This window comes from Oncorhynchus mykiss, chromosome 6 (assembly GCF_013265735.2).
Source record: "Oncorhynchus mykiss isolate Arlee chromosome 6, USDA_OmykA_1.1, whole genome shotgun sequence".
Lineage (NCBI taxonomy): Eukaryota > Metazoa > Chordata > Actinopteri > Salmoniformes > Salmonidae > Oncorhynchus > Oncorhynchus mykiss.
Genome location: NC_048570.1, coordinates 36,907,859 through 37,037,152, shown reverse-complemented (window position 1 = coordinate 37,037,152; position 129,294 = coordinate 36,907,859). Strand labels below are relative to the sequence as shown.

The 129,294-nt window shown below is 42.7% G+C and overlaps 3 protein-coding genes and 1 non-coding gene across 10 annotated transcripts; 3 read left to right on the top strand and 1 right to left on the bottom strand.

Moving 5' to 3' along the window:
* Window positions 1–18,268: 18,268 nt before the first annotated feature.
* On the bottom strand, window positions 18,269–31,011 carry LOC110525877 (transmembrane protein 150A). Of its 5 annotated transcripts, none has more exons than XR_005052090.1 (9): window positions 29,818–30,350; window positions 28,642–28,907; window positions 28,479–28,526; window positions 28,233–28,319; window positions 27,283–27,350; window positions 23,483–23,610; window positions 22,937–23,114; window positions 21,382–21,830; window positions 18,269–21,299 (listed from the first exon to the last, which is right to left on the bottom strand). XR_005052090.1 is itself a non-coding variant. In XM_021606357.2 (8 exons), the coding sequence occupies exons 2-8, from the start codon at window positions 28,821–28,823 to the stop codon at window positions 21,532–21,534; spliced, it is 990 nt and encodes a 329-aa protein (XP_021462032.1). In that variant the 5' UTR covers window positions 28,824–28,907; window positions 30,392–31,011; the 3' UTR covers window positions 18,269–21,531. The 5 variants fall into 5 exon arrangements, 3 of the variants coding, with proteins under 3 accessions (XP_021462032.1, XP_021462034.1, XP_036835946.1); XR_005052091.1 differs by having other exon boundaries at window positions 18,269–21,296; XM_021606357.2 differs by lacking the exon at window positions 29,818–30,350 and adding an exon at window positions 30,392–31,011 and having other exon boundaries at window positions 18,269–21,830.
* Window positions 31,012–49,057: 18,046 nt separating this feature from the next.
* Window positions 49,058–49,128, top strand: trnag-ccc. The gene has a single exon. It is a non-coding gene; the product is annotated as a tRNA-Gly (tRNA).
* Window positions 49,129–49,387: 259 nt separating this feature from the next.
* On the top strand, window positions 49,388–67,085 carry LOC110525876 (nucleolysin TIA-1). The gene is made up of 12 exons (XM_021606355.2): window positions 49,388–49,748; window positions 51,144–51,240; window positions 56,059–56,157; window positions 57,051–57,105; window positions 57,363–57,450; window positions 57,633–57,708; window positions 58,888–58,996; window positions 59,224–59,319; window positions 59,409–59,493; window positions 61,194–61,335; window positions 61,423–61,574; window positions 65,753–67,085. Exons 1-12 carry the CDS (start codon window positions 49,711–49,713, stop codon window positions 65,889–65,891), a joined length of 1,176 nt encoding a protein of 391 aa, XP_021462030.1. The 5' UTR covers window positions 49,388–49,710; the 3' UTR covers window positions 65,892–67,085.
* An 831-nt stretch (window positions 67,086–67,916) lies between these two features.
* LOC110525875 (calcium-activated potassium channel subunit alpha-1) lies at window positions 67,917–85,647 on the top strand. 3 transcript variants are annotated; one of them, XM_021606354.2, is made up of 27 exons: window positions 67,917–67,978; window positions 68,880–68,975; window positions 69,065–69,126; window positions 69,245–69,335; window positions 69,443–69,554; window positions 70,986–71,064; window positions 71,531–71,606; window positions 72,068–72,238; window positions 72,735–72,826; window positions 73,089–73,199; window positions 73,308–73,413; window positions 73,926–74,008; window positions 74,168–74,237; window positions 74,348–74,503; window positions 74,773–74,882; window positions 75,043–75,111; window positions 77,284–77,370; window positions 77,486–77,571; window positions 78,004–78,070; window positions 78,750–78,885; window positions 80,036–80,260; window positions 80,651–80,921; window positions 81,825–81,923; window positions 82,206–82,336; window positions 82,817–83,011; window positions 84,905–85,008; window positions 85,078–85,647. In XM_021606354.2, exons 1-27 carry the CDS (start codon window positions 67,919–67,921, stop codon window positions 85,205–85,207), a joined length of 3,075 nt encoding a protein of 1,024 aa, XP_021462029.2. In that variant the 5' UTR covers window positions 67,917–67,918; the 3' UTR covers window positions 85,208–85,647. The 3 variants fall into 3 exon arrangements, with proteins under 3 accessions (XP_021462029.2, XP_036835944.1, XP_036835945.1); XM_036980049.1 differs by lacking the exon at window positions 67,917–67,978 and adding an exon at window positions 68,016–68,723; XM_036980050.1 differs by lacking the exons at window positions 67,917–67,978; window positions 69,245–69,335 and having other exon boundaries at window positions 68,915–68,975.
* Window positions 85,648–129,294: the final 43,647 nt, after the last annotated feature.

Sequence of the window (129,294 nt, the reverse complement as noted above, 5' to 3'; positions counted from 1 at the left end):
TACAGGTAAGCAATGTGTACAGTATCAAAAACCGCTGCAGAGAAATTGCATCATATCTTCACTTATCTTCTTAACATATGAGTTTGTCATTTTGGTGTCCTCTCTATTTGTAACCTCATCCCCATGCTCAATTGTTAGCCGGCTGGTGGATGAGATTACCCTATTTGTTACTGATTTTCCTTTCCCAATTGTTTTTTACCCTTGAGCTATTACCATCTCAAATACATGTAAAACTGTAGTGCACAATTTGTAAAATAAAAAATAAGTTGATAAGTTATCTCTGTGGAGCATTTTGATTGAGTGTGTACAATGCATTCAGAAAGTATTCAGACCCCTTGACTTTTTCCACATTTTGTTATGTTACAGCCTTATTATATAATGGATTTGATTGTATTTTTCCCTCTTCAATCTGCACACAATACCCCATAATGACAAAGCAAAATCAGGTTTAGACATTTTTGCAAATGTATTAAAAATAAAAAACTGAAATATTACATTTACATAAATATTCAGACCCTTTACTCAGTACTTTGTTGAAGCACCTTTGGCACCTTTGGCACCTTTGGCGATTACAGCCTTGAGTCTTCTTGGGTATGACGCTACAAGCTTGGCACACCTGTATTTGGGGAGTTTCTCCTATTCTTCTCTGCAGTTCCTCTCAAGCTCTGTCAGGTTGGATGGGGAGCTTCGCTGCACAGCTATTTTCAGTTCTCTCCAGAAATGTTTGATCGGGTTCAAGTCTGGGCTCTCGTTGGGCCACTCAAGGACATTCATACTTGTCCCGAAGCCAGGCCTGCGTTGTCTTGGCTGTGTGCTTAGGGACGCTGTCCTGTTGGAAGTTGAATCTTTGCCCCCAGTCTGAGGTCCTGAGCACTCTGGAGCAGGTTTTCATCAAGGATCTCTCTGTACTTTGGTCCGTTCATCTCCCAGTCCCTGCCGCTGAAAAACATCCTCACAGCATGATGCTGCCACCACCATGCTTCACCGTAGGGATAGTGCCAGGTTTCCTCCAGGCGTGACGCTTGGCATTCAGGCCAAAGAGTTCAATCTTTGTTTCATCAGACCAGAAAATCTTGTTTCTCATGGTCTGAGAGTCCTCTAGTTGCCTTTTGGCAAACTCCAAGCGGGTTGTTATGTGCCTTTTACTGAGGAGTGGCTTCCGTATGGCCACTCTACCGTAAAGGCCTGATTGGTGGACTACTGCAGAGATGATTGTCCTTCTCCCATCTCCACAGAGGAACTCTGGAGCTCTGTCAGAGTGGCAATCGGGATCTTGGTCAACTCCCTGACCAAGGCCCTTCTCCCCCAATTGCTCAGTTTGGCCGGGCGGACAGCTCTAGGAAGAGTAGGTGGTTCAAAACGTCTTCCATTTAAGAATGATGAAGGCCACTGTGTTCTTGGGGACCTTCAATGCTGCAGAAATGTTTTGGTACCCTTCCCCAGATGTGTGCCTCGACACAATCCTGTCTCGGAACACAATTCCTTCGACCTCATGGCTTGGTTTTTGCTCTGACATGCACTGTCAACAGTGGGACCTTATATAGACAGGTGCGTGCCTTTACAAATCATGTCCAATCAATTGAATTTACCACAGGTGGACTCCAATCAAGTTGTAGAAACATCTCAAGGATGATCAATGGAAACAGGATACGCCTGAGCTCAATTTCGAGTCTCATAGCGAAGGTTCTGAAGACTTATGTAAATAGGCTATTTCTGTTTTTTACTTGTAATACATTTCCAAAAAATTCTAAAAGCCTGTTTTCACTTTGTCATTATAGGGTATTGTGTGTAGCTTGATGAGGAAAATGTTTTATTTGATCCATTTTAGAATAAGGCTTTTACAAAACAAAATGAGGAAGTCAAGGGGTCCAATGTACTGTACATAAAAAGCATTTGACAGGGTTACGAAAGTTGTCATGAAGTAGCCCCATATTGAGTGAATTTACATATACATTTAGACATCATAAAGTTACTTTGTATTTGATAGAGAGAGAGCTGCTGACAAGTTAAATAGACAGAGAGTGAGAGACAGAGAGAAAAAGAGCTGACAGGATAACAGTTGCAAACAGAGTCAGTCCTCGATAACCAAGTCCCTATTTCAACTACTATCAATAAAAATACCAAACCAACCCCTCCCATACATAATTTGTGATCAGATGGACAAACTTTACATGACGGTACCCGGTAGAATGACAGTGGTGTAGCACAGATAGAACAAGGAGAAAATATCTACCAAGGTGAAGTTGGTCAGTGTCACACCCTGACCTTAGTTATCTTTGTTTTCTTTATTATTTGGTTAGGTCAGGGTGTGACAAGGGTGGTTTGTTTAGTTTTTGTATTGTCTAGGGGTTTTCGTATTGTATTGGGGTTTTTGTATGTCTAGGGGTTTATATGTTTATGGTTGCCTGGATTGGTTCTCAATCAGAGGCAGATGTTTATCGTTGTCTCTGACTGGGAACCATATTTAGGTAGCCGTATTCCTTGGTTATTTTGTGGGTTGTTATTCTATGTCTGGTTGCCTGTTCTGCACTAGCCATATTGCTTCACGTTTTATTGTTTTGTTTAGTTTTGTTCAGTGTTCTCTCTTTTATTAAAGAGTTATGTTCGCTCACCACGCTGCGCCTTGGTCTCCTCCACACAACGACCGTGACAATCAGACATTCAACAGACATTCAACAGACAATCGCCAAAAGCCTCTTAGAATTGTAAAAATAAATAACTCATTAACTGAATGTCACAGAAACATAAAAATAGAGATGGTTTATTCTATAAATGTCTAGCATACTTTTAAAACCTTTGTTTTGAATACAAATTCCAGTTTTGATTTGATAGAAATACATCAAATCTATAAGATGCCATTAAAAGTGGTATAAATCAATAACTAATTCACAGTTTCTCACAGAAACATCAAACTAGGTGTGATTTATTCTCTACATGTCTAGTATACTTTTACAACCTTTGCTTTGAATAGAAATTCCAGTTTTGATTTGATAGAAATACATAAAATCTATTAAAAGCCATTTAAAGCTATATAAATCAATTACGTTTTGGGTCAGAAAACCGATATGGGTCGGAAAACATACCTCTATGCAGTGATGGGATATGCCACTGTACCCCAAATTTGACCTTTAACCACACTGCTCCAACGAGAAGATTGAAATACTGCTAGTTTTCCTGGAAAATTGCCCTTTTCGTGCTAGCTAGCAGGAGCCACTGCAGCCATTATCAAATGGCACATCACCTAGAACAACTGATTGGCTGACACTGCCATTCCAAAATGGCTTCAGTGGTTCCTGTTATTGGCTTGAATGAGGATGAAAATGGCAGTTTTCCAGGTAAACTAGCAGTATTTCAATCTTCCTGGTGGAACAGTGTGGATAAAGGTAACATTTAGAGCACAGTGGCACATCCCTGCATCGAGGTAAGTTTTCCGACACATATCTCGCGCCAGCTCCGCAGTGTCTTAATGTAACCATGATTGCATTCCGACCCATAGTGCAGTGTGTACATGCCGACCCATAGCGCAGTGTATACATGTGTAGGGTCTGTATCTTCTGGCAAAACACAATCCAGTCTGTATTTTGCATCACTGCCACTGAATGCCTGTTGACCTCTGTGTAGGTCTTTGATGCAGGGCCTGGACATTGACTCAGGAGCATTTGACCTATCAGACTGGGACCAGCATCTGTCTTGTTTTGCACACTTTGTACAAAATAATAAAATGCAGTACTACAGGATATTTCTTAACGTAGCTCTTTATTAGCTAGCTATAACTGGCATGTTCACATATCGCTAACCAGGATCAAACTGACCATGACCTAACCATTTGGGTGGTCTTAACCAATCATAGCACAGTATGATATGGCGGTAAAATGCATCCAATTACAATTCAGTATGTTTACACATATGAATATTACAGCATCTTCCTCCCCCAGCTGCTAAAACAGCAGTCCAAACCTTACCTGTGGTTGTCATATCCCCAGAGCAAGCAGGTGAATCCTGCTGCCTGCAAAAAACTACCCTCTTTAGCTGTGAAAAACCTTTGGGGATTATAGGCTACTGTCTCTTCAAAAAGGAGACAACAATAATGTGCTGTCTCATGTGGTAATACATTTCAGTTGGCTACTTCTCAGAAAGTATTAAACTGTCAAAAGGAGTAAAACAAGGTTGTCCACTATCGGCATATCTATTTACTATGGCCATCGAAATGTTAGCTATTCAAATCAGATCCAACAATAATATCAAGGGGCTGGAAATCTAGGGCTTAAAAACAAAGGTGTCATTGTACACAGATGATTCATGTTTTATTTTAAATAAACAATTTGGATCCCTCAATAGCCTCATAGAGGATCTAGATAATTTTTCTAACCTCTCTGGATTACAACCAAATTATGATAAGTGTACTATATTAGGTATTGGATCACAAACAAATTAAACTTTTACATTACTGTAGACATTACCAATAAAATGGTGGTCATACTCAGTATTTATATTCCGAAAGAAAGAAATTATCTCACAACAATACATTTTATAGAAAGTTAGCAAAAATAGATCATATCTGGCTACCATGGAATGGAAAATAGTTGTCTATTGTGAAAGAAAATCACCCTGATTAACTCTTTATTTATATCCCAGTTTACTTATTGGCCTACACCTAATGACTTGTTTTTTAAATGATAGTCATACAAAAGCTATACTTACATCCAAATGAGTTCTCTAGCAGATTAGTAAGAATGGCTCAACCCGTGTTCAAGAATGGTCTTTTTCCCTTTATTCAGATTACAACCTCTCACTTTCGGTTATTTGAAATTATATCCTCTCCAAAATATTGCTGTTTTTAAAACAAGCCATAGAAAGTCGGTTGCAATTTTGGATCAATTCACCAGAAAAGTGTTGGATGAATTTAGTTCTTATGTGTTCATTAACCAATTCAATTTAAATCACTCTGTCTGTTTCTAAGAATTTGTAAGATCCTTATTTGCATAAAATAGACAGAGACCAGTCTACCAAAATTAGCCAATAGCATTTATTCCCGAGAGTGCTGGTTAAAATACCATGTACATCAGTTTATATATCACATATGACGTCATAGCGTTTTAAATGTCCCTCTGTTAAAGGAATTAAATTACTCTATGTTTTAATATCCAATTAAATTAAACACTCTGTCCATTCATAAGGACCTGTAAGACCCTTATTCTATAATAATAGACAGAGCCCAGTCTCAAAATCAAACAGCAGAGTTTATTCTCGAGAGTACCGAGTACTTACACATTTTACCACAGGTTATAAACTGAAAATGACGTCAGCGTTTTCTAAATGTTCCATCTCTTCTTGACACTGGTAGAAAGGCTCTATAGTTCTCAAGCCTTCCCTCCTCGCCTAGAGCCAAGGTCAGCCAGTGTAGATAAGCATTCTAGTCAGTCTGGAGATATAGTTCATTCATTTGTACCAAGGAACAGACCGTCATTATTCTAACTCTTGACCACATTCACACACATTATATTCAGTACTGGGATCAAGAAAGAAAATTCATACATGTACAGTAATATAATAGTATTCTGATTAGTACATCCTGATTGAAATGTATACATAATTAATCATTATAGATAAAAATTCCCTTAACACCCTCCTCCCCTCCGACAAGGACAAAGCAGATTCAAAAGTCCATTCCAACCCACTAACGCACACTGTATCTGGATTATCTCCTGAAGTCTCACCACAGTTTAATACCACTTAGCAGACAGTTCCAGTCCCCCCCAGATACGGAAAACCTGGAGGGGCTCTCGCTGTCTTATTTTATCGAGTTATAGTTGAGTCGGTTCAAACATAGGTTAAGGATTATCTTTGCTTACTTTAGGCACACACATGCATTCCTCTCTTCCCCCCTCCAACGTAGTTGGAGCTGTGTTTATTAATATGAATTACTCCTTGTTCATGATACATAACCTCTAATCCAAATGGTTAAGTTTCTGGGTAGAATTATTTAATAATTTATCTTAAACCTTGATAAAATATCTTAACAATCCACGCTTAATGACTAAATAATTCATACTGACATATCAAACACTATATGGAAACATTCATTTTTATACAAGAATATACCAAAACAATACATGTATTTACATTCAATTCCTCATCAATGACTGTTCTACGCCTATATCCAATTATAACACTTCCGGTTTAGGATCTTCATCATAATCTTCATGAACTGAACAGCATTCAATAAAAAATTGAAAACAGTCTCATCCAACATTGGCTCCTCATAATTAAAAGACACAGAGCCTTCTCTTAGACCTGGAAGTCTGTATTCTTCATCCCACTAGTCAGAGCTTGGAATCGGTCCGTATCTCACCATCTATTCTGTCATCGATTTCTCCAGAGTCCTAGAAATGAGAACCTTTCTCACAACATCGGCACAAAACTAACACAGTCACACAGGTGAAGGTTGTGCAAAACACAGTGATCATGACATTGTTTCATTTTCCAGACACACTATCAAACCAATTTGTTAGAGCATTATCTACCCAGTTCTCTGCCTGGGCCTTGGTCACTGATCCGTCTGGAGCTGTGTTATCGGGGATGAAATTACAACATTCTGCTCCGAACCTCATTCACTCCCCACCCTTTTCAGCCAGTAACATATCCAAGGCTATTCTATTCTGCCAAGCCATCAGGCTGAGCGCTTCAGTCTGCTCTGCCAATCCTTTTATTGCATCTCTGGTATAATTGATGAAGCACTGTTGATTATAATAGATATAATTGATCCAGTCCACATTCTTATTGAGAGTGGACCACCAGAAAATACTTGACTCTAATCCTGCTAGGATCTGATTTCTTGCTTTGAACTCGTCTGGCACCCCCTGTGGAACACCAATGCTATCAATGTCAACTCTATTGTCAAAAGATCTTGACTGAGCACTCCTTCTCTCTCTTCTACCTGGCTCTGGGTAAGGGTAAAGAGCATGCCTAGTTGCGCTAGTGCACAACTACAGGTTCAAATGGTAGGCAGGTTAGGTCACAGTCTCACACCCCCACAAATCACCAGACATCCACTCCAGGCCTTTTCATCTGCCAGTCAAGTCCCTCATTGTCTTGTCGGTTGTAACATTCTCTGTCCTATTGCATATTCTTACTTCCCCTACATCCCATCCGTGTGTGATGTAGCGAGCCATGCAATAATAATGTCCTCCGGTAACTGTGAAAGGGGGAAATCTGAATGTGATGGACACATAGGGATAAAGATAATGCAGATCAATGCAACTGTCATTGTCTGGTTTCCCTGCCTTCATGAACAGCTTTACCATACAAGCCATTCCCCTGGGTGAATCAATTCCATCAAATGGAAAGGGAATGGTTATCAACTGAGGTTTTTCTGTGGCACAGGCCTAACATTCTTCTTTCACAACTGATCTGGCTTTATACTGAATCCATTCTACCCATAGGTTAGAATCCCCATAACCCGTGTCCACCTCAATCACTTCCTTCAGATCTTTCATCTGAACTATCCACACCGGCCCTTGGCTCTGGACAACTCCACGGTCAGTTTCTGCTTTGTCAGGGGCTCTGCTTTATTTTGGCTGACTATAGAGCTATCATCTGCTCTAACTTCTTCTACCCGGAATGGCACTAGGTTATCAACTGAAACCCTTACTTTCACTAGACTCCATCTTCTTCCATACAGGGTATGTGGATTTATGTAGCCCTCTCTCTCGGTGTGAGCTATAACCTGTTTCCATGAACTACACAGGGACTTGCACAGATATCTTCCATAATGGCTCATAGTCCTAGACTGCCAAGGAGTCAGAGACCCCATTTGATCTACATAGAACTCCACTGAGACATCCTTCCCAATCCCACTCTCACTTCTGGTTTATCCAGATCAAGTGATCTCTTACGCTAGCTTAACCTCTTGAAGCTAGGAGGCACTATTTTTATGTTTGGAAAAATAACGTTCCCAAAGTCAATGGCCTATTTCTCAGGACCAGATGCTAGAATATGCATATAATTGACAGATTAGGATAGAAAACACTCTAAAGCTTCCAAAACTGTCAAAATATTGTCTGTGAGTAAAACAGAACTGATATTGCGAAACCCTGAGGAAAATCCAATCAGGAAGTGCCTCTTATTTTGAAACCCTTCTGTTCCTATGCATGCCTATCCTCCATTTAAAGGGATATCAACCAAATTCCCTTTTCTGTGGCTTCCCTAAGGTGTCAACAGTCTTTAAACATAGTTTCAGGCTTTTATTTTGAAAAATGAGCGTGAAAGATCACATTGCGTAAGTGGATAGGTGGGGTCTCTCAGAGTGAGTTTTTGCGCTACAGAGTAAAGCGGCCATTGTTCCTCCCGCTGTTATTGAAAAACCTAAACACACGATTATTATCGAATATATATTTTAAAAACTACCTGAGGAATGATTATAAAAAAAGTTTGACATGTTTCTGTGGACATTATGGAGACTATTTGGAATTTCCGTCTGCGTTGTCGTGACCGCTCTTTCCTGTGGATTTCTGAACATAATGCGACAAACAAACAAAGGTATTTTAGGTATAAAAATAATCTTTAACCTGTAGTGACACCCCATCCCGTGAACGGGACCGTTGTCATCATCTGACACTAATTAGCATAACGCAAAGGACATAAATCTTCCTAGAAAATCTTCCTATTCATGAAAATCACAAGTGAAATATATTGGAACACAGCTTAGCCTTTTGTTAATCACCCTGTCATCTCCGATTTTCAAAATATGCTTTACAGCCAACGCTAGACAAGCATTTGTGTAAGTTTAGCATAGCCTAGCATAGCATTATGCCTTGCTAGCAGCAGGCAACCTTGTCACGGAAATCAGAAAAGCAATCAAATTAAATCGTTTACCTTTGATGAACTTCAGATGTTTTCAATCAGGAGACTCCCAGGTAGACAGCCATTTTTCATTTTTTCCCAAAAGGCGAAATAGCTCCATTTGTTCTTCACGTTTGGCTGAGAAATCGGCCACAACGCCGAAAAATATTCCAAATTAGCTCCATAATATCGACAGAAACATGGCAAACGTTGTTTAGAATCCATCCTCAAGGTGTTTTTCTAATATGTATTCGATAATATATCCGTCGGGACAATTCGTTTTTCACTAGGACCGATTGGAGTAATGGCTACCTCTGTATTTTACGCGAAAATCTCTCTTGGAGCCACCATGTGACCACTTACGCAATGTAGCTGCCTACGGCTATTCTTCAACAGAAATGCGTAAAACTATGTCACAATGCTGTAGACACCTTGGGGAATACGTAGAAAGCGTAAGCTGATTGATGGTACATTCACAGCTGAGTCATTGGAACGCAGCACTTTCAAAATCTGGGGCACTTCCGTATTGGATTTTTCTCAGGCTTTCGCCTGCAACATCAGTTCTGTTATACTCACAGACAATATCTTTACAGTTTTGGAAACGTTAGAGTGTTTTCTATCCAAAGCTGTCAATTATATGCATATTCTAGCATCTTTTCCTGACAAAATATCCCGTTTAAAACTTTTTTTTCAAAAAATTAAAATACTGCCCCCTAACACCAAGAGGTTAAGGAACAAAAGGAACATTTGTTGTGTAACTGGGAGTCTCGTGAGTGAAAACATCCGAAGATCATCAAAGGTAAACAGTAAATTTGATTGCTTTTCTGATTTTTGTGACCAAGCTTCCTGATGCTAAGTGTACATAATGCTACACTAGGCTATCGATAAACACAAACGCTTGGATTGCTTTCACTGTGAAGCATAATTTCAAAATCTGAGACGACAGGTGGATTAACAAAAGCTGTGTTTTGCAATATTGCACTTGTGAATTCATGAATATTCATATTTTTTAGTAATAGTATTTGACTGTGGCGCTATGCTATTCAGCAGTTGCTGACGAAAATGATCCCGCGACAGGGATGGGTAGCGTCAAGAAGTTACAACAAAATCCTCATTGTCTAACTATGTGTCAAGTTTCCCTCTTTGGCCTTCTCGGATGGGTCTTGGTGTATTTAGGAATATTGCTCACACAATAAGACAGCTCAGACCAATCAGCACTCCTGTAAAGCCCCACCCTTTCCCGGAGAACATATCCTCAGCTAGAGGCCAGCACACACTTTCACTTCTATGAACGCCCACAGGGATGACAAGACTGGATCAGGGAATCTTCATTAGAGAGATGATCCCCGAAACCTGTTGGTTATGATTTTCCTCTCTAACACTGTGATTGTTCGACAGTGTCAGTGTGTCTTACCCTTTTTCAGTGTGTGATATGAACCCAAGTAGCTCTTTCAGCTATTCTCACCGCGAAGGCTGTCACCAGGAGTACTTGGTATGGCCCCTCCCAATGGGGCTGCTTCCTGTCTATTCTCCTCAGGGACTGGATTGAGTGAATCACCTTCTCCTGTAATTCACCTGTAGTGCATAAAATCTTGGACATACAGGTTTGGATAACAAACAGTTTCTCATTTGTTCTATCTGATTATATCTTTAACTTCTATGCCTACTTGTTAGCTAGATTTTTTTACATTAGTTTATTATCCAATAGGCCACAAAGTGTCCTATCCTAGGCCCCCTAGGCCCCGTCCTATCCTAGACCACAACTTACCCACCCCCCCTTTGATACCTGGCTCTGCCCAGGTAACAACCTTGCCTACTCTAAAGCCAAAACTAATGCTAACAATATCATATCCTTTCTGCACTAATGAGCTCTCTCCTTCAGGAGTCCACAGTATTTTATCTAACAATAACATGGGTTAACCTTAAAATCAGTCTCATCAATAATTGTATATATGTTGCATAGTGTGGGATACCTTATATACAGTAATTTACCATCCCTAAGAACTGCAACTTATTTATTTTCATAAATAATTTTAATGCTTATAAAATCTATATTTTTCTATCTCAATGTATTTTCCTGCACTATTGGCTTCAAATATTTCCTGTCTAAACCTCAATGTACCATATCTTCCCCTATTTATTATCGATGATAAATAGGATTTTTGTTCCTGTTGTAATACCAAATCAATAATAGCCAATTCGAAACCTTCACAGTCAGTGTTCACAACAGAATCACTAAACCTCTTCCTCTTCCTCACTAGAGTTTATTCCCCCGCTCCCCATAATTTGTCCTGCCTCAATTCCACTTTCTCCTCTGTGGTTCAAACTATAATTATGTCCAAGAGCTACAAACTCCATCATAATTAATTTACCTTAAAACCAGTATCCCAAATGACCACAAATTAATTATCCAAATGGCCCTCCCCTGAGGCTGATCAGACCACAAGGGAAAGCCATGATAGAGGTCAAAGGTTATACCACCCTTTTACAGTCATGTTCCATACTATATTAGACATATTAAAGAACCCTTTATCTAAAGAATCCACGTGTTTAATTAGAACTCAGAAAATAAAACTTATAATATTTCATATGTGAGTGTACCCCTTTAAGATATCATGTTTCTGGGAAAATGGAAAGCTACTCCCTCCAATCATTAGTTATAAATGTCCTCAATGTTTCATGTAACTCATTCAGTCTTTCTCCAAATAGTCTCCCCAAAATGCTTGATAGGAATACCCTGCCATTAGACACACACAACTGTGATAAACCTGCACTGTCCCCTTAAAATAAAATTCCCTTGTTGGACCTGTATAATTCTATTGTTAGTATACTTTAACTTCCTGTTAAATTTCACTGGTGTTACCTAAACAATCAAACCAAAATCAATAACCGGGAACTATTACAAAACTTGTACGATACAACTATTCAGACCTGCCTCTCTTATAGCCAAATATAGCCCAGTGAATGCCACCAATCAGTGATGGCCACCTAGCAATTTTGTTGCTAGTTTTACCGTCTTTTCAGACTACCCTGACAATATTCAGCTACTTTTAAAAATGTATTTGGAACTTTTAGCAACTTTTGAAAAGTGACTCAAAGCTATAATGCACGCATTTTCCCTCTAAATGACACAAACAAATTTCTCTGTCACCCTCAGTCACAACCTCATTGCCTGGCTGCAAAAGTGCATTGTGAGTGATGTCAGCAACAGGCGCTCAGCCCGTGCCCAGGCCGCAGCAACTTCAACAAATTGCAAATCGTTGTTGGCTGACTGCAGCAGCAGTAGTACGGGTTCGATAAGCCAAACCCAATTAATCACAAATGTTGGATCTTGAATAGAACTTACAACATCAATCAATAAATCAAAATTGTACTGCCAGAAGTACAGAAAAGAGTGTACCTGAACAACGGTCAAATCAATTTGAGTAACGTTATCGTGTATTCAACATAATGACGCAGTTTTACGTTATCACACAACAAATCAACCTGCCTCTAGCAACTTACCCTGAAAATTAGTAGCCAACACAGCAACTAACTCTCTTACTCCTGCCTCTAGGAAAAAATATACCCCCTACTCCAACTGAGTTCTGCTTTAATCCTATCGTAAGAGTAAAACCAAACTTTTCAACCTTCTCTACTCCAAAGTTTTAAAAGTACCATGTACTTCGCTAAGTTTAGAACGTATGTTAAAAAAACATTTCGATGGGCACAACTCTATAGTAGTTATCTCTTCGTTATTATTTAGAATCCATTAGATTTAGGTAACTGTCTCATCTGGGATTCAGCATTTTGAATACGACTCCATTCCCAATACGTTATTCCAGCGGGACATTTAGGCAAGACAGCGTATTCCAACGACATCGCCCCGCTATTATTTAGAATGGATTGGTCTTTCAATTTAACTTAAACAATCTATTAAGAAAGTTCTAGTTATATCTTATTCCAACACTAACAACCGTATCTTTCCATGCAAAACATACAAATGGTTTAATTACAATGAAAGACTCAGATTCCAGTCAGAGCATTTACCGTGAACCAAACTCAGGTCTCAAGCTTGGAAGGCAGCTATTTAACCACTGATCTACCATCACTATTGGCGGAGCCTCCCCGCCAACAACCCTATTATTATAATTGTCTGTAGTTGCAAATTCCGGCACTGAGACAATTCCCAAAAATTAGCCCTAACTTAAAGGTCAAGGCATCTCTCCGGCGATGATTCTCCTTACTCTCGCTCTCTCGTTTTCTATCTACAGCCCACTGTAAAACCACCGCTGCCCCCTGTCCTGGGGTTCCCCTTTTCCTTTTACAGCCGCCCAATCCTTTTTCTGTCTCGTCTTCTTCTATGTGTATGTACTTTTTACCTTTTATGTGTGTGTTCTTTTCTACCGCTATCCAATTACTATAGTTATATTCTACAGTATATTCTCACAATCTAGGTGTGTATATTTCTATTATCTATGTATGTGTTGTTTACCGTTACCAAGTTACAATCTATGTGTATGAATTTCTATGTGTTTCTCCTTTCTGGAAACTTTATCTATAGTGTTGACTGTCGATCGGACATTATATCTCACTTGCACAACTATAAGCTATTACCCAGGGGCCATACATCCCTAGTTAACCTCGGGTGGTTTTAGAAAGTACCCCAATATCTCGTATCTCACTCCGCTACATTAGGTTTCCCTCTCCTCCTTTTTTGGATATTATTTCTTTCAGTATTGAATAGGTGCAGTTATCCTGTTCGCATAGAATTACCTTTCTTTCTCACCAAGCCTAGTTTATATCCTCACCTGTTTTACTACTTAGGTTAGGACTTTATTTAGGTATGTCTTTTGAATTAATGGCTGTCCTATTTGTACAAAACGACCGTCCTATCTAACAACACCTACTATATCCCACCCTTAATAACCCTCATGGCTTGCAATCTATTAACATATTTTATTTATGGTAGCGCACCTTACCTCAGGTCTTTCCGGACCTGCCACACACAAACCATTGTATATTGGTCGTACAGGTAACCCACAAAACCAGTTTGGAATAGCGAAGCTCCTATTATTGATAAATTCGAAACATTTTTAGATCATCAAATCAAAGATAACTTAAATCATTCCCCCCAAATTCGAGAATAGAGGCTAAATGACCTGGTCTTGAAGACTGGGAAAAGCAATGTTTGTGAGATTCCGTCACCGTGTCTGTCGACCTTAGCTATATACCGGCCTGTTCTTTGAACCCCAATTCAGGGGCCAGGTCTTTAATTTACGGGTCAACGACCCGCCCGTGCACGGTTTTCGGCATGCTACCTTCGGGCGACAGGGACAGATTTGGAAATCCGCTCGAAGGACCAAATTGTTGGATGAATTTAGTTCTTATGTGGTCATTAACCAATTAAATTTAAATCACTCTAATAACCTATAATCCTAATGGTTAAGTTTATGGGTAGAATTATTTAATCATTTATCTTAAACCTTGATAAAATATCTTAACAAAAAGACACAACATATATTATGGTTAAACTATTATGGTTAAACTGTACGGTGTAATCTTGGTAACTTATATCATATAAAGGACTGGTGGAGTTACAGCATGTCACACATGCAAGCTAACAAAATATATGGAAATGTCTGCTCTATCCAAAATTACAACCAACTAATTGCAGCATTACCGCAAAAAATGGAAAAAGCAAGTAGAAGGGGGAGAAAGTAAGAAACTTGTCTGTCGGCCCTGCATTAAATATCAACATTTTAAATATATATATTTAATATAATATATTTATTTTAAAAAATATGTGGGATTGGAAATGATTCAGAATATTACATTCATAGAAGAAGAAATCTATTTGCAATGTTGAAGCTGATCCACCCCGTTAAAAAATATTTATGATTATTAAAAAATATTCAGTTGAATTCATCATAATTGCTTGCACGACAACCAATGTAGTCTGTAAGTGTAGTCTATTGTCTGTGATTGAACTCCCTCTCTCCCATCATCCAGCAAAGGGCTGAAGTGTCCTGTGTGTCTGCTGGATTTTGAGGAGCAGGAGACAGTGCGGGAGATGCCCGGCAAACACCCCTTTCACTCTGGTTGTATCCTGCCCTGGTTAAGGAAGGTGAGGGCCACTGAATCGACACACACACACGGATCAATTCTGTCAGTTATGATGTGAATTTACTATTTACCTGAACAATATATAACCCTTGGAGAATCCTAACCTTTGCTGTGTATCTTTACAGGCCAATTCTTGTCTGCTATGCCGACTCTGGCTACCAACCGACAATCCAGAGTATGAGGAGTTTAAGAAGGACAATGTGTGTGTGGAACTCTGGCATGGGAAATCATAATCAACGTGCTTGTCTCATTTAGAGTTGAGACTTTGGATGTCCCAAATGACACCCTCTTTCCTAAGTGTCCTATGGGCCCTGGTCACAACTGTACAGGGAATAGGGTGCCATTTGGCTGATTTGGGACACAGAAATGGTCAGCGTCAGCCTGTTACTAAACCGTGTATTTGTGTGTTAAAGGATAAGAGAAAACAGAGGGAACATAGACTGGAGTATCTACATGTTGCCATGTACACATAGCAGCTCAGAGCACACTTATTACTTATTTCACATGTATTGCATTGGGTCGCAATATAATTGAGAATTGACAAAAGCTGCAAAAAATATTGTTTAGCTATTATGTTTTATCCTGTTTTTTGATACAGATATAAATGATGGATGATCATTATACAATATGAAAGGAATACTGAGGCAGTTCAGTCAGTTTGAACTCTCTCTACATTCCCTGCGTTAACATGTCATACCATGTCTCTTCCTTTTCTTTTCCCCCCAATATGCAATATAATGTTGGTCATTACATTGCATATTGGGGGGAAAGAAAAGGAGATTTTTAAATGGCATATGTTTTGATGGCCTCACATTTGTCAGATTTTAAAAACAATCTGTTTATAGTGTTGATTGCTTTGGCACCAGCAGTAACTCCCTACCCTGGTATAGGATATTGAAGAAAGTTCCATGAACACCACTCTGTGCACAGAAAAAAAAACGAAAAAAACTATTCCACATTTTGTTCTGTTACAGCTTGAATTCAAAATAGATTAAATATAAAAATACATATACACACAATACCCCAGAATTTCAAAGTGCAAACATGTTTTTAGAAAATGTAGCAAATGTATTAAAAATGAAATACAGAAATATCTCATTTACATAAGCAAACACCCCTGAGTCAATTCTTTGTAGAAGCACCTTTGGTTGTGATTACAGCTGTAGGGTCTCAAAGAGTCTCAAAGAGCCTCAAAAAGTCTCAAAGAGCTTTGCATACTTGGATTGTACAATATTTTCCCATTATTCTTTTAGAAATTCTTCAAGATCTGTCAAGTTGATTTGTTGATCATTGCTAGACAGCCATTTTCAAGTCTCGCCATAGATTTTCAAACTGAATTATGTCCAAACTGTAACAATGCCACTCAAGAACATTGAATGTCATCTTGTTAAGCAACTCCAGTGTAGTTGTGGCCTTGTGTAATAGATTATTTTCCTGCTTTAAAGATGAATTCATCTCCCAGTGTATGTTGGAAAGCAGAATGAAACAGGTTTTCCTCTAGAATTTGGCCTGTGCTTATAGCTGTATTCCGTTTCTTTATATTTAAAAAAACTCCCTAGTCCTTCCCAATGACAAGCATACCCATAACATGATGCAGCCACCACGATACTTGAAAATATGAAGAGTGGCACTCAGTGATGTGTTGGATTTGCCCTAAACATAACGCTTTGTATTTAGGACAAAAAGGTTTTAAAAATCCCACATTTTTTGCAGTATTATTTAAGTGCCTTGTAGCAATCAGGATACAATATTTTTTATTTTGTACAGGCATCTTTTCACTTTATCCAATAGGGCGGCACACAATTGGCCCAGTGTCGTCCGGGTTAGGGGAGGGTTTGGCCGGGGTAGGTCGTTATTGTAAAATTCAGAATTTGTTCTTAATGTTCTTATCTGACTTGCCTAGTAAAATGAAAAAAATATATAATTTTGTATTCTGGAGTAACTACAATGTTGTTGATCCATCCTCAGTTTTCTCATATCACAACCATTAAACTCTGTAACTGTTTTAAAATCACCATTGGCCTCATGGTAAAATCCCTGAGCATTTTCCTTCCTCTCCGGCAACTGTGTTAGGAAGGACGCCTGTATCTTTGTAGTGACTCTGTATTGATACACCATCCAAAGACTAATTAATAACGTCATCATGCTCAAAGGGATATTTTTTTACACCTATCAATCGGTGCCCTTCTTTGCGAGGCATTGAAAAACCTCCCTGGCCTTTGTGGTTTAATCACTAGTTGATTGAGGGACCTAATGTGTGAGGTACAGAGATGGTGTAATCATAAAAAATGTGTGTTAACCACTATTATTGAACACGAGTCCATGCGAAATATTATGCGATTTGTTTAGCACATTTTACTCCTGAACTTATATAGGCTTGCCATAACAAAGGGGTCCAATACTTATTCACTCAAGACATTTCAGCTTTACATTTTGTATTAATTTAAATAAAAAATTCTACAAACAAATTCCACTTTGACATTATGGGGTATTGTGTGTAGATCAGTGACATAAAATCTCAATTTAAATTATTATTATTATTTAATTCCAAAAAATTAGGAAAAAGTAAAGGGGTGTTAATAATTTCTAAAGGCATTGTAGATTAAGGACCAATCTCACAACTGTAGTTTTTCTCAGGTCCACTCAATCGCATTTCCTCAAATACTAAATAGTTTGTTGAATGACCCAGCATTGTTAACACACAGACCAAGTCCAATGGGTGGTTATAAAGCATGTATAGCATTCAGTTGTTGGTCTGGCTGGCATAACTGGTTTGTGCTTCATGTCAATGAGTGTATCTCAGTAGTCATATGACAAAATAACCTACAACTGCTGAGTCCTGTGAGTGAGTACTTAAAATTAACAGTTGCTGTGAAATGCGGACAGTACTGAACAGACACTATTTCAAGGCAGTGATAATTGTTCTGCCATATTTCTCTCGGTCTACAACAAAGGGCTGTCTTGTATAGAGCACATGATACGTTTAATTATAGTAAATAACCTGAATAATCTTGCAATATCTCACATTGCAGTTAGTGTGGTTTCACAAGGCTAGAGCAGAGGAGCAGAAGAGAGAAGTTGATGTTCTGGGCTCAAAGGTATGCCAAATGTTAATTTATGCAATATTGAGGAAATATCATTTTAGTGGGTAGGCTAATGTCTGCCAAGTCAATGTCTGCCAAGCCAGCCTACTCCCTTCTCTGAGGGGATACAGCTGAGACTCGTCCCAGATCAGTCATGTCGAAACAAACCTTCAGCTTGTGTAATCTAACATGATTTACCCATCTTCTGCCCACGAATAAACAATACGAAGAGCAAAGAATTTGCTTATAATTCATCAATTTTATTTCATATTTGAATATAAATCTCTGACAAAAGAAAAATAGCTAAATGATAGATACATCACACATTTACAGAAGGGGGTAATCGACTTCCCTCCCATACCACCCGTTTTACATAGTTTTCAAAAATTATAAAATGACTATTACATCTTTGATGTGCATTGCTGTTATTTAGAATTCAAGACATCATTTTACATACAGGCTGTCTTCTGCTACTGGAATTGTAAATTCTCGCACGTCTTGAAAGAGTGCATGAGTCTATTTATTTATTTTTTAACAAAAACAATCATGTATAGAAATTCCATTTTGTCATGTTTTGGCCATGTCCACTGTAAGAGAACACAAATGTTTACACAGAATAGTTCCAATCCCATGTAGGTACATTTTCATCAAAGCTGCCTGTTGAAGTCTAACCTTGATACTAAATTACAGTGTGCTGAAATACATCAGAAAATAAGGTCATTTGAAATCAAATATTTGAAAAAACTTTTTGGCTGGTACGGGATAAGGGGGAAAATGCCAAAAGATCGAACATAGTGAACATACACAGAAACCACCAGTGTGCGTTCATTTTCTTGTCTTTTCTGTGTGACCTGTTTTATAGCAACAGAGCCAACCCATCACATTCCAGTGTAGATTCTCATCTTTTCCAGCTATAGGAATAGGAAATACAATCTATGCATCTTCTCTGGAATAACATCAAGTCCACTCACAATCACAGAGGTAGCTGACATGAAGAAAACTATAAAACACGGTTGAAAATAGTTTTGTTGGCTGAAAAACCATCCAGTGGCTGTACTGTACAGTTTAATATATACTCTACCAGGAACACAATGACCCAATAGAGAACACCGTGGAAGTGATATCATAGATCACTAATGTTAAAAGTGCCAACCAGGGGCGGACTTAAACTGACATTTTTCCATGGAAAATGACCGTATATGATTATTATCCCACAATTGAAAAGATTTATTTCACAGAATATATAGGCCATAAAAAGTTGTTAAATAACAGTCAGTGGGGTTCCCATGGGCAGCTGGGGACAGTTTCAATGAATTGAAACCCCTTCAACGTAGCAAAGTCCAACCCTGGGGCCTACTAAAGAAGTGCCAGAGAGAGAGAGAGGGAGAAAGCATAGCATACAAACTGCTGACTTGCATTTGATTTCTCCATGTGGAGACAATCATTGGCCTCAAGGTGGCGCTGGTTGGTTACAGAAACACATTTGTTTCCTGGTGACTCTCACCTGGGGTATATTTGGTTGGTTGTCAGTCACAACGTTGAGAGGTTTATTCTGTACCATTTCAGTTATAGATGTTTGGCAATGAGAAAGACAATTTAATAAGTCATTCATAAGTCACGGTCTACATATCATACACATCTATTTCAGTCTAACAATTTTGCACCCCATCGCCCACACAGTACATGCATGCAGCCTCTCAACTCTAAATGACAAATGTCCTCATGTATTTCCACATCAGAGGCATGACAGAGAGGATCTCAACAATACTCAAAACCTGTTGACACACATCAGACACTCGTCATTATCAGGTCAATGGCACAAGGTCTATATAGGCATCCTCCTTTATTCCCTACTGTCAATACAACTGGGCCTGTATTTATAAAGCATCTCAGAGTAGGAGTGCTTATCGAAGATCACTTCTATCATAATGAACAAGGTTACATGGACAGGGGGTGGACTAAAGGGGACTCCGACTCTGAGGCTTTATAAATACGAGCACTGTTCTCAACACAGTATCTGACTCAGAACATTAATGACAGGCTTTGACGAGACGTTTCTTACAGAGATTGTGTTGCCCACAGTCTCCAAATAAGGCTTCCAAGGAACCAGCCTGGAATCCAACCAGTAGATACCCCTGTATTTTTCCCCCAGATAAGACAGCTGTTGTTCAATTAGTCATATTTGCACCTTTTAAAATGTATCGTAGCCTAGAGGGTTGACATATTTATAACCATATATTTAATTACATGTTGTACTTTGACATATAACAAAGAGCAATGTGTTCAAAACTCTCCAAAGCAAGGCTTCAAACACACACTCTGTAGTGTACTTTACTTTGGCAGATGAAATGGCTATTAATTCACCAACAAAGATGGAAAACAATAAAAGGTGACCTCATAAAAACAACACAATAAGCCATGTTACCAGTGGCTAACAGGTGAGGGAAATTCAGTGGCAACATGGGAAATATAAAACAAATCAAGCAAGAGTGATTGAGACGCAGAGTTTGCCCCAGTAACAGAGGGGCAGAACAGACCAGCAGGTTTGTGTGAGCATTCGATGCTCAGGTCATGTCATCTAGCTGTATAGCATGTCATACATCTATAAAATGTTATCTAGGGAATAACTAAACATACAGAGATATCATTTTAAACAATATTTCAAAAATAAAGTTGTTCATATCACTTGCCCTGTTGAGACAGCTATTTGAGATATTGGGCAGATATTGTGCACAGAATGTGTAAATTGTCTTGTCAAATTATGTTTCTGAGTTCACAAATCGTTTTTACAGTTCATTCATACTTGATTTGATAAATAAAAAGACGTGTGCATACAACCTGTCATGCACATAACAGTATACTATCCATAGTTCCACTTCTCAAACATTCAATCGTTTTTACTATGATGCTTAAACATTGGCAGAGTATACACAAAAAGAAAAACTCAAACCAAGTCTGATCAATCCAACGACGTACTCTACTCTCATTCACCAGGTAGAGGAAGTCTGTAAAATGTGCCACAAAAAAAACAATATTGTGTTGGCATATAAAAGAAACCGTTTGTGTCTGCCATCCCGACATGACAAGGATGAACACTGGCAAAAGCCTCAGTGACCGGTCAAACAACACTGATCTTTAAGAAAGAAAAAAGGTATCATCGGGTCAGTGTGCTGGGAGGCCCATGTGCCAGCTGTCATCTTGGAAACACTCAGAACATCATCATCCCTCATCATCCCATATATTTGTCCTTCCTGTAAGTCTTCCTTCCTGCTGATGAAGCAAAGAAAATTAGACCGTAGTGGAGAAACGGACAGGTTATTACAACACGAAAACCCAATACAGCAATACCGACCCGGTGTGTCAATCATATCTTGTGATTTTCAATGTCTTGTCTTTCCTCCTTCCCCTGGCGGCCAGTACTATCATTGAGCCCTAACGTCCGCTGCCTGTGTGGTGATTCCTCTCTGCAGCAGCATGGTGACCTCCTGTGATCCCCACTAAGCTACAACATGGCTATACTCTCAGGGGTGCAGTTGAGATGGGTGGATGTGCTACTTCCTCCAGGGGACTTGAGGCCCTTGGCTCCCATGCCCAGCGTCATGGCCCCGGCCGCGCCGCCCATCATGACCCCCGAGTGGTGGTGGGTCTGCTGCAGGCCGACCATCATGGTGTCATTGGTGACTGTGCCAAACTCATAGGTGAAGGTGCCATAAAAAACCAGGATGTCCACGGTGAAGACCCACTCGCAGATGGCCGCCGCATGCTGGAGGACAAAGCTCTCGTGAATGAAGAAAATACCACCTGGGGAAAGACGGTTAAGGAGAAACAACAGCCACATCGATGGAGGAGGAAGGGCAACATTAAGAAATCTATGCTTACATCCCAAATGGCACTCTATTCCCTATATAGTGCACTACTTTAAATGGAATAGGATGCCATTTGGGACGCAAAGTATGCTATGGTCAATAATGAGTGCACGGTTCACAGAGTGCAGTACTGTTGCTGTGGAAATATTTAGGCAGGGATATATCAATATGCTTCTTCATCCATCAATATGTTAATGAGAGCTTCAGAGTATGGCTGAGCCTGCCAGGCAGTCTTCACCCCTACTTAGTTCCAGCAGGAGGATGATCAGCCTTGTCCCTGAGAACTTCTCACAATTCTGAGGAGTCATCATGTTTTAAGAACCCTAGCTACTGGTAATGGCTGGAAGGGATCCAGCTTTTGTCAAATTAACATCAGAGTTTACTTTTTGTAGAAGGTTAGGAGAATTAACATAAAATCAAACATTATTTGCCACATGCACTGAATACAACAAGCGTAGACTTTACCGTGAAATGCTTACTTACAAGCCCTTAATCAACAGTGCAGTTCAAGAAGAAGAACATATTTATGACTTACTAAATATATATGAAGCACATGGGGCCCACTAGTGTTTGGTGGTATCACAGACTAGCCATTACAGGGTTTCATTACAGAAGAGAAATGACAATACTACATTCCACATTAACACTGGAATCCTTAAATGTTAATGTTGTCCGTTTGTGATACAACAACAAAGTTACTGCAAACAACAAACACTGTTTATTCCCCTCAGACAGCGTTGCGCGATGGAAGAGCACAATATATACAGCAATTTTACGCTCCTCAGCTCGAAAACAGAAACTATTTGAACTGTGGTAGGGCGGCCAGTGGCGCAGTTTCCCCCTACTGCGGATTCCATCTTTAACTGTGACTGATTGAAATTAAATAACGCTAAGGATAAATTATCAGTCACCTTATACTAACTGGTGGAGTCCATCAGGACCAATAACACGACCAGTTTAATGCCCAGCCCCCACCCCTTTCCCTCATCCCAGCCGCTCAACCCTTCCCTTAACCAATCCCAGTGAGTCAAAAAAGGATACTGAGGACCAGTGAGACGAGGGCTCCTGCGGCCAGCGCCACACGTACGTGTGCCATCCAGTAGTCAAGGGCAGTGACGGCCACCCGGTAGGTGAGCACACACTGCAGGCACACAAAGAGCAGACCGGCGGGGAACGTCACGCCCGCGCCAACGTAGTGGAGAGACTTGGCATGGTCAACCTGCCCAAGGAGGGAACAATCGTATTTATCTATTCATGCATTTTTTTTACTGTGATTGAAAACATACATTTAATGCACAGGTGATCCCACTCCGAATACCCAAATCCCATTGACGTCCCCCTGAACCCTCCCACTCCGATGCACATGGCCACCCACATCTGCCCATACCCCTTGTTTTTAACTTATGGAGACATGTTAGAAAACACAGGCAATCACCAAGTTGAGATAACAAATGAGGAAAATATAGACTATATAACCCACCACCACTTAGTAATTGTCGCTCGAGCCAAGAGTGACAGATATGGGACCATTTTGGACACACCCATGGAATCAGCCTTTACGTAGAGTAATGAAGTGAGAAGAATTACCTGGAAGTTGCCCACCATGACCAGTCCTAGAGCGTTGGTGCAGCCAGACACCAGAGCGCTGGTGTTAATCCAGCAACGGTGGCTGTGCTCAATCACCTGGGCATAGCGCAGAAGGCACACCATCACCACTGGAGAGACAGAGAGAGCGAAAGAGAGATAGGAGCAGGAAGGAGTAGAGAAAGAAGGGATGGTGAGAGAGGGGGAGGGCAGAGAGGTAGGTGAAGAGGAGCACAGGGAAAAGGGGTCAGAGTGAGTGGTGATAAATAAGACAGAAAAGGAAGTAATGGAGGAAGGTGATGGATGATGAGGGGGAGGAGTGGAGGAAAGGCCACATCCATTATTGATCTCAGAGCCTATTTGAAGCCCTTCTGCACGTGCTGCTAACTAATGGCTAACATACACACTCGTATATATGTGTGCCTTGCGAAAGTATTCACCCCCCTTGGCATTTTTCCTATATTGTTGCATTACAACCTGTAATTTAAATAGATTTTTATTTGGATTTCATGTAATGGACATACACAAAATAGTCCAAATTGGTGAAGTAAAATGGGCAAGAATTTCTAAACGATAAAAATCGGAAAAGTGGTGCATGCATATGTATTCACCCCCTTTGCTATGAAGCCCCTAAATAAGATCCGGTGCAACCAATTACCTTTAGAAGTTACATAATTAGTTAAATAAAGTGCACTTGTGTGCAATCTAAGTGTCACATGATCTCAGTATATATACACATCTGTTCTGAAAGGCCCCAGAGTCTGCAACACAAAGCAAGCGGCACCATGGAGACCAAGCTCTCCAACCAGGTCAGGGACAAAGTTGTGGAGAAGTACAGATCAGGGTTGGGTTATTAAAAAAATATCAGAAACTTTGAACATCTCACGGAGCACCATTAAATCCATTATTTAAAAAATGGAAAGAATATGGCACCACAACAAACCTGCCAAGAGAGGGCCACCCACCAAAACTCACAGACCAGGCAAGGAGGGCATTAATCAGAGGCAACAAAGAGACCAAAGGTAACCCTGAAGGGGCTGCAAAGCTCCACAGCGGAGATTGGAGTATCTGTCCATAGGACCACTTTAAGCCATAAAATCCACAGAGCTGGCTTTACAGAAGAGTGTCTAGAAAAAAGCCATTGCTTAAAGATCAAAATAAGCAAACACGGTTGGTGTTCGCCAAAAGGCATGTGGGAGACTCCCCAAACATATGGAAGAAGGTAACCTGGTTAGATGTGACTAAAATTGAGCTTTTTGGCCATCAAGGAAAATGCTATGTCTGACACAAACCCAACACCTCTCATCACCCTGAAAACATCATCCACACAGTGAAGCAGGGTGGTAGCAGCATCATGCTGTGGGTATGTTTTTCATCATCAGGGACTGGGAAACTAGTCAGAATAGAAGGAATGATGGATGGCGCTAAATACAGGGAAATTCTTGAGGGAAACCTGTTTCAGTCTTCAAGAGATTTGAGACAGGGACGGAGGTTCACCTTCCAGCAGAACAATGACCCTAAGCATAACGCTAAAGCAACACTCGAGTGGTTTAAGGGAAAACATTTAAATGTCTTGGAATGGCTTTGTCAAAGCCCAGACCTCAATCCAATTGAGAATCGGTGGTATGATTAAAAAGATCATCCAACTTGAAGGAGCTGGAGGAGTTGCCTTAGAGAATGGGCAAAAAAGTGTCTAGATGTGCCAAGCTTATAGAGACATACCCCAAGAGACTTGCAACTGTAATTGCTGAAAAAGGAGGCTCTACAAAGTATTAACTTTGGGGGGGTGAATAGTTTATACATGCTCAAGTTTTCAGTTTGTCTTATTTCTTGTTTGTTTCACAATAAAAACATATTTTGCATCTTCAAAGTGGTAGGCATGTTGTGTAAATCAAATGATTGCATACCCCCAAAAAACTATTTTAATTCCAGGTTGTAAGGCAACAAAATAGGAAAAATGCCAGGGGGGGTAAATACTAAAGGTTGACCGATTATGATTTTTCAACGCCGATACCGATTATAGGAGTACCAAAAAAAAGCTGATACCGATTAATCAGGCGATTTTAATTTATTTATATATATGTAATAATGACAATTACAACAATACTGAATGAACACTTATTTTAACTCAATAAAATCAATTTAGTCTCAAATAAATAATGAAACATGTTCAATTTGGTGTAAATAATGCAAAAAAAAAGTGGTGGAGCAGAAAGTAAAAGTGCAATATGTGCCATGTAAAAAAGCTAACGTTTAAGTTCCTTGCTCAGAACATGAGAACATGTGAAAGCTGGTGGTTCCTTTTAACATGAGTCTTCAATATTCCCAGGTAAGAAGTTTTAGGTTGTAGTTATTATAGGACTATTTCATATACCTTTGACAATTGGATGTTCTAATAGGTACTTTAGTATTGCCAGCCTAATCTCGAGAGTTGATAGGCTTGAAGTCATAAACAGCGCAATGCTTTAAGCATTGCGAAGAGCTGCGGGCAAACACAGGAAAGTGCTGTTTGAATGAATGCTTACGAGCCTGCTGCTGCCTACCACCGCTCAGTCAGACTGGGCCATCAAATCATAGACTTAATTATAATATAATAACACACATAAATACGAGCCTTAGGTCATTAATATGGTCAATCCGAAAACTATCATTTCGAAAACAAAATGTTTATTCTTTCAGTGAAATACGGAACGGTTACGTATTTTATCAAATGGGTGGCATCCATAAGTCTAAATATTGCTGTTGCAAACTTCAATGTTATGTCATAATTATGTAAAATTCTGGCAAATTAGCTGCTGCATATATCCATATATCCTGACTCTGCGTGCAATGAACGCAAGAGAAGTAACACAATTTTCCTAGTTAATATTGCCTGCTAACATGAATTTATTTTAACTAAATATACAGGTTAAAAAAATATACACTTCTGTGTATTGATTTTAAGAAAGGCATTGATATTTATGGTTAGGTACAGTCGTCCAATGATTGTGTTTTTTTCGCAAATGCACTTTTGTTAAATCATCCCACGTTTGGCGAAGTTGGCTGTCTTTGTTAGGACACCGTTCGCAACGAGCCAGGTGGCCCAAACTGCTGCATGTACCCTGACTCTGTTGCACAGAACGCAAGAGAATGGACACAATTTCCCTAGTTAAGAAATTCATGTTAGCAGGCAATATGAACTAAATATGCAGGTTTAAAAATATATACTTGTGTGTTGATTGTAAGAAAAGCGTTGATGTTTATGGTTAGGTACACATTGGTGCAACGACAGTGCTTGTTTCGGGAATGAGCTTGTTAAATCACCCGTTTGGTGAAGTAGGCTGTGATTCAATGATAAATGAACAGCGCCACTGTCCACCAAACGGACGTTGTTATTGTTTTTGTTTACGAAGCGGATGGGAGGAGCATCGGCCAATGTGGTAAGAAAATTCACAATCTGCTGCTCTATCGTGCGTGCAATAATGTCAGAAGGAGAGACATATTTTGTTATTGTTTGCAGTAACTTCTTTGTTGTTGTAATATCGCAAGTGGACATGGCAGTTCCAACATTAAGGATTTCAGCTTTAAACACTAAACATTTTTCACAAAATAAAAAAGGTGAGTAAACTGAGTTTGCTCTTCACTACATCAGTGATGAGTGAGACAAAGGACACAGCTTATTGTCAGTGTGAGTGAGTGGGCTGTGGAGTGATGGGAGAAGAGGTCTGCGTCCCAAATGGCACCCTATTGTTCCCTACATAGTGCACTACTTTTAACCAGAGCCCTATGGATGCCATTTGGAATGGAGAAGAGGCCTTACTTACCCATGAAGGCTCCAACATTTCCGATCAGACTGAACAGGCAGCTCTCAGGGGGGAAGGAGCCACATTTACTGTACAAGACACAAGATGAGGGAGGAAACAACATGTCACCCAAAACTAATTAGAAATCCACTCACTAGACTTAATTCATTGAATGACATTGACTAGGCCTATATATGCTCATGATTCAAATGTTAGGAAAAGGCCTTCCTGTCACTGGTTTATTACAAGGTTGTTACTATTTCCCTTCTGGTCTGGTTACAAGGCTAAGACTTTGTAGATTAATGCATCAGTCATCTTATTGTTGTAAATACCATTGTAAATACAACCCATATTTATGTTTATTTATTTAGCATTTTGTACTTGAACTATTTTCACATAATATGACATTTGAAATGTCTTTATTATTTTGGAACTTTTGTGTGTGTAATGTTTACTGTTAATTTTTTATTTTATTTTTTATTTTACCCCGTTTTTCTCTCCAATTTCATGGTATCCAATTGTTTTAGGAGCTACTAGCTTGTCTCATCGCTACAACTCCCGTACGGGCTCGGGAGAGACGAAGGTTGAAAGGCATGCGTCCTCCGATACACAACCCAACCAAGCCGCACTGCTTCTTAACACAGCGCGCATCCAACCCGGAAGCCAGCCGCACCAAGGAAACACCGTGCACCTGGCAACCTTGGTTAGCGAGCACTTCGCCCGGCCCACCACAGGAGTCGCTGGTGCGCGATGGGACAAGGATATCCCTACCGGCCAACCCCTTCCTAACCTGGACGGCGCTAGGCCAATTGTGCATCTCCCCACGGACCTCCCGGTCCGTTTATTACATATTTCACTTTAGCAATGTAAACATATGTTCCCCATGCAAAAAAAACTGTAAATTGAAATGTAATTGAAAGACAGAAGGCGCAAAGAGAGAGAGAGAGCGAGAGAATAAATGAATGTAACACCTGATGAGGGGGATATCCTGTATGGTGCAGCATGTCTTTGGGAAGCCTGGCCTGGCTATCTCCTCTGTACATGTAACATTGTACGACCTGCAGGTAAGACAGAAAAATAATTAAATTAGCTATTATTATTTTCAAGCAGGTGATATACTGCAGTATATCAAGTTAATGTAGGCTATAAATCCAAAGACAAAACTCGGTCTTCTTTACTACCACTGCTTTTAATGAAACTCTCAGTGAAGCACTCACCAGTTCTCCACTGGACAAACGTGATGGTTCATCACAGCCATGGCGTAGCTGTGGGGGAAAAACAAACACAAATCAACAATGATTCAAACCCAAAATCATGAATTTCTTATGAATATTTCTATTTCAATCACTTTGTGATACATGCTTGGGCGCCAGGACTCACACTATCCATATCCCTGTGATGGAGAAGGCAGAGAGGCTGACAGGCAGGACGATCCAGGCAGTCATTGGGCTGGCAGTATGCCGGCTTTGTCCAAAGCATGAGGGAAAGGAGGGCGTTAGGCTGGAGAAGGTAGCGAGACAATGAGGGGACCAGATGGGGACACTAACAGGCAGAGAGGACATACATGGAGGGGGGGCATGAGAGTAGGACAGGGGGACGGCACACTGCTTCTGTTGCACCGCTCGGTGCCTGCAACCAGCAGCTGTCTTTACCACAGAGCAGGAAGAAAGAGAGTTGAACGAAAAGGTAAAATGTGAGGTGGAGGGGAGAAGAGAGAGAGGGAGGAAAGAAAGAGACAAAGATTAGCATTTAGTTTAATTTTTCAGTAGGGTGACTTGACTTTTTGAGATTCCTTCATTAAAATAAATAAAATCAGGCACCTCAGGAATTCTAAAATCAGATAGCCCAGGCCTACGAACAAACAATAAAATAAGCCTAGGCCTACGAACAAACAATAAAAGAAGCATTTTTCACAAAGGTTGGCCTACCTACAGAAGACAAACAATCTGACAACAGGTAATTGGTCAAATGAGTGTGTTGAATGAGGATAATTCAATGGCCAAAAGCAGAGGCCATCATAAAGTGGTGATTTTGCACAGTGTGCAGTTTAGAACTCTGACCTTTGCTCAAACTAGAATGAACTAAAAATGACCTTTTCAGAGGAAATCCCACTGTAATGCTCCAAATAAAACAAGCTCTTGTTTTCCATAACCACATAACAGAAATAACAGGTGAAGGTGTATGCAATAGGTTTTCCTACAATCTTGGGGGCTGGGCAGTGAACACATCTCAAATGAGAGACAATTGTTTCCTTATACAATTACACAGGGAACAGATACAGGTTGATGATACTAAGCCAGTTTAGGCCTATTTCCTGTCTAGGCTTGATCAATTTCCCCATTTAACTGGCTTTCTCTTCTCAAGTCTCACAATAATCAACCCCTCCACTGCAGCATCTGACTTTGTAAGGCTAGGGCGGGGGTCTCTCTCTATCAAGCTAACTAGTGGTAGTTTATTTGAGGTCCACCTGCAGCAAGCAAAAAGGTTTGGGGTACCTACAATTGATGTATGTATGATGCATTGTTGAACAGTGGCTGGCATGGATTATCAACTCACCATCAGCAGATTGTCAGAACACCGGCTGTGTTAGCTAGCTAATTACAGCTATATTCTAAAATTGTTTACATTTTAGCCTGCAAATGTGACAGGTAAACTGGGTAGCTATCTCGTGCATTTTATCCCAGTGCGTCTTTCCTCCTAGCTAACGACATCTCAAACTGATTGTGTATGGACTAACACACGCTAGCTAAGCTAACCAACGGCCAACTAGTTGTTAGCTAGCCAACATTCAGTGCTGCTAACAAGACACCGGTACACTTTAGAGCGGTAGTACATGTAAAATGTGTTCAGACAGCCAGATTGTTTCAGATGGCACAACGGTTAGGTGGCCATTTTTCTCAAATTTCCACACAGCAATTAGCTAGTTAGACCGCTAGCTGGCTACCGGCTGACAATCGAACAAAAGAGGGGCTATATTGCCTGGCTGGCTAGTTTTGACCCACCAAGCTATTTTATGCTAGTTAGCTTTTGAAAAGAACAGTACGTTTTTACACATGCTCGTTAAACGTCCACAACATTGTATCTGTAAAAAAAAAAAAAAAAGATATCATGAAAATCACTATTTACATACCCCAGATCCTGCTACTCCCACCACGAACCTCAACAACCTTGGTTTCCCTTTAAAACTACAATATTTCGGGCCCCACGCCACCGTGCGTGCCACTCTAGCACCGACACTGTAACTGTAGTTTTTTTGCGAGACAATGGATGAAGGACAACGCGTAATGGACTACATTAACCATCAACATCACTATCAATGGCCGGGCCTTGATCATAGATAGTGATGAGGAGTCACCATTCATTGGATGTATTCAGGGTCACTCAAATATCGTTTTAAACTTTATTTTACTATCGACGGTTACAGCTGACTTCAGGATTGTATGTCGATCTGCTGTCCTTAAACATACGTCATCTGATTTATTTGTTTCAGTCTCTGAATTCTTTAATCAAACTTTTCGCCACCAGTTCCTAATATCAGGGCATTATAACTGCATCGTGAGCTCGTTTTCTCCGGTTTTCTATGGCTAAACCTAAACTAGTTGGGTAGTCCTCATTGCCAAATACTACACCCTCAACTTCAAAACTCCTTTGCTAGTTATACAATCATTTAACTAAGAAATTCGCTGGAATTAAGTTTAAAGTATGTATTGTTTTGTTGAATACTCATGGTTCGACATGTCTGACATAAAACCACCGTGGCGAAGGATATAATTTGCCGCGTTCAAAACAACTGGGAACTCGAAAATCTCCGACTTCCGTGCGTTCAATCCATTTGGTAACTCGAAAAAACGACATCCGACTGGGAAAATAGATTTTAACGGCCATCCAACTATTGCCACTTTTACTGACGTCGTGATTTGATCTCGTATTTTCTGAGTTTCCAGTTGTTGTGAACGCGGCATCAGTTCCACCGGCGTCATTGGCGTAGGGGTATGCCGCGTTCATGTGCTAGTCGGAACTAAGAAACTCAGACATTGTAGACTTGCTAACTGGTTGTGGTTATTCACGTGCCGCGTGAAACCAGTTAGCTGTTAGCAAATATCGTAGGTCCGACTAGCACATGAACGCTGCATTTACTGGACGTTTCTGACTGGTTTTGGAACTGTGACAACAGAAAATCTCTCCATGCTTGGTTCAATAGGATATGTAGGGATTTTGCCAGCACAGGCAGATATGTACATTGTAATCACAGGAGGCTGCGGAGGGGAGAACTGCTCATAATAATGCCCGGAATGGAGCACATGGAATAGCATCAAACACCTGGAAAACATGTATTTGATGTCATTCCACTAATTCCGCTCCAGGGATTAACACAAGCCAGTTCTCACCAATTAAGGTGCCACCAACCTCCTGTGACACTGTAGTACCATTAAAACATTTTCAACTGCCTATCATATTTGTTGATTAAATCAGGGTTTATTAATATAATGAGTAATCCAGGAATATTACGAGTTAATTGACACTATAACTCTATAAAATAACAATCTACAGATCGCAATGGCAACAATGAATGGCTAAATTACTTCAGGTCTGTGAAGCTCCTCCTCGCCACTCACTGTATTGTTCAGGACGACTGTGCATACACCTGACCAATGAAACGTTTATTTCCCTAGACATCACATGCTAAAAGAGAAAAATTGTTATATGATAATACCCCAAATAAAATGTAATACCTTTAACACACACACACACACACACACACACACACACACACACACACACACACACACACACACACACACACACAATACCTCATATACTGAACCCTGCATTGTTGAGGAAGAGCGTGTAAGTATAAATATAAAATATTCACTGTATGGTTTATACCTGTTGTATTATGTCATGTGACAAATCAACTTTCATTTGATTTCGATTTGACTTGACACACCCATGCTTGGCTGCCGTTTGACAAATAAAAATAAACTAGCTTTTTTGTCCATAATGATCTCATCATAGGCCATCTGCACTGTATCTGCAAGCTGTCGCCTAGAGCGTACGTGCCAATAAGAGAGTGGGCGCTCACTATATAATGCACTTTTTTTTGTGAGAACCATCAGAAGAGTTGAAAATGGGATGGAAACCCATTTGAGTTTTTTAAAATTTGGTACATGGGAATTTTACCGCAAAAGGTCATTTTATGTGGCCTACATCATCACACACAAACTTTTATCTGCAAAACAAGTCCATTTGATGGACACACTTCTCTGGTGGGAAAATGCTCAAATCGTTTGTATGCGGATTTTAGAATATTATCATGACAATCTGTCGCCAATTGGATCGAAACCTAGCTACAGTCAGGGAAAATATATGCATATGCTAAGCATTGTGTTAATCACTCTAAACTGAATACTTTATTTTAAAGTCTATGAAAATATTGGGCCAATTAATCAACTCAGATGTTGCATGGAACAAACAGATATAACCATGTACAACTAGTTCTCAATCCCCTCCTATAGAAGGTATGTTTTAGTGGCAGATTCAAGGGACAAACAATGACACTAGTATGATATGATTTCTATTTTCAGATATCATATGTACAGCTTTAAAGACTGAACAATTAGACATTCTACAAGTATGTGCTTGTGTTTCTTATGGAGATGAAATTGTCTGTCTCCATGATGTTCCCTTGCCCTCAGATATATTGATTATACCCATTATGCCCATTGAGTCCAATTGCATGACATCCCTTTTGTAGGGACTGATGGGCCCCAGTCAGTGGATGTAGACAGTTTAGATATCATTCTTAACTGGTAACTGTTGTCAGTGTCAAGGATACATGAAGACAAATGGCCAGCTTTTACAATCATATCAGCTCAATAGAATTTCATAACCTCTGTCCCGCACTGGTAATATGGGGGTTAAAATAATGCAACGCATGCTTTTCAGAAAGGTGAACCTGTCTCCCCTGACTGAGGGATCATTATTTCCTCATTCAGATTTTCATCAATTGATAAAACCAGTCTGACCGTTATGAAGTATTTGCTATTTGAAATGTGCACTAGTTATGATGTAATCTTGCCGGTTATGTTCTGAAAAACAAATTTCTATCCTTTGAGAAACAGACGCCTCACAAGTCCTCAACTGACAGCTTCATTAAATAGTACCCACAAAACATCAGTCTCAACATCAACAGTGAAGAGGTGAATCCAGGATGCTGGCCTTCTTGGCAGAGTTCCTCTGTTCAGTGTCTGTGTTCTTTTGCCCATCTTAATCTTTTCTTTTTATTTACCAATATCCGGGAGTCGCCTCATCACTGTTGACGTTGAGACTGGTGTTTTGCGGGTATTGTTTAATGAAGCTGCCAGTTCTGGACTTGTGAGGCGTCTGTTTCTCAAACTAGACACTCTAATGTACTTGTCCTCTTGCTCAGTTGTGCACCGGGGCCTCTCACTTCTCTTTCTATTCTGGTTAGAGACAGTTTACGCTGTTCTGTGAAGGGAGTAGTACACAGCGTTGTACGAGAGCTTCAGTTTCATCGCAATTTCTCGCATTAAATAACCTTGATTTATCAGAACAAGAATAGACTGACGAGTTTCAGAAGAATGTCTTTGTTTCTGGCCATTTTGAGCCTGTCATCGAACACACAAATGCTGATGCTCCAGATACTCAACTAGTCTAACGAAGGCCAGTTTTATTGCTTCTTTAATCAGAACAACAGTTTTCAGCTGTGCTAACATAATTGCAAAAGGGTTTTCTAATGATCAATATTAGCCTTTTCAAATGATAAACTTGGATTAGCTAACACAACGTGCCATTGGAACACAGGAGTGATGGTTGCTGATACTGGCCCTCTGTACGTGGTGTGGGGGCTGTGCTTTGGCAAAGTGGGTGGGGTTATATCCTTCCTGTTTGGCCCTGTCCGGGGGTGTCCTCGGATGGGGCCACAGTGTCTCCTGACCCCTCCTGTCTCAGCCTCCAGTATTTATGCTGCAGTAGTTTATGTGTCGGGGGGCTAGGGTCAGTTTGTTATATCTGGAGTACGTCTCTGTCCTATTCGGTGTCCTGTGTGAATTTAAGTGTGCTCTCTCTAATTCTCTCTTTCTTTCTCTCTCTCGGAGGACCTGAGCCCTAGGACCATGCCTCAGGACTACCTGACATGATGACTCCTTGCTGTCCCCAGTCCACCTGGCCGTGCAGTTTCAACTGTTCTGCCTTATTATTATTGGACCATGCTGGTCATTTATGAACATTTGAACATCTTGGCCATGTTCTGTTATAATCTCCACCCGGCACAGCCAGAAGAGGACTGGCCACCCCACATAGCCTGGTCCCTCTCTAGGTTTCTTCCTAGGTTTTGGCCTTTCTAGGGAGGTTTTGCTAGCCACCGTGCTTCTACACCTGCATTGCTTGCTGTTTGGGGTTTTAGGCTGGGTTTCTGTACAGCACTTTGAGATATCAGCTGATGTACGAAGGGCTATATAAATCAATTTGATTTGATTTGATTTGTACGCCTATGTAGATATTCCATAAAAAAATCTGCCGTTTCCAGCTACAATAGTCATTTCCAACATTAACAATGTCTACACTGTATTTCTGATCAATTTGATGTTATTTTAATGGACAGAAATGTGCTTTTCTTTCAGTAACAAGGACATTTCTAAGTGACCCCAAACCTTTGATCGTTAGTGTGTATATATAGGATTACACATACACAGCCTTTCAGTTGTTTATAATGTTTTATGCAAGTGTGGATGAATCTCGTTGACTTCCATTTTCTTCCACATGGGCCCATGTCTCTCTGTATGGCCACAGATGCTATTAGAACCATTGAGAACTTGCAGTTGTATCAGGCGACCAGACAGACTTGCAGGCCAATCACACAATGATGCAGAAAAGCCTCCAGGAGCTACAGAGCTGATTGACGATTCTGGGAAAGTGCCCCACCTGTGAAGTCCTGACCCTACATTCATAGAAAAAAGGGTTCTCCTATGGGTTCTTCGGCTGTCCCCATATGAGAACCATTTTTGGTTCCAAGTATAACCTTATTTTGGTTTCAGGTAGAACCATGTAGAGCCCTCTGTGGAAAAGGTTCTACATGGAACCCAAAACAGTTCTACCTGGAACCTAAAATGGTTCTTCAAAGGGTCCTCCTATGGGGACAGCCAAATAACCCTTTTAGGGCATAGGGTGCCATTGGGGGACAGGCCAGGTCTCTTTCTCTAATCTAGTTTTTGTGTCTGTCGAAAACCAAGGATATGCCGGAGACTGATCAAGGAAAAGGACATTTTCCTCAATGTTTCAGTTTCCAATAGTAATTCAAAGGGGTTTATGTATGAAATTGAAAAAGGATCAGGAGCAATTCAGTCGCGACAGAACACTACAGTAGTAATTCAATAGGGACTGAGTAGGCATACAGCAGTAATGGGTATGCATTGTGTAGTAATTCAATCGTGAACATGTAAGAATTGTCTAGGTATGTAGGTTTTATGTGGTGTATATACCCAAAAGCTCAGTAGTTACACAGTAGTCATTTAAGGGAGAATTATGTAGTAATTTGAATAGGAAATAGTGTAGTGTTCACCAGTAGTGAAACCTCCCAATTTATCACTTATTACTACTTAAATTACTACATAAATCACTACTGGTTTACTACACATCTCAATAGCAATCAAGTAGTAAAACCAACAGGTTTTGTGTTGTAGTGATGAGTAGCCTAGTAATTCAGTAGCACTTTTTCATGAGTGTCACTTAAACAAACAAATACAATTATGATAGATGTATACAGAAGTCTGTGGGTAAACACTGTCTCCCTTGGCTTTCCCTATAGTGGCACACACATTTTTCCATCACTTATAAAATAATGACGTTGACATACATTTTGCGACATATCAATGATGTGGATTGACGTCTGTGTGCTCTCTGGCGTGCTCTGCAGGTGGGCAGTGGTGGTGACACAGCATGGTGATGCTGGTCATGGTGCTTCTGATGGTGGCTGCTCACTCTCTGGGAATGCGATCTTCTACCCTACCATTTACTCCACGTGCCCAGATGCTCAACTGGAACACACAGCAATTGGCCTGTTCAAAGCATAAGCGAAGTATAACTGGTTTAGAAAATCAGGGTGCGTATTCATAAAGCGGCAAAAAGCAGGAGAGCTGATCTTGGATTAATTCCCACGTCCATGTAATCATATTCATTGTGATGTAAAATGAAAAACTGATCCTAGGTCAGCATTCCTAATATGAGATGCTTTAGGAATACGGGCCCTGTTCTGCATCTTCCCACAGGTTACATATCCTGTCCTCTTCTGACATGGCCCTGTATTTCATTACATCTCCTGACAGTATTGACTGATGCTGTTTTCTGACATCATTCCACAGTGCTGTGGTGGGGAACTTCGTATTCTGCTGGCCCTTCATCAGCCTGGTTGTTTTATGGGGGGGGAAGGCCCACACCCTAGGCTACCAGAGCTGGACCCATGTACAGAACTTTGAGGTGAGTGATGGCGACTGGGAAATATCTGTGCATAGGGAATCTTTAGGTACTTGGCTATTGTAAAAACCTATTTACCCATAGGTAAAATAATAAATACACATCCCAACTAATTCATATGATTCTGTCCCCTGCTGTTGTTTCTATCACAGAAGAAGGATATTTTCAGCAGCCTCAACATCAGTCAAAACTTCAACAGCAGTTGAAGAGACCAGCTTTAATACCCACTAAATTCAGCCCAGCACCTCAGCAATATACCATTGACCTCTCCATTGCTGCTCTAAGAGCATCTGTACTTTTCTGTTTTACTGCCCCCACATTCCACAATGATGTTCCGTCACAATCACAAGGAGTCTCAGCCCTTTAAACTGAATTACAGCTTTTGTACACTGTTTCTGGGTTTACTCATGCATACCTCCTTGTCTGTGCTCTTTGTTTCAGTGGCTGTACGAGAAGAGTCATTGTTCCCTAGCATGCGCATGGAGCAGCAATTTGATCTGGAGGACTTTCTCAATGCTAGCAAAGTGTTGCTCAATTTGACATTGTCATATTTCATTTTGTTTCCTGTTAAAACAAATAAAATCCCCCTAATGCACTGTTACTACTGTAGCCTATCTTTGGTTACAGTATATTGGCATTGAATGAACTATACTGCCTGTGACCGTTATTTATGTGCCTGTGTGCTTCTCTCATTTATTGTAGTTCTTGGATGGATTCAATCAGAGTGCTCGGAATTGGTCAGTTAACCTAAATGGCTTGAAATAATACCTGACAATGGCAGGCGGGGCTTGCTGAACTTCAACTACGATGGGCAATTACTGCTGGTATATAATGTATAGGAGCAGCAAATCTGTGTGTGTTATTTTGTATTTGTTTACCTTAATTTAACCAGGAAAATACCATTTGTGGTTAGAAACCTCTTTTGCGAGAGGGACCTTGCCAAGAGGTCTGCAGGAAGTAGTCAGCGTGTACAGTGTATATACAAAGAGCAAAATACAATTAAAAAACATTTCTCTATCAGAGCTTTAAACTCAACAATTGATACCCTCTCCTCCAGTTTTAGTCTTTTGCAGCTCGTTCCCAGACCAAGGAGCGTTATAGGAAAATTATATTTATCCTATTTCAGTTTTGGCCTTAGGAACCGTGAAAGCTAGTAGCAGCTTGAAAGGGTGACTATACAGTTGAAGTCGGAAGTTTACATACACTTAAGTTGGAGTCACTAAAACGTGTTTTTCGACCACTCCACAAATGTCTTGTAAACAAACTATAGTTTTGGCAAGTCAGTTAGGACATCTACTTTGTGCATGACACAAGTAATTTTTCCAACAATTGTTAACAGATTATTTCACTTATAATTCACTGTCTCACAATTCCAGTGGGTCAGGAGTTTACATACACTAAGTTGACTGTACCTTTAAACAGCTTGGTGTCACGCCCTGGTCTTAGTTCTCTTTGTTTTCTTTATTATTTTGGTTAGGTCAGGGTGTGACATGGGGGATTTATGTGTTTTGTCTTGTCTAGGGTTTTTTTTGTAAGTTTATGGGGCTGTGCCCTTTCTAGGTGTTTATGTAAGTTTATGGTTGCCTAGATTGGATCTCAATTAGAGGCAGGTGTTTATCGTTGTCTCTGATTGGGAACCATATTTAGGCAGCCATATTCTTTGGGTATTTTGTGGGTGATTGTTTCCTGTGTCTGTGGCACACGGGACTGTTTCAGTGCCAGTTCACTTTGTTATTTTGTATATGTGTTGATGTTCAGTTTTTCACATTAAAAACCATGGACACTTACCACGTCGCGTATTGGTCCGATCCTTGTTACACCTCTTCAGAGGAAGAGGAAATCTGCCGTGACAGAATCACCCACCAAAACAGGACCAAGCAGCGGCAGGAGGAGCAGCGCAATCAGGACTTCTGGACTTGGGAGGAGATCCTAGACGGGAAAGGACCCTGGGCACAGCCATGAGAAAATCGCCGCCCCAAAGAAGAGCTGGAGGCAGCAGAGGCGGAGAGGCGCTGGTATGAGGAGGCAGTACGGCGGCGCGGATGGAAGCCCGAGAGTCAGCCCCAAAAATGGATGTGGGGGGGGGGACACAGGAAGTGTGGCGAAGCCAGGTAGGAGACCTGCGCCAACTTCCTCTGCTTACCGGAGGGCGAGAGAGACCGGGCAGGCACTGTTTTGCTGTGGTCCCCAGTGCGGGTGCATAGCCCGGTGCGGTACATTCAGTGCCTTGCGAAAGTATTCGGCCCCCTTGAACTTTGCGACCTTTTGCCACATTTCAGGCTTCAAACATAAAGATATAAAACTGTATTTTTTTGTGAAGAATCAACAACAAGTGGGACACAATCATGAAGTGGAACGACATTTATTGGATATTTCAAACTTTTTTAACAAATCAAAAACTGAAAAATTGTGCGTGCAAAATTATTCAGCCCCTTTACTTTCAGTGCAGCAAACTCTCTCCAGAAGTTCAGTGAGGATCTCTGAATGATCCAATGTTGACCTAAATGACTAATGATGATAAATACAATCCACCTGTGTGTAATCAAGTCTATAAATGCACCTGCACTGTGATAGTCTCAGGGGTCCGTTAAAAGCGCAGAGAGCATCATGAAGAACAAGGAACACACCAGGCAGGTCCGAGATACTGTTGTGAAGAAGTTTAAAGCCGGATTTGGATACAAAAAGATTTCCCAAGCTTTAAACATCCCAAGGAGCACTGTGCAAGCGATAATATTGAAATGGAAGGAGTATCAGACCACTGCAAATCTACCAAGACCTGGCCGTCCCTCTAAACTTTCAGCTCATACAAGGAGAAGACTGATCAGAGATGCAGCCAAGAGGCCCATGATCACTCTGGATGAACTTCAGAGATCTACAGCTGAGGTGGGAGACTCTGTCCATAGGACAACAATCAGTCGTATATTGCACAAATCTGGCCTTTATGGAAGAGTGGCAAGAAGAAAGAAATTTCTTAAAGATATCCATAAAAAGTGTCGTTTAAAGTTTGCCACAAGCCACCTGGGAGACACACCAAACATGTGGAAGAAGGTGCTCTGGTCAGATGAAACCAAAATTGAACTTTTTGGCAACAATGCAAAACGTTATGTTTGGCGTAAAAGCAACACAGCTGAACACACCATCCCCACTGTCAAACATGGTGGTGGCAGCATCATGGTTTGGGCCTGCTTTTCTTCAGCAGGGACAGGGAAGATGGTTAAAATTGATGGGAAGATGGATGGAGCCAAATACAGGACCATTCTGGAAGAAAACCTGATGGAGTCTGCAAAAGACCTGAGACTGGGACGGAGATTTGTCTTCCAACAAGACAATGATCCAAAACATAAAGCAAAATCTACAATGGAATGGTTCAAAAATAAACATATCCAGGTGTTAGAATGGCCAAGTCAAAGTCCAGACCTGAATCCAATCGAGAAACTGTGGAAAGAACTGAAAACTGCTGTTTCCAAATGCTCTCCATCCAACCTCACTGAGCTCGAGCTGTTTTGCAAGGAGGAATGGGAAAAAATGTCAGTCTCTCGATGTGCAAAACTGATAGAGACATACCCCAAGCGACTTACAGCTGTAATCGCAGCAAAAGGTGGCGCTACAAAGTATTAACTTAAGGGGGCTGATTAATTTTGCACGCCCAATTTTTCAGTTTTTGATTTGTTAAAAAAGTTTGAAATATCCAATAAATGTCGTTCCACTTCATGATTGTGTCCCACTTGTTGTTGATTCTTCACAAAAAAATACAGTTTTATATCTTTATGTTTGAAGCCTGAAATGTGGCAAAAGGTCGCAAAGTTCAAGGGGGCCGAATACTTTCTCAAGGCATTGTACCAGCTCCTCGTATCGGCCGGGCTAGAGTGGGCATCGAGCCAGGTGCCATGAAGCCGGCTCTACGCATCTGGTCTCCAGTGCGTATCCTTGGGCCGGCTTACATGGCACCAGCCTTACGCAGTTCCCCGGTTCGCCTGCACAGCCCAGTGCGGGATATTCCACCTCGCCACACTGCCAGGGCGACCGGGAGCATTCAACCAGGTAAGGTTGGGCAGGCTCGGTGCTCAAGAGCTCCGGTGCGCTTGCACGGTCCGTTCTATCCAGTGCCACCTCCACGCACCAGCCCTCCGGTGGCAGCTCCCCGCACCAGGCTTCCTATGCGTGTCCAGAGCCCAGTACTCCCTGTTCCTCCTCCCCGCACTTGCCCGGAGGTGCGTGTCCTCGGCCCAGTACCACCAGTGCCGGCACCACACACCAGGCCTACAGTGCGCCTCGCCTGTCCAGAGCTGCTAGAGTCTCCCGCCTGTCCAGAGCTGCTAGTCTCCCGTCTGTCCTGAGCCGCCAGAGCTGCCAGTCTGCAAGGAGCCGCCAGAGCCGCCAGTCTGCAAGGAGCAGCCAGTCTGCAAGGAGCCGTCAGAGCCGTCAGTCTGCAAGGAACCGCCAGAGCCGCCAGTCTGCAAGGAGCCGCCATTCATCCAGGAACCGCCAGAGCCGCCATTCATCCAGGAGCCGCCAGAGCCGCCATTCAGCCAGGAGCCGCCAGAGCCGCCATTCAGCCAGGATCCGCCAGAGCCGCCAGGATCCGCCAGAGCCGCCAGGATCCGCCAGAGCCGCCAGGATCCGCCAGAGCCGCCAGTCAGCCAGGATCCGCCAGAGTCGCCGGTCAGCCAGGATCCGCCAGAGTCGCCAGTCAGCCAGGATCCACCAGAGCCGCCATTCAGCCAGGATCCGCCAGAGCCGTCAGTCAGTCAGAAGCTGCCAGAGTCGCCAGTCAGCCAGGAGCGACCGGGAGCATTCAACCAGGTAAGGTTGGGCAGGCTCGGTGCTCAAGAGCTCCGGTGCGCTTGCATGGTCCGTTCTATCCAGTGCCACCTCCACGCACCAGCCCTCCGGTGGCAGCACCCCGCACCAGGCTTCCTATGCGTGTCCAGAGCCCAGTACTCCCTGTTCCTCCTCCCCGCACTCGCCCGGAGGTGCGTGTCCTCGGCCCAGTACCACCAGTGCCGGCACCACACACCAGGCCTACAGTGCGCCTCGCCTGTCCAGAGCTGCTAGAGTCTCCCGCCTGTCCAGAGCTGCTAGTCTCCCGTCTGTCCTGAGCCGCCAGAGCTGCCAGTCTGCAAGGAGCCGCCAGAGCCGCCAGTCTGCAAGGAGCAGCCAGTCTGCAAGGAGCCGCCAGAGCCGCCAGTCTGCAAGGAACCGCCAGAGCCGCCAGTCTGCAAGGAGCCGCCATTCATCCAGGAACCGCCAGAGCCGCCATTCATCCAGGAGCCGCCAAAGCCGCCATTGAGCCAGGATCCGCCAGAGCCGCCAGGATCCGCCAGAGCCGCCAGTCAGCCAGGATCCGCCAGAGTCGCCGGTCAGCCAGGATCCGCCAGAGTCGCCAGTCAGCCAGGATCCGCCAGAGCCGCCATTCAGCCAGGATCCGACAGAGCCGTCAGTCAGTCAGGAGCTGCCAGAGTCGCCAGTCAGCCAGGATCCGCCAGAGCCGTCAGTCAGTCAGAAGCTGCCAGAGCCGTCAGTCAGTCAGAAGCTGCCAGAGCCGTCAACCAGCCTGAGCTACCCCTCAGTTCTGAGCTACCCCTTAGTCCTGAGCTACCTCAGTCCGGAGCTGCCCCTCAGTCCAGTGGGGCCATTTAGTAGGGTTGCCAATCCTAGGTCGGCGGCGAGGGTCGCCGTTCCTAGGAAGAGACTAAAGCGGACTAAGACTATGGTGGAGTGGGGTCCACGTCCCGCACCAGAGCCGCCACCGTGGACAGACTCCCACCCAGACCCTCCCCTATGGATTTAGGTGTGCGGCCAAGAGTCCGCACCTTTGGGGGGGGGGGGGCTTCTATCACGCCCTGGCCTTAGTTATCTTTGTTTTCTTTATTATTTTGGATAGGTCAGGGTGTGACATGGGGGATTTATGTGTTTTGACTTGTCTAGGGGTTTTTGTAAGTTTATGGGGCTGTGCCTTTCTAGGTGTTTATGTAAGTTTATGGTTGCCTAGATTGGTTCTCAATTAGAGGCAGGTGTTTATCGTTGTCTCTGATTGGGAACCATATTTAGGCAGCCATATTCTTTGGGTGATTTGTGGGTGATTGTTTCCTGTGTCTGTGCCACACAGGACTGTTTCGTTGCCAGTTCACTTTGTTATTTTGTATATGTGTTGATGTTCAGTTTTTCACATTAAAAACCATGGACACTTACCACGCCGGGTATTGGTCCGATCCTTGTTACACCTCTTCAGAGGAAGAGGAGGAAATCTGCCGTGACACTTGGAACCAAAGCACAAGGAACAATATACTGTGAGTTTCTATTGAAGAACCATAGCACAACGAACAATATACAGTAAGTCTCGAAGAACCATAGCACAATAAACAATATACAGTATGTTTTTTTATTGAAGAACCGTAGGACAATGAACAATATACTGTACTTTTAAATGTTTTAATTTTTTTATTTAACCTTTATTTTATCAGGGAGTTATTTATCTATTTGTTGTTTTGTCACTTATTAAGCATCCTAAGTTTCCAATATTTTTATTGGTTCACTTAAAGGATTGCTGTAGATCCGTAAGTTATTTTTGTATTTTTCCTATTATTATTTATTATTCATGATAATTTTACTTCCTGACTTTTTTGAGTATTCAGCAAATATTTTTTGCAAAAGGGGCATTGAGTTTTCAATGTTGGTCAGGTACAGTGCCTTCAGAAATTATTCACACCCCTTAACCTTTTCCATATTTTGTTGTGTTACAGCCTGAATTTAAAATCGACTAAATTTAGATTTTGTGTCACTGATCTACACACAATACCCCATAATGTCAAATTGGGAATTTGGTTTATAGACATTTTTTTATAGACAGAATTCTGTAATGACTATCCAATCTCTGTACCCATACACATACAATTATCTGTAAGGTACCTTAATCGAGTAGTGAATTTCAGGCACAGATTCAAGTACAAGATCAGGTTTTCAATTCCTTATTATAGTGCCAATATTAAATTGCATTAACTGTTTTTAACAGCCTTAAATGTGATTATTTGAATATGATGATCCATCTATTAACAGCTCATTTCTCTCACACTATGTTAATGTAGACAAAACCCTGAAAAGTTTGAGCCAGACAAGTCACACTCCACAACCAAATCCCTTACATTGTGGGAAACGTAAGACTAACCAATATTACATTATTTTCCTTTGTACTCTCACTGTTCTCTACTATGCACTTGACAGGGAATGGCACCCTATTTCCTTTACAGTCACAAATGTTGATAGGGCTTTAAAAGTAGTGCATGATATAGAATCTAAAATCTAAAATATATTTTGATTTGTTTAACACTTTTTTTGGTTACTACATGATTCCATATGTTATGTCGTAGTTTTGATGTCTTCACTATTATTATACAATGTAGGAAATATTAAAAATAAAGAAAAACCCTGGAATGAGTAGGTGCATCCAAACTTTTGACTGGTACTGTATTTAAGACCAGTTTATTGTTAATTACCCATTCTGACACTGACTGTAACTCCTTGCTAAGAGTCTCAGTGAGCTCACCGGCTGTTGGTGCTGATGTGTAGAGTGTGCAATCATCAGCATACATAGTAATTAAAATTTTTGGTGGCAAATCATTTGTAAAAATAGAGAAGAGTTACAGCCCAAGGAAACCGTATTGAGGAATATCGCACTGTACATATCTGATGTTAGAAAAGCTTCCATTCAAGAATAATCTCTGAGTTATATTGGATAAGTAACTCTCCAACCATGTGATGGCAGGTGATGTAAAGCCATAACAAGTGAGTGTTTTCAATAACTAATCATGATCAATAACAGCAAGGCTACACTGAAACAGTACAGCTCCAGCTATCATCTTATTATCCATTATCTTAGCCAATCATTCGTTATCTGAGTCAGTGCAGTACAAGTTGAGTGCCCTTCCCTATATGCATGCTGAAAGTCAGTAGTTAACTCGTTCTTTAAAAAATAGCATTGCATTTGTTCAAACTTAATTCACTCCATCAGTTTAATAAGAGCAATCTGATTTGAAGTCTGTAAGAGCCAGCAAAGAGTGCTTTACTATTTTTAGGCAGTGGAATTACTTTAGCTTCCTTCCACGCCTGTGGACACACACACTCCTTTAGGCTTTGGATAAAGACATGGCAATACAGTCCGCTACTATTCTCAATAGTTTCCCATCTAGGTTATCTAAACTTGGTGGCTTATCATTATGGATGGATAACAACCATGTTTCCTCCTCTTCCACACAAACTTTACGAACTTGTGATGGTGTTAACGTACAGGGCCTCAATATTATTATAAACACAACAAAAGTCGTACACAGGAAGTATTTCAGACACCACGTTGCTGCCTCTGAGTATTACATTCTGACACCATATACAATACAATATGAATATTGGTTAGTTGCTTCTGCATGCTCTCCCCTTTTCTCTAATCTCAGCACCCAGAATCAATCAAATCAGGCAGTCATAAGAGACAACTTTTCTCTAAAGATAACCCCTTCCCAAAGCTTATGCAATAGTAAGGTGTAATGGACAGTTGTTCTAATGCCATGATTCTTAAGACAGAGGAATGTTCTCGATAATGTCATGCTGGTAGGGTGTCAATAGATGTGAGGATATCCCATTTGTTTGGTAAAATGAAAGATATCTTAATAGAAAATGACACAAGTAAAAGTGAAAGTCACCCAGTAAAATACTACTTGGGTTAAAGTCTAAAGGTATTTGGTTTTAAATATACTTAAGTATCTCAGGTAAATGTAATGGCTAAAAAAAAAGTGTAAATTATTTCAAATTCCTTATATGAATTAACCAAACCAGATGGCACCATTTTCTTTATTTACGGATAGCCAGGGGCACACTCCAACATTGAGAATGAATTTACAAGCGAATAATTTGTGTTTAGTGACTCCGCCAGAACAGAGGCAGTAGAGATGACCATGGAAATTCTCTTGATCCAGGCTGTATCACATCTGGCTGTGATTGGGAGTCCCATAGGGCAGGGCACAATTGGCCAGGCTTCATTCAGGTTTGGCCAGGGTAGGCTGTCATTGTAGATAATAATTTGTTCTTAACTGACTTGTTAAATAAAGGTTACATAATAGTTACAGTGCATTGCGAAAGTATTCGGCCCCCTTGAACTTTGCGACCTTTTGCCACATTTCAGGCTTCAAACATAAAGAGATAAAACTGTTTTTTTTTGTGAAGAATCAACAACAAGTGGGACACAATCATGAAGTGGAACGACATTTATTGGATATTTCAAACTTTTTTAACAAATCAAAAACTGAAAAATTGGGCGTGCAAAATTATTCAGCCCCATTAAGTTAATACTTTGTAGCGCCACCTTTTGCTGCGATTACAGCTGTAAGTCGCTTGGGGTATGTCTCTATCAGTTTTGCACATTGAGAGACTGACATTTTTTCCCATTCCTCCTTGCAAAACAGCTTGAGCTCAGTGAGGTTGGATGGAGAGCATTTGTGAACAGCAGTTTTGTCGTTCCACTTCATGATTGTGTCCCACTTGTTGTTGATTCTTCACAAAAAAATACAGTTTTATATCTTTATGTTTGAAGCCTGAAATGTGGCAAAAGGTTGCAAAGTTCAAGGGGGCCGAATACTTTCGCAAGGCACTGTAAATAAAGGTTAAATAAAAAATAAATTGATAAGTGTGTGAATTGGACAATTCTCCTGTCCTGTTAAGCATAAAAAATGTAACGAATACTTTTGGGTGTCATGGAAAATGTATGGAGTAAAAAGTAAATTATTTTCCTTAGGAATGTAGTGAAGTAGAAGTTGTCAAAAATATAAATAGTAAAGTAAAGTACAGCTGCTATCACATTTGAAGGTAAGACCCAGGTGCAGACAATGTCGAAGTAACAAAAGTTTATTAATTAGAACACGGGCAGGCAAAGGTCAGGCAGAGGTCAGTAATCCAGAGTAATGGGGAAAAGGTACCGGAAGGCAGGCTCAGGTCAGGCAGAGGTCGGTAATTCAGAGTAGAGGGTAAAGGTACTGGACGGCAGGCAGGCAGAAAGGACAAATATATATTTACAGGGGATAATGGGGAAGATGGGCGATACCTGGAGGAGGGTGGAGACAATCACAAAGACAGATGAAACAGGGCCTGACAGATGTCCCTGGCGGAGACCCAGCACCTCTCCTCCGGGCCATAACCCTCCCAGTCAACCAGGTACTGGAATCCCCTGCCCCGGGGTCGAACCTTCAGGAGACGCCTTACCATGTACGCCGGTTGGCCGTCGAAGAGACTTACTGAACCCCTCCCAGAGGTCCTGGTACTTCGTGGGATTGGCGGAGAGGTCCGGGGCAATTTCCAAGCCCCCAGGAAGACATCCCGAGGCAGGCAGAGCTAACTTCAGGCAATGAGTGTGGCAGAACGGACTCCAGCCCACGATGGCACCAGTAGACCAGTCAATAGAGCGATTGTGTCACCGGAGCCAAGAGAATCCCAATACCGCAGGAACCTGTGGAGACTCAACCAGCAGGAATTGGATCGTCTCGCTGTGGTTCCCCGACACTCGTAGGTTGACATGGTGGTCTGGTGGGTGACCCGGCCTATAGAACGCCTGTCCAGTGCTTTAACACCCATGGGAATGGAGAAAGGTTGAGTGGGGATGCCCAGCTCGGATGCCAAAGTAATGTCAATAAGACTCACATCGGCCCCCGAGTCGATAAATACCTAGAGAGACTTGGACTGGTTGCCCCACCGCAGGATGGCACGGAGAGGGGAGAAAGCAAGGGGAAACGAAAAATTATCTTTAAGACCCACAAGAGTACCCACTCCAACAAATGAGCTAGGTCTCTTGAAGAAGAGTTGAAGGTTGAAAGTCATGTGTCCTCCTCTTTAAAACCAAACAAATGGGATATCCTCACATCTATTGACACCCTACCAGCATGACATTATCGAGAACATTCCTCTGTCTTAAGAATTGAGCAAGTGACATGACAAGTAACATACTGCACTGATGGATTGGTTAATTATCATCTCCATACAATAGCTGTCAATGTACATGTACAGTAGCCTACATACAGGACGGCGTAATATATATTATATATATATAATACATAATATAACTTTTATATAACTTTCCATGGAAAGTTGGAGACCAACTTGATATTTGACGAGGTCCTGGACAATGTCTCTGGACAATGTGTAACTCTTTTTTCACCCCTTTTTCTCCCCAATTTCGTGGTATCCAATTGTTGTAGTAGCTACTATCTTGTCTCATCGCTACAACTCCCGTACGGGCTCGGGAGAGACGAAGGTTGAAAGTCATGCGTCCTCCGATATAAATAATTTACTTTTTACTCCATACATTTTCCATGACACCCAAAAGTATTCGTTACATTTTTTATGCTTAACAGGACAGGAGAATTGTCCAATTCACACACTTATCAATTTATTTTTTATTTAACCTTTATTTAACTATTATGTAACCTTTATTTAACAAGTCAGTTAAGAACAAATTATTATCTACAATGACAGCCTACCCTGGCCAAACCTGAATGAAGCCTGGTCAATTGTGCCCTGCCCTATGGGACTCCCAATCACAGCCAGATGTGATACAGCCTGGATCAAGAGAATTTCCATGGTCATCTCTACTGCCTCTGTTCTGGCGGAGTCACTAAACACAAATTATTCGCTTGTAAATTCATTCTCAATGTTGGAGTGTGCCCCTGGCTATCCGTAAATAAAGAAAATGGTGCCATCTGGTTTGGTTAATTCATATAAGGAATTTGAAATAATTTACACTTTTTTTCATTCTTAAGTATATTTTAGCAATTACATTTACCTGAGATACTTAAGTATATTTAAAACCAAATACCTTTAGACTTTAACCCAAGTAGTATTTTACTGGGTGACTTTCACTTTTACTTGTGTCATTTTCTATTAAGATATCTTTAATTTTACTCAAGTATGACACTTGCGTACTTTTTTTCCACCACTGCTAATAAGCAACTCATTCTAACACTGAGAAATATTGAAATGGCACCAATGATAAATTACATGACCCCCCCACCCTGGACTAGATTGACTAAAATTGAAATAGCATGACCCTCCAGGTAACCATTCTGTACATTTTTACATGGGGTAGGCCTATTTATTCTGAAGTATAGGCCTATTTAATGTTATGCATAGGTATATTCCTTCCCATTTGTTTTTTCTAAAATGTTTTACAAAGAATAAAAGCTAATATGCAACAAACGCATATGTAATCATTTGAATTATGAAATCATGTATCTCATCACTATCATCCTTCGATTTCCAACTTAAATCATCTGCGCCGCTGGTGTAATGGTATCATGGAAGATTCCCATTCTTTCGACCCGGGTTCGATTCCCGGGCGGCGCACGTTTTTTTTCTCTGGCCAAACTCCTTATCAAAATAATTTTGAAAACGGTATGGATTGAGTAATTTGTCCACCGTTACCAATGTGTTTGTTTTTATTCCGCACGAAAGCAAAGCAAACATTTCCAAAGGTCCGAGCTAAACGTTGCCAAATTGTGATCAGTCACGTGGGTTTCCCAGACGCGTGTTATTTTTGTTCATTAAAAAGTCGTAATTATTCTAAAACTAAAGATTAATCGCAGAGATTGTTTTGAAATATGATTAGTATTCGTGGTTTACTGACGCCTGCTGCTGCTGAAATGCGAAACAAATGATTTAATTATGGTCCATTCATTGCGCATGTGACGGTGGTGGACATCCCCTGATTTTCCGCCATCTTCCTCTTCGGTTGTTCAACCATTGTTCATACAAGCAAATTGTTGGTTTGCGGTCAGCGACTGGGTTGATTTGTGCGCCTTTTTATAACAACTTGTTTAAGTCTACATGAGCATTATCCAAAAGGTCACATACTTAGAAAGTGTGTGTGCATTACTCAAAATACCATAGCTACACGGATTACTCACTCAGGGCACGACCTACAAAAACATGATGATGATGATGGACGACGAACAGCCCAAAACCCTGTAAGTAGCTAACACGGGCTAGTTAGCCATATATCAATCCAGTAACGTTAGCTAGCTACTTCAAATGGGGCTGGCTACAAAGAAAGTATACTCCAGCATTTAAAAACGTCCATGTACTCATGTCTTGTCGACTGTCACGGTGTGACCATTAACGAAAAGAAAGTTGATGGTGCAATTCAATCATGTCAGTCCATGGCTCGAGCCTTCTCAGAACACATAGCTAGGTAACGTTAGCTACTAGCTCGCTAGCTAACGTTACGTTGTCTCACCAAACACATTGGTTAGCTAGATATCGTTTTAACTAGTTAGTGCATTACTTGATCATAAAAATAACGTGGTAGTGAGTTAAGTGTAGCCATGGTTCACTTGTCCATTTCAGAAATTCTAGCTAGCTACTAACTGTACTGTGTTACTAGTTAAATGTACCGGTTTGGCAGAGAAGCAAGCATTATCCGTATGTTATGGACTGATTATTAGTTTAATATGATGGCTAGCTAGGTGGCCTAACTAGCGAAGTGTTTCCCCTATATGCATTTAGCAGTGGTGTACTGCCGTTGCTAAATCGTGGCCGCCACTGTTATTAAAAAATAAATTAAAATGTATGCCTTTCTACCAGTCTCTGGGGAGGAAGATGGCCACGTCAACGACAGTCAGACAAGTTGCTTTCAGTTTAGTGGGAAGGCCAGAACTTGAAAAACCATGCTTCAAATGCAAGTGTTAGAGAAGGTTAACTTATATAACTAAGTGTATCTGTCTAGCTAGTAGTGTAGCTGAGTGCAGCCATACCACCAGACAAAGTACCCAATTGTCATACTTGAGTAACTTTCTATTAAGGTATTTATACTTTTACTCAAGTAAGTCACCCAGTAAAATAGTACTTCAGTAAAATTCAAAGTATTTGGTTCTAAATACACTTGTGTTAATCATTTCAAGTTCCTTATATTAAGCAACCCAGACTGCACAATTAAAACAATTTTTTATTTTATTTACGGATAGCCAACAAGTCAGACATAATTTACAAATGAAGCATTTGTGTTTAGTGAATCTGCCAGATCAGAGGCAGTAGGGATAACCAGGGATGTTGTCTTGTTAAGTGAGTGAATTAGACAATTTTCGTATCCTGCTAAGCATGTAACAAGTACTTTTGGGTGTCAGAGAGAATGTAAGGAGTAAAAAGTACATTATTTTTCTTTAGGAATGTTATGGAGTAAAAGTTGTCAAATGGTAAAGTGCAGATTCCTAAAGTTACTTAAGTAGTACTTTTTAAAGTACTGTTACTTAAGTACTGTACACCACTGCATATCACCCTAAAAGTTTGCTTCCCTGGACAAAGTAAACTTCCTGGAAGTTGTAACTTTCTGGTCACAAGTGCTTGTCTTTTCCCCTCTACTCCAGGTATGTAGGGAACTTGTCCAGAGATGTCACTGAGCCCCTCATCCTACAGGTTTTCACACAGATCGGACCCTGCAAGAGCTGTAAAATGATTGTTGATGTGAGTATCCCTGGGTCCTGGACCCAAGTGAGAGATTGCGATTTGTATGATTTTGATATTAGGGACGTGACACATGTAAATGTTTGCTTAATGTTTAAACTGCCATGTTTAGTTTTTTTTTTCTCCATTAAATTGAGAAATGTATTAAATTCCATGTGAATTAACCTCTAGCGTTGAGCAATCCTGTATCCGGGAGCGTAATCATAGCCTCAAGCTCATTACCATAACGCAACGTTTCTTATTCATGAAAATCGCAAATGAAATGAAATAAATATATTCAAACACAAGCTTAGCCTTTTGTTAATAACAACACTGTCATCCCAGATTTTCAAAATATGCTTTCCAACCAAAGCTACACAAGCATTTGTGTAAGAGTATTGATAGCATAGCATTAAACCTAGCATTCAGCAGGCAACATTTTCACAAAAACAAGAAAAGCATTCAAATAAAATAATTTACCTTTGAAGAACTTCGGATGTTTTCAATGACGAGACTCTTAGTTAGATAGCAAGTGTTCATTTTTTCCCAAAAATATTATTTGTGTATACGAAATAGCTCTGTTTTTGTTCATCACGTTTGACAAAAAAAAAGACCGGAAAATGCAGTCACTTACAACGCCAAACTTTTTTCCAAATTAGCTCCATAATATCGACAGAAACATGGCAAACGTTGTTTTAGAATCAATCCTCAAGGTGTTTTTCACATATCTATTCGATAATCTATCAGTGCTGGCAGTTCTCATCAGAGGCAAACGGAAAAATACTGCAGCTGGAGATTATGCAATAATTGCGACGGAGGACACCACCTGGTAGATGTAGTCTCTTATGGTCAATCTTCCAATGATATGCCTACAAATACGTCACAATGCTGCAGACACCTTGGGGAAAATGTGGAAAACGTAAGCTGACTCCTAGCTCCTTCACAGCCATATAAGGAGTCATTGCCATGAGGCGGTTTCAAAAAATGCGTCACTTCCTGATTGGATTTTTATCTGGGTTTTTTCTGTAATATCAGTTCTGTGGCACTCACAGACAATATCTTTGTCGTTTTGGAAACGTCAGTGTTTTCTTTCCAAAGCTGTCAATTATATGCATAGTCAAGCATCTTTTCGTGACAAAATATCTTGTTTAAAACGGGAACGTTTTTCATCCAAAAATTAAAATGGCGCCCCCTATATCCAAAAAGTAAACAATCCAAGATATGGTCAGATTCCGTACCATTCCATATGACCTCTATGGAGGCAATGAAGTTATATCTACTTGACAATGGCGCTCCCCTTACTGCTGTCCCCCACCCACTCAGTAACGATCGTAGTTACCCCTTTGATGTGTATGAACACACAGGTGTGATCATTCTACAGTAGTCCCTGCAGCATATACTCAAACCAGTGTAATTAGAACACTTCATTAGATAGTTAGTTACGATTGACTCAACAGTTAGTGTTCGAGCAGGCCATAATATTTTTCTCACCGAAATATTTGGCACAAACAGTCTTTACAACATTATGTCCTCGATGTGAGCAGATAATTTTTGGTTGCAATGTTCAGACATTCACAGAAGTAGAAGCAGCATAACAAAATTCTCATCCAAATCTGGAAATGTAGCCCTATCTCTGAGTAGTGAGCTAACACAAGCGGTCATATTTAGCAGCTTTCGGCTGATAGAAACCAGTTACTATTTACAATTCATCACATCACGGGTGAGCTCACCAGTGATTGAAATAATTGAGCAAAACACTTTCTAAATGTTAGAAACCAGTTACTATTTACAATTCATCACATCATGGGTGAGCTCACCAGTGATTGAAATAATTGAGTAAAACACTTTCTAAACGTTAGAAACCAGTTACTATTTACAATTCATCACATCATGGGTGAGCTCACCAGTGATTGAAATAATTGAGTAAAACACTTTCTAAACGTCGAAAGTAATCTGACGGCGGGTAGTTTGTGTGTGCCACAGTGTTTGTTTTTCTGCATCAACCAAAGATGAGGTGATGAGTTGGGTCTGTTTTCTGTATGCATATTGAAGGGGGGGTGGTGACTACCATCAGTTACTTCCGTTACCGTAGCATCTTTGGTCTGACAGATGTTTGTGACACCCCGAATGGATTGAATGATGTAAACACACATAGCCAGCAAATAGTTTAGCATTAGCTCATCATAATCAGTTCAACCTTCCCAGAAATATTTTGCTCACTTCATACACTCACTGGACTGTTTATTAGCCACCCCGTTCACGAAAACAGATCGCTCCTGCAGACAGTCACATGGCCATGGCTTGCCTAAAGCAGGCAGAGAGGCATTCAGTTACTGTTCAATTGAATGTTAGAATGGGGAAAAACAAGTGCCCTAAGCGTGGTTTGATTGTCTGTACCAGACGCGCTGGATTCAGTATCTCAGAAACGTATGCCCTCTACTGGGCTTTTCACAAACGACAGTGTCGATAGTTTACTGAGAATGGTGTGACGAACAAAACATGTGGGTCCTGTGGGTGAAAACAACTCGTTGATGATCGGTCGCAGGAGAATGGCAAGAATCGTATGAGCTAACAGGTGGGCCACGAACAGACAAGGAACGGTGCAGAAAAAGCATCTTGGAACGCACAAATCGTCGATCCTTGTCACTGATAGGCTATTGCAGCAGACTACCAAATGGGGGTCTGACCCCTTACTAATGGGTGTACCTAATAAACTGACCAGTGAGTGTCATTGCATTCCGATTCTTGTATAGTCTATGATTTGTCACCAGTACTTCAAAATGTGAATAAAACAGTAAATAATTCAAATATTACCACACAAACCATTTTCTGATAGTGATTTATTGATTCAAATGGTCTGTGCCTGTATTATGATAGTGGTGACTTGTTGCCACAGATGGTTTGTTTACGTTTCTACCTCTGTGGCTAGATAGAAGTTTGTTGCCCTAATTACTAGTGGTCGCGTCTTGTGGTCGCATCGGGGGCAACAGTTGTTGATGACTGTAACTAAGCCTAACTCTTTCCTTAACCTTGTTCTCTTAACTTCCTACATTAATTCTCATAACCTGCTGTGTTAGTTCTAACTTGCCATATTAATAATTCTAACCATAATGTAAACAATCAATCTGTGGAAATAAGTAATCAGTTTCACCACACTGGCAACCAATAACATCACCCCGACACTCAACGTGGCACCATTCAGTGTTATGTATGTACCTAGTGGGCTAAGCTGTAGCATTAGCAATGCCTTTCAAATGGAGACAACTCACAACTGTGGAAATTCAGGAGATTTTTGTAAATTCTGACAGTTATTCTGAGGTATCAGACCCTGACAGTGAGGAGCTGCCCCCAACCTTGTGGCCATTGAGAACCCAGACCACCGACAAAGTCCCAGGTCCCTCTTAAGATGCTGGTAGTGAAGCCATTTCACCCCTCCTGGCCCTGCTGTTGGCGTTGAGTCCCAGTCTGGAGTGCAAAGCCCCTTGCAATCTCCCTCTGAGGCAGAGTGCTTCAAGCTGTTTCTGACAGGGACATAGTGGAGGACACCAATCGCTAGGCCGTGGCGCTACAGGGGAAGAGGGAGCCACAGGGAAGGTGGACCACCTGATGGGAGAGCGAAAGATCAAACCAGACAATATGCTTGACTATAATTGCAAAATGGGGGCACTGCATAAAGGTGGATATGATAAACAGCTTTGTGGCATGCGCTCTTAAAAACCACCAATTTGTATGAGATAATTTCCATCTGATCGACACTGCTATCTTCAATGGCCACAGTTGACCACCAGCTAACAAGTGAGATAATTATTGAACATGTTTTTTTCAAATCAAATTGATTTATATAGCCCTTCTTACATCAGCTGATATCTCAAAATACTGTACAGAAACCCAGCCAAAAATCCCAAACAGCAAGCAATGTAGAAGCACGGTGGCTAGGAAAAACTCCCTAGAAAGACCCCTGCAAAGTAGTCAACTGGGTGGTGTTTCCTATAGCCTCAATGGCACTGCCCATGGTTTTACAAATGCTATAATGGCACAGATTAGTCCTTAATCTCTATGGCTGTGTGTTTCTCAATGTTCTCAGTGGTCAGTACAAGAGACTTCATGTCCCACTTCTCATCAATGTAATAATGACTCATTGCAATGATGAATGACAGCATGTTCAGATGTCCAACAATCTCTTCTTAACGCCATCTATGGGGTTTGAGAGCTCACGCTTTGTTCTTGCAGAGCAATCGTGATGTGATTTCTTTACCCAGGCCATCATGGTTTTTCCACATTCCATGTTGTAATCTTGTTCTAGATATGCCATCGGGTATTGAAGCCAACACCCTCAACCATTGACAATGGCTGCATTTGAACTGCAATCATTTATGTAGTCAGAGCTGTGGTATTCTCACGCTGTCCCTTATCGCACTTATTTTGTGCGACGCTGTCTTGTCTGTTGGGGGCCTGTGTTGCTGCCAGCAACGGTTTGGCTTCCACCCTTTTCAGATGGTTAAATATTGCATCTGTACTAGCATTACTGTGCCTCTGTTCCACGTCAACGTTTACATTTCACCACCTAAATGTATTGCCTGCCGTACAGGACATTTTTCCAACTTAACATCAGACGTGCAGAGTGCTTTATATTTGTGAGAAATAATTTGAAAGATGTATATCTAACATTAGAGCATTTGTTTTTGGTTAGGGATTTTTTGTTAACTATCCCAATTTAGTTCAAATGTTCACTCTTAATCGGAAGATGTTTATGGTAATGGTAACTGTCTGACAAGTACATGTGGTTAACAGACAATGTTTTGGACTCTTTGTAGCCTAACTCTTGTTGTCCTCTTACAGACTGCAGGCAATGACCCATACTGTTTTGTGGAGTTCTATGAGCACAGGCATGCTGCTGCATCACTGGCTGCCATGAATGGACGGAAAATTATGGGTAAGGTAAGCTATCGTATCTAAAGGGTGAGTTGGGATGGGTGGGTTGTTGTCGCAGAAGTTTGACCAACCAGTAGGCCTAAATTATGAGAGCATTATCTGAGTCGGGCAGCGACTATCTCACCAAAGTTGAAATGACACATTTCTGAATTGCTTTGTAAAGTGACGATGGCTTATTTCGATTTATATAAATGAGACTAATAGATGTGATCTGATTTAAAATAATGACTTAACCTGCAAAGTTGGTTCCAATGCTGATTACCTGACATGTCCATGTATAATGTCTGATTCCGTTTCTTCAGATATAGAGTGCGCTAGGTCTGTTGTATGGACATCAAATGCATTCTCTCTTAGTGGTTGATTTGACTATAGCTTAGATATTTAAAATATGTTCTTGACCGATCAGTTTTATTTTGGAAACCACTATCTTTTCAAGGGAAATGGGCCCTTTCCTCATCCAAAGGAATCCACAGTAACTGTGTATTACATAGTCCTTGGCAATAGCCAACTAAAACAATTTCTGTACCTTTTCTAGACCCACAGCTTCACAACAAATATCGGTCCTAACCTCAGCAGAAATATATTCAGTGCAAATTATGTTATCCTCAACAGGTAATGAAGGACCATTTGAAGAGTAATACAAGTTGATAATGTCACTGGTTTGTAAGTCCTTTGTTACTTGGACCTTTTATTCCGTTGTTTATGTTCCAGTTTGAGTGCTCAGGTGTTCTGTGTTCTGTTCTCTGCTCATCACTGCACTCAGAGATTCACACTGTGTTTGGTCATGGCTGGCTCATTTCTTTCACACACAAAGCACCACACTGAGGTAGTAATACTGTATCTAAATGACATAAATGTACCCTACCTGGCTTGTTTTCTCTCTTCCCTTCTCTCTTTAGGAGGTTAAAGTCAACTGGGCCACAACACCAAGCAGTCAGAAAAAAGACACAAGCAGTAAGTGCCTAGCTACCTTTTCAGTCAGTTCCATAGAAAACCTTAGTGAGGGTTCCTCTGAGAATGTGGTAATTTTAAATTGACATTTTAGTCAATTAGCAGATGCTGTTATCCGGAGACTTCCATATTTCTATGGTGTGGAAGACCATAGAGCTGTGGTAGTCCCCCCCGAAATAAAAACAAGCCAATTCTTGATTTCTTCAGAAAGTGCTATTCAGCAAGGAGTCACAGTAGTCATATCTCCTGTCCTTCAACAGATCATTTCCATGTCTTTGTTGGAGACCTCAGCCCAGAAATCACCACAGATGATGTAAAAGTGGCCTTTGGTCCATTTGGGAGGATATCGTAAGTACCTCAATGTTTGTGCTCTGTTGATCTCACAAGATTAGTAAGTCACTCATGAGTTAATAATAATAATACATTGGATGGCTTGATATCACACATGACTCTTTAGGACATATCAGACAGTAGTTTGTTTGTATGATCACCTTACTCCTTCGTATTGAGTAAAGTGTGTTTCTCCTCAGGGATGCTCGTGTGGTCAAAGATGTGGCGACGGGGAAGTCTAAAGGCTATGGCTTTGTCTCTTTCTTCAACAAGTGGGTAAGCGTTATAGCTGGATGAAATCACTTACATAGAGGATTTAGTCATAACTGAAGGGGTTCCTGTATATGTAGTCATAACATTATCCTTTGGTATTGGGTGTGTCGATGGGTCATGTGATTTACCGTAATTTCTGGACTATTAAGCGCACCTAAATATAAGCCGCACCCACTGAATTATTAAAAAATATGTATTTTGTACATAAATAAGCTGCACATGTCTATAAGCCGCAGGTGCCTACCGGTACATTGAAACAAAACACGGCTTGTAACAAAAATAAATAGGCTTTAACGAAACACGGCTTGTAACAAAAAAATAAAAAATAGCAGTACACAGTAGCCTACCAAGAAAGTCATTGGTCACTATCTTCCTCCTCCTGTGCACTGAAACCACTGAAGTCATCTCCTTCGTTGTCGGCGTTGAATAGCCTCAGAATTGCTTCATCCGATGTTGGATCGTTTTCATTATCGCTCTCATCACTTTCATCTGGAGGCAAATTCCCCGCTGAGCTCATGCTGCCCTCTTCAACACGCCCTCTTCGAAACCCGTTGATGATAGTGGATTTTTTGACAATGCTCCACGCTGTCAGGACCCACTGGCAGACTTGACCATAAGTTGCTCTTCGCATGCGGCCCGTTTTAGTGAAGGATTTCTCCCCACTTGTCATCCAAGCCTCCCACTGAACACGGAGCGCCACCTTAAATGCACGATTTACACTGATGTCGAGTGGCTGCAAATACTTTGGGCCATCTGCTTTTCTTCCCTCTGAAAGCTTTTGTTGTCTTATTGCACTGAGTCAGTTCCTCACGCTGCTGTTTCCAACGTCTTATCATCGACTCATTAAGGCCAAGCTCCCGTGCAGCAGCTCTATTTCCTTTTCCAACAGCCAGATCGATCGCCTTCCACTTTGAAAGGTGCATCATATGCATTTCTCTGTGTCTTTGCCATGATGAGGGTGACAAAATGACTACTGTAATCAGAATGATGGGAAGTTTGAGCGCGCTCGATTTACGTCACATTATGTGACGGTGCTCAGTTTTTTGGCGGCATGAATCTTGTGAAAGCGGGAAAAATCCATAAATTAGCCGCGTCATTGTATTAACCGCGAGGTTCAAAGCGTGGGAATAAAGTAGCGGCTTATAGTCCGGAAATTACGGTAAAATCTGTTGCTACCAACAGGATGCAGAAAACGCCATTCAGCAGATGGGTGGTCAATGGCTAGGCGGCAGACAGATCAGGACCAACTGGGCCACTAGAAAGCCCCCAGCTCCTAAAACCACCTATGAAAGTGAGTCCAGACAAGATAGGCTTTCCAGCCAATTTGCTATTGAGCAGAAATGGTTGGTTTTATCTTACCATAATTTTTTTTACATCTATTTTGTCCTCAAAAACTGGTTAAGTGCAGATAAAAATTGTATACATTTTATTATATTTTATGTCCCTCTGATCCTCTTTTGTTGAATGGCAATGCATTTATTCACTCTAAATGCCTACACACTACCCTGTTTCCAAAAGCAAACACGAAGCACCTGTCCTTTGATGAGGTTGTGAACCAGTCCAGCCCCAGTAACTGCACTGTGTACTGTGGAGGAGTCGGCACTGGTCTAACAGGTCAGTAGTCTGTTATTGAAGTGGTCACTTCCAGTGTGTGTGAGAGAAACTAACACAGGTCTTTGACATGTCTCCCTCCTGTTTTCTAGAACAATTGATGAGACAGACCTTCTCCCCCTTTGGACAAATCATGGAAATCCGTGTGTTCCCAGACAAAGGATACTCTTTTGTGCGGTATGTCATGATCAAATCACTAAACAGACCCCTGACAAACATTTAGTATCCTTGAAATACACTGCTCAAAAAAATAAAGGAACACTAAAATAACACATCCTAGATCTGAATGAATGAAATATTCTTATTAAATACTTTTTTTCTTTACATAGTTGAATGTCCTGACAACAAAATCACACAAAAACTATCAATGGAAATCAAATTTATCAAACCATGGCGGTCTGGATTTGGAGTCACACTCAAAATTAATGTGGAAAACCACACTACAGGCTGATCCAACTTTGATGTAATGTCCTTAAAACAAGTCAAAATTAGGCTCAGTGGTGTGTGTGGCCGCCAAGTGCCTGTATGACCTCCCTACAATGCCTGGGCATGCTCCTGATGAGGTGGCGGATGGTCTCCTGAGGGATCTCCTCCCAGACCTGGACTAAAGCATCCACCAACTCCTGGACAGTCTGTGGTGCAATGTGGCGTTGGATGGAGCGAGACATGATGTCCCAGATGTACTCAATTGGATTCAGGTCTGGGGAACCGGCGGGCCAGTCCATAGCATCAATGCCTTCCTCTTGCAGGAACTGCTGACACACTCCAGCCACATGAGGTTTAGCATTGTCTTGCATTAGGAGGAACCCAGGGCCAACCGCACCAGCATATGGTCTCACAAGGGGTCTGAGGATCTCATCTCGGTACCTAATGGCAGTCAGGCTACCTCTGGCGAGCACATGGAGGGCTGTGCGGCCCCCCAAAGAAATGCCACCCCACACCATGACTGACCCACCGCCAAACCGGTCATGCTGGAGGATGTTGCAGGCAGCAGAACGTTCTCCACGGCATCTCCAGACTCTGTCACGTCTGTCACATGCTCAGTGTGAACCTGCTTTCATCTGTGAAGAGCACAGGGCGCCAGTGGCGAATTTGCCAATCTTGGTGTTCTCTGGCAAATGCCAAACGTCCTGCACGGTGTTGGGCTGTAAGCACAACCCCCACCTGTGGACGTCGGGCCCTCATACCACCCTCATGGAGTCTGTTTCTGACCGTTTGAGCAGACACATGCACATTTGTGGCCTGCTGGAGGTCATTTTGCAGGGCTCTGGCAGTGCTCCTCCTACTCCTCCTTGCACAAAGGCGGAGGTAGCGGTCCTGCTGCTGGGTTGTTGCCCTCCTACGGCCTCCTCCACATCTCCTGATGTACTGGCCTGTCTCCTGGTAGCGCCTCCATGCTCTGGACACTACGCTGACAGACACAGCATACCTTCTTGCCACAGCTTGCATTGATGTGCCATCCTGGATGAGCTGCACTACCTGAGCCACTTGTGTGGGTTGTAGACTCCGTCTCATGCTACCACTAGAGCAAAAGCACCGCCAGCATTCAAAAGTGACCGAAACATCAGCCAGGAAGCATAGGAACTGAGAAGTGGTCTGTGGTCACCACCTGTAGAACTACTCCTTTATTGGGGGTGTCTTGCTAATTGCCTATAATTTCCACCTGTTGTCTATTCCATTTGCACAACAGCATGTGAAATGTATTGTCAATCAGTGTTGCTTCCTAAGTGGACAGTTTGATTTCACAGAAGTGTGATGGACTTGGAGTTACATTGTGTTGTTTAAGTGTTCCCTTTATTTTTTGAGCAGTGTATAATTTCCGCATATGTTTCTCAGTACCTTGCAATCATTATTTTTTACGCCTCTCCTTTGTGCAGTTTTACCTCTCACGAGGGAGCAGCCCATGCCATTGTGTCTGTGAATGGGACTTCGATAGAGGGCCATATGGTGAAGTGTTATTGGGGTAAAGAGACCACAGACATGATGAGTCCTATGCAGCAGGTGCAACAAGTTCCCCAGGTATGAAACCACAGCCAGAGGCTTCCCCCTCATCGACACCACTTAAACACACACTCTTACACTGTTGTCATCTCTCCCCTACGACAGAACAAAGTGGGCTTTGCGGCCCAGCCCTACGGCCAGTATGCCCAGTGGTACGGCAATGCCCAGCAAATTGGCCAGTACGTCCCCAACGGGTGGCAGGTACCCACCTATGGGGTTTACGGCCAGGCCCAGGCCTGGAACCAGCAGGGTTTTAAGTAAGTACATAAGGACATCAGCAGGGCTCCCTTTTCTTCCAGCAACCATGGCTGCAGCTGAGTGTTTTGAGTTTCCTTGGGCTTCCCAAGGGCAGCTAGGCTCTAGCTCAGTTGCCTGCAGCTTTGGCCAGGAGAAGGAGCCATAATGTCCTTCAACCTCCCCTCTCCACCGTATCCAGCTTACGAGGACAATGACAAAACACATTAAAAAAATATAGATAACATCATTTTCATCCATTTGATTTTTTAAAATAAAATGAGCACTAATGAATGCCCTTTTTGGCCTTTCAAATTGGCCACAGTTCTGGGTCGAATTGGACTTGTCTCTGATATGAGTGTCTACTCAATGAACTAAATAGTCCCAGACAGTGAGTAAAGTGGGATTGTTGAAACACAAACGGGACCTCCTGCCCTCTGAAGCTTCTCCCAGTGCAGAGGGATACATCATTTTATTGTGCACGTGTTACATCCACTGTATTCATTTTTTTGTTGTGACATTTTTTGTTTTGTTGCTGTATGAACTTTCATTTGCCATCCAAAATTTGAATATAATTTTTTCTCCTGAAGAGTTTAAGTACATTGCTACTTGAAATGGGGTGTTGTATGAATTTGTTTAGATTATAGCTACATTTGAAATATCACGAGTCATTTTCTTGTCTCAAATTGATAATGAGGTTTGAGTGCTGCATAAGACTAAATCCTGTTTTAACTGCTTGTATAGCAACAGAAACAGAGTATATCACAGCAGTTATGTAATATGATTGTTTTGTTCACTTGTTTTAAAAAAAAATCTAATCTAATGAACCAAAGAATGCAGTAACTTGGAATCATTTGTTGAAAGTTTTAGTTTTAGAAATAGATGTCCTTGTATAGAAATTGCAATTATATATTGCCTTCATGAAGTATTCATATCCCTTCACTTATTCCACGTTGTTACAGCCTGAATTCATAATGGAATACGCTTTTTCTCTCAACCATCTACACACAATACCCCATAATGTTTGTGCTCATTTAAAAAATTTAAAAATAAAGTTAATTAATTGAAATACAGAAATATAATTTACATAAGTGTTCACACCCCTGAGTCTATACTTTGTAGAAACACCTTTGCCATCAATTACAGCTGAGTTGTCTTGTGCAAAGGTGAAAAACATACCCATCTGGATTTGGGAATTTTTTCCCCATTCCTTGCAGATTTTCTCAAGCTCTTAAGTTAGATGGGGAGCTGCGGTGAACAGCAATCTTCAAGTCATTCAACAGATTTTCAATGGGATTCAAGTCTGAGCTTTGACTGGGCCACTCAATAACATTCTTGTTCTGAAGCCATTCCAGAGTTGCTTTGGCTATATGCTTAGGGTCATTGTCCTGTTGGAACATACATTTTCGCCACAGTTAAGTTGTTTGCACTCTGAAACAGGTTCTCATTGACGATTTGCCTGTATTTGGCTCCATTAATTGTTCCCTCTATCCTTTCCAGTTGATGTTCCCTCCCCCAGGACTGATGCACAGAAAAAATATCTGCCTGCGCAAAAAAAGCACTAGATTAAACTTCACTCAACTTTATGGAGTTTTCCCTGTTAACACTCAACATTTCCCTTTACTGTGGGAATTGTGATCGAATCAACACTATTAGCCACTTTCAATGCAACATCCTGAAACAAAATAAACTATGCAAGCTATTTTGTTGTTGGCCAAACGCATTGGAGTAGGATTCTATTGCATTGACAGGCACAACTCAGGCCTGTAATCTACACAGACCGCTGCGCCATAACCAATCAGCTGCAGTAGGGCTATATGAAAATAGATCATTGCCATATATGGATCTGTGCCTTTCTATTGGAACTGGACTGTTAACAGAATGAGCGGTCGTGAGTAAATGCCCTTTTTTGAGATCAAAGCGAGAGCTACATGTAGCGACATGCACATTTGTTCATATCCTTTGCTAGTTAGTGAGTTATTAGCCAAGTTCTAGATAATATGTAGTCAGCAATAGGAGAGTGATTGCTTCCTACGAGAGCGCACAACGTGTGCGTTTCTAGTCATCTTTGAAAAATGAGTCCGGTAAAGGGCTTTTCTTTTGTCTTAAAGGGGCAGTGTTGTATTTTGAGACCGGCTTGAATAAGCTAAGTTGCCAATAGGCAGAGGATGTTATAATTTGACTGTTTCTCTGTAATAATGGTATGGAAATAATGATGTGTTTTATTTTGTAAAGGGGTTTCTTGCATCAAACACATTTTCAGTCACCTTGTCTGAAGGAATAGTGGATGAACAGGTTTAATGTCTAGTCGTGCATGTTTTTTTTTCCAAAGTTATGGAATGTAGGTCTACATTGAACACCACAAATTGGCTGCTACTTTAGGCTGAACAATAGAACAGCTATTTCCATGTTAAAATGTTATGGGATGCCTTTTCCATTTTATGGTAGGCTTACATTATAATCAAATAGCCACGGAAGCCTACTTGACCACTTAGTTTTAACTTAGAGGCTACATACAGCCTGTTCACATTAAACGTGCGCCAGAATTTTCACAACAGACCTGAAATTTGCTCAGTGCTGAAATCTTTGAGGGAACATGGCTCCCTCCCAGGCCCTGCCGCTGAAAAGTGTCCCCCATTGCATGATGCTGCCACCACCATCCTTCACGGTATTGATGGTGCGAGACGGGTAATGAGCTCTGCCTCGTTTTCTCCAGACATGGCGCTTTGCATACAGGCTAATTCTTGTCTCTTCAGACCAGTCTTTTGCGTTTATGATCTCTCTTCACATGCCTTTTTGCAAACTCCAGTTGTGCCTTTTTCTCAGGACTGGCTTCTGTCAGGTTACTCCCGTAAAGCCCAGATTGGGGAAGTGCTGTAGAGACCATTGTCGTGGCAGGTTCTTCCATCTCAGCCAAGGAGCTCTGTAGTTCTGTCAGTCATCATTGCGTTCTTGGTTACCCCCCGGACTAAGGTCCTTCTTGACCGTTTGGTTGGACGGCCAACTCTAGCCAGAGTCTGTTTTTTTTCATTTCCCAATAATGGACACCACTGTGCTCTTGGAAACTTTCAACACTGTAGAAATGGCTTTATACCCTTCCCCAGATATATGCCTCATCACAATTCTATCTATTTGGAGTGCCATAGCAAAGGGGTGTGAATACTTATGTAAATGCAATATTTTCTATACATTTGCAAAAAATTCTAAAAACATGTTTTTAACTTGTCATTATTGTGTGTAGATGGGTAAAAAAAGTAATCAATTTAATCCATTTTTAATTTGGGTTGTAACAACGTGAAATAAATCAAGGGATGTGAATATTTTACAAAGGCACTGTACTTACATTTTATTTGTATGTAAATGTCTGATTTGTTTGAGCGCCCATGAAAATATTGATGATATAGTAGACTACCTAGAACAATAGTTGAAGTTTAATCCTAAAATAAATCTCAGCCTGAGCTACATGTTCTCCTACTTGTTACTATATTGAGCTTATCTGTGACTGTTTTCAATACACAATGTGCTGACTGACCAAATGTTAACTTTTCCATTCAGGTATTTGTTGCATAATGGATGTTGCTAAAGATTTGACTAGGAATAACAAAAGTCATGAATGGGGTTTAGGCATGAAATGATAAACATGTTTCCCTTTGTAGTGGTACAGGATTCAGGGAAAAAGTGTGAAATTCAACTCGGCCAAATTTAAATGCAGCTGGTCCTGCTTCAGCCGCGCTCTGCAACATTGACCAATTTCAGCAGCTTTGTTTGATGCGAGGAGTCAAAAGATGTATTTATTTTAAGTAAATCTCCACCGCAGTGGATTGTGACTAATTTTAAACACTGAGCCTATGCTCTGTCCGCATACCCACTCCCACAAGTACCATATCTTCGCCCTGTTACCATTTTCAATTCCTACCATATTCTCTGTTGTCTTAGATTTTGGTTTATCCTCCGACACACCCTGACCTTTGTTCTCTCATCCTCTCCTCAGCTGGCTCTTGCTCAGTTTGGTGTGTTCTCTGGTTGTGTCCCAAATGGCACCATATCCCCTATATAAGTCCACTACATTTTACCTGGTCCCTGGACAAAAGTTATGCACTATAAAGGGAATAGGGTACCATTTGAGACGAAGCCTCTGTCTTGCCCCTGTCGCCGCCTCTTTTCTAACCTGCTGGCATTTTCTCTCTTTCCCGTTTTGCAGTCACTTACCGGCCAGTGCTGGGTGGACAGGTGTGAGTGCCCTCAGTAACGGTGGGGTTATGGAAGCTACACAGGGATTGAATGGGAGTATGTTAGCAAACCAGGCCGGTATGGGAGCCACTGGATACCCCACACACTGATAGGGGGATAGTCAACTCTTTACTGGCTACTGGAGCATCACCGGGATCTGTGTTATATCCCATCCACTTGTGTCAGACTAAGACTTGTTGGTACATGGAATTTGAAGTGGAAGTTGACCTCTACTAAAGCCAATGAAACTGATTTCATGGGAGGTTAAGGGGAGCCATGGAGAACTGGAATAAACTACACAGGTATTATGCTGCCCTTGTGTTAGACAGACGACATGGGCAGGATGGTACTATTTTTTAAGTGAACTGTAAATGTAATATAATTGTTAAGGAGACACTTGGATTTGTGCATTTGTTGATTTGTTTAGTGTCTCGAACTGCTACCATTTTCATAAGGACTCTTGAACAGTCAACATAATGTGGTTGTGATTTTTTTTTTTTTTTTTTAAAGATGAATAATCCATTTTGAGTTTGATGCAATGAATCATGTAAAAAGTAATGGAAGTAATCTAAATTTGTTTTTTTTCTTATTTTGATTTCAATTAAACCAATTGCAGGGATAGATGCCACTGCTTTTTTTCTGTAAGGGCAGACACATTGCACAGTATTCTATATATTTTTTTTATTATTCCAAGAGGATTTCTTTTTTTCATTAAATTTTTTCCCCTGTATTTCGTTTGGGAGGCCTCAATTTGCTTCATGTGTAAATAACCATACATATATTTCAAACTGTATAAAGGAAAATGCAAATGTTCACAATGGGAGTTTGGTGCTTTTTGTTTTGATAACTGGAGAAATTCAACATTGTTAGTAGCAACACTATCAAGTGCATACCCATGGTAACTGGCACAGTGATGCATGGACTTCTGGGAAGGGAAAAGGGCATTGCTATGCAGTGCATAAATTCACTCAATTTTGACTTTGAATACTAATTCTGTACATAAATGGAGTTTTCTGCCATTTTCTATGAAGTAAGATCAGTATTTTTTATGGAAAAACCTGAACCAGAAATGCTAATCAGAAATGTGAATTTAGACATGTTTTAATACCAGACCCATTGTGTTGCCTTAGAATTGAACGGACACAATATCATTCAGATTAGGCAGTGTCTACAGACAATTTCTGACCTTTTTTTAGTTTTGAAAAAACCCTCCACTGGGGGTTTGGTAATGTTTCTGCTACTATATTTGTTCTTGCTTTGTCCAATTAAAAGGCTGATGTGCATATAATAAACCATTTTCTGTGTCCATTGTGATTCATTGACGATTGGAAAATATTTCTACACTTTATCTTCATAAAATGTGATTTTAAACCGAACCTTAGCCACACTGCTAACCTTATGACTAACCGAAGCCTAAATGAAGACAACGGCTCATTTTTGTTAAAATACATTTTTAGGATATAGCGACAGACTTTGTAAATGGCTTTGTATATTACTGATGAATATACAAACACCGACACACGCGACACCTATGGAACATAACCAGTGTCAGTAAACGTCGGCAAATAACATGTTATTACATTGTTGCCAACAGCAAAGTTACAACATGGTAATAGCCTAACCAGCTCTGCTATGGCGTGAGTTCTCTCATCGGATCAACCATACTCATTGGCCAGAGCGTCCAGTGTGAGCTCCGAGAGCGAAACGCCCTGAATGTACGAACTGACAATCTTGACATTCTGAATTTACAAACACCCCCTTTGTGGCCATGGTAACTAGTGAAACGCGAGAGATTTTGGGCGACATTGTGCTAATGTTCTCTTATCTCAATACAGTTTTCTCTTACCCAAAACTAAAATATGTTATGTGAAATAACTCGTTGTCGTTCTTGCTCTCCTAAACTTTGGCAGAGTGGACTACGTTTTGTATACTTTACCCTGTCAACGGTTTGTAGCGCAAGAACGAGTTATTTCACACACGCACTTCACAATGTAAGCGTGTGCAAGTACATGCTAGAACACGCCAATAGAATCTCATTAGCTCCGGCTTGGCTCTGCCCACCACGTTGCTTGTTCTGCCCGCTATGATGAATTTTTGGTTGTACTGTCCACCAATCATCATCCGGAACCCTTGTTTTATGAACCACGCCCACCGATCCTCGCGCGCTGATTTGATGAAGACGAGCCTTGCCTTTCAGGTAGCTAGCTATCTGATGATGATCACAAATGGAATTACAATTCTTGTCAATGTAGGGTTATCAGAGTTTGTAGCTAAATACTTCATATCTTGTAGTGATGTGGGACTTAAAATTAGTCTTTTAGCCACATAATCCTATTCGAGCTAGCTAAATTAGCTATTTCTGTATAATAGCCAGCTAACTATCGTTAGCTAACTAGCTAACGTTTTTAGCCTACCGTAACGTTAGTTAGCCATTATGTCGTTCACAAAAACATACAAATTGGCATCTGCTGATTAGGGAGTTTACTGACACTTGTATGTAATGTAATGGTTTATTTTCTTTACCAATGATATGCCATCATAGGGATACCACAATGTAACTGACAGCTAGCTAGTAGATGGAACAACCATTCAATCCACTAAAACACAGGCCAAGTTAGACTAACACATTTTTCTTGGCCTCAAAAGGAAATGTAAACCTGATGGTGACTGCCTCCATTTACACCTACACCACCCCGCCCACCTTTGCTCCACACATTTATTGACACATCCCCATGGCCATGAAGATCCCCCACACTTACCCTCCCATTTCCCACACCCACTGCCTCTACCGGGGGCACAGGCTGTGGTGGGCCTTCCTCCTCTCCTCCCTGTCTGTCTTCCTGGGGGGCCTGCTGGCCCTACTGCTCTGGAAGGTTGCTCACAGAGGGTTCAATAGCATTGGGATTTTCAGACCCCGACGACAGCGCTGGGCACACAGACAGGTGAGGGGAGAAGGTAGAACGATAAGATGGAGAGAGAGTAGGGGGTGACAAAGGGAGAGTTATGTAAGCCTACACCTACAGTGTGACCACATGTCAATCTGGTGTGTACTGTGCCGGCCTATGAACAGGTAGAGTCTTGTTATTGTGATGTTGCAGAGCATTAGTGTGCAGACAGATTTCAATCTGAGGAATGCCTTGAAGGAATGGGCGTTCTCTGTGATATCGGCTCAACATCTGCCTGGCAAAGTCCTAGTAAGTCACAAGACATGCAGGAAGAGTACTCTTATGTTTTTCTTCTTCAGTCCCGCTATTGTATTTCTCACACTTTCCTTCTTCAACAGATGGTGCTGATATTCTGTTTCAACATCGGCTCCATCGTGACCTATATCATCCTCTCTACTGAGTGAGTTGCATCATGATACCATGGTGATGGGATCAAAACAAAGTTTTGTTTGTTCACAAGAAAGGTCCAAGACAAAGAGCCAGAGGGAAACTAAAATGTCTTCTCCCGCTCCTCTCAGCCCAGTAGAGTCCTGCATGAAAGAATACAGCATAGCTTTCCTCATTGATTTGGGCTTCAACATCTGCCACCTTCTGTATTTTGGGCTCAGGGTGAGGCAGTTAGCTAATAGGACACATACAAAATAATGTCACACATTTTGGGTTTAGACAAGGCAGTGTGCATTACTCTGTCTTTCCTGTGTGTCATTGTTCACCAGTTTTTGGCGGCCCAGGATAAGCTGATGGTTTGGGTTGACTTGAGATCCCTGGTGGATTTTTTCACCATTGCTCCTTCCTTTGTTACCCTGTTTTCCCGTCGATCCTGGCTGGGTAAGACACTCATACATGGGTCATTCCACAAAGAGTGCCTTTTGCGCCTCTGATATTTTAACTATAAATTGTATTTAACCAATATTGCATTTTGAAAGCCTGTTACTGTATATTAAATGAAGTGCCCTTTAAAATAGACCACATGGAGAATTCAATTAATCCGATTGTTTTATATGAATAAAGACCAGAGGAGGCTGGTGGGATGAGCTATATGAGGACAGGCTCATTGTAATGGCTGGAAAGGAATAATGGAATAGAATCAAACATATTGTTTCTCTATGTTTGATACATTTCCGTTATTCCATTCCAGCCATCACCATTAGCTTTTCCTCCTATAGCTCCTCCCACCAGCCTCCTCTGACATACTTGCTAAAGTGCCAAAATTCAGCATTTTGACCATTCCCGCTGTGCGCCCTCTGTCACTTCTAGGAAGATTCTAACCCACTTAACCCGAACATTTCTCCCAAGTTTCACTGCCGTAAAGCCCTAGTTATTTTGTTTGCTTTGACAAAGTCATTTCCGAAGATTATTATTTATTTAATGTCATTAGTGATTCATTTACGTTGGCCCCTCATTTTAAGGTCAACCCTGTTACGTGACCTGAACTCTCATTTTAATTTGGTGAAATAATTCCTTTTACAATATTTCTATCAAAAGAAACATTGAACATATAATAGTCAAAACATTGTGTAAAAGCAGGTGAGCTGGTTCTACTCTTTTTGGCCAATTTGTGGTCAAATAATGAGTTGGTCGAGCATAACATGTCAATCCAGTTACCCATAGGCTAGATTTATTTTTTGTTTTTTTGTGAAGCTTGCATTCAATTTCCACTCCCTGTTGCACACAACAAGCTTCCATTCGCCCTGTCACAATGGGATTTATGGCTGATTAAAGATGAAATCGTCAACCGGTTACAGTCAACCCTGTAACTTTATTTGGCACTTACTATACTATTTAAATTTAACCTCTTGAGATGGGAAAACTTGTTGAATATAGGCATTATGACAAAATGTTAAAATTAGGTGAAATCAAAAATCATATTTTTTTTTTTTACCAAGTTACACTTCTCTAAAGGCACCGAATTGGTGGAACGACCCACATACAGTTGGCCTACACACTTACGCCATCAAAGTTATGGGTCATTTAAAGCAACATGGGATGGGATGTTCAAAATCTCTCCCAATATTGGTTTTAATAACCAATATAAGTTTTTCATTATTATTATTATTATTGTATTTTTTCTTCTTCAAACTGAGTGTTGCAATATTTTGGTAACTTTCCTAAAAGTTAGTGTTGTTTAGTGTTGCAAGATTTTGGTAATTTTCCTACAATTCCCAGGTTTTCAAGAAACACCAATTGGAAGATTTACAGTAATTTACTGGAATTTTGCAACCCTATAAGCTAATGCCTTATTTTGTATATCTGGCCCAGGTCTGAGGTTCATCAGAGCTCTGCACATACTGGAGTTACCAGTGGTTCTGCAGATTCTCAACGTTTTCAACAGCAACAGGTAACACAGCAACACATACGGTACATCTGCATCAAGTTTCAAGTTTAAATGTCACATGCACAGTACAGTGAAATGTCTTTCTTGCAAGCTCTAACCCCAACAATGCAGTAATCCATAACGATGTAATACTAAAAATAAGATATAACAAAAACACACACAATCTATAAATAAGAAGAAAATGATAAAGTAAGTAAGAATACTATATACAGGGTCCGTTCCAGTACCATATTTACAATGTGCAATTTCCATCAAATGTGCATCAAATAGAGGCCGGAACAGGGATGAAAAGTAGGATGATGATTCCATTGACTTTCACATTTTCAGCATGTATGAGATACAAGCAATGTGACTTGTTTTAAATGCATGTTTGCCTGTTAATACAATGGAACTTTCTCACTCTCTCACACGTTCTCTCTCACACGTTCTCTCAGTCCCACTCACATTTTCTGTCACTCTGTATTCCCAGCACCACTCTGAAACTCTCCCGCCTGGTTGCCATCCTAACAGGCACACTGCTGACCTCAGCTGGTTTCATCCACCTGGTGTGTTTGTGTCATTTCCATTCATGTCTTGGTTCGCTCCACACTCTTTACATTCATAGAGAAATAAGCAAACCATTTTGATAGACAGTTGAGGCACTATTGCACTAATGTTGTAAATGTGTGTTTATGAGTAATTCAACTAATACTAAAATGAGTAATTCTGCCAACGTTAAAGCTGGAATCCGTAGCGGTGAAACTGCAATGTCTGTTTGCGATATTATAACAACAAAGACAATACTTCAACAACAAAATGATGTTGGACATCATTGAACGCGCGATAGAATAGTAGAGTGTGTACTCAGATTTTTTTTTTTTTTTTTTACCACAATGCTGGATGCTCATCTCCTCTGTTTCATAAACAAAACAATAACAAAAGGCCTGGGGCGACCAGTGGCACTGTTTCACCTTATGCAGATCTCAACTTTAACCACTCTCTCTCATGAGACCTGGTCTTGCTGCAGCTGGAGAACTCAGGTGACCCCTGGCTGGACTTCTCCAACCCCCAACCTCTCCACTACTTTGAGTGTGTTTACTTCCTGGTTGTTACCATGTCAACGGTGGGCTATGGTGACGTGGAGTTGAGGACGACCCTGGGACGCCTCTTCGTCATCATCTTCATCTTTATTGGACTGGTACATTTCATAAGACAGTATTGACTCCCCCCATACAATGCAAAGAGTCTTTCAGCATAGGAAAGTGCTATGGAAATCCAATCCATGAAAGCTACTGTCTGCTTCCCGAATGGCACCCAATCCCCCCTAAATCAGGGATGCGGCCCGTGGCCCCCCATTTTGTAGGCCTGTGGATACATTTCCAAAAATAAACAAATTAGCCCATGTCAGCTAGCATTTTTGGGATTTTGCTTAGGGCACCCAAAAGACTAGGACTGGCTCTGACTGCATATCTGGGTATGGATGTGGGTATGCAGACCCGTAAACTACAGATTTCTTTCAAAGTTGCCCATCCCTGCCTTATATAGTGCACTACTTTTGAACAGGGCCCATAGGGTTCTGGTCAAAAGTAGTGCACTTCATAGGGAATATGGTGCCATTTGGGATGCAGTCACTGTCAGTGGTCCATTGTGGATGTGATTTAGATACACATCATGTCTCTCTCTTTCTCTCTCAGGGTCTGTTTGCCAACTTTGTCCCAGAGGTGGTTCACATCATCATCAACAGGAAGAGGTTTGATGGAAGCTTCACGGGTGTCTCAGGCAAGACGTGAGTCATCTTACTACAGTTTATTGGAGATGACCAAAATAAAACAGTTGGTGTAGTAGCAGCTACAAGGTACATTCTTATGTCACACAACATGATAATATACACTGGACCTAAACAAAAACGACTAAATCCTCTGTATATCTGATATAATGCTTCTTAGAACGAGAGAAAGACTATAACATTCTATCTCCACCCATCCATGTTAATTTTCCTCCGTGTGTGTGCGTGTGTGTGTGTGCGTGCATGCATGCGTGCGAGCTAGCCATGTGGTGGTGTGTGGTCACATCACTCTGAGCAGCGCCTCTGCCTTCATGAAAGATTTTCTACACGAGGACAGGGGAGAGGTCGACGTCAAGGTGCTCTTCCTGGGAAAGTGAGTCACAGCGTTACCTTTGAGCCCAACCTGGGCCCTCGTCAAATGTTGTGCACTACATAGGGATTCGGGTCCCGTTTCAGACACTGCTATCTCTGCCTTTACCAGCTTCCGTCCTAACCAGGAGCTGGAGGCTTTCTTCCTGAGGTGGTTCCTGAAGGTCACCTTCTACCAGGGCTCAGTGATGCAGAGGAGAGACATGGAGAGAGTTAAGGTACTGGAGCCAAGTACACACTCAGTTTGGATAACGGACATACAACACATTTGACACAAATGTTTTGATACAAGTTAGTCTGCACACAAATATTATAACACACACCAATTGTGGGGACACCACACAATGGTTTTGTAATCATTTTTGTCCAGACAAACTCTTCGACTTGACTGAGCGTGCTACTGAACATACTACCATCTAGCAGTCGGATGCTAACATTAGCATTTGTACTCCGAGCCAACTGTACACAGTTGTGGAATCTAGAGCAAGAAGCTAGCTTGTTCCTCCTGGAGCTACTGTCGGCTCTTAGATCTCCGGAAGGTAACACGTCACCACAGTGGCTAGAAGTTACTGGCTAGCCTTTGCTTACCACGTACAACTAGGCCGCCAACACAGAGAGGGAGACACGTACACTGGGAAGGGTACAGGAGGGACACAGGGATGCAGAGTAATGATGGTTTAGTGACTGTGGTACATGGTAACACTGGCTTGATGCTATCCTCTGTGTGTAGATGCATAAAGCAGGAGCTTGCCTGATCATCTGTGACAGGTTCACCTCAGACCAGCATAAGGAGGACGCTGCCAATCTCATGAGGTAGGGAGGGCTCAGGTGCATGCACACATAGCTAGACAGGCACACGCGCGCACACACACGTTCACCTGCTCTTTACATTGTTATCCTTTCTGACACACAGCTAAAGATAAATAATAAGATAAAGCAACATGTTTTAAAAGTGTGTTTGTCCTCTGTCAGGGTGATCTCCATCAAACAGTATTGTCCCAACACCAGGATTATAGTTCAGATGTTGAAGCACAACAGTAAGGTAGGCTGCCTGTCCCCGATGCCTATATACATCTTACAAACAAGTATGGCTACTGTTGCTAGATGATGTGTGTGTGTGTGTGTGTGTGTGTGTGTGTGTGTGCTCCCAAGGCGTTCCTGCAGAACGTGCCTAACTGGGACTGGAGTCGAGGTGATGCAGTGATCTGCCTGGCAGAGCTCAAACTGGGTTTCATGTCTCAGAGCTGCCTTGTGCCTGGCCTCTCCACGCTGTTGACCAACCTGTTCACCATGCAGAGTGAGATCGAGGTATGTCAACAATAAAGTGCACTATTCTGATCCCTTACTAAGTATTTGAATGTATTTTTGAAAGCAGGGTGGGAGAGCAGAGAGGGAGATGGGGGCACAGTCAGGCTTACCCGAGAGACACATGGCTCCAACCCCTGTCGCCAGGGGGTACAGTATGTGGTCCAAAGTCAGGAGCTTTAACTGTTATACTAGACTCCATCACAGTGCTGTACTTTTTTTATCAGGTATCTCTGTTGCTACTGAATCTCTGTTGCCATTTTGTTTCACAGCAGGACGGAGACACCTGGCAGAACCTGTACAGAGAGGGCCTCTACAATGAGATCTACACAGAGCACCTGTCCCCCTCCTTCATAGGGATGTCCTTTGCTCAGGCCAGCAAGTCAGTTTGTCAGTCTGCTACAGAGAGACATATCAGTGTTCTATTACTACAAACAAACATGATCTCTCTCTGTCTGCCTGCCTGTGTGCATGTCTGCCTGCCTGTCTGCCTGTGTGCCTGCCTGTCTGCTTGTGTGCCTGTCTGCCTGTCTGTGTGTCAGGCTATGTTTCCTGAAGCTGAGGTTGCTGTTGATTGGGATTGAGTATCAGAGCGGAGACCAAGATTTTAAGTAAGTAACTAGTAGCAGTAGTAGTATTTGTATTAATTAAGGATCCCCACTGTTGTTGTTGTTGTTGTAGTAGTAGTAGTAGTAGTAGTAGTAGTAGTAGTAGTAGTAGTAGTAGTAGTAGTAGTAGTAGTAGTAGTAGTAGTAGTAGTAGTAGTAGTAGTAGTAGTAGTAGTAGTAGTAGTAGTAGTAGTAGTAGTAGTAGTAGTAGTAGTAGTAGTAGTAGTAGTAGTAGTAGTAGTAGTAGTAGTAGTAGTAGTAGTAGTAGTAGTAGTAGTAGTAGTAGTAGTAGTAGTAGTAGTAGTAGTAGTAGTATTTGTATTAATTAAGAATCCCCACTCTTCCTGTAGCAGTAGTATTTGTATTTATTAAGGATCTCCACTCTTCCTGTAGTAGTAGTAGCAGCAATAGTAACAGTAGTAGTAGCAGCAATAGTAACAGTAGTAGTAGTCGTAGCAGTAGTATTTGTATTTATTAAGGATCCTCACTCTTCCTGTAGTAGCAGCAGTAGTCGTAGCATCGTAGTAGTAGTAATAGTATTTCTATTTATTAAGGATCCCCACTCTTCCTGTAGTAGCAGCAGTAGTCGTAGCATCGTAGTAGTAGTAATAGTATTTCTATTTATTAAGGATCCCACTCTTCCTGTAGTAGCAGCAGTAGTCGTAGCATCGTAGTAGTAGTAATAGTATTTCTATTTATTAAGGATCCCCACTCTTCCTGTAGTAGTAGCAGTAGTAATAGCAGCAGTAGTAACAGTAGTAGTAATAGTAGTCGTAGCAGCAGCAGTAGTATTAGTATTTATTAAGGATCCTCACTCTTCCTGTAGTAGTAGTAGCAGCAGCAGTCATAGCGTAGTAGTAGTAGTAGTATTTGTATTTATTAAGGATCCCCACTCTTCCTGTAGTAGCAGGAGCAGTAGAAGTAGTAGTAGTATCAGTAGCAGCAGTAGTATTTGTATTTATTAAGGATCCCCACTCTTCCTGTAGTAGTAGCAGTAGTAATAGCAGCAGTAGTAACAGTAGTAGTAATAGTAGTCGTAGCAGCAGCAGTAGTATTAGTATTTATTAAGGATCCTCACTCTTCCTGTAGTAGTAGCAGTAGTAATAGCAGCAGTAGTAACAGTAGTAGTAATAGTAGTCGTAGCAGCAGCAGTAGTATTAGTATTTATTAAGGATCCTCACTCTTCCTGTAGTAGTAGTAGCAGCAGCAGTCATAGCGTAGTAGTAGTAGTATTTGTATTTATTAAGGATCCCCACTCTTCCTGTAGTAGCAGGAGCAGTAGAAGTAGTAGTAGTATCAGTAGCAGCAGTAGTATTTGAAATTATTAAGGATCCCCACTCTCCCTGTAGTAGTAGTAGCAGCAGCAGTCGTAGCGTAGTAGTAGTAGTATTTGTATTTATTAAGGATCCCCACTCTCCCTGTAGTAGCAGGAGCAGTAGTAGTAGTAGCAGCAAAGATTTTTAGAACTAAACCAAGATCGATCACAGCCAGTTGTTTCCAATGGGAGCAAATGAGCCATAGTGGGCAGAACATGCAAGGAGGGGGGTAGAGCCAAGCACGAGCTAGAGAGATCCTATTGGCGCATTCTAGCATTATCTGCATATTTCCGTTAGGGAACACGTACTTAGTGAAGTGCGCGTGTGCAATAACTCAATTTTCCTTTGCAGTCCTTCTAAACAACGCGATTTAAAAAACTTTTATAAAGGGTCTGTTCAAAACAGATTCTAGTTTTGGGAATAGAAAACAGTATTGAAATCAAATGTTTAATCGATGAGAACTTGCCAAATGTCTGTTAAAATCCATCTTCTCCCACATTTGGTAGTGAGTGGAAATGCCAAGCAGATGCTTCACATTTATACGGTCAAATATCTGTTTCATTGTTCTATCTGTGGTCATTGTAGCAGTGGTAGACAGTCATTTATTTATTTATTTTACTAGGCAAGTCAGTTAAGAACATATTCTTATTTTCAATGACGGCCTAGGAACAGTGGGTTAACTGCCTGTTCAGGGGCAGAACGACAGACTTGTACCTTGTCAGCTCGGGGATATGAACTTGCAACCTTTCGGTAACTAGTCCAATGCTCTAACCACTAGGCTACCCTGCCGCCCCACATTAACTGTAGTTTTGTGGATGGGCTGCTTCCTGCCTGTTAAAGTTGTTTTGTTGTTTCTCAGTGTGTTGGTGAATCCTCCCAGTCACATCAAAATAAAGCTGTGGACTCTGGGTTTCCTCATAGCCAGCAATGCCAGTGATGCCAGAAGGTACTGTGCCACTCTAATATTAGTTCATAAACTAGAGCCTTGACTCAAATACTTCTGTATGTAGGGAGTGGGAGTATTCATGTTAGTCATTTTTGCGTACCTGTGTGTTTGTCAGGGCGAGTATGTACTGCTCTGTGTGTCACAGAGACATCAAGGATTTGCCCAGGATGAGACCCTGCAGGTGCACTGAGCAGAAAGATGGTACGGCAGCAATGCAATGACCAAGACAAGCCTTTTTACACTCGCAGACCTTTTTAGTACTAACCTCAGTTTCACAAGAAGCAAAGCAACTGATATGGCATGTTGAGAGGTGCAGAGATGTTGCAGTCTCTAACTCCTCCACTAGGGGGAGTCCTCACCCCACTTTTCTCCACTGGGCTGAAAAATCAGTATTTTCTTTAGGACCTATATTAGTGGAAAGCACCAAGCGCCTCTGTCTGTCCTGTTCGCCTCATTACACATTTTCACACAGAGCAGAGACTCAGAATGGCTGTCTGTCACCCTTCTATGTCTCTTATGTGCCTGTCTGTCACCTATGGGTGTGTCTGACCCGCAAGACTGTCTCTCACCCGTGTGTTTCTCATCTGTGTGTGTGTGTCATGTGCGTGCGTGTGTGTGTGTGTGTCCCATCAGTCTCATCTAACACCTCCGCCATGAGTCTAGGCTTCAGACGTCCATCACTGGGAGTTCTGCCCTTCAGGTGAGAAATCACAGCCTTCTACACAGGAATATGTTAGTTTTGAACATGCTGAGACAAATACTTAATTTAAAACTCACCATGATATATCGCACTGTCATTAGTGGAGGCTGCCTGGTGCGGGCGGGCGGGCAGGCTATGTCCTGGACAGCTGAGCACAGTGGAATAGCAGGCTGGGATTGACAGGCTGATTAATGGGCCGGCTCCCCAGCCGCCTCACTCAACCCATTCTGGGCATTAATATTGGGAGATCCTGTCAGAGGACAGAGAGGGAGGAGGAGAGAGGGGGGAGGAGAGAGCACGGTCAGAAGGTAAGTTAGTGAGCAGAATACAGTTTAAATAAATTGTAGTTCCTTGCTCTCTCTCTCTTTCTATCTCCGTGTCTCTCTTTCTTCTCTCTTCCCCTCCATCCCTCTCACTCCTGTCTCCCTCTCTTTCTTTATCTCTCTCCGTCTATCCGGTCTGGTCACCACCCTTTTTTTTATCTGTGATTCCACTACCCAAGTGGATACCTTTTAATTTTCCCTTTTGTGCTCTTGACATCCAGAGTGGTTGGACAGTGTATATGTAATATGTCTGCATGCATGAGTCTGTGTGCCTCTCCTGTCTTTTCTCCCTCCACCCTTTCTTCCTTCCCTACACTCTCTGAGGCTTGTGTTTGTGTGTGTGTCCTCTGCTGTAGCCCAGAGGGAGAGACTCTTCGAGAGAGGGAGTGTGTGTGGGAGCAGCAGCAGCAGGAGGAGCAGCAGGAGGTGAGGCTGGACTCTACAGGACTGTTCCACTGGTGCCCACCTGTTCCCCTGAAGGACATCTCACTGGTAAGACTGGGACATGGACAGATAGGCAATTAGGCACTAATGGTGAGCGAATAACATGTATTTTTTATTCCGGGTATTAAACAACTAATTGACCGACGTCGGTTCAATTACTTGAATTCCATCTAGTTTATTTTTTGTGTGAGCCCAACGTGTCGTTTCTCTAGAGAGAAATCAAATAATTCACGAGAGAAATCAAGTCAAGAACTATGTGCGACTCTGGGCTGAAGGGAGTTGTAGTTTTCATTAAGCAAATATTCAACCTAGTTCAGTGCAGAAACGCCTTAATTAACTACAATGACCATAATCCATTGCGCCTGTTATTTCTGTCTCTGACACTTTTACACTTGCTATGTTTGGTAAGATACACACAGACCGCCTAGACTGCATGAGAGAGGAACGTACACAACACAACAAGAAGAGAGAGAGGGATAGAAACAGTGCTTCTACACCTGCATTGCTTGCGGTTTGGGGTTTTAGGCTGGGTTTCTGTATAGGACTTTGTGACATTGGCTGATGTAAAAAGGGCTTTATAAATACATTTGATTTGATTGATTCCTGAAAGTGTGTGTTATCTACTTTGAAGAACTAGCTAAATTATTTAATCAGACAGCTCTGCAGCATATTTAGGCAGTCTAGACGAGCTAAATAGGAGGACTAAAGACAGTACAGTTTGGGGTGCACAGAGATAATGTTGTCTGGCTGGCTGAATGGCTGCCTCTGACTGAACAGAGATGATCACTTTAAAAATGATAAAGTCATCAAATAAAAGAGTAATTTAAATAAAATAATGTAATATTTTTCTGTTGATGTCTACCCAATGTGGACCTGATGGAGACAATGGAATATTTTCAATGTTTTGGCAATTGAATGTTCACTATATTTAGCTTTGGAATTTACATTTTTCAAAAAAACTTTTTTTTTTAAAGCTGAAATCAAAAACCGTGATAATTTTCTAAGAATCGAACCCAAACCGAACCCAAACCGTCCTCAAAAAGTACTAATTTCTCAGCACTATTAGGAACACACTCACTGTCTTACACACTGGCACTAGCTTACTTGTACCTAGCCAGCTAGAGTACATGCATGTAATAATAACATAATAAACATCTCCAGTCATGCATTTGTGTGTGTCTGTGTGTATCCTCCTCAGACCAGACAGAGTGCCAGTACCCTGGCACTGCAGGACCACGTGGTGGTGTGTGTCTTTGGGGATGGGGGATCCAGCCTGCTGGGCCTGGGGGACTTCATGATGCCGCTGAGGGCCAGCAGCCTAACGGCCCCAGAGCTGAGGACGGTCGTCTTCCTGGGAGACCCACACTACTTCAGCAGGGAGTGGCCCAACATACAATACTTCCCCCACATCTACTTCCTGCCTGTGAGTCTCTGGACATGTGGGAATACTCTATAATAGATCTGAAATCTATCCATTATTCGACAGAAACTTGACTTTTTGCTGACATACACGACAGGCATAGGTCATGATCAGAGGAGGCTGGTGGTACGAGCTATAGGAGGACAGACTTATTGCAATGGCTGGAATGGATGGGCTCATTACAATGAGCCCGTCCTCCTGTAGCTTCTCCCACCAGCCTTCACTGGTCAGGATACTCTATTCGCTAGAATGCCTAGTAAAGAGACTAACTAGGTAGAAGAGGTGTCTAGGGACTATAGAACGTATCAGTCCTCTAGCCTTGCCTGACTCCCCCTGTCCCCTCACCCCATCCCTATTCTCATTCCGTCTCCCCCTCCCCACTCTCTCCCCCAGGGCTCTCCTCTGTGTGGGGCAGACCTGCGTGCGTTGAGGGTGGAGCGCTGTGCCATGGTGGTGGTCCTCAGCTCTCTGTCCAGCTCCAGCGACATTGAGCCCTCCATGCAGGATAAGGAGACCATCCACTTCTGTGTCAACCTCTACCACATCCGCTTCAGCCCCGAACTAGGCCCACGCTGCACACTCAGTCACACTCAAAGTCACGGCCACGGACAGGGGCTGGAGCTTGGTCATGGGTTTGGTGGTCATAACCATGGTCTGAGCCACGGTCAGTGAGAGGGACCAGAGAGGTTCATGGAGAATGTTCAGGGGGCTGGGAGAATATTACTGTTAAATGTTTGTTGGCTGCTTTAATATTCGATTAGTTGGCTTGGCTCAAGCCTGGACTCTCAGTGTGAGAGGAGAGATTGTGTGTGTGTGTTTATATTGTCTGTGAAGAGTGTGTGTGTCATGTCCGTGGTATGAGCGCCATACAGATTGTGGTCAGACAGACAGACAGACAGGGGCTGAGGGAAAGTCCTGAAGGCTGAGCAGAAATGTTCCGGGAATTGTGTGAGCGAATGGTGTGTATGTGTGTGAACCTCAGCGTTTCTGTGTGTTGTGTGTTGTGTGTGTGTGTACGCGACAGCCTGCCACAGAAGCTGACAGAAAATAAACATGTTCCAGTAATTAACCTTGACAGGCTCAATGTGTCGCCAACAGCAGAATGTGCTAATGACACAATTAATCCATAATTAAGGCATGCTGTCTCACTGGAGCCATACAGTGGCTGGACCGACCCGCCTGGGCTGCCAATCAATGACTGTTTATCTGTACTGCGTGTGTGTGTGTGTGTGTGTGTGTGTGTGTGTGTGTGTGTGTGTGTTGAGGTCGGGTTACTGTTTTGTAGGGGACATTGGTGCATAATGTCCTAGTAATACACACTAATACCGGAAATGTTCACGTGTTTAGTGACAAAATAATCACTGTTTTACCAATCATGTTATGCAAATGCTTTTGGGAATCCCATTCGTTTGAAGGTTTTACCTTAGTTGATTACACTGACTATAAGAGCATCTGCTAAAATGACCAAAATGTAAAGTCAAAATGGTATAGATGTGTATCACTGATTTATACTTCTGTAGTTGTTGTGTTCAGTGTGTGCCATTGTAACATGTGTTGTGTTGTGCAGACACACTAGACTTTTCCCACATCCCTACGATACCCGAGAAGGCTGAGGTCACCCCTGCTCACAGTGCCGGCACCACTGTCCCTCTGCTGGTAGAGCTGGGTATTGTGCCTATTTCACTTCCTAGTGCTTTGTTACATTGAAACAGGGACTGGAATTTTTTTTCCTGACGGTCTGGTCACATGGTCAGAGAAAACCAGTAAATACCATGTAGTTATAGATGAATGGTGACAATTGATTCTACATTTTTTTTAAAAAGTACAGTATTATTATTCACAGCGATCCCCGTTTAAATGAAAACTTTTAGACCAATCAGAAACTTTCACTGACCTCTATAATGACTGTACTGTAATTAGGCTACTAACCAGTCCCTTTCTCCCCCAGTGAACAGCTCTAACGTGTGCTTTGTGAACGAGGCGGACAGCCAAGAGGACTCCTCCAGCCTGACCCTGAGCCAGGCCTTCTCTGTAGGCTCCGTCTTCTCTGTCGACCTACTGGACTCTCTCATGGCAGCCGTGAGTAGACAGAACAGGACACAACGGCCAAGTACTAAGTTGCACCCTATTTCCTATATAGGGCACTATTTTTGACCAGCTATCCATAGGCATAGCCATTTGGAAAGCATTCAATCCATAGTAATAGTAATTCATCAATAGTTGTACTACTTAGTTGCTTATAATAGTGCTATAATTCATGGCTTGAAAGTATTATTACCATTGGGGCGCATGATACCACTTATGTTTTACTTTTCTCAATGCTATAAGATCATGCATTTGAAGCACCAAAGATGGTGGACGATTGATAGCCTCCCCAAGATAGCTAGCTAACCAGTCAACTAACCTGAAAAACTGCCTGTATATTTTAACAGGGCGGGGGAACTCTATTTCTAGTAATTGGCCTTGGGTAGAACACACAGTGTCACTGTGAGCTGAGGGTTAGCTAAAAGAACCAATAACTAACTTGATCTAACCTTGTGATCTGTCTGTGGTGTGTAGACGTACTTCAACGCCAACGTGCCTGGTCTGATCTGTACGCTGGTGACGGGTGGCGACACCCCCTTACTGGAGGCCCAGCTGGCAGAGGACAACCAGCTGCGGGGAGGGGAGATGTCCGTGAAGATGTGGGCGCTGCGCCAACGCTCCAAACTGGCACAGCTGGCACTGCAGGATGAGCCTCTCTGCAGCCTCGCTGTGAGTTTCTACTACTAACACACACAGACATACACTATGTATACAAAAGTATGTGGACACTTCAAATTAGTGTATTTGGTGATTTCAACTGCACCCATTGCTGACAGGTGTATAAAATCGAGCACACAGCCATGCAATATCCATAGCCAAACATTGGAAGTAAAATGGCCCATACTGAAGAAGTCAATGACTTTCCAACAATCAGTCTGTTAAATTTGTGCCCTGCCGTGGTCAACTGTAAGTACTGTCATTGTGAAGTGGAAATGTTTAGGAGCAACAACGGCTCAGGAACGAAGTGGTAGGTCAGACAAGCTCACACGAGAATGGGACTGCTTCGGTTCATGGTTTGGCTAGGCCTGTCACCCCCTGATCTGTTTCATCTGTCTTGTGCTTGTCTCCACCCCCCACCAGGTACCCTCCATTTTTCCCCATTGTCTCCAGTGTATTTATACCTGCATTTTCTGTTTGTCTGTTGGCAGTTCGTCTTGTCTTGTCAGGTCATACCAGCGTGTTTCCTGTTTTTCCTGTTCTCAAGTTTTTGTTTTTTAGTCTTCCCGGTTCTGACCTTCTGCCTGTCCTGACCCTGTGCCTGCCTGCCGTCCTGTACCTGCCTGACTCTGACCTGGTTTACAAACCTCTGCCTGCCAACGACCTGCCTTTTGACGGCCCCCTTTGTTATAATAAATATTCAGAGAATCGTACTATCCACATCTGGGTCTTATCCTGAGTCGTGATGAGGCCCCTTAGTTCCAGTGAAGGAAAATCTTAACGCTTCAGCATACAATGACATTCTAGACGAATCTGTGCTTCCAACTTTGTGGCAACAGTTTAGGGAAGGACCTTTACTGTTTCAGCATGACAATAGCCCTGTGCACAAAGCAAGGTCCATACAGAAATGGTTTGTCGAGATTGGTTTGGAAGAACTTGAATGGCCTGCACAGAGCCCTGACCTCAACCCCATCAAATACCTTTGGGATGAATTGGAACGCCGACTGTGAGCCAAGCCTAATCGCCCAACATTAGTGCCCGACCTCACTAATGTTCTTGTGGCTGAATGGAAGCAAGCCCCCGCAGCAATGTTCCAACATCTAGTGGAAAGCCTTCCTAGAAGAGTGGAGGCTGTTATAGCGGCAAAGGGGGGACCAACTCCATATTAATGCCCATGACTTTGGAATGAGATGTTCAACGAGCAGGGGTCCACATACTTTTGGTCATGCAGTATACATCTATATGGACACACATCTACACTGAGTGTACAAAACATTAGGAAGAGTTGCTCTTTCTCTGACATAGATTGACCAGGTAAATCCAGGTGAAGCTATGATTCCTTATTGATGTCACTTAAATCCACTTCAATCAGTGTCGATTAAGGAGTGGAGACAGGTTAAAGTAGCATTTTGTAAGCCTTGAGACAATGGAGACATGGATTTTGCACGTGGGCCACTCAGAGGGGGAATGACTTGCCTAGTTAAATAAATATTTTTAAATGGCTAAGACAAAAGAGTGCCTTTGAACTGGGGTTTAGTAGTAGAGGGCTCAACCGTTTCCCGTGTGGATCAAGAATGGTGCAACAACCAAAAGGACATCCAACCAACTTGACACAACTGTGGGAAGCATTGGAGTCGACATGGGCCAGTATCCCTGTGGAACGCTTTCGACACCTCATAGAGTCCATGCCCCGACGAATTGAAGCTGTTCTGAGGGAAGGGGGGGGGGGGGGGGGGGGGGGGGGGGGGGGGGGGGGGGGGGCTCAAAATTAGGAAGGTGTTCCTAATGCTTTGTACACTCAGTGTATATAGACACACACACACTAACCCACAGTGCATCGGTTCTAGAAACAGGCCCACCTGCACACACGTCCTAGTGATTCCCTATCATCCATATCCTCTGCAGTGTGAGGACTTCAAGGAGTTGTTCTGCCAGGCTCTGGACTCGTTGGAGATCCTGTGTTTTGGGCTGTATCGCCTGCTGGACCCACCTAACCCCTCCATGAAGAGGTACACTACCTATGCTGCTGCTCTTCCCTCTGCTGTTGGCACACACTTACTGTACCACTGTCTCTGCAGGTTTGTAATCACCAACCCGTCAGCAGAGCTCCCGTTGTTGCCTTCAGACAGAGTCTTCTGCTCTGTACCCTTCCACCAGAGTCACCTGCTCACCCTGAGGAGAGCCAAGACCATCAGTCACCGCCTATGAACCTCCCCTACACCCCCGCCCTCTGCTTGGACACCACAAGATGAATGACTCCAAACGGAACACTATCAATTTGATTTACGTAAATCTCTTTAGAAAGTCTTTATACATCTTTGAATGGAAATTCTTCCACCCAACCACAGCAAAGCACACGCGCAGGCAAACACACAACACACTGGGAGTGCCTTGCTCAAGGGCACAATGGTGGTAGTTTAGGAGAGAGATGATTTACAACCTGTATTGTGAGTGTTTCTTCTATACTGTACTGGTTATGAATATCAATGCCGTACAGTAGGAGACATGACAGTGTTTGACATTGGCTATTATTGTTTGCATAGGGTTAGACATGTTTTTATAATGTAGCTTTAGGTTGACATGTATGGTTTATTATTCCTATACTGTTATTTTTAATAAAAAAATAAAACATACATTTTATTTAACTAGGCAAGTCAGTTAAGAACAAATTATTATTTTCAATGACGGCCTAGGAACAGTGGGTTATTCAGGGGCAGAATGACAGATTTTTACCTCGTCAGCTCGGGGATTCGATCTTGCAACCTTTCGGTTACTAGTCCAACGCTCTAACCACTAGGCTACCTGCCGCCCCAGTGGTTTGTTTGTTTATGGTTTGTTTAAGTCAACATGCAAAAACAGAACTATATTTAAACTTCGGTGAACTGCGGCAAGTTTTTCTACACACACACTGTGCTGTACTTGAGTTGGTTCAAGGGCTGTGTGTGTCTCTGAGTTTGCGTGTGTGTTTGTCTCGTGGCGTCCCAGTCAGTGTGTGTGTGTGTGTGTGTGTGTGTGTTTGTGGTGGTGGCGTTCCTGTCAGTGTCTGTCAGTGCGGGGAAACTAAGCACTGACAGGTGTGTGTCACCCCATCAGTCACCTGTCAGCACTGCCTGCCTGCCTGCCCAGGAGGAGGAGAAAAGGAGACGCTGAAGGACACCAGTCGTCTGCCGCTCCGCTCAGGCTGACCCACTTCCTGTCTGGGCTCACACACACACACACACACACACACACACACACATATACACACACACACACACACCTGTCTGTCTGTCTGCAAAAACACACACACAGTCTTCAGAGAACTTTACGTGTATGTAGGACAAAAGCTGCCTCTGGCTAACCCAAAATTATCATAGACTGTATAGCATTGCAAATGAAAATCCCTCCATCTGACTTGACTCATCGTTCATCACCACCAGAAGAGATTGTGGACCCTGTAGATCAAACAGTAATGTTCAAATCCCTACTCCTCCACCCGACTAAACCAGAGTAGTGAGGATCACTTGCCAAGCCAGGCCCAGCTCCTCCAAGTATGTTTATATACTTTGTCACTCAGAAAAATGAGATGTGCAAATCCATGCCAGAAAGGGGATATTTCTGACAGTGCTTCATGCTTGAGTTTTTCCTCACTCTGCTCTAGATGAGCTGTTGACAGTTTTATGGCTGTACTGTGCTGAAACAGAGAGACTGAGATATATATATATAGAGAGAGAGAGCTGGACAGTGATGAAAGGGAAAGAGAAAAGAGTGTGAGAGAGTGGCTGATGACAACACAGATGCTGTTCCCAGAACACACACTCGTCAGAAAGAAACCTTGACACACACTGCTCAGCCATGCAGCAACAGAACAGTCCCAGCTATGTTACGGTTCCATGTAGCAACAGAACAGTCCCAGCTATGTTACGGGTCCATGTAGCAACAGAACAGTCCCAGCTATGTTACGGTTCCATGTAGCAACAGAACAGTCCCAGCTATGTTACGGGTCCATGAAGCAAGGTCCATGCAGCAACAGAACAGTCCCAGCTATGTTACGGGTCCATGTAGCATGCAAGTGTGTACCTGCGGGAGAGTGCCGTGAATGTGAGTTTGTGTGAGCAGTGGGTTTTCAGTTGTGAGTGTGCCTATGCATTTTTGAGGTCATTTGTATTTGCAGTGTGTCTAGGAGTGTGTGTCTATGTTGAATATGAAAACAGGGTGGCGTGGGTGTGAATGTTTTGGTGGTGTGTGTCATGTATAGCAGATACTCTTAGAAAAAATGATTCCAAAAAGGTTATTTTGCTTTCCCCATAGGAAAACCCTTTTGGGTTCCAAGTAGAACCCTCTGTAGAAATTGTTCTACATGGAACCCAAAAGGGTTCACACTGGAACCAAAAATGGTTATTTGAAGGGTTCTCTAATGGGGACAGCTGAAGAACCCTTTAAGGTTATGGATAGCACCTTTTATTCCTAAGAGTGTATATCCCAGTGAAACGATAGTATAGAATGGTGTCTCTCTGTGTGTGTGTGTGTGTGCGTGCCTGCCTGCCTGTCGCTGGACCTCAGTAGCACTGCCACTCAGGGTGACATACACAGGGCTGACAGCGCCCGCTTACACGTGTCACTCGACATTACCCACACAGTTGTGAGAGGGGGGATGGAGTTGGTCAGGGGGACTAGAGAGGAGCTTGCGTCCTGCTGCTGCCTCCCCCCTCCTTTCCCCTGCACACATTCTTTCCACCTTCAGTCTCTCCACCTTCAGTTATAACACTACTGGAGCAGTCGGAAGGACATGGCCTCTCTGCCTTACAGAAAACCACACTGGCTTATGAAGTGCTGCTCTTGAGTATTCTGTGTTCTCTAGGCAATATACTTAATGTTAGCATTCCATTAATGTGCTCTGTTCTCTGGAGCCTCTAGTAGACTTTAGTTAAAGTGAATGTTCTATTGGATGTTGTCTAGGTGTTCTATATGGATATTCTCTGCCTGGATGTTTTCAGTGTGTTTTGTGTTTGAGCGTTTTGTGGTTGGACACGGTGACGTGAAGACCTTGGTTTTGTCTGCGTGTGTGTGTGTAAGTGGAGCAGTCAGAGCTCAGATCTCCAGGTGGATTATGGGAATGAAGCCCACATGTTGCTACCTGCCCAGTCAGTCTGCCAGGGGCGCCACATCACCTCCCCTACCCCCCTCGTCCTGTCCTGTCAGTCGCCCCCTATCAGGGGACGGGATCAGTCCTCTCAGCTCCATTTCCTACTGCCGCAGTGAGTGACAAAACAAAAAACAGTCACACAGTGTACATAGGCACGTCACACACATACACACACACACAGTGTGAGGCAGAGAGTGACGGCTGGCTGGACACGGAAAGATATAGAGAGAGGAGGAGACGTGTCGCTGCCTGTGGTCTGTGGAAGCGTCACAACTGGCACCCTATTCGTTATCTAGTATACTACTACTGACCAGGGCCCAGAAGTAGTCACTATTTAGGGAATAGGGTGCCATTTGGGATATATGCCTCCTACTGAGTCTGTCAGCGTAGAGGGCATGAGGCCCAGGCAGCCAGGACAGGAGTACACTGAGTCAAGCATTCTGTCAACGGGGAAATGAATATACACATCTAGACTACGTCTGTACTCACTTAACAATCCCTGACTGACTGACACACACACACACACACACACACACACACACACACACACACACACACACACACACACACACACACACACACACACAGAGAGGGGAACAGACAGGGAAGGAAAGTGTACTGTTTGTGTGTCTGTTAATGAAGATGTATGAAGAATTACTGTATATTCGTTCAACCCTGTCATAACTCAGAATAGAGGGAACACAGAGTGAGGGGGGGGGGGGGGGTGACAGGGAGAACGGGGAGAACGGGGAGAAAGAGAGGACGGATGGATAATTGAGCATGAGGACAGATAAGGTATCACCCACAGAGCTCATCCACACACACATCTCACTCTGTTTCACACACACACACACACACACACACACACACACAGAGGCCAGGAGGGAGAGTGGGAAGGGCACATGAGCGAGAGCTGCACCAAGGACAATAGCTCCATGAACGAAGGCTCTGTGTCATTCATTCTCTCTGTGTCTCTTTGTCAAGTTCTCTCTCAAGTTTAACCTTGTTTCCAGCCCCTGGTCAAAACAAAACACTACAGACAGACTCCACCAGACACAAAGATCTCTGGGTTTTGGAGAGGAGGTGTTTTGCATATCAACTGTAGCCGAGGCTCGACAGGCTTGCTTTGCTGCAGTTGAATACACAGAGTTTAGTATTCTAGTTTTCAGAGCCCTTCCTTGTCCTGGGTTGTGGTTCAGGGTTTTGATTGATTATCAAGGCGTTGATCGTCCCTTGTACAGACAGAGTTACTGCTGAGTCTGACAGAAGTGCTTTAGGAGTGTGAGTGATGAGAACGTGTGTGACGTGAACCTCTACTAGCGAGGCCTATTTGTATTTCTGTGGCAGTCCTTAGACTGAATCAGCAGGAAAAATAAAAAACAATTTCATCTATTTCATCTGCTAGTTGCCATGGACTGTCTGGGAGAGAGGAGGATGAGAGGGGAAGAGGATAGACGGAGATAGAGATTGATGGACAGCATATTAAGTGGCTATTTTACTCCAGCGTGACGGTATCTTGGCGGAAGGATTATTATTTGACATGCCGTTGCCTGATAGTCCAGCTCCAGTGATTGACACATGTCGGTGGTGTTTGTAAAGGCTTTACCAACGTGGCTCAGATAAGTCAATCTCACAGAATGAGACTATAATGTGTGCTTGACATAGTCAAAGTGAGATGAGGAGCAGTGGTGCATCTTGTATGACCCTTCCCCAGTAATACATGAGATACTGTGATCATTATTGACATATTCACCCAAAATCCCATGTGTTCCGTATGCAAGATGCAATCAGGCACTAGGGACCGGTTTGTCAGGCTGAGGTTAGGCCTATACTCCTGGACTAAAAAGCATGCTTAACGGGGAGCTCCATTGACAGTTCTATAGCCTGGCTTCATCTGGCTCCAGGAAACGGACCCTAGAAGTTATCTTCCATGAAAAGAAGCATACAGATGTAGGATTTTAATTTGATCACTCTATTGTTGCCCAGAATTTTCCTGCAAAAGGAGTTTTAAAAAGGTTTCAAAAGTTTGTAATTTGCACTTTGAAATTTCAGTCTTGATTTGCCCTAATTAAAAAATCTATCAACCCCTACAAAAATGTCCATTTTAATCTACATAATAATTCAAATATTATGTTGCTGCAGGACTATTTTCTTTCTGTAGAAAACCGGCTCAAATTAAGATTTTAGCCATACTAAGCTTCAAGCTTTCTTTCATGGCTATGAGTTCTGTTAAATACTCACTCTGATATGTATTTGCTGTTGTCATGTCTTTTTTAAACTGTCGCAAACCAATTTCTCTTTGTGGGACAATAAAGTAGGCCTAGATCAGGGTTTCCCAAACTTTTTGGACCCACGACCCCATTTTGATATAAAAAAATTGGGCGACCACACCATGCAAAAAAAGTTATGTAATCAATGGCGCCGGAGAAGAAGGCTGACGTTTTACGTGTTCCTATCCAATTGTTTTTTTGTTAGTTTCTTTGTGTTGATGGTAGCTTATTTTTTTAAACATATTTTGTACATAATGTTGCTGCTACCGTCTCTTATGTCTGAACATAACTTCTGGACATCAGAACTGCGATTACTCACCACGAACTGGCAGAATCCTTTTTTTCCTTTTAACGAGTCTGACGAGCCCGACGTGAATGACATACTGCTTTCACGGGAACAGGCCCAGATCCCCGTCATTTGCGTGAAGAGAAGGCGGAGAAAAGGGGCCGGAGTAGCACTAGTGATTCAATCAATAAAAAAGTGGTCAGATGAAGCAGATGCTAAATGACAGGACTGTTCAAGGAGCGGGAATCTAACCTGGACGCTTATAAGAAATGCCCTCCGAAGAACCATCAAACAGGCAAAGCGTCAATACAGGACTAAGATCGAATCGTACTACACTGGTTCTGACGCTCAACAGATGTGGTAGGGCTTGCAAACCATTACAGACCACAAAGGGAAGCACAGCCGAGAGCTGCCCAGTGACACGAGCCTACCAGCTAAAATACTGTAAAAACACTGAAACACGCATGAGAGCACCAGCTGTTCCGGGAGACTGTGTTGATCATGCTCTCCGCAGCCGATGTGAGTAAGACCTTTAAACAGGTCAACATTTACAAGGCCGCAGGGCCAGACGGATTACCAAGACGTGTACTGCGAGTATGTGCTGACCAACTGGCAAGTGTCTTCACTGACATTTTCAACCTCTCCCTGTCCAAGTATGTAATACCTACATGTTTTAAGCAGACCACCATAGTCCCTGTGCCCAAGAACACTAAGGTAACCTGCCTAAATGACTACCGACCCGTAGCACTCACGTCTGTAGCCATGAAGTGCTTTGAAAGGCTGGTCATGGCTCACATCAACACCATTATCCCAAAAACCCTAGACCTACTCCAATTTGCATACTGTCCGAACAGATCCATAGATGATGCACTCCATATTGCCCTTTCCCACCTGGACAAAAGGAACACCTATGTGCGAATGCTATTAATTGACTACAGCTCAGCGTTCAACACCATAGTGCCCTCAAAGCTCATCACTAAGCAAAGGACCCTGGGACTAAACACCTCCCTCTGCAACTGGATCCTGGACTTCCTGACAGGCCGCCACCAGGTGGTAGGGGTAGGCAACAACACATCCGCCACGCTGATCCTCAACACAGGGGCCCCTCAGGGGTGTGTGCTCAGTCCCCTCCTGTACTCCCTGTTCACTCATGACTGCACGGCCAGGCACGACTCCAACACCATCATTAAGTTTGCAGATGACACAACAGTGGTAGGCCTGATCACCGACAACGACGAGACAGCCTACAGGGAGGAGGTCAGAGACCTGGACATGTGGTGCCAGGACAACAACCACTCCCTCAATGTGATCAAGACAAAAGAGATGATTGTGGACTACAGGAAAAAGAGGAACGAGCAGGCCCCCATTCTCATTGAGAGGGCTGTAGTGTAGCAGGTTGAGAGCTTCAAGTTCCTTGGTGTCCACATCACCAACAAACTAACATGGTTCAAGCACACCAAGACAGTTGTGAAGAGGGCACAAGAAAACCTATTCCCCCTCAGGAGACTGAAAATATTTGGCAAGGGTCCTCAGATCCTCAAAAGGTTCTACAGCTGCACCATCGTGATCATCCTGACTGGTTGCATCACTGCCTTACATGGCAACTGTTTGGCCTCCGACCGCAAGGCACTACCGAGGGTAGTGCGTACAGCCCAGTACATTACTGGGGCAAAGCTTCTTGCCATCCAGGACCTCTATACCAGGCGGTGTCAGAGGAAGGCCCTAAAAATGGTAAAAGACTCCAGCCACCCAAGTCATAGACTGTTCTCCCTGCTACCGCACAGCAAGTGGCCAAGTCTAGGTCCAAGAGGCTTCTAAACAGCTTCTACCCCCAAGCCATAAGACTCCTGAACATCTAATCGAATGGCTACCCAGACTATTTGCATTGCCCCCCCCCCTGTTTTACACCGCTGCTACTCTCTGTTGTTATCATCAATGCATAGTCACTTTAATAACTCTACTTACATGTACATATTACCTCAATTACCTCAACTAACCGGTGTCCCCGCACATTGACTCTGTACCGGTACCCCCCTGTATATAGTCTTACTGTTGTTATTTTACTGCTGCTCTTTAATTACTTGTTTCTTTTATTTCTTATTCTTATTCATACTTTTCTTTTTCTTTTAAACTGCATTGTTGGTTAGGGGCTCGTAAGTAAGCATTTCACTGTAAGGTCAACACCTGATGGTTTCAGTGCTTGTGACTAATACAATTTTGATTTGACAGTATATTACAAATCAGTCTGACAAAGTATGCTTTGAAGTGACTGAAATGCATCAGAAAGCTATTGGGAAGTTCCGAAGATCAGCAGGCAATAATGTTGCATGATCGTCTGTGTAGAAAAGAACATCATCATTGATAATGTTCTTTCCTACCCCCAGTCTGATTTAGTGCCTTGTCTTGTCCACTCTGTTCTAATGAGGCTTGTGGATATTGTAGAGGGAAACAGATGGGGTCATAATATTCAGGGGTCAGTGATGGGGTCATAACATTTTGTATCTTGAACGGTTCAAAAGATAGAGCCACATTTGTTGGAAGAATACAGAAACATCTCTGTTTATTTCAACCGCATCTAGCGGCTACCGAAGGTTCTATAAACCAAGCGAGTTTCTCTCGCAACCCCATTTCCAAACCAGGCGCAACCCTTAGTTTGGGAAAGCTGCTGGCCTAGCTGTAAGTCGTGTTGCTCCGGGCTGTGTGTTGACTGGTGTGTAGGTCTGAGTGGAGGGCTCAGAGAGGTTGTTATCTGTGCTGTTGTGATGTCGTCCTGATATCTGGCATGCTGTGTTTGGGTGTTTGGCACAGCCGGGTGTGTGATCTCATCTGACCCAGACACAAAACACTGGGACCCAGTCAGACACACAGAGAGAGAACCCTGTCTGTCTACACTGGACACCAGACAAGATCAGATCAGATCAGACCACACACACACACACACAAATACCCTCCGCCACAGGCTGCCAGTGTTATCTGACAAGCCACCCTGTCTACATGGTCTTGTGTGGTCCCTATGTGATTTATGTGATCAGGGTTACGGTAAATTCAGTTATCAATTCAATCAATTCAGTAAGTGAATTGGAAAATTCTCAGAAAATTAAACAAGGGCAGTTTTCAATTAACTTCCTGTATGTGTGGTCTATGTATGTGTGTTATGTGTGGTCTATGTATCAAATCAAATGTTGTTGGTTGCGTACACATATTTTGCAGATGTTATCGCAAATGCAGCGAAAGGCTTATGTTTCTACTTCCAACAGTGCAGTATTATCTAACAATACAAAACAATACACACAAATCCCCCCAGAATAAAAAATAATAATTAAGAAATATCAGAACGGGAAATGTCAAGAGTCCAGAATTTAAATATACTGAACAAAAATAGAAACATCCCAGAAATGTTCCATATGCACAAAAAGCTTATTTCTTTCAAATGTTGTGCACAAATTTGTTTACATCCCTGTTAGTGAGCATTTCTCCTTTGTCAAGATAATCAGGTGACAGGTGTGGCATATCAAGAAGCTGATTAAAACTGACTGCAGTTCGGCATCATAACCGACTTCAGTGGGCAAATGCTCACCTCTGATTGCCTCTTGCATGCTGGAGAAGTGTGCTCTTCACGGATGAATTCCGATTTCAACTGTACCGAGCAGATGGCATCTAGTGGGTGAGCGATTTGCTGATGTCAATGTTGTGAACAGAGTGCCCCATGGTGGCGGTGAGGTTATGGTATGGGTAGGCATAAGCTCGGGACAATCCTTGAGATGTTTCAACTTGATTGGAGTCCATCTGTGGTAAATTCAATTGATTGGACATGATTTGGAAAGGCACACATCTGTTTATATAAGGTCCCACAGCTGACAGTGAATGTTAAAGAAAAAACCAAGCCATGAGGTCAAAGGAATTGTCAGTAGAGCTCCGAGACAGGATTGTGTCGAGGCACAGATCTGGGGAAGGGTAACAAAAAATGTTTGCAGCATTGAAGATCCCCAAGAACACAGTGGATTCCATCATTCTTAAGTGGAAGAAGTTTGGAACCACCAAGACTCTTCCTAGAGCTGGCCGCCGGGCCAAACTGAGCAATCGGGGGAGAAGGGCCTTGGTCAGGGAGGTGACCAAGAACCCGATGGTCACTCTGACAGAGCTCCAGAGTTCCTCTGTGGAGATGGGATAACCTACCAGAAGGACAAACAACTCTGCAGCACTCCACCAATCAGGCCTTTATGGTAGAGTGGCCAGACAGAAGCCACTTCTCAGTAAAAGGCACATGACAGCCCGCTTTGAGTTTGCCAAAAGGCATCTAAAGGACTCTCAGACCATGAGAAACAAGATTCTCTGTTCTGATGAAACCAAGATTGAACTCCTTGGCCTGAATGCCAAGCGTCACGTCTGGAGGAAACCTGGCACCATCCCTACGGTGAAGCATGGTGGTGGCAGCTTCATGCTGTGGGGATGTTTTTCAGCGTCAGGGACTGGGAGACTAGTCAGGATCAAAGAAAATCCACCACGCGGTCAAACGACCACCCCTCATCACTGTCAAACGCTTCCTAAAACACTTCTGCGAGCAGACCTTTCTAATCGACCTGGCCCGGGTATCCTGGAAGGATATTGACCTCATCCCGTCAGTCGGGGATGCCTGATCATTCTTTAAAAGTAATTTCCTCACCATCTTAGATAAGCATGCCCCGTTCACAAAATGCAGAACTAAGAACAGATATAGCCCTTGGTTCACTCCAGACCTGACTGCCCTTGACCAGCACAAAAACATCCTGTGGCGGTCTGCCATAGCATCGAATAGTCCCCACAATATGCAACTGTTCAGGGAAGTCAGGAACCAATACACGCAGTCAGTCAGGAAAGCAAAGCAGAAATTCGCATCCTGTAGCTCTAACTCCAAAATGTTTTGGGATGCTGTAAAGTCCATGGAGAACAAGAGCACCTCCTCCCAGCTGCCCACTGCACCCCCCCCCCCCCCCCCCACCCATATCCAGACAGCAGAGCTGCAATACCTGGACCAGTACAAGTCAGCTGGGCTAGACAATCTGGACCCTCTCTTTCCAAAACTATCCGCCGCCATTGTTACAACCCCTATTACCAGCCTTTTCAACCTCTCTTTCGTATCGTCCGAGATCCCTAAAGATTGGAAAGCTGCCGCGGTCATCCCCCTCTTCAAAGGGGGTGACACCCTAGACCCAAACTGTTACAGACCTATATCCATCCTGCCCTTCCTATCTAAAGTCTTCGAAAGCCAAGTTAATAAACAGATCACTGACCATTTCGAATCCCACCATACCTACTCCACTGTGCAATCCGGCTTCCGAGCCGGTGACGGGTGCACCTCAGCCACGCTCAAGGTACTAAACGATATCATAACCGCCATCGATAAAAGACAGAACTGTGTAGCCGTCTTCATCGATCTGGCCAAGGCTTTCGACTCTGTCAATCACCATATTCTTTTTTTGTTTGTTTTTTGAATTTTACCCCTTTTTCTCCCCAATTTCGTGGTATCCAATTGTTTAGTAGCTACTATCTTGTCTCATCGCGACAACACCCGTACGGACTCGGGAGAGACGAAGGTTGAAAGTCATGCGTCCTCCGATACACAACCCAACCAAGCCGCACTGCTTCTTAACACAGCGCGCATCCGACCCGGAAGCCAGCCGCACCAATGTGTCGGAGGAAACACTGTGCACCTGGCAACCTTGGTTAGCGCGCACTGCGCCCGGCCCGCCACAGGAGTTGCTGGTGCGCGATGAGACAAGGATATCCCTACCGGCCAAACCCTCCCTAACCCGGCCGACGCTAGGCCAATTGTGCGTCGCCCCATGGACGCGGCCGGTTACGACAGTGCCTGGGCGCGAACCCAGAGTCTCTGGTGGCACAGCTGGCGCTGCAGTACAGTGCCCTTAACCCGGGAGGCCCAATCACCGTATTCTTATCGGCAGACTCAATAGCCTTGGTTTTTCTGACGACTGCCATGCCTGTTTCACCAACTACTTTGCAGACAGAGTTCAGTGTTTCAAATCGGGGGGCCTGTTGTCCGGACCTCTGGCAGTCTCTATGGGGGAACCACAGGGCTCAAATCTCGGGCCGACTCTTTTCTCTGTATATATCAATGATGTCGCTATTGCTGCGAATCGGCTTTCTATTTCGCAACAAAGCCTACTTCACTCACGCCACCAAACTTACCCTAATAAAACCGACTATCCTACCGATCCTCGACTTCGGCGATGTCATCTACAAAATAGCTTCCAACACTCTACTCAGCAAACTGGATGCAGTCTATCACAGTGCCATCCATTTTGTTACCAAATCACCTTATACCACCCACCACTGCGACCTGTATGCTCTAGTCGGCTGGCCCTCGCTACATATTCATCGCAGACCCACTGGCTCCAGGTCATCTATAAGTCTATGCTAGGTAAAGCTCTGCCTTATCTCAGTTCACTGGTCAAGATAACAACACCCACCCGCAGCACACGTTCCAGCAGGTATATCTCACTGATCATCCCCAAAGCCAACACCTCATTTGGCCGCCTTTCCTTCCAGTTCTCTGCTGCCAGTGACTGGAACGAATTGCAAAAAATCGGAGACTTTTATTTCCCTCACCAACTTTAAACATCAACTATATTGAGCAGCTGACCTATCACTGCAGCTGTACATAGTCCACCTGTAAATAGCCCCCCCAATCTACCTACCTCATCCCCATACTGTTTTTAGTTTATTTACTTTTCTGCTCTTTTGCACACCAGTATCTCTACTTGCACATCATCATCTGCTCATTTATCACTTCAGTGTTAATCTGCACAATTGTAATTATTTGCTCCTATGGCCTATTTATTGCCTACCTCCTCATGCCTTTTGCACACACTGTATATAGACTTTCTTTTATCTACTGTGTCATTGACTTGTTTGTGTTATTGGCTTGTTTTACTCCATGTGTAACTCTGTGTTGTTGTCTTTGTCGCACTGCTTTGCTTTATCTTGGCCAGGTCGCAGTTGCAAATGAGAACTTGTTCTGAACTAGCCTACTTGGTTAAATAAAGTTGAAATAAATAAAAACATTAAAAAAGGATCAAGGGAAAGATGAACGGAGCAAAGTACAGAGAGATCCTTGGTGAAAACCTGCTCCAGAGCGCTCAGTATCTCTGACTGGGGCAAAGGTTCACCTTCAAACAGGACAACGACCCTAAGCAAACAGCCAAGACAATTCAGGAGTGGCTTCAGGACAAGTCTCTGAATGCGGGAGTGGCCCAGCCAGAGCCCAGACTTGAACCCAGGTCAAACATCTCTGGAGAGAACTGAAAATAGCTGTGCAGCGACACTCCCCAGCTAACCTGACAGAGCTTGAGAGGATCTGCAGAGAAGAATGGGAGAAACTCCCCAAATACAGGTGTGCCAAGCTTGTAGCGTCATACCCAAGAAGACTTGAGGCTGTAGTTGATGCCAAAGATATTTCAGTTTCTAATTTGGTATATATTTGCCAAAAAAAATTCTAAAAACCTGTTTTTGCTCTGTCATTATAGGGTATTGTGTGTAGATTGATTAGGGGGAAAAACTATTTAATAGATTTTAGTATAAGGCTATAACATAACAAAATGTGGAAGATTCAAAGGGTCCGAATACTTTCCGAAATGCACTGCATGTATATAATGGTGTGTACAGACAGTATATGAATAGAACTGGTGTGTACAGCAGTAGTAATATAGGATGAGCCTTGACTAGAATACAAATGCATATGAAGTGGGTAAAACAGTATGGAAGCATTATTAAACTGACCAGTGTTCAATGACTATGTACTGTACATGGGGCAGCAGTCTCTAAGGTGCAGGGTAGAGTACCGGGTGATAGCCGGCTAGTAACAGTGACTAAGTTTCAGTGCAGGGTATTGGACTGATAACAGTCTGATGGCCTGTAGGTTGAAGCTGTGTTTCAGTCTCTCGGTCCCAGCTTTGATGCACCTCTACTGTCTCTGGCTTCTAGATGGTAGCGGGGTGAACAGGTTGTGGCTTGGGTGATACAGACTGACATGATGCTCTCAATACTCTCAACTTTGGGGCGGCAGGTAGCCTAGTGGTTAGAGCGTTGGGCCAGTAACCGGAAGGTTTCTGGATAGAATCCCTGAGCTGACAAGGAAAGAAATCTGTCATTTTGCCCCTGAACAAGGCAGTTAACCCACTGTTCCCCGGTAGGCCGTCATTGTAAATAAGAATTTGTTCTTAACTGACATGCCTAGTTAAGTTAAGGTTAAATATATAAATAAATACTTTAAAAAAATGGTGCATCTGTAGAAGTATGTGAGGGTCTTAGGGGACAAGCTGAATTTATTTAGCCTCTTGAGATTGGAGCTGTTGCACCTGTGAACCACACTGTCTGTTTGAATAGAACATTTTAGGTTGTCAGTGATGTGCATGTCGAGAAACGTATAGCTTTTCACCCTCTCCACTGAAGCCCAGTCTATGTCGATGGAGGCGTGCTGTCTCTGCTGTCTTCTGAAGTCCACGATTAGTTCCTTCGTTTTGTTGACTTTGAGGGAGAGGTTATTTTACTGGCACCACATTGCCAGGGCTCCTCCCTGTAGAATGTCTAATTGCTGTTGGTAGTCAGGCCTACCACTGTTGTGTTGTCAGCTAACTTGATGATTGAGTTGGAGACGTGTTTGGCCACGCAGTCATGAGTGAACAGGGAGTACAGGAGGGGGCTGAGCACAGCCCCTTGTGAGGCCCCTGTGTTGAGGATCAGCGTGGCGAGGTGTTGCTGCCTACCTTTGCCACCTGGGGTCGGCTCTTCAGAAAGTCCAAGACCCAGTTTCACAGGCGGGGTTCAAACCCATGGCCCCGAGCTTACTGATGAGCTTGGAAGACACGTTGGTGTTGAAGGCTGAGCTGTAGTCGATGAACAACATTCTTACATAGGTATTCCTCTTGTCCAGATGGGATAGTGCAGTGTGCAGTGCAATGGCGATTGCATCATCCGTGGATCTGTTTGGGCGGTATGCAAATTATAGTGGGTGATTGTAGGTGATACGATCCTTAACTAGCCTCTAAAACCACTTTATGATAACAGAAGTGAGTGCTACACGGCAATAGTCATTTAGTTCAGTTACCTTCACTTTCTTTGATACAGGAACAATGGTGGACATCTTAAGCAAGTGGAGACAATAGACTGGGATATGGAGAGATTGAATTAGAATTTGGCGGTATACCGTATACCAGGGTATTTGGAAATAGCCACAGGATGGTTTTTCAATACCTTTAATACCGTTGAAACTTTTTTAAGTTTTTCCCAATATATTTTAATATTTGTAGCTATTTATTAAGTAAATACCAGCAGTCAACTTGTGCAATGCATTAGGAGATAAAGCAGATCACCTTTCTTATTTCACCTGTCACATTATTTTACATGATAAAGCTTAATTAGTTCCCCAGCCAGTCACGTATTAGTTTGTAAATACACCACATGACCAAAAGTATGTGGAAACCTGCTTGTCGAACATCTCATTCCAAAATCATGGCCATTAATATGGAGTTGGTCCCCCCCTTTGCTGCTATAACAGCCTCCACTCTTCTGGAAAGGCTTTCCACTAGACGTTGGAATAGGGCCTTCCCCAAACTGTTGCCACAAAATTGGAAGCACAGAATTGTCTATAATGTAATTGTATGCTGTAGCATTAAGATTTCCCTTCACTGGAACTAAAGGGCCTTGCCGGAACCATGAAAAAACACTGCCCCAGACCATTATTCCTCCTTCACCAAACTTTACAGTTGTCATTATGCATTGGGGAAGGTAGCGTTCTCCTGGTATCCGCCAAACCCAGATTCGTCCAGCAGACTGCCAGATGGTGAAGTGCGATCCATCACTCCAGAAAATGCATTTCCACTGCTCCAGAGTCCAATGGTGGTGAGCTTTACACCACTCCAGCCGACACTTGGCATTGTGCATGGTGATATTAGGCTTGTGTTCGGCTGCTCAGCCATAGAAACCCATTTCATTAAGCTCCTGATGAACAGTTCTTGTGGTGACGTTGCTTCCAGAGGCAGATTGGAACTCGGTAATGAGTTTTGCAACCGAGGACAGATGATTTTTACGCACTACGTACTTCAGCACTTGGCTGTCCCATACTGAGAGCTTGTGTGGCCTACCACTTCCTGGCTGAGCCGTTGTGTCTCCTAGTTTTGTCCATTTCACAATAACAGCACTTACAGTTGACTGGGGCAGCTCTAGCAGGGCAGAATTAGACGGACTGGCTTGTTGGAAAGGTGGCATCCTATGGCAGTGCCATACTGAAAGTAACTGAGCTCTTCAGTAAGGGCATTCTACAGACAGTGTTTGTCTATGGAGATTGCATGGCTGTATGCTCAATTTTATTGTCAGCAATGGGTGTCAGCAACGGGTGTGGCTGAAATAGCCAAATTCAATAATGTGAAGGGGTGTCCATGTGTATAGTGTAGCTTAAAGGGTCTTAGACAGGGCTTAGACTGTAGAGGGTTAATGTTAGTGATTGCGCGCCAACTGTTGTTGTCAAAGAGAGACACCCCATTCCCCTCTGCTTATCGGACAGAGCTGTCCTGTCCTGCCGATGTATAGCAAAACCAGCTAGATTTATATTTTCCATGTTCTTGTTCAGCCACAACTCTGTGAAACATAGGATATTAGAGTTCTTCAGATCACGTTGATAGGATAGTCTCGATCGGAGCTCGTCCAGTGATTGCACGTTCACCAATAGAACAGAGGGTAATGGCAACTTATCCACTCGCTGTTGCATTCTCGTTAGATATCCCTATAGCGCCGGCTTCTCCGAGTGACAGTGATTTGGGCCTGGTCTGGGATGAGCAGTATGTCCCTCGCCTCCGATTCTTTGAAATTGGAACTCCTCATCCAAATCGAGGTTAGTAATTACTCTTTTGATGTCCAGAAGCTCTTTTCGGTCATATGAAACAATGGCCGAAACATTATGTAAAAAAAAAAAAAAAAAGTTCACACAAAAAAAACCTCACACAAAATAGCACAATTGGTCAGGAGACTGTGAAATGTCTGCCATCCTCTCCGGCGCCATTAAAGCAATTTAGTCATGCGTGTGCCATGCTTACAAGTGCCATGCTCTACCAACTGAGCTTCCAACTTTTACCAGACTCCATCCCTCTCTCTATTTTTTATGTCCCCTACCCCTCACTTTCTCTTTTCACCCTACTTTTACTCTCCTCACCATCCCTCCCTCCCTCGCTCACTCCCTCCCTGCCCTCCCTCTCTCTGTGGTGTTAATGTGGGAGTGATTGAGGAGGGCTGTGTGTGTGGGTTAACAGTGCTCCTCTCTACCTCTGATGCATGGTCTCTCTCTCTCTGGGCCTCCCAGCAGCCCCATTACTTGCTGATTAATTGGCCCTGTTTAAGTCAATAATTAATCTGTTAAAAAACAAAAGCTCCGGCAGGGAGGCGAGCAGGGGAGAAAGAGAGAGAAAAACTGGAGAAAGAGACAGAGAGAATAAAGGTGAAGTGGAGAGATGGAGAGAGAGACATTTCATTTGGAGGAAGGAAAATAGGTGGGGATGATATAGGGTATTTCCATGTAAAATGACCAACGAGCAACAACGTGAAGTTCATAGGAGCATGTCAAATTGGGTGTCAAATGAAAGCTAAGAGTCAATTCTTCTGAGAAATGAAGCCATATAAACATTTTCTACTATTTTCAATCCTGAAAAATGTTCAATATGCAAGGCTTTGATTTCTGGTCAGATGGAAAAGAGGTCTTAGATGTTGTGTAAGGTGCGGCAGGTAGCCTAGTGGTTAGAGCGTTGGGCCAGTAAGGTTGCTAGATCGAATCCCCGAGCTGACTAGGTGAAAATATGTGGTTCTGCCCCTGAACAAGGCAGTTAACCCACTGTTCCTAGGCCATCATTGTAAATAAGAATTTGTTCTTAATTGACTTGTCTAGTTAAATAAAGGTTAAATCAAAAAGTCTTACGTTATTGGAAATACTCCAATACACGGATGCACTACTGGCTGTAAGCAAACTAGAGATATGCGTTTGGAGCAATACTGGCGTATCCAAGGCTCAGGCAATCATTCACATAACAACAGAATGCAGCATGCGACTGAAGAGACAACCAATTTGCTAGTTACAGCATCAGCGCGTGCGCTGGACAGTAGAGAGTGGAAAGGCAGTTTGCCAGTTACAGCAGTGTGTCCCCTGAAGGATAATGAAGAGGTAGGTAGGTGAGAGCCTGACCTCGGAGGCAGGGTGAGAAGGTGATGAAGGTACTTCATGAGCTGTAACTGAAAAACAACTGGCATTTGGAAAGTTTGAGGTGCCTGAAAGAGATCAATTATGCCAACAAAGGGTGTCATGCTTTGCTGGCACATTGTAGAAGAGATGTCCACAGGCAGAAAGTGTACAATGTAATACTGTGCAGTGTAGCTGCACATTATTACTTTTGTTGTGTTGAACTTGACAGTAACACTTGTGTGTGTGAGTGAGGGGCGATTATTTAATATTTTACTCAGTGAAATATATTTTGCACACATGTAGCCTTGCGCGCTTGATCGATGTCTACTATAGTGGCCACTATAATAGAGCAAAAATAGAATGCCTGTTTGTTTCATTAATTTCTACTTTAAGATGTTGTTTTCCCAAGTGCAATATGTAGATGTGTGTGGTCACAGGCGTTCTATTATAAAGGCTGTCATGGCTACCTGCAATATTAGTGTATTGTTTTCTTTCAAGACTTGAGTGTCATTTGCAGTAAAGTCTAGGCAACAAATAACATTGGATTGCTTTCTTTACGTTTTTAGCTGTGAGTTAGGTTCACATTAACCACTTTTTTATTTTACACACACAGACTGATCATATAGATCATATTCTTTGTTGTTTAATTAGTTAACCTGCATTTCCCCCTAGCAGGGATTTTTTGCATGTTTCAGTGCAAAAAAAAAAAAACGGTCACCCTTTTAGGCCCTCAGCAGTTTGCATTCCTGACCAATAATGGTGAAGACCCCTGCCAACTAATATCAACACATATTTAGTTTTGGAGAAATGATTTACATTCTGTAAGTTTAAGAAGCATTGCCTTGTGCCTTGTAATTCCGGGTAACACTTTACTTGACACCCAGTGTCAACACTTACGACAGAGTCATAACCATGTCATAACAGCTGACACAACTTTTCAAAACCTGTCATAATATGGTCATAACACTGTCATGACACATTTTTAAACCTGTTGTGACAATTTATATTGCATTATTTTATGGCTGGTTATGATACCTACATACAGTAAGAGTTTGAAAACGCACAAATGCTACCATGGTAGTTATTTTATGGCTGGTTATGATACCTACATACAGTAAGAGTTTGAAAACGCACAAATGCTACCATGGTAGTTATTTTATGGCTGGTTATGACACCTACACAAGAGTGTCAAAACCCACAAAACCTACCACACAAGGCCAAACATTCCATTACACCATAGACTACTTGTCACAGTATGTTTATGTTATGTACTTAAAAAAAAAAAAATTGACTATATTAAATTATCATTGTAATTATGCACAAATTGATGTCAGACATGCACCTACCCCAATGCTCTGTAGCTGATAACTGGGATGAATGTGGGAGCAGATTTTAGGAGCAGGACCAGACACCCTCTTTTTGACTGATGACTGACATAAGGGCATGTACGTGATTGGCTTTTCTGGTTTATATGATTATGATGGTCATAATGCTTCTTGACCGTTTCAGAAAGTGTGTTTTCTGCAAGTTATTTAAAATATGATGTAAAAAAACACGACTGTAAAGACTGAATTACAACAACAACAAGGGACTGAAGAAACAAACTTTAAAACGAAGGAAACTTCTTGGCAGGGAAAAAATAATAAATGTGATTTTTAACACTCCTATGTAGGTGTCATAACCTGCCATAAAATAAAGCAATATATGTCACAACAGGTGTAAATATATGGGATGTGACAGTGTTATGACCATATTATGACACGTTATGTCAGCTGTTATGTTGAGTTGAGTTGATTTGATTTTTACATGGACACTGCACATTAATCAACGTTTCAGTAAAAGTGCCGGTTTTAGCCAGCCGGCTTATTTTCAACCGCAGTCCCTGGGCAGGTTATTAAAACAATTACAATATAGACAATAGCAACATAGGACAAGCAAGACGTAGCATACAGACAGAGCAACATAGGACAAGCAAGACGTAGCATACAGGCATAGCAACATAGAACAAAAAGCAGCAAGACAAAATTCATAAAAGCAACAAAGTGTTTCCACACCTCACAAGCTACAGACAACAGACAACATGGAAAGCGGCAACACACAGCTAGGGACCATGTTCACAAATCTGATTGACCTTTAGCCAGGTCTTCAAGCATTTTGTGAAAGTGTGATATGTGGTGCAGTTATGTGTGTCTGATGGCAGTGTATTCCAGACATGGGAAGCACTCACAGAGAAAACGGATTTCCTAAAGGTGCTTTATCTTAAGGGAACTATACAGTCACCTCTCATGGCAGACCTCAATGTCATATTATGATAGTTATGACTGTGTCATAACGTGTTATGACACTGGGTGTCAAGTAAAATGTTACCCAATTACCTTACCACCCATACGGAAATAAAAATTATTTCAATATATTTAATGTCAAGTAAAATGTATTTCAAATATATGTAGATACATTTGCATCTTTGCTAAATGTATATGATGCCTTAAAATGCTAGCACATTAATCTTTGCTCAAATGCATGTAATGCCTGACAATATTCCAGAAATGCATGGCTATTACATCTAGTCTAAAGTGTGGCCAAAGTGGGTTCTTGAATTACTTTTTTACTCATTGATCCATGGAGATCATTTCTTTGGCCACCAAGCCAAAACTTCTGGATTGACTGACATATCTTAAAGTAATGACATGTCTTAAAGTAATGATGGACTGTCGTTTCTCTTTGCTTATTCGAGCTGCTCTTGCCATCGTATGGACTTGATATTTTACCAAATAGGGCTATCTTTTGTATACCACCCCTACCTTGTCACAACACAACTGATTGGTGCAAACGCATTAATAAGGAAAGCAATTCCACAAATGAACTTTTAACAAGGCACACCTGTTAATTGAAGTGCATTCCAGGTGACTACCTCATGAAGCTGGTTGAGAGAATTCCAAGAGTGTGCAAAGCTGTCATCAAGGCAAAGGGTGGCTATTTTGAAGAATCAAAAATCCAAAATATATTTTGAATTGTTTAAAACTTTTTTGGTTACTACATGATTCCATATGTGTTATTTCATAGTTTGGATGTCTTCACTATTATTCTACAATGTAAAAAAGAAAGTAGGTGTGTCCAAACTTTTGCCTGGTACTCTATATATTTTTACTATAGTAAGTGGCTCTCTTCAGCTTAATTAAATCATGTCAAAAATCGAGATCGGGAGAGTGGGCATTAAGCTGTTTTTATGGATTGTATTTTTGATTTGATCAATTTCAACAAAAACTATCAATCGAATAACGCTCCACAATATGTCCAAGTGTAGGTCTAGGTCTTGTGCTTCCAATGACCCACTGGGCACAGATGTCAATTCAATGTATTCCACGTCGGTTCGATGTCATTTCGTTGAAATAATGTGGAAACAACGTTTATTCAACCTGTGTGTGCGCCCAGTGAGGAGTGGTATTACATGGCCCTACAGTGGATGGTTAGCGGTTTTATGGTGCATTCACATTTTATGGTGCATCCACATCGGTGAAAAATCCACTTGAATGGCCCTCCAACTGGTAATTACTAGTTAAATCAGCCATTCATCTCCCCTGAGACAGGGAGAATGGAAGCTTGCTGTGTGCAACAGGGAGGGGCAATTGAATGCAACTGTTCAATTGTTAAAACATTTCTAGCCTTTCTATTTATGACATGTCAACAGGGTTGACGTGTTCTGCTCGGCGCGCTTAGTTTTTCACCACAAAACACCAGAAAATGACCAAAAAGAGTAGAACCAGCTCACCTGCTTTTACACTGTATTGACTATTAGATGTCCAATGTTTCTTTTGAAATAAATATTTTTAAAGGATCAGGATCACCAGAACAAGAGTTCCGTTCACGTAACAGAGTTGACCTTAAAATGAGGGACCAACGTAAATGAATCACTAATCATGAAATAAATAACAATCTTCATAAATAACGTTGTCAAAGCAACAAAATAACTAGGGCTATAATGAAGGTGAAAACTTTGAATATTTTTGTTAGGTTAATGGGTTAACATCTTCCTAGAAGTCACAGAGGTTGCTGAGTTTCAGCACTTTAGCAAGTCTTTATTCATATTGAATTGTCATGTTGTGGTTTGTATGTGTATGTTTTGTATTGTAAAAGTTTAGTTAAGTTTTGCTGTGGTAGCTGACGTTTACAGTGTTGAGTCATCAACATACATAGACAGGCTTTACTCAGTGTCAGTGCAGGTCATTAGTAAAGATTGAAAAAAGTAAGGAGCCTAGACCGCTGCCGTGGGGAATGCCTGACTTTACCTAGATTATGTTAGAGATGCTTTCTGTTCTGTTAGAAAGGTAACTCTTGATCCACAGTATAGCAGGGGATGTAAACACATTCATTTTCGAGCAGCAGATTATGAGACGGATTGCCATGCCAGTTAATTTATTATGTTGTGTTCTGTCATGAAAGCTTAAGCTTGTACACTGCCATTTCTTCAGTCTTAATGAGACTAACATAAGTGCATGTGAGAATTAAAAACAGGTTCAGCCCCTCTTCCGACTCTTACTGACACCTACTATGATACCTACCACCTACCCTCTTTCCACTTACTGTAAATTGCATCCTGACCAACTGAGCACCGACCAACATCGGACGTCCATGGACATTGAAATGTTGATGAAATTTGGTCAGTCCGCCCTGGCCGGACCAAATCTGAACCAGTCATAGACGTCTTCGTTTCACAAGTTTGGACAGTACAGTACAGTAGAGAACAGTACAGTAAAGAAAAGTAGAGTACAGTACACAACAGTTTCCCATGTGTATCAAGAATGGTCCAATACCCAAAGGACATGCAGCCAACTTGACACAACTATGGGAAGGAGTCAACATGAGCCAGCATCCCTGTGAAACGTTTTCAACACCTTGTAGAGTCCATGCCTCGACAAATTGAAGCTGTTCTGAGGGGAAAAAGGGGAAGGTGTTCCTAATGTTTTGTGCACTCAGTGTATATAAAATATTCCTTATTAAAGGGATAGTTTGAGATTCTGGCAATGAAGCCATTTATCTACTTCCCCAGAGTTGGATTAGTAGGAACAGCTAGAATGCTAACTGTTCCTGTAGACTTCCAGTCATTGTGATAACCATTGGCTCATGAAACTACCTCTAACTTCCTTCATACTTGACGCAGACACATGAAAATGGTTTCCACAATGGTATTCTGTTGTTGCTAGGGTTGCACATTTTGGGGAATATTCAGAGGTGGAAACTCCATGGGAATTAACAGGAATTATGGGAATATATGGGAATTAACGGAAATACATGTATATGCAAATTAATATTAATACCATTTAAATGTAGATGTTTTTTGCATTGAATATATTTACCATATCATATGGAGACAGAAACATAAACATTTTACCTTATCATAAGTAGACATAATTGCAAATGATTAAATCCTTCTAATAGAAATTTTAAAAACAATTTAGTTACGAATTGAACCTTAATTAAACGAGTTGACTCTTCACATCCCAAAAACGTTTTCAACATACATCTGTAAAATGATAGTCTAGAAACTAAAGCTTTGGTTGTCTTCCTCTCAGGCATCCATGTCTTCTCCCTGGACCTCCTCAATGTCCACCTCTGGAACATCAGACTCTGAGGACTCATCTTCACTGTCACTTTCCAACCTTGTTGAAGATGGTTCATTGTCAGGCTCAAAAAGCCTCAAATTTACCCGTATGGCCACCAATTTTTCAACCCTTGTATTGGTCAGCTTGTTGTTTGCTTTGGTGTGTGTGTTCCCAAACAAGGACCAGTTGCGCTTTGAGGCGGTTGATGTTGGTGGGATTTGGAGGATGATGGAGGAAACGGGAAAGAGCCTCAGATCCACAGTCCCTTCCAGCAGGTGGTGGCAGGTAGCCTAGTGGTTAGAGTGTTAGACTAGTAACTGAAAGGTTGCAAGATCGAACCCCTGAGCTGACAAGGTAAACATTTGTCGTTCTACCCATGAACAAGGCAGCTAACCCACTGTTTCTAGGCTGTCATTGACAATAATAATTTGTTCTTAACTGACTTGCCTAGTTAAATAAAATTAAAAGATGGCTGATGAGAGATGTTGGCATGACTGCCATATTCTCCATCCCAAAGCCCTTGCTTGGAAGTGTACTTTGCCAGACTGCGAAGAACCTTCCCCTCATCTAGGCCAAGGTAGTGATGACCCCATAGGCCTTGTTGATCTCTGCACCAGACAGGATGCTCTTCCATACTTGGGGCCCAACATGTACAGTATGTTGTGACATGTATGGGCTTCAGGCAGATGTATTTCAAAACTGCAGTTTCCTCTGTTTGGAGTAACAGCGAAGTGGGCAGGGCAGTACAGATTTCTTCTCTTACATCTGCAAGCAGAGTATGAATATCAGACAGGATGGCATTGTCTCCCTCAATTCGTGTGATGGCTATTGCTATAGGTTTCAGGAGTTTCAGGCTGCTTACCACTCTCTCCCAAAATACATCATCCAGAAGGATCCTCTTGATGGGGCTGTCCATATCGGCAGACAGTGATATGATCAATTATTGAAGAGACTCTTTCCCCTCCTTCCCCTCCAGTGTTGTCATCAAACATGATGACACCACCACCCCAACGGGCGTTGCTGGGCAGCTTCAATGTGGTGCTCTTATTCTTTTCACTTTGACCCTTCACATTCCTAACCATTTCCTTGGCTCTCTTGTAGAATGTATCCATTGTTTTCTGTGCCATGATGTCCTTGAGGAGCAGAGTCAATGAATGAGCAGCACAGCCAATGGGTGTGATGTGAGGGTAGGACTCCTCCACTTTAGACCAAGCAGCCTTCATATTTGCAGCGCTGTCTGTCACCAGTGCAAATACCTTCTGTGGTCCAAGGTCATTGATGATTGCCTTCAGCTCATCTGCAATGTAGAGACCAGTGTATCTGTTGTCCCTTGTGTCTGTGCTCTTGTATAATATTGGTTGAGGGATGGAGATGATGTAGTTAATTATTCCTTGCCCACAAACATTCGACCATGTCACGGTCGTCCTCCTCTTCATCTGAAGAGGAGAGGCGAGATGGATCGGAGGACCAAAACGCGGCGTGGTATGTGTTCATAGTGAGTATTTAATAAAGAAAGTACTGAACACTGCATACAAAACAATAAACAAATAACGACCGTGAAGCTACAAATTAGACCTGTGCTGACACAAGCCACTAACATAGACAATCACCCACAAACAAACAGTGCAACCCAGGCTACCTAAGTATGATTCTCAATCAGAGACAACTAATGACACCTGCCTCTGATTGAGAACCATACTAGGCCGAAACATAGAAATGCCCCAAAACATAGAAAAACAAACATAGACTGCCCACCCAACTCACGCCCTGATCATACTAAATAAATACAAAACAAAGGAAATAAAGGTCAGAACGTGACAGACCACCCATCAGAGATGATTGCAATACAATCTGCTTTCTCTATAATTTGCTTGACCTTCACTTGAACTCTGTTGAACTCTGCATCCAGCATATGAGTAGTTAAAGCATGTCTGGTTGGAGTCGTGTATGCTGTGTGAAGAATATTCAGAAATCTCTTCCAATACACATTGCCTGTGAGCAACAGAGGTGAACCAATTGCATACACATCTTGAGTAAGACATTCATCAGCATTTCTCTGACTACGTTCCTCCATTGAGTCCAAAAAAATCAGATTTCAGGAGGACCATGAGCTGCTGCTATCGATAAAGTGTCTGATTCATCATTTTCACCTCGAATAGAAGTAGGGGGACTTTTGTCAGAGGTTGCTTGTTGTGAGCACTGAGGGAACTTTATGCACTTGGCCAGATGATTCTGCATCTTTGTTGCATTCTTCACATATGATTTGGCACGGTATTTGCAAATGTACACAACTTTACCTTCTAAATTAGCTGCAGCAAAATGTCTTCACACATCAGATAGTGCCCATGGCTTTGTCCTGTAAAGATTAGAAAAAAATGAGTAAAAAAAAAACAATACAATTCCATATACAGATAAATAGTTAAGCAGTTAGATTAAACAACTCCTTTGTAAGATAAATGTTTTAAAATGGAAGATTTAGGGAAACGGGTGAATAAACACTCCTCAGTTAGCAAGCTCAAGCAAGCTAAAACCGACAAAAAAGCTAAATGAACTAGCAGAAATTGTTAACAAGTTAAAAAATGATTTAAACTCACTTTGCTGTAAGCTTCCATTTAATAGTTAACAAAAAATAATGTACAGTGGGGAGAACAAGTATTTGATACACTGCTGATTTGGCAGGTTTTCCTACTTTTCCTACGTTTTATCATAGGTACACTTCAACTGTGAGAGACGAAATCTAAAACAAAAATCCAGAAAATCACATTGTATGATTTTTAAGTAATTAATTTGCATTTTATTGCATGACATAAGTATTTGATCACCTTCCAACCAGTAAGAATTCCGGCTCTCACGGACCTGTTAGTTTTTCTTTAAGAAGCCCTTCTGTTCTCCACTCATTACATGTATTAACTGCACCTGTTTGAACTCGTTACCTGTATAAAAGACACCTGTCCACACACTCAATCAAACAGACTCCAACCAAGACCAGAGAGCTGTGTAAGGACATCAGGGATAAAATTGTAGACCTGCACAAGGCTGGGATGGGCTACAGGACAATAGGCAAGCAGCTTGGTGAGAAGGCAACAACTGTTGGCGCAATTATTAGAAAATGGAAGAAGTTCAAGATGACGGTCAATCACCCTCGGTCTGGGACTCCATGCAAGATCTTACCTCGTGGGGCATCAATGATCATGAGGAAGGTGAGGGATCAGCCCAGAACTACACGGCAGGACCTGGTCAATGACCTGAAGAGAGTTGGGACCACAGACTCAAAGAAAACCATTAGTAACACACTACGCCGTCATGGATTAAAATCCTGCAGTGCACGCAAGGTCCCCCTGCTCAAGCCAGCGCATGTCCAGGCCCATCTGAAGTTTGCCTATGACCATCTGGATGATCCAGAGGAGGAATGGGAGAAGGTCATGTGATCTGATGAGACAAACATTGAGCTTTTTGGTCTAAACTCCACTTGCCGTGTTTGGAGGAAGAAGAAGGATGAGTACAACCCCAAGAACACCATCCCAACCATGAAGCATGGAGGTAGAAAGGGGACAGGACGACTGCACCGTATTGAGGGGAGGATGGATAGGGCCATGTATTGCGAGATCTTGGCCAACAACCTCCTGCCCTCAGTAAGAGCATTGAAGATGGGTCGTGGCTGGGTCTTCCAGCATGACAACGACCCGAAACACACAGCCAGGGCAACTAAGTAGTGGCTCTGTAAGAAGCATCTCAATGTCCTGGAGTGGCCGAGCCAGTCTCCAGACCTGAACCCAATAGAAAATCTTTGGAGGGAGCTGAAAGTCCTTATTGCCCAGCGACAGCCCCAAAACCTGAAGAATCTGGAGAAGGTCTGTATGGAGGAGTGGGCCAAAATCCCTGCTGCAGTGTGTGCAAACTTGGTCAAGAACTACAGGAAACGTATGATCTCTGTAATTGCAAACAAAGGTTTCTGTACCAAATATTAAGTTCTGCTTTTCTGACGTATCAAATTACTTATGTCATGCAATAAAATGTAAATTAATTACTTAAAAATCATACAATGTGATTTTCTGGATTTTTGTTTTAGATTCCGTCTCTCACTGTTGAAGTGTACCTATGATAAAAATTACAGACCTCTACATGCTTTGTAAGTAGGAAAACCTGCAAAATCGGCAGTGTATCAAATACTTGTTCTCCCCACTGTATGTCATATAAAATATATTCACCCCACCCTGTATTATAATCAAAACTTACCAGAAAGCATGTAGTCCTTGGCTCAGATGGTGTAGTAGTGTGGGCTCAATAGCATCTCATTAGTGTGCAAGATCTTGAGAATCAGCTGTTCATGTCATGGAAGAGTGCACTGCACATGTGAGGGAAGAATGTACTGTGCATGCAGAGGGTTGCAATTCCATTGAATTGGGGATAGTTTAACCAAAATATGCCACTGTTATAAGCTAACTTTTTGGATGAATTTAAGCAAAATTCCCCAAATTCCCGGGCTTAACTTCCCATGGAAAATTCTGGAAATTTGCCGGAAATTCTCCAACCCTAGTTGTAGCTATCGATTTTCACGTTTAAAAAATCCCCCAAAATATCCCCTCCCTTAGTACCTTTGCAAACCCCTGCAATAGAGCACACTAGAGTACAGTATAATGTGATGTACTGAACATATCTACTGTACACTCTAGATTAGATTAGATTTTTATTTAGTCATATGCAATGGGTCGCATTGAAAATCCTTACTTCACCTACTATAGTTCAATTCAATAACCAAACTCACGGTGTCATGTCATAGCTGACACCCCATTCTTTCTGCAGACATCTTAATTTCAGAGCAGATAGTTAATAGTTTTGGGGAAACGTGGACGAATAAAAAACGGAAGGCGATTTTACCATAATTCTGTTACCAAACATTGCATCTGCACAGTTATTCCAGTAAATGTGTTTTTGTGAAATTTTCTGTGTAAATTATTCAAACTAGTCCTTATGCGTTGAGTTGTATGGTTAGTTAAACTTTGAAGTCAATGGCTTTTGTTTTGCACACATTTCACCATGGATATACCCTATAGTGTATTCTCTCTGGAGGGACTGTGCTGTGAATATTTGTCCCTTGGTTTTGGCGCCTGATAAATACAATACAAAAGTTATGTATTTGACTTGTGAACTGCAATAATACAAGGATCTAGTAAGACTGGTGAACTACAATGCCCTTACACGGAGTTAACCAGGCAGCCTTAGGGACTAGTAGCTCTGCCAGACAGTGCTTGAATCCCCTAGGCTTTTCTCTCATTATCTCTGTGCCCTGCCCTCTACCCCTCTACCCCCCAGCTCTAGACCATGATAGAGCCACGGACTCTATAAAGCCTGATTACAATGTAATTGGCATAGACGTGCAGATCACTGTGCCAATCAAATAATGCCTCAGCTGCAATGTCAACACACACTTGGGCCGGGCTATGAAAGCAGCCCTTTATCTTTGTTATGGTTTGGGGCTGACGTGTTTGACAGAGGCACATGTAAGTAGCAGTGTTATGACATATCTGAGCAAGTGCACGATGCAATGGGCCAGCCTCAGCTGTGTTCTCATAGTCAGAGTTGACCTCAGAGTGAATGAGGTATATGGTACATAGACATGGAGTACATTACTGTATACTGAAGAATTTATGTTCAACACCATTTTAAGATTTGCTAGTGTGTGTGTTGGGTCTAAGTGTGTATGACAGCAGTGTATGTGAGAAGGGTTGTATCTGTGTAAAGAGGTTGGTCCAATCAGCTTCACCTCCTGATATGGAGCTCCATTAGATAACATAGAGAGCACTGGCTCCTTCCGCCTAGCCAGATACGCCCACGTGCATGCGCACGTGCAAGCGCGCGCACACACACACACACACACACACACACACACACACACACACACACACACATAGGCCTGCACACAAGCATGCACACATGCACACACACACATATGCGCCAAAACACACAGACACACCAGTGACTGCTGGGTCGATGGGTATTTTTCTCCAGAGAGAGGTTAATTTTCTAATTGGTTGAAACTGTCACCATGCTGTTTAGATTGAAAGTGACAGCCTGTGCCTGAAGATAACACAGTGGACATTCAACTCACAGCAAGGTTTTCTTTTTTTGTTCTGGCATACACACACAGTCAACAGAAAGCTCCATACTGCTTGCAAAAACGAAGAAAAAATACACACATGCACGCAGGAACACACACACATACACACACTATCCCTCTCCCTCAGCCTGTGCCAGAGTGGAGCTGTCACCACACACGAGTTGTACGCTTTGGCCTGAGGAAACATGAGGCAATTATAGTCATAAATAATAATGGGATTGGCTACATGACATGATGAGTGATGGGCCCTCTTAAAACTCATTTACATGACTTTGTGTAGAAATCATCTATCCTCTAATGTAATGCTAAGCAAATGAGCCTTTTTCAATATTGTTAAATTTATCGCAAGTCAACTGGCACCGGGCTGCAGTCTATAAATCATGTTAAAACACATGCCCCCAATGACAGCTAAATCAACATGAAGTAATTGCTTGGAAATGTGGAGGGCCTGAGCTGGCTGGACAAGAGGGGGAGGAGGGAGGGAAGGACAGCTTAGAGGGAGGAGAGGAGCTGTTTTTACCCAATTTGAACAGGTCTCTGGCAGTATATCATTTGACAAACAGACAGATATGCTGTGAGTGAACAGCAGAGGGGGTAAGAGGTGACTGGGCAGTGCTGCGGCCTCTACAGAGAGTATAACACACGCACGCACACACACAGGGCAGGTTCAGGACCGTTCATTGAATGGGTCCTTTTAAGTCTGTCAGCCGCTGTGAATGAGTAACTGAATGAGTATGTGTGTGGGTTTGAAGCTGTCAGCAGCGAGAGGTGCCAGTGTGTGTGTGTGTGTGTGTGTGTGTGTGTGTGTGTGTGTGTGTGTGTGTGTGTGCGTGTGCGTGTGCGTGTGTAGTGGGCAAACACTGACCCGTCCATCAGTGTCTATTATCCTGACAGGGAGTGAGATTAATGACCGCAGGGTCAGAGAGAGGCACACAGCCCCGCCCACATACCGCCCCCCCCCTGAAGAAAGACATGTCAGAGTAGAGATGTAACAGAGATGGCAGATTTGTGTTGTCTTCACTCCAGCTTTTCCCCCACATTATGATTTCTCTCAACATCACTAGCTACTTCTGAACATAGGACGAGTACAACAATAGAAGACGACATGAGAAGGGGACATAAGATACTTTCAATTTCTCTACTTTCTGGCAAAATCAAGGACGAAAACCTTCATGCTGCCCGTCTTTGCATGACTGAAGAAGGCAATGAGTTCCGTTGGGGAAGAGAAACCTACTGCGCGACAGGGAAAGGGGGAGATAAACCGTGTGGGGAAATGGCTTCTTTCACCCAATCGGTCCAACTTATCACCTCTAAAATGTAAATAAGAACTATAAAGAGTTTATATAATGTGTCATTACATACCTATTTGAAGGTTTGTGTCGAATTTGATTCGGGGTTTTAGGGCGGCGCTAAAGTGATCTTCAGACATTAACAGCGGCTGTCGCGGCTTTTGAGAGTCATGTTGGCTTGCAGCGATAACGCAAAAAGAAAATGAATGCATTCAGTTGTACAATTGACTAGGTATCCTCCCCTTACCTTCTCCCTGTTCCGTTCTTATTTTTAATCTGGTAGTGAAGCGCTACACCTGGTGGAGAGAGGCTGTACGACACAGAAAGAGTTGCATTATGCCTGCTGTACGTTACGTCATGACACGTCACAATTCAACGTACAGCTTCAACTTTTCTCCAATAATATCGGGCCAACATCGTGTCAATCAACGCTTGAATAGAAACGTAGTTCACACCCCAGATTTTCATGCCAACACAGTCGCTACAGTCCCATTCGTTTTCATTGCAGCCTCGTTTGAATGCAGCTGTTGCGCAAATTTGTACGGAATGGGGTTAGGCAACAGTAGCTAGATTATATCGCAGAAGACATAGATTGTACAATTGTATTAGTTAGATTGCATCTCAGAAGACATAGATTGTACAATGATGTAGTACAAAAGCATGTAGCATGTCTAAACACCTCAGAGGACGAGTGGCCATAAGAGGGGGTAGGATTTCAGATGAGGGGACCTCATTTTCTTTCTCTCTCATTTGAACACTTGACGGAAACTTAGCTGGGAGCCAGTGGCTAACATCTCTGTTATTAATTACAAAGCTGCACGCCAATCTTTATTGCATTTGCATAACGACTGTGACTGCTGATAAGCAACGTATCAAGGCTAATACAGTACATTTAATTAAAATACCTCATTCAGACGAGTGGCTTCATTACTGCAACAGATGGGGACCATTAGAACTACCGCTTGTCATTCAACCACTTAAACGTCATACTGAAGTCTAATTTTTTTATCCTAATAATAAAGGTGCCTCCCAAATGGTGCCCTATTCAATTTTATAGTGCACTACTTTCACCCCATCGGGCTTGGATCAGAAGTAGTGCACTATATAGAGAACTAGGTGCCATTTGGGACGTACCGTAGGTCAAGGGTGGGGGTCTTATCCAATTGTCTTAATCTACATGTTTAGATGGTTTCCAGGGATTAGTCCCCCAGCAGCGTGGTTGGTTGGTATGGATTAAATCAGAATGCAAAGCACACTTTGTTTTGGCCTGAAATGAAGAGCCTGAATTGGAGACACAACTGACTGACTGGATAATGTTCAAATGGACAGACAAACAGATAGACAGACTGACTGACTGACTGGATAATGTTCAAATGGAAGGACAGACAGTCAGACAGACATACTGACTGACAGAATGGGCAGGCTAGATCTGACTCTGACTATTATTCATCATAGCTCATTAAGTACGTAAACTGAGGAAGGCTTTACACTGAAACACATCCACCCAGAGTAAATCACAGTATGGACAGACATGACAAGAAAACCTAGTACAAGACTGTAGACAACACACAGTCTGCAGAAACAGTGTGCAGACCGGCTGTACACATACAATGGTAAAGATAGACATTGTACAGTTGCACACAGTTCCAGTTTTGGGTAGGCTGAGGGCCCATCCAGGCCTACACTCTTCAAAAATATGTTTCCAAATGGATTCTTGGGCTGTCCCCATGGGAGAACCCTCTTTGGTTCCAGGTACCACCTTTTTCTTTTTAAATAAAAGTGTAGGGGCAGGGCCATCTGCCCAGTGACTGCAGGTCTGAGTACACATCTTCTGTTCTCCATCCTCCTGCCCAGCTTCAGGCCCCAGGCCACGTCCCCCTCAGCTGCACACAGAGAGATGTCACCAGGCGGTAGGGCAGGGAGAGAGAGAGAGAGTGTGGGACATAATTATCTTCTGAGCGTCATGTCGTCATTGTGCCTCGTTCTGTTCAATCTAGCTCCATTCCAGTTAGGCCCTCTCCTACTGAACTAACACACTAGTGATAAGCTGGTCAGCTGTTGATTCACCCGCACCCACCCGCAATTGCTAATAACCTGTCCGCGTCCGCCCGACTGTAGTATGTGATGAAGAGAAAATCTGAGACCCGCACCCGACCTTATCCCGCAGATATAGAAAATGCGCTCTATAGTCAAATCTATAGCTCTATAGCGAATTTATTTTTTGATAGGCCTTTGTTTCAGCTTTTATGATGCTGATAAAGAAAGCACCATCACCATTACCTACGGTCCCTAACCGTGCATTCATTCTCTCAAAGAAAGAAAGAATACTTCTCCCCTCCTGTTCCCGAGTCAAAATGTACATTTGGTGTATAATTGTACTGCATTGAAATGCTTCATTCTGCAGGAGCTCTTGTTATGCTAGGCTACAACCAGTGTCCAGATTTCAGTTCGGCTGCTGTTCCATTTAACCCATCTGAACAGTACAGTTCCCTTGACGTGTCGTTTTGAAGTCGTTTTGATGTCCAACGGGTATAGTGCCTCACAATAATCACATATAACACAGCCGGAGCTGCTATCGCCCTCTTTTAACACTTCACCAAATCCTTCCCAAACATTAGACTACTTCAACTTCAACTCGCAGCGTTTCACAGCTTTTCTCTTCGGCTTCGGTTACACACTAACGGCAGAGACAAATAATGAAAGAAAAAACCTCAATGTAGCCTATATGGTAGATATAAATTGCACAAGAATTTTACATTTATGGATTTTTTGCATTGTTTCTCTTTATTCAACCCACCCGCTACCCACCCGCCGTTCATCCACACAGTATTTCATGACCCTAAACTCTCCCCGCCCTAAGGATAGAACCTCGGGGACTGCGGTTATGAGTCAACCCATGCATCACTAACACACACTCAGACAGACGGCCACACACACAGTTTCATACACATTGGGATGGGATGTGCGCACGTCGCAACACACACACACAAACACACACAAACTCCCCTCCTCCCCACACACACACACAGTCAGAGCAAGCAGGCAGGAATTGAGGAGAGTGAGAGTGGACATGGCTCCCCTGGAGCCTGGCAGTGCTCTGGTCTCCTCTCCTCTCTAACTAGCGTTGAGGATGATGGGGCCCAATTAGCCATGCCCGGGTGCCGCCCGCCCGGCACTGTCACCACTAATCGGGCCACCGTCACCTCCCGTTGCTGCCGACAGGGTTGTCACGGCGACTCAGGAAAGGTCAGCGTTGCGCAATTAAAGCTCCCCCCGTCGGCTAGGGAAGGATAGAGAGGGAATGAGAGAGAGAGAGAGGACATGGCACAAGCTGTGACACACCGCCCTAATGTAATGGCTGCTACAGTGTTAACCAGGCTCATGATCAGAAGCCTGATAACCAACCCCCAACACACGCACGCACACACACACACACCCCAAATCACTCTCCTGTCCTGTGACAAATCACTTGGACACAACGTAACAGCATTGAGTATGGAATAATCAAGGGGTTGTCTAGTGCTACAGTATACAATCAGCTGCTGTGTACTACAATCACTGTGGAGTCTCAAATCTGACCTACATTGTCTGGATGACAAAGGAATGACAAAAGTCTGGAATGTAGAGCTTCAAATAAAACTTCCTTTCCTCTATTTCTTGCTGAACTCATTCTACGAACCCTCTCTGTATTCCTCTCCTTACAACCTATTCTGTTCTATAAAGCTTGCATGGCTGCCAAAAACACCCCTATGTCCTTGTGCTCCCACCCACCCAATCCATCCTCACCCCACCTCACTCGACCTTGTCAGGCTCTCACCCCTTCACTCCCCTCCTTGCCCGGTCGGTCCTGCCCAGTCCCAGCCAGACTAATCTGTGCCATCAGCCCCTCCTCCCCCATCCATCAGCCTACTCACATTGTTTTGACGTCTAGTTAATTCTGGCCTGATGATTTATCAAACTCTTATTACGGCCCGCTGAAAGCCTCATTTATTTTCCTGATGTATGGTAATGATAGCTCCCTCTGCCGCCGTGCGGCCCTGAATCTTAACTCCTCTCCGGTTCTCTCTCTCTCTCTCTCTCTCTCTCTCTCTCTCTCTCTCTACCTCTTTTATCTTCTTCTCCATATCTTTTTACGGTCGCTCTGTTTCACTCAGTTGTGTTTCTTGCTTCATTTTGTGTTCTTTTTTTTTTTTACACCCATCGCGCGCTCCATGATACTGTATGATATGAGGGGTGAATCTGTCATCCCACATTCTCTCAGGTTACTCATATCTGTCAGGTTATAGATGAAGCCTGCGACACCAGGACAATGTTGGAACGTGTCCAGCCACTAAGCAGTAAGATCACTGTCCTTCGCCGTGTCCCAAATGACACCCTATTCCCTATTTTAGTGCACTACTTTTGACCAGGGCCTATACGGATCTGGTCAAAAAGTAGTGCACTGTAGGGAATACAGTGCCATTTGGGACGCAAGCCTGCTGACTTCTCCCAAACTTGATATTGACTTACCACATTAGCAGCCAGCGATGCCGACCTCTCATCATCGTCTACGTCAGTCCAATTCCCGAGAATAAACACTTTACTCCCATACCACATGATCAGATATCAGCGTCACAAATCTCAAATTACTTTCCAGCTGACACAAAACAAAACAGTGTGTTTAATAATTCACAGTGTAGCAGGATCTGGGGGCATTAGCCGTCGCTGAGATGCAATAAAAGCTTGTGAGAAATCAATAGCACCAGACAAATATCCATCCTGCTCCTCCAACTCCTCTAGTCTACCAAGCCTCAACACATTTTTAATGCGTTTGGACTCATTAAAGTAAAAAACGCACCCTTCTTGCGCTGAGGGTTGATGTCTTTATTTGTTTATTTATTTTATTTCACCTTTATTTAACCAGGTAGGCCAGTTGAGAACCAGTTCTCATTTACAACTGCGACCTGGCCAAGATAAAGCAAAGCAGTTCGACACATACAACGACACAGAGTTACACATGGAGCAAAACAAACATACAGTCAATAATACAGTATAAACAAGTCTATATACGATGTGAGCAAATGAGGTGGGATATGGGAGGGTAAAGGCAATAAATAGGCCATGATGGAGAAGTAAATACAATATAGCAATTAAAACACTGGAATGGTAGATTTGACAGTAAATGAGTGTGCAAAGTAGAAATACTGGGGTGCAAAGGAGCAAAATAAATAAATAAATACAGTGGTTTATGAGGGGGCTTGGGTTGTTTAGGCCTACTGTGTCGTGTTGTGTTGTGTGGGCCTACTGTGTTGTGTTGTTTAGGCCTACTGTGTCATGTTGTGTTGTGTAGGTCTACTGTGTTGTGTTGTTTAGGCCTACTGTGTTGTGTTGTTGTGTAGACCTACCATGTCGAGTTTGTAGGCCTACTGTGTCGTGTGGTGTTGGGTAGGACCTACTGTGTTCTGTTGAATAGAGCCCTAAGAGAAAGCAGACATGAATATACACTGTATAACAGAGGGAGGGGAGGTCTGTATTGTGCCACCTCTCCCCCCAGCCTCCCCTGTCCTCTCCCACCCAGCCTCCCCTGTCCTCTCCCACCCAGCCTCCCCTGTCCTCTTCCCCCCAGCCTCCCCTGTCCTCTCCTCTCCCTGCAGTCCCCTGCACGGCCAGCCCCAGGGGTCTTTAAATTGTTATGGCCTACTGTGTCGTGTGTTAAGGCCTACTGTGTCATGTTGTTAAGGCCTACTGTGTCGTGTTGTTAAGGCCTACTGTGTCGTGTTGTTAAGGCCTACTGTGTCGTGTTGTTAAGGCCTACTGTGTCATGTTGTTAAGGCCTACTGTGTCGTGTTGTTAAGGCCTACTGTGTCGTGTTGTTAAGGCCTACTGTGTCGTGTTGTTAAGGCCTATTGTGCCTATATAACAGAGGGAGGGGAGATCTGTATTGTGCCACCTCTCCCCCCAGCCTCCCCTGTCCCCCCCCAGCCTCCCCTGTCCTCTCTCCCCCCAGCCTCCCCTGTCTTCTCTCCCCCCAGCATTCCCCTGTCCTCTCCCCTCCCTGCAGTCCCCTGCACGACCAGCCCCAGGGGTCTTTAAATAGTTTATTGGCCTGTAACATTACCTTAATGTCTCTGAGCATTTCATTCAGATGGAACCTAATGGAGAGTGAAGGAAGCCATGTATTGCGGCTACAGCAATATGAAACACATGTGGGTCACTCGCTGTGTGCGCAGATGTGTGTGTGTGAGACTCTTTTTTTGAGAGTGTGTTTTGCATGTGCGTATGTCTGTCTGTTCTATGCATCGTGTGTATGTATGTACAGTATGCCTGTTGGTGCCATACTAGTTGTGTGTGTGTTTGTGAGTCCATCATGTTTAGAATCTGTGGTGATGCAAAAGGGGAACTGAGATCCTATTGGCAGACTTTTAGATGTGCCAACAACGCAGCAATACACATTTTATTTGCACTGCTTCCACTCTAAGGGGAAAATACAAGGCAAAAAGGGTTAATACCCATAGATGCTGTGTAAAGCTCTCATGAATAAAAGTCTCTCTCTCTTTCTCTCTCTCTCCCCCCCTCTCTATATCCCTGTCCCCCCTCTATGTCTCCCCCTAACTCCCTCTCCCTCCTCTCTCACTGTCTCTCTCCAGGTGAAGGGCATGTGCAGAGTTAAGGAGGTCAGACATTAGTGCTGTTATCTGATGAGTGCCACTGTGGAGTTGCGTTGTGTGTGTGTTTGTGTGTGCTGGGACAGGCCATCCATCAGCGGCTGTCTGCCTCGTCCCCTCCATTAGTCCTCCGTAACTGAGTGATGGCTGTGCCCGGCCGCCTTGCCACGCACCCATACATCTCACACACACACGCGCACACACGCACGCACGCACGCACGCACGCACGCACACACACACACACACACACACACACACACACACACACACACACACACACACACACACACACACACACACACACACACACACACAAACACTCCATCTGTAAGGCTTACCCAGACACCTCACCATTGCAGAGGCCAGATCAATGCTGCCTGGGCATTGCATCATGTGTCACCACCACACCCTCTCTGTAATGATACTGTCTGTCCTCTGCTCATACACACGCACGTACACACGCGCACACACACACCACACACTCTGACATATTCACTCTGTACACACCTCTTATTAAATTGTACCTGCTGCTCCACATGATAAAACTAGAGAGAGACAGAGTGAGGGGTAGAAAACTCTCTTAATTGAATTAAGTAGGACATGTAAAATGGCCTCTCTTTGAATGAGTCCTGTGAGGACATATTCTTTTTCATACAACGGGTGGGTCTAATCCTGGATGCTGATTGGTTAAAATCACATTCCAGCCGGTGTCTATTCCACAGGTTACAACTGGCTAAAGCTGTGACGTTGATCCTCTGCGCATCTCACCAGCCCAGCCAGGAAATGTATGACGTTGTTCTCCACTTTAAAAAGCATCTAGACATTATCTCACATTTCTTTTAGACTTTGATTTTCAACCATATAAACCTTGCTGTCTGTCTCGCGAACATTTGCAACATTGTTTCAATATTGAAATTCGATCGCCAGCTGTCCCATAGTAATGAACATGTCGGGAGTCAGGACGAGACAGACAGGCAGGCAGCCTTTCTCAGCCAGTCGAAATCATGAATCAGCTGGCATCATTTGTGTGGATATGTACAAAGAAATGTCAATAGAAAACAGATCAAACAAAACGTGCAGCTTGTTTGCTGTTTTTCCCGCTTCAGTTTGAAGTGATTGTGTTCGCTGTGTAGTTGGCTAGCTCCTCTGAACAACAGTGTCCTGACTAGAGAGTAAATTTTCTATCCCAGGCGAAATCGCGCATCATTAGCTCATTGTTATGAATGTATCCAAATAAATGTCACTAGAAAACAGCTTAAACAAATGCAAATGCAGCTACTTTGCTGTTATTCTGGCTACACTGTTTGACGTGAGTTGTAAGTTAGCCGTAGTTGGCTAGCTAGCAAGCAAGGGATAAGAACGTTGCCAGCCAGTATGGCAATGGAACATTTATAACGAACTACTGGGTCGCGTCGCTAGCAACCGAACCGATGGAACGAACGACCAGACGGCTTGGGTGGTAACCTTAGAGATGTGTTTCGGGACTATATCTCGTGGAAGGCTGAAACAGTATTAATAAATGAATCAAAACAACTTTTTTAATGAAAATATGTCAATCATTATTTTAATGATTTTGTTGTATAAAAGTGAATAATGCCCTCGAAGCCAGTGTTTTAGACGATATATCGGCACGTTTTGCCTTGACTTTGTCTCGGGCCTCCAAACACCCGCTTCTCGTGCATTATCACATACTGTAACTAATTTCCTACTCAATGTTGCGTGAAAGCTTTATGCATCACCCAAGGTAATTTAGGTGTGTGTTTCCCTGCGTACTGGGGTTTGTGTGTGTGGGTGTGTGCGTGCATGTGTGCGTGTGTGTATGCATGTATGTGTGTGTGCTTGAGAGAGAGAAAGAGCAGCGGAGATACACAGTTCAGGCATGGTGGGGCCCTGGTGGTGACTTCATTAAAGAATATGTATTGTGCCATTAGGCAGCTGGGGGTCACCTTTGGTGTCTGAGCTGGCTACTGTGTAACGCATGGGCCCGAAGAAAAACCAAGCACGATATAAAATCCAATCAGTGAGCCCTCTCTCTCCCTCTCTTTCTCGCTCTTTCCCTCGCCCCTTCTCTCTTCTCCCTTCTCTCTTTTCCCCTTTACCACTCCCTCCCCATACTAATCCATCGTTCAGACCTGTCCCTCGTTCTCTCGTTCTCCTCTCCTTGACCCAATTAAGAACTGGAGGCGTCTGCACTCTAACCTCTAAAATGATGTCACTCTCTGGCCACCTCATCAACAGCACCTCCATTTTTCACAGTAATGTATCGTCTCTTTCTCTCCCTCCATCTCTCTTTCCCTCCCTCTCTCCCCTTACTTATTAATGCCGGTGAGCCAGATGTCCATCCATCCATCTCTTGCCCTCCAATCCTCCCTCTCACCTTCCCGTCGTCCCCGCCCTCCTCCCCTCCCCTCCCCTCTCCCCTCTTCTCGTCTCTCCTCTCCTCTCTTCAGCTCTTTATTGCTCTATCAATCTCTTTGCCAGAAGATCAATATCAGCACGGCTGCCTTTCTTCTCTCCTCCCTCTCTCTCACCCTATTCTCTCCCCACCTGTCTCTCGCTCTCTCTCTCCACTTTATACCTCACCTAAGGAGAAATGCTACAGTATGTGTTTCTATTGTGTTGCTATCTTGATATTATGTTGTGTCTGTCCTTCCCACTCCAGCATTTCAGCTTGTCATCACATAAGCACTAACATCTGCCTGATAAGTTTTTATGACAACACATTGTCAGTCTTTGCCGGATTATCATCCACTCAATATCCATAAATAGCCCCATAGAACACGACACGACACAACAGGCCTAGCTACATGACAACAGTTACCAACGTGGCCCAAAACAATGGCATAACATCACCACCCGTGGTGCAGGCAGCCGATCTCTGCTCCACCACACACACACACAAGCACACACACACACCACCACCTCCCAGCAGCTAGCGGCATTACCAACACGTGACCCACATGACAACACAGCGCGGCACGGAGCAGAGCAAGCAGACCGCCGTCCCTGCCAGCATTCCAATTACAGAGACATTAGCAGGCAGTGAGGGGCGGCTAATTTGACAAGCTGAAATGATGCCCATTCATATCCTTCTGCTCCAACAGCCATGGGTAAATATTTCCCCAAGCAGAGTATAAATAGAAGGGTAATATTTGAACAGCTGAGAGGAGAGAGGGAAGAGAGGAAGACAGAGGGACTAGGAGCGAAGAGCCGGGGAGGTCAAGAGAGAGCGGTAGATTGATGTTAATCCACTAGCTATGTATACATGTGATCCATATTCATAACCTGTCTGTGTCCTTATGAGACGAGAAGTTCAAGAGATTCAAGGTCTACGGTATCTTGTTAGTAGCAAACTAATTCTGAACACGGTGTGTGTGGCCATTGCTGAAAGCAATTGCAGTTACACTAATTCATGTTTTGTCCCCTAACAATTCTGCAAACAGCATTTAACCTACCAAACAGCAGGGAGTTGACGATGATTCTCTGATATCATTGCTGGCTGAAGAGTGTTTATGGATATGTACCGTCGGAGTAGTATGTAGTAGTCTTCAATCACTCTAAAAAAAAAAGTATAAATCAATCATTGCATTACAGTCTATTATTCCTGCTTGACATTCCTCAGACTATAAGACATAAACAAGTTGGAAGGCCCTATGCAGTGGGATGACATCATTGTTTCATTGTGCTGTCAATGTGATGGATGAGGGAGTGGAGGGAGCAGAGAACAGTACGCAGCCTTTTGCTCACAGAGAAGGGAAAGAAGGGTGGGCTATCAACTGATCATAGCGAATGTAGATGATGTGTATATCACCTTGTTAGCTATCTAACTGTAAACTATGCAGTTGAAACAATTTAGCTACTTTTTTTTTACCTGTGATTGGAGTTTGTTCTGCTGCTAACAACTGCCTCGTAGGCCTACTGAATTAAACCCTTCCCTGTCCCTGACCGTGAAAGACCACATGCAACTCAAAAAGCAGCCACTAATCATACTACCGCTCAGCGCCGGTAGCTTCTGCCTGCAGCAGCAGGATGAGTGCAGTGTTCACTCGCATGGGGGTAGAGGAGCGTGGAGGGATATATTTGAATATATTTGTTAGCCAATTATTTAAATGTAAAACAACAGGAGAGAAAAGAGACGAAAAGCAAAATAAAAAATGTATTCATTATACAATCCCACCAATCTGAAAGGGTGCGTTTCTCATAGGAAGGCCAACGGGCAGGTGCTCAGGCACCCCTAGACCCCTATCTGTGCACATGCCTGCAGTACACACGCACACACACATGCACACACACAATGGAGCTCATTGTCCCCCAGTGGTCTGCATTGATCCTGTCAATCACTTCATTAACTGCCTTATCAATGTATGTTTCCACCTTGTTTGAACTCAGATTGATTCAGCCACACACAGCTGAACAGACACACAAACATACACACAAACACACTCACACATGCACACACACACACACACACACACACACACACACACACACACACACACACACTTCTTCACAGGATGACAGCTTCTCATCTGTCTTTGAGAGACAAGTGACAGAGTGATGGAGAGGGAGAGAGAGAGAGAAGAAGAAAGAAGGAGAGGGAGACAGACAGACATAGCGAGCTGCCAAACTGGTGATGAGAGAGGATCAAAACAAGCTCACTTCAGTCCTCATTCACTGACCCAAACACAAATACACAAGCTCAAACCACACACACACACACACACACACACACACACACACACACACACACACACACACACACACACACACACACACACACACACACACACACACACACGCATGCATGCCACACACACTACTGAAACCCTGCACATGTTTCTTGACAGTTGCTGACCAGTAAGGAATTGGCTAGACAAGGGCTGAGAGAGGGAGGGAGAGAGAAGGTGATGAGATGAGGTAAGAGAGGGAGAGGGGATGAGGGGCTGATGGAGACATTCTGGGCTGTCAGGCTGGTGTCAGGTGCCCTGACAGGTGACCAAATGATTGACAGTCTCATGGAGACACGGAATGGGCCGGGCTTGTTCCCGTCGTGACAGGAATCTGTGGCTGATTGCTCAGCAGAGTGTTTCAGGGAAGATGGTCAGTGGACCAACCCACTGATATTTACTATCTATAGACACAGATATACACACACACACCTGCGCAAGCACATACACATGCGCAAGCATGCAAAAACACACACAACCAATCATCTGTTCTTGCTATGCTCCTGGGGCCCAATTCAGACATAGGAAATGTACGCTTTTCTTATGCAGGCCTTTCCTACACTGGTATTCAGACTTATCACCAGGCGTTGTTCCCTTGCGGGTGCTGAAACAATGTAATTCTGAAAACCCTCCTACTTGCAGGCCAAAATATTTTCTCTTGGAGTTTTCATTCAATAGGGTTTTTTAGTACATTTATCTAAGCTTAATTTGTATTTTCTCATCAGACTCAAATATAGCCAGCAGCATACCACCCTGCATACCACTGTCACAGAAAAACACAGCCATTTTTCCAGCAAAAGAGTGGAGTCACAAAAATCTGAAATAGAGATAGAATTAATCACTAACCTTTGATGATCTTCATCGGATGACACTCATAGGACTTTATGTTATACAATACATAAATAAAGTTCATATTTATATAAAAAAATCTCAGTATCCATTGGCGCATTATGTTCAGTAGTTCCAAAAACATCCAGTGATTTTGCAGAGAGCCACATCAATTTACAGAAATACTCATTATAAATGTTGATGAAAATACAAGTGTTATACATGGAAATATAGAGAAGCTTCTCCTTAATGCAACCACTGTGTCAGATTTCAAAAAAGCTTTACGGAAAAAGCAAACCATGCAATAATCTGAGTACGGCGCTCAGAGACCCATCAAGCCAAAAAGATATCCACCATATAGTGCAGTCAACAGAAGTCCGAAATAACATTATAAATATTCACTTACCTTTGATGATCTTCATCAGAATGCACTCCCAGGAATCCCAGTTCCACAGTAAATGTTTGATTTGTTCGATAATGTCCATCATTTATGTCCAAATAGCTACTTTTGTTAGAGCGTTTGGTAAACAAATAAAAACTCACGAAGCTCGTTCACTAGTTGCAGACGAAATGTCAAAAAGTTCCATTACAGTCCGTAGAAACATGTCAAACGATGTATAGAATCAATCATTGGGACGTTTTTAACATAAATCTTCAATAATGTTCCAACTGGAGAATTCCTATGTCTTCAGCAAATGGAACGGGAGCTACCTCTCATGTGAATGTGCGTGACCAGCTCGTGGCTGCTGGCAGACCTCTGACTCATTTCCCTCTCATTCAGCCCCCTTTCATAGTAGAAGCCTCAAACAAGTTTCTAAAGACGGTTGACATCTAGTGGAAGCCTTAGGAATTGCAGCATAATCAATATCCCACTGTGTCGTCAATAGGAGCTGAGTTGAAAATCGACCAACCTCAGATTTCCCACTTCCTGGTTGGATTTCTTTTCTCAGGTTTTTGCCTGCCATATGAGTTCTGTTATACTCACAGACATCATTCAAACAGTTTTAGAAACTTCAGAGTGTTATCTATCCAAATATACTAATACGCAATATGCATATATTTGCAACTGGGACTGAAGAGCAGGCAGTTTACTCTGGGCACCTCTGGGCACCTTATTCATCCAAGCTACTCAATGCTGACCCCAGCCATAAGAAGCTAGCTAGCTAAAATAGTCCCTTTCCTAAATTA

Coding starts and splice junctions, on each gene's coding strand:
- LOC110525877 (XM_036980051.1), bottom strand. Junction 27,351..28,232: donor CAGGATATCCCCCTCATCAG/GTGTTACATTCA, acceptor TGTCTTGTACAG/TAAATGTGGCTCCTTCCCCC. Junction 21,831..22,936: donor CCTCGTCTCACTGGTCCTCA/GTATCCTTTTTT, acceptor GTCTTTCCCCAG/GTGGTATTTTCTTCATTCAC.
- LOC110525876 (XM_021606355.2), top strand. CDS start 49,711: ATGATGATGATGATGGACGACGAACAGCCCAAAACCCT. Junction 57,451..57,632: donor GGTCCATTTGGGAGGATATC/GTAAGTACCTCA, acceptor GTTTCTCCTCAG/GGATGCTCGTGTGGTCAAAG. Junction 58,997..59,223: donor TCCTAAAACCACCTATGAAA/GTGAGTCCAGAC, acceptor TGTTTCCAAAAG/CAAACACGAAGCACCTGTCC.
- LOC110525875 (XM_036980049.1), top strand. CDS start 68,514: ATGGCCATGAAGATCCCCCACACTTACCCTCCCATTTCCCACACCCAC. Junction 77,572..78,003: donor GTGCACTGAGCAGAAAGATG/GTACGGCAGCAA, acceptor GTGTCCCATCAG/TCTCATCTAACACCTCCGCC. Junction 80,261..80,650: donor CCCACATCTACTTCCTGCCT/GTGAGTCTCTGG, acceptor TCTCTCCCCCAG/GGCTCTCCTCTGTGTGGGGC.